The 144179-nt window shown below is 41.4% G+C and overlaps 3 protein-coding genes across 6 annotated transcripts in view; 2 read left to right on the forward strand and 1 right to left on the reverse strand.

The window, feature by feature from the left end:
• The first annotated feature begins 21301 nt into the window (after positions 1–21301).
• On the forward strand, positions 21302–76569 carry LOC118309059 (transcription factor SOX-13-like). Of its 3 annotated transcripts, none has more exons than XM_035630661.2 (14): positions 21302–21724; positions 51265–51481; positions 51646–51748; positions 60707–60793; positions 61043–61215; positions 62762–62830; positions 63014–63128; positions 65537–65613; positions 66228–66393; positions 67896–68026; positions 69800–69905; positions 70442–70612; positions 71840–72056; positions 73151–76569. In XM_035630661.2, exons 2-14 carry the CDS (start codon positions 51266–51268, stop codon positions 73434–73436), a joined length of 1917 nt encoding a protein of 638 aa, XP_035486554.1. In that variant the 5' UTR covers positions 21302–21724; position 51265; the 3' UTR covers positions 73437–76569. The 3 variants fall into 3 exon arrangements, with proteins under 3 accessions (XP_035486554.1, XP_035486556.1, XP_035486555.1); XM_035630663.2 differs by having other exon boundaries at positions 63017–63128; XM_035630662.2 differs by lacking the exon at positions 21302–21724 and adding an exon at positions 25951–26074.
• Positions 76570–78650: 2081 nt separating this feature from the next.
• Positions 78651–104191, reverse strand: etnk2 (ethanolamine kinase 2). Its single transcript, XM_035630664.2, has 9 exons — positions 103657–104191; positions 94963–95100; positions 94741–94862; positions 93335–93475; positions 88273–88415; positions 87527–87610; positions 87281–87441; positions 87112–87185; positions 78651–83648 (listed from the first exon to the last, which is right to left on the reverse strand). The coding sequence occupies exons 1-9, from the start codon at positions 103801–103803 to the stop codon at positions 83576–83578; spliced, it is 1083 nt and encodes a 360-aa protein (XP_035486557.1). The 5' UTR covers positions 103804–104191; the 3' UTR covers positions 78651–83575.
• A 38727-nt stretch (positions 104192–142918) lies between these two features.
• The window catches only part of si:ch211-112f3.4 (EF-hand and coiled-coil domain-containing protein 1), a 15071-nt gene continuing 13810 nt past the window's right edge, over positions 142919–144179 (forward strand). The window contains exon 1 of one of the 2 annotated variants that reach the window (XM_035630807.2): positions 142919–143744. In XM_035630807.2, the coding sequence (XP_035486700.2) occupies positions 143156–143744 (589 nt within the window). In that variant the 5' untranslated portion in view covers positions 142919–143155. The remainder of the gene's footprint in view (positions 143745–144179) is intronic. The other variant, XM_035630809.2, reaches the window with a different exon arrangement.

The following is a 144179-nucleotide window of genomic DNA, read 5'->3' on the forward strand; positions in this document are numbered from 1 at the left end:
TTCTTGATGTGAAATGAAAGATATAACCTCTTACTTGTTCACACCTGTTGTTCAGTGTAGCTTTGGAAATGCTACGCACTGGGAAGCCTGCACAAAGGTGCATCCATGTCTCACATGGTGGAGTTATCCCACCTATTCTTTTTTTTAAAGGGGTGTTGTAGTTTCAACGTGCCTGTATATGTTTGACCTCTGACCTTTGTTGCTTGAATAGGTAGGATCAAAATCAGTAGACAATCAATAAATTACATATGTGGGGGGATTACCCGATTGGTCACGTTTGCCTTGCCAGACCTCAGTACAGCAGAAAGAAGGGGGAAAAAAAACTGTTTCCAACATATTCACACTTTCTCTATTAAACAATTCATCCAATAGCCACTGCCTCCGACTTGCTCGTGTGGACCTTATCTTGTTTTAACAGCACAGTCGAAATGCACAATACATTTATTTTCCCTCCAATTAACACAGTGAATAATACGCAGGTCCGATAAGGGCTTTTTGTTTTAAACAGTGTTTGTGAAACCGAGGAAATGTGGAGGCATTTTTCATTGTGAGCTTGTTTGGCTCTAACACAGGGGATCTGATCAACATGTCGGCCAGAGCTGCTCCAAAAGTGGCAGGGGTCAGTGCACAGAGGCACCGAGGGGGGAGTGTGGGAGGAGAAAAGCTTCAGCAATAGCTCAGACACTGGCCTATTCACCCCTCTCAGATATGAATCAACTATTATTCCAAACCACAATTTTAACACTCTTTTGTTTGTTTACCTGCTGTCCAGTGCAAAAAAAGCAAGATACTTGTAGCCACACTTTGTTCTTTTTACAATCTGGGAAGAAACACAGGCCCCAAAGGACAACCTCAGTTTAACAAACTTGAGCACACCTGTATTCATTGCAACATAAGGCAGATTACTGTGATCACTACAACAAAAGTGATTACATTTGTGATTTCCAGTTAAGGCAACGTCCACAAACAAGGTAATACAACAATATGTTAACACCACAGCCGCCACGGTTTTGGCCTGGTTTGTGTCAAATGCAACATGGCTCCACATGGTGAGGAACTGTCTGAACAATTTAGAAACCAGATTGTGAGACTTCATAAGGACGAATCTGGGACAGGGGCATCAGTAGGCTGGACAAACACAGCTTGAGCAGTGGTTAAGACATACAGGAAGAGACATGCTATCAGTAACAGTGGCTGTCCTACAAAAATGATGTCACCAACAATTTTACTATTATGCAACCTTATGCTAAATTTTTCTTAATTAGCATTTGGATTATCTATGGAAATTAGTGATTCATTAACTGCTCAGACAGTGAGAAGAAGTCAACCTCTATGGACGGCGTCCAAGTAGAAAATCACTCCTCACAAAATGACAAAAAGTACTTCCACTTTGCCAAAGAACACGAAAAGCAGCCTGGTCAATGTTGCATCATATGCTTTGTTCTGATCAGATGGGGTTTGTGTTGGATTCATCAATGAATAACAAAATAACATTATTTTTTGAAAACTTCTCCAATTTTGGATACCCTGTTGAATATGGAAAGAATGATTGAGTCAGGATACATCCCTCAGAAATTCATCAGAAAATCAGAAAATTAAAGATGACTGCTTTATTGTAATATTTATGTTTAGATACAGTACTGGACTATTAGCTTAGAAATATAGTATACTGTACATATTGTTTTCCTTGTAGCCTTGACTTGAATTGCCCTTGTATAATTTATTTGTATTTTTGTATCCTTGTTCAATGGAGGCTTAACTCATCTGAACTCATTAAAGAAATGTCCTTTCAATATATAGTAGATTTCTATTGGCTGTATTCCTCCATGTTCATACTTTTGATTGTCATTGAAACTGTAAAAAGAAAAAAAATATATAAGTATAAATTTAAGGAAATAAAAATATGGTATAATATAAACTGGTTGTGTGTCTTGGTCAAACAAAATAGTATCCAGCCACCCTGCTGAAAACCTATTTACCTGGTTCATATATTTTATTTTAGTTATATTCACATTACATATACATATTTTATATTTACTAGCATTTGATGACTACCGAATTTCTTTTAAATAATGAGGCAAATTCTGTGCAGACACACATTGCATGTTCAGCCTCTGAATAAAATCAAGCAAGTGCATCTCCAAAAATAGAAAGCAAAAAAAATTATTAACCATCATGTTTAATTGCTAAAGATATTTTTTTGTCTGGAATGATTATTTAGTCAGTATTGGCTGTAGCTTTGACAACATTTTTACCAAAGGGTCAGCCTTCACTTTACACATTTTTTCTTCTTTCCATTCATGCATAGGATAAAATAAACAAAGAGACAAAAACTAAAACATGGGTACATTTGTATGTGTTGATCTATAATTGTGTAAATGTAATTGTATAATTGTGAATATAATGGTCAGATCCACAGGGACAGAACAGAGTAAATGGATGGTAAATGGACTGTATTTATATAGCACTTTTCTAGTCATATAGACCACTCAAAGCTCTTTACAAGAACGTCACATTCACCCATTCAGATACATTATACAGTGCTGCTATTTACCGCACATTTTTCTGTCACATTCATATACTGTCGGAAGAGCAGTCAGAGGCATGTTAGGGATAAGTGTCTTGCCCAAGGACACAATGGCATGTGGACTGGCGGAAGCTGGGATCGAACCACCAACCTTTTAGTAACTGACATTGGAGCGATAGTTAGTTAGTCTGGGATTCAGACTAAGAACCTGTGCAGTCAGGGAACAGTGCTAAACACTGCTCCACTCTGCTGCACAGTAACTTACTTAGCTATCACAATACAGTGTCTTCACCAGAGGTAATGCTTAAGATTTCCTGTGACTTACAGGCTAAACATTATATATATTTGGTACCAACAAAATACGTAGTAGAAGTGAATAAGTGCATGAAACAAGGATGTAATAAAAAAGTCTTCAGGGAGAACATTGAACTTAATGACACGTAGCATGTGACATGTAAGTGTAATAACCCAGTGCATTTGGATTAACGCAAGGGACATATATCAGGTTCCATCAGGCATCAGCCTACAGTATATGTCCTTTCGCAACACCTATAACATGAAAAGGAGCTAAGCTACATGTGACGCTGTAATACTCTCTAGCCGCACTATAATTAAAGTGAAAGGGAGGCAAACAATAAAAGAGTTTAATTTACTGTCCAGTGTTGACAACATCAAAAATACATTAACTCATCCTTCAAAACTATTAAGATTTTTAAAGTTACAGCCACAGAGGTACACTTCCACTCAGACTGAGCCTAAACTAAACCCTTCATAAAATCGAATTCATTACATGTGTATTTTATTTCAATACACTCACAGTTTCCCTGTTTTCCCAACTTGTTATTCAGTAATAACTGAGTAATAACTACTGATAAAACTACAGTACCTCGTTATTATTAAATGAAGTCTCATTCAAATTATAACCTAATCTTTACTCTTCTTTCATCATTGTTCCTCACCCATCCTTAAATCACTGCACTGGCTTCCCATGTGTTAAAGGATACATTTTACAACCCTATTACTTGTCTATAAGGCACTAAATGGTCACGTGCCTCAATACATTTTTTGGGGATCAGCTTATGTTTCCAGAATAAAAACCAAGAAAAACGAAGGAGCTTCCATTTACGACCTACCAGGGGAACGAGTTTCCCTGACTACCTGAGGCCTGCTGTCTTAAATCAAAGCACAATTGTTTGCTGCTTACTGCTTTGCAATATATCAAATGTGAAACCCTTTTTACGATTTTCTTTGTTGTTGTTTTAAAAAAAAAAGAAAATCTCTTCTTTGTGTTTTATTGAAATTACTTTTAATTATTCTATGACTTGACAGAGCACTTTGAAATGTATTATTTATAATCGTCTTTTAAATTTAATGTTTATGTCTTACTAATGTCTCATTTTTAAATATTTTCATGCCTTTGTAAATCAGTTTAAATCGCCTTCTGTCTGAATGGTGCAATATAAATAAACTTGCATTGCCTAATATATAGGTTCTCAATACGTATTATATTTTTATCCTGTATACACTACATAATTACACAGTAATGGAGGGTTGTAATTAGTTATAGTTAAGTGTGTAAATCAACATACAACAATTCAGTTTCAACAAATATTTTACTATAAAAAAATGGCTGGACATACTCGCTACACATTTATTACTTCAAAATATTGCAGTATCTAATTGCCTGATGTAACTCATGTTTAAGACTGTGCCTTTGAACTGATGATTGATTTGCTGACAGTGAAAAGTTACGCAGAGGGGATTATTATCATTGTCATGAGCAATTATTTCAATCAAAGTGACATTTGTGGTCTGACCTGTTAGTGCACAACACTGGGTTAAATAAATTGCCGAGCTTACAATCTTCCTCCAAGAGAGGCAAGGAACAATGCTTTGTCTGTAGGCAGACAAAGCTGCTGCCTGTTAACCTCAGAAGTGGACAAATTTCTGCAGGAAATGTATGTGCTTCCAAACATGTTGGCAATACCTTTATATTGGAGATGGGTCTATTCATTCAACCTAAATCAAGAAAGGTTGCTCAGATTGCAACACTTTGACTGTACAACTGAGATTTGTTCCTCAGAAATATTGACTTTATTACTGTCTTCTATGTTATAACTCATAAGTACATCTTAGAAAGTTGAAGTCTACAGCCATGCTAGTGTGACAGTAGCAGGAGGGGAAAATGTGTTGTAGACAACAAGAAATAGGACCACATTATAAATGTGAAAGAAATTTACAAAAAAACGGTTAGTATGTAGAAAAGATTTAACAAAAAAATAACATTAAATAAAAAATTTAAAAATTAAACCCAAAAAACAAAGGTATATATATACTGCATACAGACCAGTAGCAATAGTTCCACATGGAATATTCGAAAATATAAATACAAATATTGCACAGTTAGTTATTGCACTTTAAGTGTATCAGTGAATTATTCTAGAGTGGGTGAGTCCTGTGTGTGTTTGTGTGTGTTCCATTTAGGAAGGACCTGCTCCTTCACACACTTAGGGTGAAGGAGCCGGTCGCTGAAGGATTGTTGTCACTGATAATAGCTTTGCTACCATCCTCCTCTCTCCCAGCACCTGCACTGTGTCCAGGGGGCATCCTAGGACAGAGCTCGCCTTCCTGATCAGTCTGTCTAGTCTCCTCCTGTCAGCTGTTGACATGCTGCTGCTCCAGCAGACCACTCCATAGAATATGTCTGATTTCAACACAGTGTCAAAGAAATGGTTAACATCACAACCTGAAAAGAACATACTGAGCACTGGTGGATCATTGGTCCCATTGTCCATGTGAATGTTGACTAGATGTGGAATAGGCATTTCAACACAAGGCCAGCTGACTGGAACTATGTGGATCTGTTGAAGATAGGGAGGCGACTGATGGTGGTAATCTCCACTGTGCTAAAGGAATCCCCCAGGGGGGAACAATAAGGGGCCCTTTGGAAGCAGAGGACGTCAGTCCAGCTGTGGAAGCTGGTTGAGGGGTATCTGGAACCAATAGCCATAGGTCGCCATGACTGGAAGAACCACTCCACCACCAAAACCCCTGGGGATGGAGGTTAAGGAGGGTGAGGGGATTCAGGCCTGACTTGGGCCTTGAACATGTCACAGTGCACATTTCGCACCATGTGACAATCATCCACAGGGGCAATGGTATCCCATGACCATTGGATGTCATGGGATAGTATGAGACTATGCTACCTCATACAAGAAACAGAGCTGGTGGATTGAGTAGCTCTCAAAGTTCCTGCATTTGTCAAAGTGAATGTAGTTTGTCCAAATTTGAAAATCATTCCCTCAAAAGAACCTGGGCCACAGTAGAAGCCCACTGATCACAGGTAGGGACAGCCACAGTGTATTTGCTTAAAACATCTGTCATCATATGGACATTTTCCATCCAATTGTGAGAGGGCTCCAACATTGTTTAATCTATAGCCAATATCGCATTTGACCTAGATGCAAACTAGAGATCCATACAGCTACGAGAGACCAGACTAGAATCTTTGGCAACTTCACAGTCATGGACCTACTGCTTAATGTCTCAAAACATTCCTGCCCAGTAGCAATGCTGTTGTATTTGTTCAGTGGTCTGCTGAACGCCTTGATGACCATGCTCTTGGTGCAGTTGTTTCAATGTCTCATGTACAAGGACAGTATGCAAGATGAGCTGGTGATTCTCCTCTCTTCCACCTGAACGAAAGACCTGACTTTGCATACATCTCATCAAATCATTTCATGTTGAACTTGAAACTAGTTACATAATACGAAACAGCCACTTAATGTAGCAGATGTTTCCTTCTCGTACAGTCATGTACATTTTCTTGTGTTAGACCTAAGCTTAGCTCCTGAAGAAAATGAAAAATGAGGGCAATGTGCACTGCTCTCATCATTTTACAGGCTAGAGAGTTAATTATTCAGCAGTTTGCCCAACTTAAGAGCTAAACTACTAAAGTAAAAACTGGTCTGTTAGGTATGGTCGAAATAAATATGAGCTAAAAAATAATATCCATAAATAATGCCAAAGTTTATAGTTATAAATTGTTTTCTGTAAACCTGATGAATAAATCTGCATGAGAAGTTTGTACATGTATAGAAAATATCTAACAGGCCTTTCTCACAGCGGACATTTTGACTTGTCACAGGCCAGGTGAGCTATGGACAAAAACACTATGAAAAAATAATTTTTAAACATCTGTGTAGAGATACAAAAGAGAACATTTGTACAAAATCAGGCCCTGGAGTTTCCTTCCTGGTAAGTCACAAATTCATTTTTGACCTTGTCTTTCACTTAAATCTGATTGGACAATGACAATCCTGCAATTAGTCCAATCAGAGGTTACCGTTTCCCAGAGCCGTTGAGAGAGAGAGAGAGTAGCTAGAATGGAAGATGTAGACTTCAGATAGTTCCCGGAAGTTCTTGGCGCGCAATTACAATCCGTTATTCAGAGCTACAGAACTGTGATTTTTGGTAATTAGTAGTCAATAAATGTATCGATTTAAAATATAGCAGACTGACATGCCTATGTAGTTACTCTATGTAGTTAGTCAAAAAAAATTTTTGGAACAATTTTCTTTTTACAATTTATTTGGATATAATCCAGCAACATGCTCTAATCCGCATGTTAATTTGATTGAGATGTGCTAATAATATACAATCTGATTATTTAAACGTATTACCCTTCATAAGTGCAACACAGATAGTCCATTGACTCCATTCTGCTGCTACTCTTATGCGCTGCTGCTCTCTTCAGGGAACTATTGAGAGGCTCCATGATCCGCCATTGCTGGGAAAAAAAATGGTCCATTGGAGTGAACGGAGTTGTCGCTACTCTCTCTCTCAACAGATCGGCCATTACCTATTACCTATTATTACATCTTTACATAGATGTTCACAAAAGCATTTTTTTCTCATGCATATTGTACAGATTTACAAACGTCGATTTCCATCAACAAACATTAGGATTATTATCACTTTTAATGCTAAGGTCCATGTAATTCAGTAATTCTTGAAAAGGTTGTTAAGGTAACTTCTTTGCTGCCCTGCCAGTTTTAGTTTTGGGACACGTTTCTCACAAACTACAGAGATAACGTTGTGTGGTTTGTGTAAACACCACTGCTGATTAATTTAATATTTGAGCAATTAGTATAAAAGATTTTGCCAGTTATCAAACTGTACCCCTCCCAGCTAAACATCCTAGCTTACGGTCAAGTGCCTAAAAGCGCATTTCACTGGATAATCTAAAAATATATTCACATTTTATAGGGGGGAAAAGACAGGTTTCATAATAAAGATACTTAAAAAATAATTAGGGTTAATACAACCTTTTGTACATCTTTGCAGTTATTTGGAATACATAAATAGAAAAAACATCAACAGTTGAAAGGAACATAAATATGTTGTTGCCGTTATATCTAACAGGTATCTGTGTCATTAGGTAATAAGTTGTCCACAGCAGGCAGCTACAATGTCAACAAAAAGCAAACTCAAATTCATTCAGGACAATGCCTGCTTTCCTCATAACTGCTTGTTTCAGAGTACAGTGGAACACAAGAGCCATGTTTCATATTACCATAATCAAGAGCTGCACATGGATAAAACCAATCCCCCCTCTGTGATGCCTGCAAGGGCTTCATTTCATCTCAGACAACTATTTTTTCTTGCTTCCTGTTTTTATGTCCTCTTGAAACTGACACCTTCTCACACACACACACACACACACACACACACACAGATGCACGCACACATTGGCAGCAGATCCCAATGAAGTGACTAAATATGGTGATCAAAAGGTCTGCAGGGGAGTGAAAGGAGAAGCAGAACAAAAAACAAATAAGTAATGAAATTATAACAATACAGAGAGAGGGGGAGATAGAGACAGAGAGAGAGTAGGGTTGCCACAATGGTGAGGAACAATCGCGCCGCGTCAATGGAAAAAGAAGGTGGGGGGAGAGGGCTATCTGGACAATAGTGCCGGTGACAGGAGTACAATGGCTGCAGTGTTTTCAATTAGACATTATCTCATAGATAGAGTGGCAGGTCTCATTGTGCAAGGGGGCTATTTCAGGGATGCCTTTGTGTGGGGCAGTGCCATACTCCCCCACAACCCTCTTCGATCCTCAACCCCCCCAACACACACACACACACACACAAACACACACACACACACACACACACACACACAAACACACACACACACACACACACACACACACACACACACACACACACACTCAAAGGCCCTGTTATCTTGTGCATGGCTGTGTGTGTTTGTGCATGTATGAGTGTCCATGGACGCTGAACAGGCCTTTTATGTGGCTTCTTATTTGCTTTCCATCAGCGACGGGCAAAGTGGAGCCAGCTTCATGGGCCGGAGCTACAGAGGGATGGAGGGATAGGGGGGAAAGCGGAAGATGGGAAGGTGACGTAGTGTGCAGTTTGGTGGGAGAACCTAACCTCGTCTGGCTGACCTGTGATGTTCTGGCTCATCGTAAAGTCATGTCCGTTGACGCTGAACCGAGCATCCTCTTTCTGTAGTATATCGCGTGCATCGCTATCGGCTCAATCAGGCCGTTGTGGTCTTCATATCTCTGTTTGGTAATGTTTGTGAAAAGCAGCTCTCGCCTTCTGCAGCGATGTTTTGCTGCATTCATCGGTAAGGGGATGGGAAAGAGGGAGATTCTTAGTGCTTGCTTCTCAGAAATACTGTGAACTTTGCTTATCGTGGGGGGGGGGGGTATCTGTAACAAATGTGACTTGTTTCAACAAGTCCCATTCGGCCACCGCTCTGCGGTTTGCTATGTTGGTTGGTTCAGTGTTACTTGTCACTTTGACTTTTTGCATGTTGGCAAGACACCTTGTTTGGTCTAAATGCACACATAAGCAGATTTGTGCTATCGCTGTGACCTTGTGACAGCAAGGCAGAATAATCTCATAAGGTTTTTCCACTGTTTGGCATTTATCTCAGTGTTGTCTTCCTCCCTCCCTCTAGTGTGCATGGTACATTCCATATTTAAGGTGGATGTCATGGGTCACTATGCAAAAAACTGTAAAGCTTGAGGGCAAAGGGTTTCAATCTCATTATCAGAAGCAAGGTGTTTACATATTTACACATTGCATGGCTCATGCACTAATGGAATGATTTCTTGAATAATTCAAATGCAATTTAACATCATGACGAAGTTTGCCCTAAAACAATAATCCAGCCTTCTTAGACATTTTCATATTCTGATAAGAACACATAAAACAAAACAAAAACACAGTTTCCAGTATTCAGCGCATAAATGAACAAAGTCAGATTTTACAAACACATACCAGTGCATAGCAGCCATCATGAACAACATACAGTATATTGATGTTCAGCTGGAAACGGTGACCAAGAACCTGTCAGGCAGTGACTGCAGGCCTACTTTGTTCTTTGTATCACTTCTGTGACACGACAAACTCCGGTGTTACTCCTTAGGATCATTTTGGGGGGTTGACAATTCTCTCTCTTAGTGGTTTCTCATCATCACAGCCCATGAAGAGTGTTCAGGGTTTTTTTTTTACTTCAAAATGGTGCAACAGCAGCTTAGTGATTATATCCTGTAGTTTGGTTTAATCACTGTTAATCGCTGAGCAACTGAGCTGATGCAGTGTAACACAACTCACTGCATTAATTTGAGAGAGACCTGCAAGCAGGATGTTGCAAAGTTCTTCATGAATTCAATCAACAAGGAAGTTTTTATTTCAATAATATGATATTGATAGCCTATTTGAATAATTTGATCCATGATTTCATGGAGTCATACAAAACTTAATTAAATTTTTAGATAATTTAGTTGTATTTTGGTTCACTTCAAATTTTTCATTGTTGGTGCAGTGCATCTCAGCATCTATTTAAATTTAATGTGTATATAATTGCTGGGTATCCTCACGGGTGTGTTTGTGTGTGTGTGTGTGTGTGTGTGTGTGTGTGTGTGTGTGTTTGCGTGTGTGTGTTTTGTGTGTGTGTGTGTGTGTGTGTGCAGCAGGTGGGCTGTGCAGTCAGCAGCCCTCAGACAGAGCAGATATCTATGTAATGGTAGGGTGGAGATATGGCAGCCCAGTGACCTGATTCTAATCTCTACCATTAGGGTCTGGCAACCCCAGAAAAGAGGGGCAAACTGGCACACAGGAAGACAGTGTGGGCAATTGACTTCAGTTGAGGTTGGGGTTGTTATGACATGTTGCGTGTGTATTACATTGGGCTGCTCATACACAGCCCCGCAAGCCTCCAGCAACTGCCACTGTGGTGTGCATATAAACACATATTTGCTCTGATAAGATAATTTCTGTTACCTGTTGTACACCACAGCAATATTTCTGATGAATTGTCACAATTTTTACAACAAGTGATGATAAAATGTCCTGCACAATAAAAAAAAAATCAAGAATGATTTTTGTTTGATGCTTTTAATGCATTTATGATGCCTTCCACCGTAATGTTAATTGAGCTCCATTTTATTAAAAACTACAGTACGTATACATTCATCCATTATCTACATTTCTCACATTTCTATTGATTAAAATATCCACTCAAATGTCCACATGTGCTGAGACGACGATGATGGACACATTTCAGACTCACTGCTCACAGATTTCCCCTCGGGGGAGATGAGCGGCACCCTTTCAAAAGATTTTCCCTTTTTGATGATTTGATGTTGGGGGTGGACAGCGCTGTTTAACACATCAGTCCAAAATCTTGGATAGGAGTTCAACAGGGTTGAGAGTGTGAAGGACATAGTAAATGAGTCACATCATCTTCATACTCACTAGATCAATGAGCCCTTGTGCCTGAAAAGTCCCATTTTCACATTGATGGAAAAATAAATCCCTAGCTAGGTCCATCACACACCACACTCAATATGAAGGGTATAATATTGTACCTTGTTGTTCTTTGCGAATAAAACTTTAAGCAGGGTAAAAAGAAACAACAGTGGTAAAGAAAGGGGGAAAAATATGTTCAAATAGATTATATCTGGAAATCAGTTTTTTGAACAACGTAACCTGTAACGTTACTGCTTGTGATACCAAATCAATGAGCTAAAAGACCATTCATAGGCTCAGGGTCATCTTTACATTACACAGTCTTTGACTCATTGTTGACTGACTGTACTTTTGTAAATATGGTTATCGAGTAATAGTGCATCCAAATCATTAGTTGCCTAAAGACAAATTATACTTTCTACACTATGAGAAGTCTCAGTAACTCCAATGTTAATGTACACTTCATTCATAGATTTCTCCTGAACCTGGTCACCACAAGCTGCTCTGTACAGTTCCCCTATTTACTCCATTGCTGATTCTCTTGTCTCTGCTGTGTCCTCTTATATGTTTGTTCAACGTCTCAATATCCTCATGGGAATCATTAAAGTTTCATGCTCTAAACAACCTGGCACGCTACTGTGGAAACTCTGGCGCTCCAAGAGTACAAACAGAGGTTGAGGCTGTATATGGCAAGTGGTAATGCAAGAATACAACTAGAAACTGTGGTAAACAGTGGCTGAAGGTGCCGCTGCATGGTCCAGCTCCTCAGAACAAACAGAGAAGGCTGACAGATCACCGTGCCTTGGCCCAGCTTCATCAGCATAGACAAAGGTGCACGACCTGAAAGGTAGGAGGGAGGATAAAGCTACGAGATTGTTTAGACTGGCAACAGTCTTCTCAGTGAGACAAAAAAAAACGGTGTGGTTTGTGTTGAGAAATGACTCTTCTGTGGGTGATATACAAACAACATTGTCTTAAGATTAAACAAGTGGAGTTTAGTGCCTCTCAGGCAGAAATGATTATCACTGATGGTGAAAGTTACTGTGGTGCTACCAGCAGCTGCTATGAATATGATGAGGAAAGATTGGACAGATTGTTAAAGTACTAGCCCTAATGAAACCTTCTCAAAATTAGTCTGTATACAGGCTATAGTGGCTCGAATTTACATCATCAGCTTCTAGCATAACACACCCAAATCGCTAACCAAACTTGTAGCGATTGAGCTGCATTGTGGGTAATGCATGCACTTAGTTTTTGCCAAGGAAGAAATAAGGTATGAAATAAAAAAGATGATATGTCAGCTTCTGCTGCATTGATCTTTATCGTTCTTTTATTCTTTTTTATTTTGTATAAATCTTGTGCCTGAAAATGTTACAGGAGTGTAATGTTTAGTCGATGGAGTACTTGGAAGGCCAATGGACAGTGGAGTTTACCGGCTGTGTCTTTTGTTGCTGTCACAAATCACACACTTCTATAGTTTCAACTCCCTGTCTCCCAGTGGTGACATCACACCTCATTGTTGCCTTTAATCAGAGAGAAAAAAGGAGACGCTCAATGGATTTATTTAAAAAAAATGAATGACATTGGAAAGTGACCACATACACTACTGTATTTTCCTTTGAAATTCATCAATTTTATTTTGAAGGTTGACAGTTATGAATCTTTGTAAATTTGACCACAGGGGCACATGGCAAATGTGCTATGGAGCTAACAATGAGGAAGAATTCATTGTCTGTGCACCAGCATGTGCCAAAACCCAAGTGCCCACACATTCTATGGTACAAAACTGACATTTATATGTTGGATTGTAATCTTTCACACTACAATCATGTGTAGTTCAAATCAAAAACATGTTCCTTTTATGTTGCTTGAGAGATTTGGATCAGCAGCCCGACTTAAATACTAAAAATATTAAGCTTTTGAATAGTAACTACTCATTCACATGCAACAGCAAAGCCACAAAAAAACCTGACGTGTGTTTGCGTCCAGTGCTCTGTCCTATCGTGTGAAAACATCCTGGTAATAACTGACAAGAAAACTTTGTTACTGCAACTTCTCATCAGCCCCCACACTGGAACTGTTCACTTCACTGTCTGTCAATGAAACACCAAACACATGCAAGTGAATAATAAAAATATAGATTTGTTTTTGTATAATGTCATTTGAGATCATTTCTAAAATCTTTGACAACAGGCCACATTCTGATTATTACAAACACAGATGAAGATTATTTCCGATGCTGCTGTCATATCTACCAGCCTGTGCGATCTAGTGTGGTGGCCACAATTTAATGAATAATGATTGTTTTGCAAATATGAACATACTATTGTGAGGAGTGTACAACTTTATTATTGCCTTTGTTTTTTCTTGTTTTCTCAAGGTCCTTTCTAATAAAAGCCCGCTGCACTACTTCAAACATTTTTTTATATTAAAAAACATTACAACATTATTATTATTATGACCACACATCAACAGCATGTGCATTGCTCCCCCATCCACAGACACAGAACTTTGTCAATAGTACATTTTTTCATCTCCCTTATGGTTCATGGTGCAAGTTTGTGCCATTTGTGGAAATGATATATTCATTAAGTTTTCAGTTTTAGCTATAATTCAATAATTGCAATGTACTAAAGGGCTAAGAGTTCATTGTATTGCATGAAGATTATTAGAATAATTTTGATACTTCTCCCCCCCTAACTAACTGCCAAAGTGAAACACAACATGTCTTTCCTTAAGTCTGTCTCTCCCTAATGTTTATATTCATGATGCCTAAATCACAAAAGTACTTTGGGCATCCTAGTCTATTATTGGCTGAATAGCCAGTTTACACCCGGGTGTATATAGCATTTCATACAAATGCACAGGTGTCTGTAGTCAACAAGGCTATTTGCACCCAGGCTGGATAATGTGACTGTTTACACCAGGCTCTCCTGGTGCACTGCAATGAGTCACATGGTGGAGTTCTGGCAGTAAGGTTCTCTTACACATGGTTCACGTTGTGAAAGGGTCTTTCTTTTTTAAGATAAACCATGATCTTTTCCCAAACCTAACCAGCTAGTTCTGTTGCCGAAACCTAACTAAGAAGTTGTGTTGCCTCAGCCAAACCAAACTAAGTCACAATACTGCATAAATAAAGAAAACCTCAAGATAATAAAATTATCAATTGTCACTATCAAATAGTTTTTTCCACATAGAAATCCAGCCCCTGTCTCCTATAGGTGAAAGTCCTGGACTTACCCCATTCATCCAGTGCACCCTCTTCCCTATGTGGACTTTGTCAACTTTTGTACGACCTCACCTGACCTCCTAAATCCCTTCTGCTAGAAAGCAGCATTTGGCCTTATTAAACAACAGCATTTTGCACCAACCAGTACACTGTCTTTTAATGGCATAAAATGGTACAGTGAAAACCGCTGAGCATTCCATACGGGTGTGAATAGTTGATTGGCTGCAGTGTGACTATTTTCACTCAGGTGGGATTAGACACACTGAATCGACACACTATAACTAAATGGTGTGGTGTGTCAGTAGGTGAGTAAGCAGTCATATTAGTAACCAGTAAAGTGTATGAATGAGTAACAGTATAATGCGAGGTGTGTTGGATGGTGCAACAAGCCAAACAAGGGAAGAAGGTTGAGGAGGGAGCAGCAGGCCAGAGAGAGAGAGAGAGAGAGAGAGAGAGAGAAGGGTAGTCCGTCATGGACAGTTTGAGCATATTCAGTATGCACATACAGAAATATTATGGGGGGCGGGGGCACTAAGTGGGCTTGACTTTGGGTGGAAGGGCAGTTTAAAGATGACTAGTGCTCCATATCTTCATCATCATCATCCCGTGGTTGATGACATGACAGTTTTGTGTCCACAATGGTGCCCTGATTTTTTTTTTTGCCCTGATTTCATTTGGTCTTTTCTTCAAGGGCCTCCTCCAGTGCAACCTTGTCTGTCACAGCTGCACGTCACACTGCTCTTTCCAGTTTCTGACATACCACAGATCGTCTGCATTGTTCACACGCATTGTTGGAGACAAAAGGCTCCGTTTAGAAGGGCGGTGATGGAGACAAGACAATTGAAAAACTCCTTTCACAATCATTCAGAACTGTCGATGACTTTATAATCCTTTAGGCAGTCTTTGTTACTCCTAGTACTCATGTCAAAGTGAGCTTTCCAACCTTGACACGACTGCAGTAATGTTAAGTTCATAGAGGTTCATGTTACGATAAAAGAAAAAGTGGAAGTCAAAAGCATCACATTTATTTGATAACAAACAAACTTAAGAAACATTTTTCCTCGATAGATTTGGACATCTTTCTTTCACATCTCTACTTTTGCACATCTCACTGCTCCACTTTCTCTTTGCTTCCAGTTCATGATAAATGCCATCAGGTGAAATCTGGCAAATTATGTTTTCTAAGGCCCCATTTACACTTTTCATTTCAATTGTCTAATTTCCAAAAATCCAAAAGATATTTAAAACACTTGAACTTCCACTTAGCCATGGATAGTATATAATATGAACCTCTGCTGGCCACGTCACAAATCCAGTGCTGTCCAAAAATTAGCAGCTGAATACTGGTGTTTTTGGAGTTTGATACAAATCAAGTTTACAGTGGTACTAAAACAGAGTTGGGACAATTGGATGTTAAGTGTTGTTTACATCCCCAAGAGAAGCCCTTCGCTGTTAAAGGGATAATTCAGTGAATTTTAAGTGGGTTTGTATGAGGTACTTAGGCATGTTTATATGTAACCTTATCGAGATGGTGATCAGTGCTGTCATTTTACAAAGTTTGAAGGAGAAGTGGATGTAGCGAAAGTCGGAGTCTTACTGTTGCAGAGGGGACCACCAAAAAATTTATTTTTCTCTTTTTTTTTTCTGTCTCTGCACCAGCGCAAGAAAAAAAAACCTGTTCAATGTACGCTAATTAATGGTTTTTTTTCACTGCTTTAGTTTGCCGCCAGACAGCCGTTTATTTTTGCACTTTTTTTCAAGCGTACTTCGGCCATGTGATACTACACCAAGTTGCGCCGGTGCAGAGATTCAGCGTAACACTCCGCAAATCAGCTGTTATTCAAGAGACACAAGAAAACAAAAATGAGTGATTATGAAAGCGACGAATACATGACATTCACTGTGGACGTAAGAGTCGAACAGCTGATACGCTTGAAAAAAAGTGCAAAAATATACGGCTGTCTGGTGACAAACTAAAAGCAGTGAAAAATACATAATTTAGCATACAATTGAACAGGTTTTTTTTTAGGTAAGCATTTAAAAACTTGGCGAAAAATAAATTTTTTGGTGGTCCCCTCTGCAACAGTAGGACTCTCTCTCTTTCACTACATCCACTTCTCATCCAAACTCCGTAAAATGACAGCGCTGATCACATCTCCATAAGTTGCATATGTGCCTCATACAACCCTACTTTAAAATCATTGTACTATCCCTTTAACTCTGAGAAAAACAACATACATTGGAGATTTGATTATTTCTTCATGATTAAAAATTAGATTTAAAAGGTGACAAAATGTGAAATATTTCCCATAACTATGGCAAAACAAGGACTAGTTATAATGTACTACAATTTGAAGAGGGAACAAGGGGACAATGTGTGGGGGTTAAATAAAGATAAGTGTTTCAAAGAGAAAATAAATAGCATGATGTCTTCTTTTTAAATAAATGATAACAGAGAAGTGATGTATACAAAATTATGGGGGAGGATGCAAAAGCAATAATATGAGGAGGAATAACAACTTATTCATCTTGGGAAAAGAGACAAAGAGAAAGACTAACACAGCAGTGGAAAACAAAATAAAGAAATTATGAGAAGAGCATGAGCATTATGACCAAAAAATATGTAGACTCAATTGCATGCAACCAAAAAAATATTGGGTCCTTTGTGGTCAAACTTATCATGGTAATAATCCAAAAGCATTGAAAACATTAGCATTTACATTAGAGAAACAAAGAGGAGAATCTGCAGTGGCCACCATCATGGACAAAACCCCCACATATCAAAAGGGGAAGTTAAACATGTTTTAGGGATTACCATAAACATCTCTATGCACCTATAGACCAGAAGTACAAGATTTAGACACTTTGACAAAATTACCTAGAATTCACCTGGAATGATTAAGCTCTCCGTTAGTAACCAATATACAAAATGATGATTGAATCCACTGTTATTACTGTTGTACCCAAAGACAATAAAGACATGGAAAAAAATCAATCTTAATGAATATTAATCCACCGTTTTGCATTGCACAGCTGTAACATTTTCATACTCAGGAAAAGACTATCAAAATCAAAGAACTACATTACCCATAATGCAGCTCGAATGCCAACAGTCCTTTCAGAGATTCCAGTGTCATGCCTAGCAACTGTCACTGCAGCCATTAAAAAGGCTTTATAAAAATTTTTAAAGCATATGCAGTAGCATTTGCAGTGGACTGCTATGTAGCTAACACGTTCAAAAGTGTAGGGAGGTGTTCCACCCTCAACAAGACGTCTAAATATTTATAGGCAGCAAAAAAGCAAAAATACTAGCAGCAGCACTTCAGCGGCTCAGCAGAACAGACTTTAGTCCATATGCTGATATTTTGGCAGTGGTTTCTTCACTGAAGAAGACACCGCCTCTTTGTATGTGCTTTCTTCCTAGAACCTGCACTGAAATATTCAAGTAAAAAGGTGGAGTAGTACTTTAAGACTGTTTTTCTCGCAATGACTGTGATCCTTATGAGATGACCCCAATGAAGGCCACAATCTGAAATGTGTCTTACTATAAAGTGATACCAGAGTTTTCACCTCTTTATCCATTGAGAGCAGTACAGGTTTATTTACTGAACACTCAGTGATCAGCAAAAACTCAGGATAATTTGATTTGGAGACACTAGGGGTTCACCACATGACAGGATAAGCCTGGAAAACATCCAACAGTCTTGATGAACCTTTCTCAGTGGGTAACCTCTCATAACCTCTCACAGGTGTTTTCAAAATGTAGCTCAAAGGTAAATGTTGTAGTTAAACATGGCAAGTACAATTACAGCTGCTTCGTTCTCCAAAGAGAACTGGACACAACATCACGGACTAGGGCTGTCTGAACACATTTAGCCAGAGCTCATACAGAGGGGTCCATTTGTCTAATTTGAGGATGTAGAGATCTTCATTTAGAGCTTGAAGTTTCAATTTGCCTGTCATCCTGACCAACCCAAGAAGAACATCACAACACTGCTTCACAGAAAGCCCAAGTCCCTATATGTAAGGTAGAACCTACAGTATGAGTCTGTCCACTGTGAGACAGAGGGACTGACAAGATGACCTGAAGAGGAAAAAAAAGGAACCTTAGTTTGAAAGCAGAAGAACATACAAAAGAGGAAAAAGAGTGAAAGGGTAAAAGAGAAAAGGGTAGATAGAGAGAGAGAAAAAGGACAAGTGTAGAAAAGGGTTTTGTAATCTCGGAATAGTGGTGTTGTGCCGTCTCCATGGTGACAGGCACAAAGGCCCGTGGTTGGCCATTGATGGCTAATTGTATTCTTCACAGCTCTTTTGTTAATTGTTGTCTGCCCAGCTCCCACTTCCTGCTGGGCCACGGCACAAAGCCACGAGCAGGAGGGATTAGAAATGGTACATCAGCTCCCCCAATTCATAGCCAAGCTCGCTCTACCTCTCTCTCTCCCTCTCTTTAATTCTCTCTCCTCCTGCCTTTTCTTTCTCTATCACTCCCTGTCCCCATAGAACCGCACCTCCTTTTATCTTCTCACCGTCTGCACCATGACCTCATCAATTCTTTCTTTTTTTCTTTCTTTCTTTCTTTCTTGATATGGGGTCTTCACTTCTTCAGTCACGTGTTTGTCACGTTCTGCCAGCCTCTTCTTCTTCTTCTGAAAGCGTTATCCACACAAATAGAGATAAGACAATACTACACAATCCAAAACAATTTTTGTCCAATGTTGTGACACTGACCTTTTTGTAAATGCTGATTGACAACTTTTGACAGATTTGGAGAAGCTACAGTACTTTCACTTTGCCACAATGTTAAGAAACTGTTTAAAAACAAGGTGTTGTCATTGGCGTACTGTATCTTTGTGTTTCTGTTATCAGAGCAACAGTGGATCAAATCACAAATCTCTACAGGATGCCCATGCATCTGATTAGGAAGCCTCCAGGCTGGAGGCTTGGAGGTTCTCTGGGCATGTCCAACTGGGAAGAGACCCTGGGGTAGACCCAGAACTCACTGTAAGGGATTATATAGCCCATCTGGCCTGGGAACAAGTCGGGATCCCCCAGGAGGAGCTGGAAAGCATTGCTGTGGAAAGAGACGTCTGGAATACACTGCTTTGCCGGCTGCCACCTGACCAAGGATAAGTGGAGGAAAATAAATGAATTGATGGATGGATAGATGGGCAATTCTCAAAGCACAAACAGAAGAGAAACAAATTCCCTGCTTCCCGACTATGGTCTGGACCACGGGCAGGAAAAAGACCAACAACAAATGTCTGTTGAGTTTGTGAAATGCTTCAGCACAAAGAAAAAAATAATAATAATTATTATTATTATTATTTTATCTCTGTACTATTGGGATGGTGGTAGCTATTTTGGTGTGAATATCTCCAAACTTGAACAACAGAAAACCAAAAAATTGCATACAACTTGTTTTATTAACCCTTTGACAGGTTAACTCGTGACTAAAGATGAAATTATTAATTGATTAACAGAAAACTAATGGCTGCCATGCATTTTTTAAGTACAATTCTGTGAAATCACCTCCAGTTATCTCAGGTTTGCTGCTGTTCTCTTGTTATGTAATTGGTTACTGAAATGAAATGAAAAATGACTGGCGTGGTGAGGGTGGCTGAACTTCTGAAATCAAAAAAGGCCTTTCCCAACTTTAATTGTTTACTTAAACTTCAACTTGCATTTAAAGATTGCAGTCACATTACGTGTGCGAGTTTAAATCACTCATGGACTGAAAACATTTTGTGCAAAACAGTTCCGGAAAGTAAAGTAAAAGGCTGGAATAAGGGGCATTGTTTTTCCTCCTTCATGTCACCAGATGAGGTACAGTCACAGAGGGAGAGCCCGCATGGTGAGACAGACGCTGCAGCACATCTCTGATTGCCAGCATGCTAACTACAATCACACACTAGGGGGCGGTAATATGCCCAGCCTTGTTTGGGTCAGTGTAAACAAGCAAAGTCAGCATAATGAGGAGGCTTTTTAAAGGCAACATGAAAGCTATTACGTTTCATCTCATTAAATTATAGTTGGCAGAACCACTTGCAGCTTGCATAATACTAAACCTGCAGTATATACAGTTCACTTTAGTTTATAGGCTGCAACTCTGCTTTCTTTAATGATGCAGTACAAAGATGTGAGTAGGAGTATGGGATAATAAATAAAAAAGTAAATAAAAATCCTACCTTGCTAGAGACTGCCTTGTGTTTTGAGAACACAGATGTGGTCCTTTTATTTTATCATTCTGGGGGTTTTAAAAAGAAAAGCCATGGCACAAATACAAGACTGTTGTCTGAATATGGCCCACCTCTTATGACACACATGAAAACCATCTATGTAACTATGTTGATCTCTTTCTTTTTTCTTTTTTACAAATCAAAAAGACTTAACTATAAATGTGGAGAAAAGAAAAAAAAATACAAAAACCTCCCCTCTCTAACAGTTTCTGCACATTCCCCATGCACCATTACATTTGAACAGTTCCCCTTGGGAACTTGTGACAGCAGCATTTCTGCGTATTGATGTCATGGAAGACTAGAGTCCGTTGGCGGGAAGTACCACATTAATACTCACCAATAGGATGATCAATTTGTGAGCAAATTTGACGAGGGCGCAAGTAATTAAGATTATCGACCCAGTCTCCCCTCTGGCCCCGCCCCCGCCTCTCTCTGGCCCCGCCCCCGCCCCTCTCCGGCCCCGCCCCCGCCTCTCTCCGGCCCCGCCGCCGCTACCTGGAAATCAGTCCCTCTCCCTTTAAGTGGGAGGTGAGCGGCAGGGCGCTGTGCCGACTGTGACTGTGGGAAACCAAACCGCACCAGCAGACAGAAAGTCCCCGAGAGTGCGGAGGTGAGAGTGGAGTTCTGCTTCTCCAAAACCTTTACGCACCGCAGCAGCATTCCGCCTCCTTCTCTCTCTCTCTCTCTGCCTTTCGTTCTCTCTGTATCCCACCAAAGAAGAAGAAGAAGAAGAAGAAGAAGAAGAAGAAGAAGAGAAGAAACCGACAACTACCACCCGGCCCTCTCCTGTCTGAAGCAGCGGGATCAGAGAAGTCGGCAGGCGCACCGGGCAGCCTGTCTCCCCAAGCCCAAGCCCAACCCGGGCAATCAAATTGGAAGAGGGGGAGGACGCCAGCTTTGGTTTTGGTTTACCCGCGGAGAGCACAGGGCGCACGAGGACTGGTGAGTGGAGGCTTGGTTACATCTTAGTGTCGTCACTCTCAGAAATGCGCTTCATGCGTAAACTGCTATTGACAAAATCGCGGAGGGTGTCGAGAGCCTCCGCACGAAAGTAGAGGCTCTTTGCGTTGTGCAACATTTGCTTTGGAAACTTCCAAAACTCTTCTTAAAAACGTCCGGCGTTGACCTGTGATTCTACTGAATGGGATCGAGCTGTCAGCTTCAAGGGGAAAATCTACAACTTCCATGAATTTCACACTTCCAAAACCTTCCCTTTTTCTGATCAGAACACCTCATCCACTTTCCTCTAACTTGACTCAAATTCTTTCCTCCTCCTCCTCCTCTTCATCTAGCAGCTCCATCGCATCACTCCGTCCTGGGACGTCTCTATATTTATTTCTGCTGCCGTACTGCTCAGAGTGGAAGGCAGCTTGCACAGATTTTTCATTGGGGGGAGGACGGTGATGACGGTGAGGACGATGGTGGTGGTGGTGATGATAATGATGACAGTTCTGTCGGCAGGTGCAAATGAGCGGATATCAGCAGGTTCACCCAGAATAGGTACAGGCATCAACAGTTTCAACATGCTGTGGAGTTGTGCTAGTGGTACATCAAGGAAGTTCTGAAATACAAACTTTGCCATGTGATGTTTATCGAGAAATGCAGTTTATACACAATTGGGAGTGACACTTGTGCGGAAGTTTAAGAATTGACCACATGTAGCACATGGAAGAGGGCAGTATTGTAGCTCTGCAGGGAGAGAGCCTACATGGGTCCCCAGCCTGTCCGTCTGCTTCATGTGGATCTACAGTGAGGATCTGCTGTCTCAGTGTGAAACGCCTGAGGACAACCTCAGTATGAACTCCGCTGCAGGACGGACATCCAGCAGGTCTGGGACCAGATCAGAGTGCAGAGTGCAAAGTGTGTGAAAGCTTGTGGGCATTCATCCACAGCGGGGGTCCCACTGAACAGGGAAGTTGTAGAGTGTGTGTGTGTGTGTGTGTGCGCGCGTGCGTGTTTGTGTGCTTGTCTTTACAGTGGCCGGCTGAATACAAAGCTGTCCGTCAGTGGGGAGTCCCTGACCTTTCTCTCTGTCAGTCTCCTTTCTTTCCACGTTCACTCTTTGCTCCCATCTTCACACCACCTACTGCTACCACCACTCCTTTTCCTTCTTTCTTTCTTTCATTTGGCCTTCCGTGAGAAGGAGTGTCAAGTTGACTCTCTACATCCAGCAACAACTCTCCACAGTGGTGAACAGGATGGAGCAGTGCACATACTGAGTCTGTCTGTGTCACACACACACACACACACACACACACACACACACACACACACACAATTTCAAGGAGTGGTTTGGCATTTCAACTTTCACCTATGCCCCTCCTCCTCCTCTTCCCTCTTGTGTCAGCTTTGTCTATCCAGGTGAATGGGTTCATGGAGGAAAGGGGACCTGGGTGCTCGTTCCTCTCTCTCTCTCTCTCTCTCTCTTTTTTTCGGTCAGGTCGAGTGCTAACCGGTCTTACATCATTTGCTGTAGGAGATACTTGTTTTAAGTGTCAGTTAAAACTGTACATCTGCCCACCTCAAACTACAGTAGTTTACAGTTTACGCACTAGTTTAAATCATACTGTAGTTGTATTAAATGTTCTAACTATTTTCTGTATTGGGAACACCGGGGCATGCTTTTATAAATTACAACACAGCTACGTATAAGGGAAAGAGGCGAAAGGCAAAAAAAAAAAGCTCAGCAAAGAATTGTCATCCATATCTGAACTCGTACTGTGGTTAGTTTACAACCGCCCTTAAGTTGTGCCCTGCTGTATCACCATTACAATCATGTTACAGAGTTAAGCAAACGATTTAACTTAAAATAAATACCTGGCAATATTTGAAAAACATTTACACTCCAGCCTCCTCAGCATCCGCTACATAATTAAAAAAAGAATTTCCAACCATTACCTAAGTTGCGTATGTATGCGTATGTTTGCAAAATGTTTTTTTCAACCTGGTTTTGACTTTGGAGAAGCGAGTGTTGTTCGGGACCTGGGTTTTTCAAAGATTGGCAGGTATTTATTTTTTGAGAAAATTGGGTGCTTGGCTTTGTGACTGGTATGTAATGGTGACACATGGGTAGCACAAACTGGGAACATGGCAAAGCAAAGCAAACGCGTTTACAGAAAAATATACTTTCGGAAGTGGATGACAAGCCTCCTTCCTTTTCCCTTTTCTCCTCTAATTTAAAGAAGATAATGGACTTTTCATTTGCGCATTAGTGTTTTCACACTGTTGTGTTGCATTGTTTTGTGTGTTTCTGTGTGAAAGTGAGAATGTGTGTGTGTGTGTGCTTATGTGTTTGTTGCACTGTTTCCCACACATCCGGCGGCTCCATAAGGGCAGCAGAGCAGACAAAGGTTTTCCCATCTCTCCTCCTGACCTCCTATATCCTACTGACATTGTTCTCTGAGTCCTATTGAACCAGGAGTCCACAGAGAATCACTACAATGGAGAATAATGGTGTGTCTGTATGCACATGTATGTGCGAGTGTGTGTGTGTGTGTGTGAGTGTGTGTGTATGCGCGCGCGCTCCTCAGCTGCTCCATCAGCCGCAGTGTGAGGCCAAGCCAATCACACAGAACAATGTTTGGTGCGTAGAAGCCTTGTGATCTCTTTAAGTAAAACCCTCTGGCTGCAGTGTGTCGTTTGGAAGAAAGCATCTGAGCTGTGAACGTGAAAACACTCCGCTGGTTGACTGACTGATAAACACACCGACAGTCGACAGTTCCATCCACACGTTGTGTCTCTGACTCCAGCTTCACACTTGTCAGACTCCGCATCAGCTGTTTTCCTCACTGAGTGTCGGGCAATAATTCAGAACCATTGTTCATGGTCTGCATCGAATTGTGATAACCCCTTGGTGGTGTTGACTGATTTGCTGACTCTAAGCAGTACTTTCCAATTTGACTAAATTAGTTATTAAAGTTTTTGTTTATATGAAGAGTTTGATCTCTGCTTTTAACAGAGCTGAGCTCTTATTAACTATTAGCCAGTTCTGATAATCTTCTCCAATGTGTGGATTAGTTTTTACTCTGTTCTGACATTTTTAAGTAAGGATAATTCAAGTGAATAATAATGAAAAAAACTCAGTCTGCACATTGTTCTAAGATTTCTGTAGAATGCAGGCATGTAAATTATGACCAGGAGTTTGGAGTCAACTACTATATATAACTCAAAACTGTGCTCAATTGATTTTCATGTGTCTTACGGTCATGCAACATGTTTCATTTCTATTTGTTAAACTTCAATTTTATATTGTTGTTTTTTGCTGCTAAATAAATTAATCGTGATTAATCGATCAGCAGAAAACTGCAAGCCATTTTTTCTGTCAATTATCTGTCATAATTTTCAACCAAAGATGTCAAAACTTTTCTAGCTCTAGCTTTGCAAATGCATTCTCTGAGTTTCTTTGTCAAGCACGCTAGTAAACTCAATATCTTTGCACTCTCGGTTGGTCAGGAAAAAACTGAATTTGGTGGGCTCTGGGATATTTACAGACAAAACTGTGACGATATCAATAAGGTACTTGTTCGTTGCAGCTGTGAGTTGTTATGAGTTAATTCTATATAAATACATGTTTCTGTTCAGACTTCATATGTGGTTAAGGTGTTGGATAAAGTTATATTCAGTTTAATACTTCACTACTTCCCTGATGAGTGCTGCCACAGCAACTTTCTATGCCCCACACTGCCCTCTTCAGCAATATGTAACAACCCGTTGTCCTCGTGTTGAGCTGCTATGAACCCTGAGCATGTCGTCGTCGGTCGCAAATACAAAATCCAGTAGTGTTAAACTGCTGAGAAAGTGGGGGTTTTAATTTCTAAACAGTGGTTGAGGTGAGATGATCTTCTTGGTCATCCTTTAAGTGTCGAGACACATCTCCTCTTCAGTTGTTTTTGTTTTCCCTGTATCGTTGAGGGAGAGAAAGAGCTGTGATTATAAGCAGAGATTTTACACGAGTGAGGAGAAGCTGTTTGAGTTCATCTCTTTGAGAAGGAAACACAAAGGTGGAGCGAATCTTTGATATTCTGTTGCTTCATCTGAATGTCTCTCGTCATTCTTCACAGGTCTCTTTTAAAAGACACTTTCCACTTGTTGCATTGCATTGCGGAGTTTATAGGAAACACACACACACACACACACACACAAGAACACACAGAGGCTCACACTGGGCGGGTGATAAAAGTGCAAGTCTTGCAGTGATAATGAGCCACTTTCAGAGACAACAGCAGCAGCACCCACACACACAGATACACATGCACACAACCCTGTAACCCTGCCTCGACACACGCACACAAGGTAAGATGCCTGCTTTACACGCTTCTTTTACAAACCTTTAAATAAGATGAGTGAGTCTGTGTGCTCACAGGCTCAAGTCTCTCCTTGGCTTCTCATGTGTTTGTGTGTGGGGCAGAAGCAGCATCAAAGTCTCCGATATGTTGTGCCTGAAAGCAGCAATGATGCGGATTAGGTTTCTGTTCCTATTCAGGATTTTTTTCACCAAGTAGCTTTATAGATCTCCTGATGAATGTACACTCTGCCAGCTGTGCTTTGAATGCGTGACCTCGCCGGTGAAGCTGTCATAAGCTCATAATAACATGTTAATAATGCAGAATTGACGCCTGCGCTTCCAGCGGTGGCAGGCTGTTTATCAACCGCTGTAAATCAGTTTTAGCAAAGAAAGAAGCATCCTTTAGCATTGCCTTGCATCTCCCATGCCACTTTTGAACACTGTTTAATAGCTGAAGACCCCCCCCCCCCTCCCCACACACACACACACACAAAGCACTTGAATTTTCTGAACTTTACCTACGCGTGTGAACGCCTGTGTCAAACGTGTGCACGTGTGTTCATTCAGCAAGCAAACGTCAGAATGCAAGCTCCTACAGGACCAAGGTGTGTTACATTAAATACAGAGACTAGAGGGAAGCTTTTGTTGGGAAGTATGTGGTGTGTTTCAGGTTGTGACTTTTGTGAAAGGGCCATGACTACAGGTTTCTTTTGTCTCACTGTTCCCGTAATGCTGGAGACATAACAGCCCTGTATTGTTTGGCGCACAGGGCAGGAATAAGCAAGTTTACGTGCTTTATGTGCAGCAATAAAGGTCTGTGAAGTCCGCCTCTTCATTGAGAGACCGAAAAGAGATGGAAAAGAACAACAACGTCAGATGATAGAAAAATTATATTGAGAATTTGGTGTTGGTATATATTCACGATAAATGAAAGTAAGTTATTGTGTTAGACACAATTAAGAGTTGATTGTGACAGAAATAAGTAGGATTAATACAGAGGTTTGACATTGAACCCTTCCACAAAAACTTTTCATACGTTTTATTCTCCTTTAACGATACTTTTTCAGCAATCAACAGCAGATTTGTGTGCTGTTTTCCCCCCTTTTTTTTCGCCAAGGTATATAATCAGCTTGTTTCCATCCACTGTCAAACTCATTTGTTTATTTCTGCGCCGATTGTGAGAATTCACAAACACCCTATTGATGCATGAGCTGCGCAAAAACAAATAAAGACGCCAGTTTCCTGGTTCATTTACATGACTTTCCCTTGGACTCAACAGTGCTGCTTTGTTGTCATATGTAACCTTAAGGTGTTTCATTTATTTATTTTTAAAACCTACACCTGTTTGTTGTGTGTGTTGTAATTTGCGAACACAGACAGTTTGTTTGGAGCACAGCAGTCCAGTGGCATGATTAGCATTTTCAAAATCTGTGGAATCTAAAGTAACAGTCAGCCATTATGTGTCCACTTTGTATACGCTGGTTTCTTGTTTGAATATAACATTTGAGGGTGAGCTTAGAACGTGAGTGGAGCGAGGCTGCAATCTGAGAGTTGCTCTGCTAACGGTCGCTAAGAGAGCCGCATGCCGCCAGAGAAAAATATAATTTTATCTTAACACTAAATATTTTCGTCTCGTAAATGAAAACAAATAATACATTTCGTCATAATATTTATCATCGAAGATCTATTTTTAACTTGTCAACGTCTCGTCTTAGTAATGAAAAAAAGGTTGTTGACGACCATTCTTCGTCATAGTTTTTCGTTCTGAGTAAAACGAATGAACAGGCGTCTCACTGCACCTTCTCCTGTGACGTCTCCTCAAGCTCGGCATGTGATCCTTTCAGTTGAGTTAAAAGTATTTCTGCAGCAGCAGGTTTTTTTCAGAATTGCATCCTCATCTGAAGTCCATAACATCGTGAAAATCGCCTGCTTGCTCTCACATCCTGAACCGTGAGATAGGTTATCTCTGTCTCTGTTACGTTTCCCCTGCCGATCTCAACGCTTAGGTGTAAAAGATATGTGATGTTTGAAATTAACAGAAAAAGCATCATGTATGGTATGAATTCAAAAAAAAAAGGGCTGCACGAGCACAATGTCGGTTACAAACTCTAAACTTTTGTAGTCATGCTTCCTCTACTATGCTGTTCCTCTGCCGCTCACTGTTCCTCCGCAGGCAGATGAGGACTTCTTTCCATGTTTGATTTCTTGTGTCTTGGATTTCATCGTTAGCTGAAGTGTAACACAATTGAAGGAGAAACCACCCTGAAAAATTTCAGCATCTGGCATTTAACCACGTTACTAGCCTGTCACCTCCGAAGACAAAGACCCCTGCAGACTGTATAGAAGTCGGTATACAGAGGGAGCTGCTCACTGTAGCTTCTCTAACTTTTAACAAACACTGTTGAAAAAGGGGAAATAGCTATATAAATCAATAAATGACTTCAGCATTGGGTTGTACTTGCTTCGTTGCTGTACAGCAGCAGGACGTTGTTTACTGAGTCAAAGTAGGCTACACTGTGTGTTCGTGTGTTCATGGTGACAAAGGACTGTGTTGCACACTGATGTAGTTTTTGGTGAAACAGTCAGACTCTGTGGCACAGAGGAGGACGATACAGTATGTCACACTGTACTCGTTAGCCGGATCAGTCCATTGTTGGTTTTGGTCTTTTCATGGAATTTGTTCACGAGAAAGCAAATAAAAGAAAACTCTCCAGCTGTTGTGGGCTGCCTTTTGACAGTTTGCTGGTCCTCACACAATCCTGTATTTTATCAGCCAGGTTCTTCACCAGTGCTTTAACCTGAAGACACAGTTACGCCGTTTCCTAATAGGGCCTTTGGCATCGAGGAAAGCGCTCCAGCACAGGGTTCTTAACTATTGATCTGGCTATCTGTCTCCAAGCAGACAGCATCAGTTATTTCAGGAAGTGAAACAACATACAAACAACAAAACCATCAAGCAGCAGTATGACGGGAGCAAAGAAACAGGTGACGTAGTTATAGGGCAATAAAGCCCATGGCGAGAGGGTGTTGAGATCAACAAGCATTTGACTTTTAACTTGGAAATCCAATGTTTGCTTCCTGTTTCCTACCAATTGTCAACATTGGTTTGTGTTTAAAGCTCGACCATGATGCTGTAAGCGTTGTTTCGACAGCAGCTGCCAAAAAAATGAGGGGCACAACACCAGGTTAGATGACACATTATGTCATTCAAGATGAGGTAAAAGCAAATAGCTGAGAGAGGGAGCAGTGTAATGAGCCATTTATTAGATCCAGCCCATACAACAACCCCAGTAAGATTGCATTTCCAACACACACCACAGACACACGCACATATTTCAAGTATTTCTTTAAACTCGAACCGTTGATCAGGTTGTCTTTGTGGCTAAACCTAAGCTAATCTAACACAAAGTCCATTTAAACATTTTCTTTTCCCAACAATAATTTGTTTCAGAAAGTGCAGTAAAACACTGTTGTTCTGTATGTTCATCAGCTAGTCTATGCAGAGGGTGGATACCCAACCCCAAATCGACAAGCCAAATCGACAAAAATAGGTTTTGGTTCAGGTAAGATATTTGACTACTGCATGGTGTATGTGTGCGTTTGTGTGTATGTTAAGACAAGCTACCTGTAGCCTATTTGATACAATGCCATTTAACAGTCTTTTGCAAGGTGCACACACATGGCCACACAAGCTGTGACCATGGTGACAACACGTGCATGACATGGTTACACAAACTCAGTACTGAACTGGTTCAGGGCGGGATCAGTTACTACTCTCTCGAACACGGGTTTGGCCATAAACCTGCCGCCCTGGCTTCAATCTGGTCTGGTTTGGTACTGAGAATGCCTTGCACTGTGGGTTATTAAAGATTTTGCTGAGAACAGCAGCCTGCTGTGGCTGGAAACACGACTCTATGGGCAGTGTGAGGAAACCAAAGCATGAAAGTTGTGGGCTGGACAGCTAAACAAGCCGAAAACCACTGCAACGCTCTGTGAAGCCGCGGGGAGCCCCAGATTCAGGTGCTTTTTCTTTGTGGGTTTATCACTTTGAGTGACCCCTTTACACTGATATAGCCACTGGTTATAACCACAGTGTACTGTAAAATAACTGCAGGTGGCTTCTAAAGTTTCTTCGTCTTTGTCCATGGCCCTGCTTTCATCTGCCTTGTCTTTTGAACAGGACTTGCTTTTCGAATTGATTTCTCTTAGTCCAAACATAAGGGTTAATTGAGCACATCTGTGTGTAAATGTTTTGCCCCCCCCCTTCAGTGTTCGCCTTGTTTTTTCCTATTTTCAGACACTCTGCTGATCCCTGATGAGCTGTGTAGTCAGGTCTTTGGCCGGGGCCTGTGCTCAGTGCCAGGCAGTTTGTCATTACAGCGGCCAGTCAGCAACTTCAAACATGATCTTCAGCTCATTGGAGCTGGTTAAGACCTATGGTACCAAGTTGTTTGTAGCATAAGCAGCTATACTTGTGACACACACACGCACGCATGCACACGCAGCAAAAGACATCCTGCAGTTTCTCAATGCAGAGACGAACAGGCTCTCAGCAGAATCACCTGTTGTGTTTCTTACTGCCCAAAGGCGTTTCCATAGTAACACCTCAGAGCCATGGCCCTTTGGTCTATAAGACCCTCAGCAAACATAGACCCCCACCATCACCACCATTACTAACTCCATAAACACACACACACACACACACACGCGCGCTCACACAAACACACATACACATACACACATGCACAAACACACAGAGACATTGTGCACACGTGGGTGCTCTCAAGAAGCAGCAGTGAATGGAGTGAGGATATAAAGTGTGCCGGGCTAAAGGAGAGAGCACATTGTGAGAGTCGGGCCTCCTTTGTCTGAGCTAGCCTGAAGGAGCAGGGGGTGGAAAGGGTTGTGGGGAGGCGCTTTGTGAAGGAAGGAGGAAAAAAAGTGGCCTTCATACACATCCTTTCTTCCCTTTCTCTTGTTCTATCGCTTTATTGGGAGTGTTTTTTGTCTTCTTCCCCATCCTCCTCCTCCTCTCTGATAAATGCCACAGTAGCCTTTCGCTAGCCGCCACAATAGACGACCTGTTTCAGAGAACGCGAGAGGGGGAGAGAGCGAAAGAGAGATGAGAGGGAAGAGAGGGAGGCATGAAAAGAAAAAAGGCTGCTTTTTAACCTGCGTGTCTGAAAAGAAGTCTTGTTCTCCTCTCTTTTCTCTCTCGTCAGTGTCTTTGTGAAGGGCACGGTTGTTTCATCGGCCTATTTATACATCTTATTTCTGTGTGCGTGCGTGAGAGGGAGAGATGCTTCTGATGGAAACACAGCAGACATGATATATTTGTTTAACATTAAGTTTTGATCATTGTTAACACTCACAAGATGCAAAGTCTATTCAAGTGAGCAGAGCTCTGCTTGGAAAGGACATCTGGCTGTAATAAATTGAATGTAAAATTATCAATTGTCGGTGACTTATTGTGCTTTATCTCATTTATCTTTTTTTGTTAATTGTTGGACATTGTCCAGCAATAGCAATAGCAGATGGTGTATTCAGATGCAATGTATTCAGATCTTTGACGTCAGTAAATGTACCAATAGCAAACTATAGAATAATCTATCACAAGTAAAAGTCTTATATTCAAAATTTGAAAGTATCAAAAGTAAAATGCAGAATTGTACCTTTGAAAAATGTTATGTTTCGCTTTTTCATTATAATTAATAATAATTTCAAGTCAATGTGGAGCCTATTTAATTTTACAAATGAATACTCGTTAGTAGTTTCATCCATGGCAACAAATTTGAATTTACAACATGATTGTATATTTTTGATGAAAATCTTGATTTACAAGTAACCAGTCACTGTGGTTGTAATAATAATAAGCAATGATAATTTAATCAAGCAATAGCTCACGACAGGCCAAGGTATATGCTCATTTTACCACAGTTAAGGGCCGTTGTTTGCAGAGGGCTGGCGACCCCCTTAACTGTGGTATAATGAGCATATACCACGGTCTGAAGTGAGCTATTGCTCTTAAAAAATGGTTACAAGTATGGCGAAATTAAAGTAATAGACACACTACAATAAGATTTTTCGTCAAAAAAGCATTTTTTTAATGAATACAAAAAAGGAGTCCCTCCTGGCTGCCTGCACAGTGCATGGCGGTTGCTATGCAACACACTGTAGCACTCCTCAGAAAGAAGGCTACGAGACGGTAGCTGGGTTCGCCGGCAAATCTGTCGCAACTCACGTCTACTTACGTCTACTTACGTCGTGACTTCCAATGTCGTGGAGTGATACAGACCTGTGCAAACTGATTCGACATCAGAGCCGTGGTATATGCTCAATATACTACTGTTCCAATCAGATCGCTTGATTTGAGCTACCAGTTTTATAATATAGTATACGCAGCTCAAATTTGACCAGGATTTTTGATCCCAAATACTATAGAGCAGTAAATACCAGTGGGTTCCCATTTGATTTGTTCTGTTTCAAGATCACTGACTGATCATACAGGTATTTGGTGAGATTCTAATTGTTCCTCCATAAAACACCTTAAAATACACAAAAAAAAGGAAAAGTAGAGCTAGAATGAAATTCTTGTAGATAATGTCACAATATTGTTGAAGTAATTTATTCTTAGGTCTCTGAGAATCATTCACCACTAAGACTTAAACTTACTTACTTTCGAACAGGCTACAATGGAAACGTGGCTCATTCACTTTGAATGGGTTAATAACATGTGTTGCTGAACTGCATTGTGGTTCCGCTTCGCTTGCGTTGTGTGGTGGAAGTTGAGAACGTCTGAACAAGCGGCAGCGTAGCCAATCAAATTACGTTTATTCAAATACAGATCCAGTCTGACATCAAAATGTGCCTGGAGCATGAGGAGGCAGAGGCAGATGGGGAACCCTTTAGAATTGCACGGACAGCTTGCATGGCACGTTAGCATGGAAGATTGCCATGTAAACGTTAGCTATGACTGTCTTAAAAGCATTTCTTTTATATAAGATACACGTAGAAAAATGATCACAACGCGACCCCAACCAACTCCACCATGTAGTGCCTGTCATATTGTTTCTGGTTTTGTTGATGCTGACACTAATTCTACTGAAAACCACAGTCTGAGCTTGAAAGTGCAGCATTAAAGCAGCACTGCACTTACCTTGATTCACATACTATTGACTGGGAAGATTACTCAAAGCAAGGTCCTCAGAATCTATTAGACACCACTTTAAAGATTCTTAGTTTTTTCTCTGCGTTTATATTTCTGTGCTTGTAAAACACTCACAAATACATGTGTGGTTCTTAAAACAGTATTTTTTTTCTTTCAAATGTGTCCATCCTTCTGCTGCGCACATGCTGTTCAGTCTGGAAGAGCTGCTCTCCAAATCATCTTCCAAATGATGAGCAGATAAAACCATTTTGTATGTTTGGTTGACCAAAATAATTGCACGTCACTGTATTTTTATAAAATAATCAGCTCATGGGCAGTGGATACATAGTTTAAACTGTGTGTTGTGAGTGTACCCAGTTAGAAACGTTAAGAGAGAAACCAAAGCTGACACTACAAATTCTGCCGTTTTTCAGTTGTGTGGAAATTCAATCAGACCTCACACAGAGACGAATGAAACAGAACCATAACCCTCAACCTGACTTTGTCAGTGACACAAACTGTCCAATCAGAGGCCATATGGTTTTGTTGCCTGAAAGGAATAGAAGATTTTCAAGATGGATGATGAAGCGATTGTTGAAACTTCAGTGTCACAAATTGTGTTGGAACTGAGAGTTTTCTGCTTTGTAACTTTTACTCAGATGCTCACAAAAGCATTTCTTAATTCACAGTGTCTTTGTGAACGTCACAACCGATATTATTCGTTCACTGAGTTCATTCAGTCATACAAATTTCCTCAACACCTGTACAATCTTGAAATGTACATGCATATTGATTTTACAGATTTACAAAGGTTGAATTACAACTACAAATTTGCAAACTCAGAATCTTATTCACCCTGATTTGAGCCCACGTTTTTCCAACACAACTTATCTTTTCATCAGCAAGAGAAACTTGGTCTCTATACTCTGAAATCCATACGAATTAATTTTCCACTCATTGATGATGAAAGTGTGTGAATTAATCAGCTTCACATTAAATGTTGTTGTGTTTTCCTTGTTGGGTCTCATACTGTAACTTCTCTCTCTCTGTGTGTGTGTGTGTGTGTGTGTGTGTGTGTGTGTGTGTGTGTGTGTGTGTGTGTGTGTGTGTGTGTGTGTGTGTGTGTGTGTGTGTGTGTGTGTGTGTGTGTGTGTGTGTGTGTGTGTGTGTGTGTGTGTGTGTGTGTGTGTGTGTGTGTGTGTGTGTGTGTGTGTGTGTGTGTGTGTGTGTGTGTGCAGGCCACTATGGGGGCACTCCAAAACTCCAAGAGCAAAAATGGAGTAAAATGTAACCATTGTGATGTCTCTATCACTTTATCGCAGCACAGGAGTTCCCAACACTGCAAGGCCAAACAAAAAGGAAAAAAATCGGAAACTCAGTGTGTATTTATGATGAGCTCATTCTTTGGACTGTGCACTATGGTTCAGTACCCTTGACATCAAAAGACCAAGAGACCAGAGGAAGAAAGGGGAAGGAAAGGAGAAGAGAGCGGGGCCTTAGTGTATACTGTCCTGAGAGCTGATTCTCTAATGAGGCCCAGTCAGCAACGCAAAGAATCTTTGTTCAAGAAGAGTGTGTGTGTGTGTGTGTGTGTGTGTGTGTGTGTGTGTATGTGTGTGCATGCGCGCATGTGCGTGTATACCTCATTAGTCTGAGTGTTTAGTGTAAAGCTGTTTTTTAAAGAGAAAAAAAACATGGTAAACTGTTGTAAAAGCTAGTATCAAATGAAAAGGCATGTGAAGTAAGTAAAAATCTGTTTCTGCAGGAGTTGGAAGTGTGAAGGTTTTATTGTTGTTGAACGTCACTTGTAAGCGGTGCCTCTGTCAGCTGTTGTGAGATCTTCTGCCAGATGTTCCCCTGGAATTGCTTACATTTGCACTTACACTTACTGATTGAGTGCTTCTGATCACATTGGATCAATAATACACAAAGCTGAGCTCATTACACCTCCTAGTTCTCTGACTCATGGTGTTAACTGCACACAGCTCTATAGCGGAGTTGATGCCAACTAAAGGACCATTATAGACAAACACAGATAGTGGATGCTCATGCAGATCTATTAATACTACACTGTATGTCTGCACAAGTGGATGTGTTCACACACACATACACACACACATGGTTCTTGTGTACAATCCAAAGAAAGGGGGGTCTATGCAGACCAGTAGCGAACTGTCGGGTCTCGCACTGGGCCCTCAACGTCGCAAAGTCTTTGGGTATTTTTTTAAGATGTGAACAGCTCTGACACACTGCACAACAAGCTCCGACACAGAGCTCCAATACACACACACACACACACACACAAACACACACACTTAGCCCTCATGCTATGTGCTCACTGACCCATCTAGATGTCAGTGGCCTTCTGGAAGGCGTAGGGCGATGTTTTTTTGTCCCTCCCACTACGATAGCGAAATATGATTAGTTTAATTACCCGTCACTTACTAAATGAACACACAAGCCCCTGACTCCTGTCCCGATCATGAAGTCTTAACCAATGAGTGAGCGAGCTGTAACGTCTTTTCTGCCTGGAGACAACAACAATAACTAAATCTGATTGGATAACTCTATTTTCAAGGTTTTAGGTCAGTTACACTGTCATTTCTGAAGCAAACTTGATTTTAAATCAGCCAAAAATTAGACGCTTAGACTCCATGGGGAGATATAGTAGCAGAGGGCATTGTTCCTTAGCAGCAATGGAATAGATCACCAAAAATGAAGGGGTGCAAGCCCCCTTTTTAAGCACAGGTTAATATCTCCCCCAAAAGAAAAAGATTACTTACCAAGGATGCCTTGCTAGGATGCTAGCAAGGCAAAACAACAGCAATCTCACACAAAACAAATGATCAAGGACTTCGCAAAATAAAAAAATGAAATACCAAAGGAAAAAAGTAAGGATTGGCCAAAAACCCTTTCTTAAATAACCTAGGTTGCTAGGATGAGAGAGAGCTGTATCTGGTTATGGTTAGAGGGCCAATGCCTTGCTTGAAAAATGAGCTGAAATTACTAATGGTTGAAGGGCCAACACCTTACTTGGATGAAATGAGCTGTAGTTGGTAATGGTTTAAGGGCCACCGCCTTGCTTGGATGAGAGAGCTGTATCTGGTTATGGTGAAAGGGCCAACGCCTTGCTTGTATGAAAGAGCTGTAGCTGTCTCAACCTCAAACAGCATGTCGACGTCCCCACACACAACAGAGGGCACACGCTCGACCTGGTCATTACTGACACTGCCCCCATCAAAATCTACTGGTGTACGATCTGGGAGTGTCGGATCACTAAGCCATTTCATTGGAGTTGAAATTATCTCACCACACCAAGCCGAAACGCCAAATTAATTTCAGAAACCTGAAAAACATCAACATTGACAACATGACTTTGGACCTCCAGCAAATACCCTCTGTAAAATTCACATCAGCAAAGGAATCAGTGGATTTATAAAAAAACATCCTGAGCAGTATCCTGGATCTCCACGCCCCTGTGAAAACAGTCACCTTCTCACACTCAACCCCCTGGATCACTTCAGATCTACAGAACAAGAAAGCAGCTGGACGTGTACTCGAGCGGCGTGTTGCACAAACTGGACTCACTGTACACAGATTGGCCTATCAAGAACACCAAAAGGCCTACTCAAAGTCACTTAGAAAAGCACGGTCAAAGTTCTACTCCAACATCATCAAGTCCTGGAAACTCCAAGCAGCTTTTCTCTTCCATAAATCATCTCCTCAAGCATCAAACTCTCTCACACACCATACCACAGAAGAGTGTGCAATAACTTCATCATCTTCTTCAGGAAAAAAGTTGACACCATCCGCTCTCTTCTTTCCAGCTCCCCTGCTCTGTCTGTCCCTACTAACGACCCACTTCCTAAGATTTTCCAGCCTCTCTGGTGGTTCCACCAGAGATCTCTCAGCGAAAGGTTGAGTACATCATCCGCACGATGAAACCCTCCACCTGTACCCTGGACCCTTTTCCTACAGCCCCATTAAAATCCAACATCTTCACTGTAAGTCCCCAATCACCCAAGTCATCAACCACTCACTCCAGGCTGGATATGTTCCATCTGCTGTCAAAACTGTTGTCATCAGACCCCTCCTCAAAAACAAACACCTTAGACCCAGAAATCCTCACAAACTACAGGCCCATTTCCAACCTCCCATTTCTGTCCAAAGTTCTTGAAAAAGTAGTCGCCCCACATCTTCAGGACCACCTAAATTCTCACTCCCTATTTCAGAAGTTCCAGTCCGGTTTCCGTTCCGCCCACAGCACCGACCAACAGCCCTGGTCAGGGTCCCAAACGACCTGCTGATGGCGGCTGACACTGGATCACCATTGCTCCTCATCCTTCTGGATCTGTCTGCAGCTTTCGACACAGTTGACCATAACATCCTCCCTTCAGCGCCTCCACCACACCATCAGACTCTCTGACTCCGCCCTGAGCTGGTTCCAGTCCAACCTGTCTGGAAGAACAGAATACGTCTCCTTGGGAAGACTAAAATTGCAAACACTCACTGTCAATTATTGAGTCCCGCAAGGGTCATTTCTTGGCCCAACTCTGTTCACCCTCTACACTCTTCCCCTTGGCCTCATCATCAGCCAGCATGGAATATCATTCCATTGCTACACTGATGACTGCACGGTGGTTGCCTCAAGAAGGGTCTGGGTTCGAATCCCGGTTCAAACTAACCAGGGCCTTTCTGTGTGGAGTTTGCATGTTCTTCCCGGGTTTGCGTGGGTTCTCTCCGGGTTCTCCGGCTTAATCCCACAGTCCAAAGACATACAGAATGGGGTTAGGTTAATTGGAGACTCTAAATTGACCGTAGGTGTGAATGTGAGAGTGAATGGTTGTCCGTCTCTGTATGTGGCCCTGCGATAGGCTGGCGACCTGTCCAGGGTGTACCCCGCCTCTCGCCCAGTGTTAGCTGGGATTGGCTCCAGCCCCCCCGTGACCCTTAAATGGATAAAGCGGTAGACGATGGATGGATGCTACACTGATGACACACAGCTATACATAAAAAATGTAGCTGGTAATGGCTAAAGGGCCAAAGCCTTGATTGTTTGAATGAGCTGTAGCTGGTAATGGTTAAATGGCCAACGCCTTGCTTGATTGAATGAGCTGTAGCTGGTAATGGTTAACGGGCCAATGCCTTGCTTGGATGAATGAGCTGTAGCTGGTAAAGGTGAAAAGGCCAACACCTTGCTTGGATGAATGAGCTGTAGCTGGTAATGGTGAAAGGGCCTACACCTTGCTTGAATGAATGAGCTGTAGCTGGTAATAGTTAAAGGGCCAAAACTTTGCTGAATGAATGAGCTGGAGCTGGTAATGGTTAAAGGGCCAACGCCTTGCTTAGATGAATGAGCTGTAGCTGGTAATAGTAAAAGGGCCAACATCTGCTTGATTGAATGAGCTGTAGCTGGTAATGGTTAAAGGGCCAACACCTTGCTTGGATAAATGAGTTGTAGCTGGTCATAGTGAAAGGGCCAACGCCTTGCTTGAATGAATGGGCTGTAGATGGTAATGATAAAAGGACCAACGTTTTGCTTGGATGAATGAGCTGTAGCTGGTAATAGTTAAAGGGCCCACTCTTTGCTGAATGAATGAGCTGTAGCCATTAATGGTCAAAGGGCCAACACCTTGCTTGAATGAATTAGCTGTAGCCAGCATTGGCTAAGGGCTGGCGCACTGCTTGTAATGAATTAGCTGTAGCCAGCCATGGCTAAGGACTGGTTCTCTACTTGCGATGTATTAGCTGTAGCCAGCAATTGCTAAGGCCCAGTACTCAGTTTGAAATGCATTAGCTGTAGCGGTAATGGCTAAAGGACCGACGTTGTGTGCCTGATGGATTAGCAGTAGCGGTAAAGGCTAAGGGGCAGATGCCCTCTGCGATCGAATAGCAGTAGCAGTAATGGGTAAGGGCCCGGTGCCCTATTTGTGATGAAGTGCTCGAAAAGATGAAACGAACACCACCATTATTTTTATTTGCAAATAGGCAGCTAGTAAGGTGGTCCTGAAGTGCAAACCACAACAGCAAATCACCACAACACAACAGCAAATCACACAACAGCAATTCACTACAACACAACAGCAAATCACACAACAGCAATTCACTACAACACAGCAGCAAATCACACAACACAACAGCAAAGGCTAAGTAGGGACTGTTTAAGCGACTCCCCACAGCTGAGCCATTCAGCCACCTGAGACTGCGCCCTCTGAGCACCGCCTCTCTCTCCTATGCCGAGAAACAGACCCAAGCTCACCTCCATAAACATGAATTGCCTTATTTTTGATTAACAAAATGATCATATTTAAATCAGGAAGCTGGCGATGTGTGGGATGTATTGGAAAAAATCGTAGAGGCGTCTTGCAGTTGCTGCCGATGTGAAGAGAGAAAAAATTGGGGTAAGAGTAAAACTTTTATTAGAGTTGTTCAGAAGGGCTGAATGATTTGGAGTGTGTGGACCTCCCACTAATGTGAGGAGCAGTTTTTTTGTGACCGAACAATCCGTTTGCCTGGGTTATTAATGAGAGATGCAGCCTTGTGGCTGGCCCGGCGTGAGGGCCGACCTGATTGTTGCAGATGTAAAAGAAAAAAGAAAAACTTTACACGGGTTAGCACGTATTGCCGGTTTAATGAGGAGAGGGAGGGAGTGAGTGCGGTAGTGGTCAAGAGACCTATAGAATGAATGGAGAGAGCGGGCGCCGGTAGTAAGCGGTGAATCAGAAACACAAATTAAATTTGCTGATTGCTTTGCAGCGGTTATGGACTGAAGCACGAAAGTGACCTGCTCTAAGGTTTGTGTGAATGCAGCCGTACACTGACCCATGTATTGCTTTGCTGCCGTGGTCTGATTTAGACTAAGTTACGCTGTGAGTGACAGGCGTGCTGCAAAGTGTGACGGACCGCTGCTGGTCAAACAATCATTTCATCCAGGCAAGGCAGAACGAGACTGATGAGATTAATGGCTCACCTTTGCAAAACTGGGGAAATGTTTGCGTGAAATGTGTGGCCTACCAGCGTGGGAGCGGCAGAGATGCTCTGCATGACAGAGATACTTGCTGCTGAGGTGCTTGAGATGCCGATGTGAGGCTGGAGCCGGTTGCCGAGGAAGATGATGAGATCTTGGTGTTCTGCTGAGCCTGAGACGATCTTCGGTTATGGTTTGCTTCAGGAAATGAATGATAATTTTACGAGCAGGAACTGTAGTAGACCATTGGTTCACAGGATAGCAGCATGAGAGGACTAAGGAAGGGAGATAAATCATATTTAAACAGACAGCGAGATGATAGGCTAACGAGGCAGGTGTGTTGCAGTGCTATTGGATAGATGAGATCGGCTGATCGCTGAAATGACATCAAGAAACTGAGGTGCGCATGCGTGAGTGGATGAAAAGCAGGATGAATGATCCCTCCCCCTGAAGCCTACCTGACTGAATTTGGGATAGATCTACATTTTACTTTGTAGAATTTAACCTTTACATGCCTTTTGAACCAAATTGGCCTGCATGTATCAGTGTTTCTTAAGTATCATATTATAAACTTTATTTATGGTTCTGATGATGTCCCTTGTAATTTACAACTCCGCCTCTTCCACTTCAACGCTCTCATAACTGGACAGGAAAATCCAGGGTTGACTGAGACAGTTGATATTCAGCTTCGTAGTACAGGTTATCCAGGTTGGTCAATGTTTGGTTAAGTCAAACCAGATAACGAAAACATATCCTGGGTACGTTGAACTCGCTTCGTAGTACAGGCCCCCTGGTTTCCTGTTATCTTGGATATTGTCATGATTTTAATTTTAATTTTACCCAAATACTTGTTTGATCGTAAAGTAGAGTTGTGTAAGCATACCATGACATTTGTACTGTCATAACTTCTATAAAAAAACGTTGGTGTGTCTAAATGTATCCATCCAAGTTTAGAAAATATATTTCTTATGGTAAGAGTTCATTTTTACATGTGCAAACAGCACATAAACAATAGAACATGGGGATTGACATCATCACACACCTGCAGCTGCTTTGAACTGTCATTATCTAGATTGTGGAAACCGACATTTGTCTCGCCACAGTTTTCATTTTCATCCAATTTTTTTTTTACACGTTTTAACGAAAAAGATCTCAAATTTAGATTAATTGAAGAGCTGTGTGCAGAGCTCTTTGCCCCGCTGTCTATCTTTGTCTTGCTCTTATACAGTCACATTGACTCATCTGTCATACTCAGATTGGCCATCAGCAGAACAAGGATCTGTCCCGCTGTGTCTGTGGCCCGATGGACCATTCGTCAGCTGTCAAATGCATAACCATCCTCGGCAGGCAGGCAGACCTTGGCGTAACACCTGCTCTCTCTTGTCATGCTGGTACACATGAGTGTTCAGTGGGCAATCACAATAATAACAGGCCCGGTCTATCTCAGTCCTTGGCTGGTTATTATAGTAATACAGAAAACTGTAACCACTGCACAAAAATAATGCCAATAGATGAGATTGTTACAAGAGATAGACATAATTTTCTGCAGCTTGACATAATATGATATTGTAGCATTGCTTCTATGCACTCAGTCGCCACCATATTGCCAAAGAAGCAGAGAGTGCAACTGTGTCTAACTCTGATAAAAACAAAGGGTAAAGAGACGATATTCAACATGTCTGTTGCAACAATGACAGTATGTATATTCTCCTGTATGCCATCTAAAAGTGATTACAACACTTTATGACTGCGATTTCTTCAGCTACTGACAGTTTTTGCTTTTTTTGACACAATAATTTACCAAAATCAGGCTTTGACAATATTAAGAAGAAGAAAAAATGCGTTGTGTGCAAAGGCAACTGGAATTGCTTGAGGTTCCTAAACAAGTTTCATCTCTCATCTGAAAGGCGAGTCTGACTCTCCAGTACTCAGTTGGAGAGTCAGTGTTATTTCAAAGTACAGCATCTCTAACACCCTAACATGTCTAACTAGCTCTTCTTTACCGTATCCCCCACACTTTGTCTTATTGTATTGATTTAACACTAGGGCCTAACGGCTCCACTGATGTGTCCCCAAAAAAACCAGGTGCAGCGAGAATGGAGGCCGACACTTGAGCTATAGTTGAGGCCATATTGTGGGTTCACAACAAGATAAGAGATCGCAGCGTGATTGGTTGTACACTCTTCTTTGTCGTTTTTAATGGCGGTTGGCAACCAGCCTAATAGGTGCATTATCGGCACCTTCTGCTCCGGAGTTTTCCCTTTCCTCTGACAGTGGCAGATATTAAAATGTGGAGGAAAAGCAAAAGAAGACCGGTAGATGAAGTGATTATTTGTTTTTATAGCCAATATATTTTTCGTTTTGAGTTCAAAAAAAGTTGCTGTAGGATGTTAACTTTAGCAATGACAATGAACCCTTATCGTGACCCAAACCCAAACCCAATGGAAGTCAAACACAGCATTTAAATGCATTTTAAGGGTAAAATCAGAGAAAATACATGAAATCGTTGCCTGCCATCTTTGGAATTCCAGGAGACGTGATAACACACATGCACAAGCAGTGAACCGATTACGGAGCTCCTTCTTATCGTTTTCTTGGTACCCTGTTGTCGGCCTTGAACATGCGTCCGACACTTCCTAAAGGCACCGAAAGCCATTGACCAATTGCAACAGAGTGGGCCAGATGGACAATCAGAGCAGACTGCACTTTATCAGGAGGGAGGGGCCTTAAAGAGACAGGAGCTAAAACCAAGTGTTTCAGACAGGCTGGAAAGAGGAGCTGCACGAATGGACAGTCTGAGGAAACTGATATGAAAATTAACATTAGAGCATGTAAACCTTTTCAAGCAATAACCCAAATTTAAATTATGAATCTTAATAAGTCTCCTTAGGTAAAGCGGTGTCCCTGACTTATTACCAATCAGAGGTTTAGGTTGAGGGAAACCAGCTGATTCACAATCAGATTTATTATTTTTAATCAAACATGGTGATGGCAGATGTGATTTGGTCTCTTTCAGCGATTTTTCGGTTTACTGGAAGCTCTCTCTAGTAACGACCCGGGCCAGGCCCTGATGGCACTCAGGTACCAGCTGGCACAGAACGCTGGGTTGTTTTACGAACCCTTAGCAAAAACTGCTAACTGTGAAACATTTCCCCAAACATTTGCTTACATCGCTTCGCACTTGTCTCAACACGACTGCACAGCAGGTCGCTAACTTACTGTAAGGGCTTGAGTCACAATTGTCAACAATTGAACATTTTGTGAGAATATGTATATCTAAATGTTTCTGTGTGAAGGAACCGGCTTTGGAATTATGCAAAGATGCAGGTGAGAGATATTTTACATTCTTTTCTTTGGTATGTTTTTGATAGATTGTTGTGCTTGAGCCAGCTGACATTTTGTGGGGGGGTTCTTCGTTGATGTGTTCCTACAGGAAGTAGGAAGTCTTTATTTCCTTATCACCAAGTAAACCTCTTTAAATATCTAACACTTAATCCTGCCGCTCTCAACTGCTGCAATGGGCTCCTGGCTCTCGCTTGTCTCTGTCTATTGTGCTCTCTGCTATTCTGCCTCAGGCACGTGTTGGAAAGTGACAAGGACGATATAAACCCAACAAGCTGCTCCCGTCGGTAGGTGGAAGAATAAAAAACACTGGGAGAAAGAATAAGGAAACAAAGGGAGAGAAAAATAAACAGAAGGGGGGAACAACAGAAAGGATTTGCATTGCCAATCCCCTGGGGGGGAAATGTTAGGAATTACGTGTTACAACTTGTTGGGTAACTGAAGGTTTTATGTGAAGTGATTCTTGTGTCGTGGGAAGTGTTCGGTTTCAGTGTTGTAAGCGCTCAAAGGAGCTGATTTTCATCTGAAGGAAGAGGCATGTTCCCTCCGTCCACTGTCATCCTCCATCGCCTCCACTGCTGCCCCAGGAGCATTCAGTTCACAGTGGGGGACAGGACAAGTGTAGTTCTTAAACAGCACAACCATTACTGTGGTCAGACTTACAGCTTCGTTTTAAAATACAATTGTTCTTACTTTTTATTGATACGTTCCCACGATTTTTATTAATCGGTCCCACAATTGTATTAATACATTCCCATCTTTTTAATGAATGTTTGTGCACAAGATGTGTTAGTGTAAATATGAAGTGTAAGTAGTGTAAATATGCAACCGGCCAGCACAGCAGACCAGATTTTCCTAGAGAAAGCTGATGTGGAGGGTTAGTGACTATAGTGTCATTTTCACCTTCCACGAACAAGTGCTTCACAATCTTAGAGAGTCTTATAGAAAAGAATGGGGGAAAAAAACACACCTCAATCCAATATTTCACACCAGGACATAAGTTAGCGCGTGTAACTAATTGCAGTTATCAAAATGTACAAATACATGAAAATGTAGTACACACTTTTAAAATATTAAAAACTTAAGTGCAACATATAGCCCTACAGTGAATCTGTGGTGCAATGATTAAGGCGATGTATGCATCCTCCAGCTTCTATATCACATCCTCAAAATATCAATTCAATATTATTCCAAAAGAAGTCTTTCCTGTTCCAAATTTACAAGTTGTCAATGAAATGATGAAGTTCATGTTCAGATACATATCAGACTTTTCCTACATGTTTCAGACATTTTTATTTGCGACGGCACCAAAAGTAATTAATCCATACATTTGGCCACTTGAGGGCAGTGGAACATGCATACAACACTATTATCAACTTGTACTATTGTGGACATAAACACAGATTTTTTTGGGAGCTGTGTAAAACTAGTGTTTCCTTTCCTTTAGCTTTTTTAGTCCACACCAACCGAAGTATGTAAAGATGAGAGGATAATGTTCAAGGTTCTCCATAAGCTAGTCGCTAACTTGATGTAGCCATTGAACAGTAGGTTTTTGCAGCTTTTTACCTGAAAAGTGCTTAAATTATGCTCTTATTGACCTCATTCTACAACAGCGAGCAGTTTCACTTATTTCTTTTTTTTTTTCTTTGGAATTTCCTAGAAGCAGGTGAGTCTAAAAATGGCTGACCGATGGAGACCACACCACCTTTTTAAAACAATCAAGGCTCAGTATGTCAAACAATAGATTTGTCTTGACGTAAAACACTATACCGTATCTACTACAGTCAGAAGTTTGTTCAGTTATATGAGATTTAGATTATGAGAATGTTTGCAAAAGTTTCTAATATCAGTGTTTGGTCACTTGGTTCTACTTTGTTTTGCTCTGCAGCTGACTTGACATCAGTTTCATTCAGATTTCTTAGCAGCATGTGTTGAGCGCCTATAAATGCTGAATAACACTGTAGGTGGTTGGAAAACAGGTCTCAATCAGATAACCTCATAAGAATGCCATGCTTTTCAAGTCACACAAACACACACACACACACACACACACACACACACACACACACACACACACATTATGCAGTAATGACCCATACACAGTATGGTCAAGTTCCACATGGGTGCAGACAGCTGCAGATAGGCTAAGTGTGTATTTAAGTGGATGAGAGTGATGTGGAGGGAAGGGATAACCTTGATTGGTTTGCATTGTTCTGGCTAAGACACTAAAGAAATTGTTAAAAACATATTTAAAAATTGCCTATAAAACACACCTTGACACATTCCTCGCTGTCAACAGCTCTGTGAGTCGCTAAGATTCTGTACAAACCTCTGCATTGTGTGACACACACACACACACACACACTCAGTCTGTGTGGAGGCGTGTGAAAGCCACCTGTGGCAGCTCTACGTTCCAGCCTCTGTGGAACAAGACCCAGGAATAACTTTCAGCGTGGGACAAAAATCAGCATGCTGCCGCTGTGCGCCCAACCCCCCACCATCACACAATCAACCCCTCACCGATACCGACGGCGATTGCTGCCATGTTGGCTAAACAGTTTGGCGCCTCTCCCTCTCCACCCCTCCATTCTCATTCCTTTCTAATACTCAGCAAAACCACACAACAAAACTTAAAATAGCAATCAGACAAAATTAGGCTGATATAGATTCTTAAGCAGCCGATAGCTGATATTTTATTCCAGTGTTTACCACAGATGCCACAAGTACAGTATCAGTGTGTTGGAAACAGCATTATGATGTTTGGAAACTAAAACTGAACATCAAACTTGTGAAGTTCAAACCAAAAACAGACATTTTATTATAGGAAATTTACATTTTTAGAATTTTAAAACAGACGCACACGTGCACGCACATACACACACACAAACGGTGTGATATCACATTCAAAGTAAACAGTAGTCAAGCAGGTGGCATCAAATGAGTTTGAGTGCTGTTCCCGCAATTGCAGCTGTTTGAAATGTGCTACAGGGCAGCTGTGCAAAATTGATTTTATATGATTCACAGTGTGAATATACACACACACACACACACACACACCCTCACACACACACACACAAATTGCCTTGGTTTAGAGTGGCTTTGTGTTAAAATTCAGTAACGACACTATTACTTACTTTTTCTCATGTTGCCTGGTTATGGCAGAGAACCATGTCAGCCTCCATGAAGCTGCTGTTTTAATGTGGCTCTCCTCATTGGTAAAAGCAAACACCTGGTGTAACACAACTTGTCAACCTGCAATACTGTAAGATACAGTAGATGGACAAGTCTCAAGCAAGGCTGCGCATTGTGCAGCTCATGTGACAAATAACAGGAAGTAAGATGGTTAGTCCCCCTTCGAAATGTCACAATTTGAGCAGCAGAAGCAGTGGTTGAGGGAGTTAAGTTAGGGGGAAACTTCTCAGTAGAATGTAAAGGTGGCCAGTGGAGTCTTTCACCACTAGAGGTGCTGTGGACCTAGGTCACTGTTTAGTGTGTATGTTTTGCGTTATCAGCAGGTACGTACCCACATGAGTATGAGGGTGATGTAATACACATTCCTGCTGACGGTGTCACACTGTTTAATTGACTGACAGTTGGTTGTGGCAGTTTGCCAAAGAAGCGTCACATTGCGCCAGCTAAAGCTTAAAGCAAGATGAAGAGTGCTAGCGGGCGCATGTTTACAACAATGTGAACAGTCAGCTTTGCATTAAAGCTGTTATGGCGGGTTCACACCAGGCGTGGCGCAAATAATTAATGCAACAGTTCATTACGTGAGTGTGTGTGTTGTTCAGAGGAGGTTTATCGATGAAAAAGTGGAAGGAAGCACAGGCAAATATTCGCCTTATTCCCCTTAAATAACATGAATAAGCACAAATTTTCCAGCGACCAAACTCAGATACTCATGCAAACAAAGCGACCGCTTCTGGTGTGAACGCACCATAAGTCAGGCCTTGATCGTCCACACAGTGAGAAACACAGAATGTTAACATAACTGTCAACTCACGAGAAACCACCTTTAATCCTAAGGAGATTTTCAATGCAGAAGAACAACACAATGACTGTGTTAAGCCGTCACACAAAACTACAGTCCGTGATCGACTCGCGACTTGCTCTCCGGCAGAGCTCTGTCACTGTTGTTTTGAACACATTTTTGCGTTGCATCACCTTAGTTTGAATTTCATCACTTCCGCTGTGGAGCAGATCTCCAGCAGGTGATCTCCAAGAGGTCGAATTCATTGCATCTCAATTTGTAGGAAATAGCATGGCCTTTACTGTCTTCCCTTTGAAGTCATAGCTGTATTTAAATGCGCAGCTGAGAACACATACACATGCATGTACACATGCACATGTGCAGGAATGGGCTTTGGAGCCTTAGACCCTCGCAGACAGGTGGCTTTGTTCGGGAACACAGTATGCAGGCTGGGGGAGCTGGGTGAGGTGGATGGGGTGCTCTAATCATTATTATGCTTTCCGCAGAATGGTAACGTGCCGCATTTTTTTTTCTCGCCATGTTCCCGAGTTGGTCGGCACATTCCGCTGGCATTGTTATCCGGCCTGTTTCCTGCGGCCGGCGGCTTTTGTCAGCCTCTCCCCCATTGTCCCGGCTTCCTTTGTTCCCCCGCTCTAACAATGGCTTTTTTCAGCCTCTTTATATATATGTGCACTTTTTGCCCTTGTGTGTTCTGTTTGTTTTGTTCTGCTGTCTGCTGTGTTTTTCTTTCCTCCTGCTGCACACACACACACGCAACCCTGAGTTGATTTGTTCAAGTTCACTGTGGTTCAAAATTCTCTCCCTCAACCTGTCCTCTCCTCCATTCTCTCTCTTTCTCCCTCACTGAGGCTTTGTCTCTCTCCCTCCTCTGTAACTTCCTATTATTTACTGACACACACACACACACACACACACTCACACTCACACATACACACAGTCAGACAATTAGCGTCTGTGACTTAAGTTGGTGATAACACAACCAGCACCTAACTCTTGACCAGTGACCTTTAACAGTGGGTCCTCATCAGAAAGATATGCTTCAGAAAAATAGAATTTCTCTCAGCACCCCCAACTCTGACTTCCAGAGTTGGGGGTGCTGAGAGAAATTCTATTTTTCTTTTAAATGCAAAAAGTGATTAAATCCAAAAAATAAAAAATACGGTCGTAAATCTGCAAGAAAAAAAGTCTGAAAATTGTGGGGGGGGTTTTCCAAGGAACCACATCGGTTCAGGATCTCCACAGACACTGCTGCATGTACTTTGTCTGCAGTGGATGACCTAATCAAATTATACTTTGTAAAAAAGCGATATTTCAATCTTCTCTGTCTACATGCAGTCTCTCATTCATCTCCGCTGTCATACACAAACACAGTGTGCTACTCTGCAGATAGCGAATTGTTACAAACAAGTTCAAACGAAAGCTGTCTGTATGTAGTCTGACTGTTTTTCTTATTTTGCCACATCTTGGAATTTGGCCAAGTCTTGTAAATGTAGCTGCTGGCGGAAACAAACCAGCCCCTCTCTCTACCAAAGGTAAATCCACATTGCTAATTATTATGCAATGACGTCATCGGACCTTGTATGCGTTCTTCATTTTTCTAAACTTCACTTTAATTTTATTGACAGTAGCTCAGAGAAATGTCCAGCCCTGTGTCCCCCTTAACAATATATAGCCCTGCTGTTAGCCTTGTGCAGTCCCAATTACCTGCGGGCTAAGCTGTGAACAGTCTGTGAAAAGAGCCATTACCCCTCCCACCACCCACTCTTGGTCACAAAACAATAGGACGTACATTTTATAGTTTGCAGATTAGTTGTATAAAACAATGAAGCTGATCAAAGTGTTTGTGCTTGATACACGGCATGCAGCAGTGTCTGTGGAGATCCTGTGATGTAGTTCCTTAAAAAACAAAACCTTTTTGTTCCGACTTTTTTTCTCGTAGATTTGCCAGTAGTTCTCTCGTAGATTTGTGAGTTTTTTCTCGTAAATTTATACCACTCTAATCTCAGGGAATATCCGAGTCGTAAATAAAAATTTTAAAAATTTTAAATATTTTTTTTTTGTAATTTTCTTGCAGTTACAGCCCATTATCAGAAGGGGGTACTGCCGCCTCTTCAGCACCCAAACCTGTGTGCTTAGTTAAAGAGCAACTCTGTGTGTAGTTGTGGGTATGATGTGGCTCCTCTGTTGTACCTTTATGAAGTTAGCAATGGTAATCAGGGAAAATGTGCTTCTAAAATTTCCTTTTCTTTATTTTTGACGTTTGGCCTTTTGGTCGACTGAAGCTAGTGTTTTATTTATTGCACCCGCGAGTACTCGATGGTTGACTACTGTTTGTGCGACAAAATTTTGTCATGAAAGGCTGTATTACAGTTGATGCTCTGTGAGGACGTCCAATTTATTGTATCCGCACTACAACTACGCTAGATGGCCACCAAGTTGACTAGAAATAAAGTGAAATAAGACTAACGACAAGTCTGTGGTGTCTGCAGCTGTCCATGTGTCTGTGCACAAGGGAGTGTAATTGAGACCTAAGATGAAGAAAGCCTTGAATACTCCATAGGGTGTTACTCCTTTACACTGCTACCTTTGGTTTAACCTATTAACTCACACTTTTTATGCCTCTGGACCTGAGACACATAGTTGAAGACACACTGAGATGACTTGTTTGTTTGTACAGATAATGTAAGAAGTATAAAGTCGTGCATGCAGGGAACGATGCATGCATGAGTTGATGCTGCTCGCCTCACAGCATCAACAATGTTTGGAGCAACCTTTTGCGCAACTTTTATTCTTGTACTTCAAAATGAATTTTAAATCCTGAAGAAGGATATTTTTTAGTTTTAGTTTCCCAGACAAAATTTACATTATGCTAAAAGTTATCATGTGCTGTACACACACACACACACACACACACACACACACACACATACACTGAAAGAGAGCAAGATGTTTTGAAAGAGATGTTGGTGGGCAGATACGCAGTCGCCCTGGGCAACTTCTGATTGGTGAGAATGACTAGTATGTACGCAGCACGGCATTTCTGAATGGATGGCATGACTGTCAGACTGACAGTGTGACAGCAAAGTATAACCCTGGGTCAGATGCTCGGCAAAAATCGCGATTTCGATTTGAAAAATGATCAATCTTTCAGCCCTAGATTCCTGTGACTTTCACTGTAGTACCACCAGCAGACTGCATCACTCATGAATATATCTACAACTTCCAGAAATTGAATTCTGTACAGATATCCTAATAGGATGTGCTGTATACGGTTCATTTCAGTGATCCCCAGACTTTTTGACTTGCTTCACCATTTTTGGTTTGGACTGAAATGCCTCAGAAACTATGCACTGGTTTATGACCAAACAAGCAACATCCTGGAGACCTCGGTAAATATTATAAAGTACTACCATTTAACTTGACAATTAGCTCAAAGCACCGCTGTGCCAGATGACAGGCTCACAGAGCTGTACACTCTTTGTCTTGTCTGGGGGTAGTAGCGCTGCTACTACCCCCAGCTGTTTTCCAGAAGCTGTTTTAGCTTGTTCATCCTGCAGAGTCATTTCATTAAAGAAGGTAGAGGTGATACAGGCAGATATGATAATTTTGTCAGTGGGATTAATCATTATACAAATGCTGCTTCCTTGCATAATATTTTTGTGTTGACTCTATTTTTCTGGTTTTATCTTTGATCTCTTTGTGCTACTTCCCCAACCTCTCCTCAACCAAATTACCAAATATCTTTCAACAGAATGGTTGATCCCAGCCCTCCAGTGCTGCACCTCTTCTGTGGTGGTAATGTCAGCATGGCAGGTGTTGGTGTCAAAGTAGAACAGGAGGATTCCAGGGAAGGAGGCAGAGTCTTCAACAATGCTGACCCTCTGAAGACATCTCCCACACACGACTGGTCAGGATGTCAGCCACTGGAGGCCCGCCAGCTTACCCCGCCACTGTCCCGCTCCCCTTCGGTAAGGACATCACGTGGCAAGAGCAAGAGAGGTTATTGACAGGCCTTTAAGAAATGTGGGGCACGTCACTGATTATTATATATCAAAGTAGAAAGTGTGCTTTTCCTTATCCTGGTTTTATGCTTTGTCAGTTGATGTACTCCTTTCTTTCTGTGTGCTTACAGGAGGGCTCTCCAGGTAAGGAGCTGACTCACAGGCAAAGCCCCATGGGACTGAAGGAGGTCAGGACACATGATCGACCAGAAGGGCAATCCAGCTTCAAGGAAGGTCTGTCTGAAGTCAGAACATGGTCTGTTCTTCTGTTTTTGCTCTGTGGCTTCAGGAGTAGTGTTGACAGAGCTGTCAAGAAATCAGACTCAGAATTGCTAAGGATGCATTCAGTCGCACTGAAACAGGAAAAATATCTTGTGTGTGTAGCTGGTACAGTATTTAGTATTGCAGTGACACGGCCCTGTCAACCACACCAAGTCTGAGACTGTGGGCCTCCCCTCAACCCACCTTAGTTTACTTACTTAGTAAAGACACACAACAATTGAGCAAACATTGACCTAATATTACTGTTTATCAAAAACTTCAGATGGCACCAGATACATTACAGTCTGTATTAAAGGGGCAGAAAGCAATTCTAAAGCAATGCACATTTTGTAAAAATCAGTGAATGTTTCCTCACGGTCTGTTCTGTGTGCTCGCCGGAAAAAATCTGGGCTCTCGGCTCAGCCCTGCCTCCTTAAATCGTGTAAATTGTGCTAGTTTGTGCCTGCAACTCTGGGGTTTTGGTCTAGCGGTTAGCGCGCCAGTCTCCCATACCCGAGGTCGCAGCCCAGCCAGAGCAGTAAAATCACGACAAAGAGAGAAACAAAGGCCCCTTTAAGGCATTTATTAGTTTCCTTTATTATTATTGTTCTTTTATTAGTTATTGTATGTGTACTCACAAGACAGCCGCACCACAAACATATGAGTTAGAGTCGTCGTCCTCTAACCCTAAAGTTGGATGGTTGGGTTCGATCCCAGCTTCCTGCATGCCAATGTGTCCTTGGGCAAGACACTTAACTCTGAATTGCTTGTGACGGCTCTTCCGACAGAGTTTGAATGTGTATGAATGTGACAGAAAAAGTGTGGTAAATAGCAGCGCTGTATGAATGGGTGTGAATGGGTGAATATGACTTTGAGTGGTCAATAACACTAGAAAAATGCTATATAAATATGTTTGATTAGTATATTTAGTCCATGATCTCATATAATATGATGCAGTTCAGTAGATTAAATTACCCACCAGTATAAAGTAGTTAAAATTAGCCGAATCCTAAGAACCAGCACCAGTAAAATGCAGCATACGCATTAATTCAGCAATAATTTCAAACCACAAGCATCATATATTTCATTTACATTAACTCGTTTGGCAGATGCTTTTATCCAAAGTGACTAACTGTACAGCTGAGAGAAAAGTAGTGAAGTGAGAGAGAGGAGATAAGCAGAGTGTAAGGTGGCGTGCCCGGTCTAGGGTGACATCCACCCCCGCCTGTCTAGGCTTACTCTGGCTCCATGATCACTACTCTGAGAGGAGTAGTGAGAGGGAGAGAAGGTGAGAGATGGAGAAGTGAGGATCTTCCGATGGTCGACACTGCTCTAACTATAAGATTTAAATGTGGTGATGGGGTTGTCTGCCTCCCTGACACAAACTGGGTGCTGGTTCCAGAAGAAAGGAGCCTGGAGGCTGAAGGCTCTGTCTCCCATTCTACTTTTACAGACTCTGGGAACCACAAGTAGTCCTGCGTTTACAGAGCGAAGTGATCTATTGGGATAATCTGGAACTATGAGCTCTGTAAAATATGATGGATTTTAATAATTTTTTTCTCTGATGGTCATAATTTTATTAGTAAAGAAGATCATGAAATCATTGCTAATAAGAGTTGGAGGAATAGACTGTTCAGTAGAGCTTTTACTCTCTGTCAGCCTGGCCACAGTGCTGAAGAGGAACCTAGGGTTGTTTTTATTTCCCTTTATTAGTGAAGAATAATATGTGGTTCTGGCTTTTCTGAGGGCTTTCTTATATATAATTAAACTATTTTTCCAGTCTAGGTGAGAATCATCTTGATTATTGGATTGCCACTTCCTTTCTAAACTATGTGACGTTTGTTTTAAAGCACATGTCTTTGCATTAAGTGAGTGTGATACTCAATGAGGCTGCTCTACTATCAACAAGATAGTCAATTTGTGTGGGAGTAAAGTTTTGGAAACTCTCATGCATTGTACTGGCACATGACAGTAGAGTAAATAACGATTGAATATTTTCCTTGAATTTACTTACAGAGTTTTCTGATAGACACCTACTGTAATAGAACTTTTCTCCAAATTCAGTAAAGTTAATAATCAAGAATTCAAATGTAACTAAGTAGTGATCGGACAGAGGGTTTCAAGGAAATATTATTCGATTTTCAATTTCTATAATGTGTCAAAATGAGGTCAAGGGTGTGATTAAAACAGTGAGTGGGTTTATTTACATGTTGAATGAAACCAATTGTGTCTATTAGTGAAATAAAAGCTGAACTAAGACTGTCATTTGCAACATCCACATGAATGTTGAAATCACCCACTATAATGACTTTATCTGTGCTATAAGTAGTAACTCAGATAAAAAGTTGGAAAATTCTGATAAAAATTCATATCAAGGGCCTGGTGGTCGATATGGACAATATTTGATAATCCACATTTAAAAGTTCTTCCCTACTTTTGTGACCTCCGATTGGTGTAGTCAGGTGTCATTACTGCCGACGTGAATAATAATTTTACCATATCTGCGGTAATCCATGGCCAGCAGTTTTAAAGGGCCCATATTATGCCCCCTTTTACACAAGTTACATTGGTTTTCAGGTGTGTGCACTACATGTCTTTGCCATTCCATGTCAAAACACCTCAAGGATCAAGCCACACAGCACCCTCCTCTTTCTGTATAAACAGCCCTGTGAGACTATGGTCGATTCCAGCGCTTTCCTGCTCACTCCTCGCCCCCCTCCCTTCGTGTTCCGCAAAGCTCCACCTCACTCCTCCCCGGGTTTGCTGCGCAACTACGGCGTTTGCGCTGCCATGACAACAGTCGCACGTGACAAGGCACAAACACAACGTAGAGACCCGGGAGGCACAGCGAACACGTTCTCCATAATTACACACAGAGCACAAGGGGCTGGGCAATAGAACGTTAACGATATCCCGGCCGGCCTGCGTAGCTCGCGGCCGGCCGGTAGCCGCGAGTCTAGCTATGCCATGCCCGCAGTCGTCGTTCACTTGCGGGAGAAAATGATGCCATAGACGCGATCTGTTTTTCCGCACTTCAAGGGGGGAGGTGCTGCTCAGGTTGGGGGCGTGGTCGCCCCAGTAGCAGGAGTCAACTTACGTCACTTGACACCCGGGCTGTGAATGGCTCGTTTACAGACCGTCTGCACGATCAACCCAAACCACGAATTATCGACTCATTGTTTTCTTTTCCTTCTCCGTGGGCTGGCAGACACCCCAGATAACAAAATATACGTGGAGGCAGGCTGAAAAGGTGCCTGGAGCATAATATGGGCCCTTTAAATAGGATTCAACATCCCCTGCTGTGGCCCCAGGGATACATTTGACTGTGGTGGCTGGTTTTCCTAACCTTACGTTCCTGGGAGCTGGTTTCACCAACCTTACATTCTTCAGAATAGAGTCGCCAATGACCAGAGTTTTTTCCTCAGCGGGAGTTTCGTTGATGCAGGGAAAATTTAATAGAAACGTGAAGTGATTTGTGATTAATCGTGGGCTTCAGTTTAGGACTTTGCTTCTCATTGCGGATAGTCACCCAGCCGCCTTGTCCTTCTGGCTGATTGGGAGCTGCTAAGGGAGCAAAAGAAGCCACACTTTAGATATTTTTCAGGAGCTCTGCAAAGGAAAAAGGCGATTTTGGTCTGCCTAATTAATATTCATGAGTCTCTCTTCTGATTGGCCGACTGTTTTCTTAGTGACGCACGGCTAGGCCAACCACAGGTAACATGTTGTTGACAAAAGGAGACAACCAACCACCTCACTTGTTGCATTAGTGGCATAACTCCTGTCGGGAATGGGGCAGTGAATGGAGTCTGTGCGTAGTGGTGTTTGTCAGTGTAATACGAAAGAGAAGAGAGAGATGAGCTGTGCGCAGCAGTAACGCTATTCAATACGGTCTGTAAACTAACCCAATGCAAAATTCATCGGTAACCGGTTTCACAGAGCGAACTGCTGCCAAAAAAACAAAGCTGCCGGCAGAAGCTATTGCCCCGCCGCTTCTGGCGGTGACTGTGTAGCGGTGACATCACATTTCCTCACAAGTCCTCACGCCTCGTAAAAAAAAGCAGCCGTTGAATGCAGGCTGTGTGTATTTGTCTGTTTATTGCCACTTTTTTGACACTTTTACGGTAGTTACAGAGCTCCTAGACCTTATATATTATGAAAAAGACAGGAAATCTCAATTTTGACAATATGGGCCCTTTAATTTGGCAATGATTCCTAAGATGTCATTATCAAACCCTTATGAGAAAGAATGTAATTAAGGCTTGATATTTTAGAGTTTAACCATAAACCTATTATAGATAACTATAAGTAAAAAGACAACACAAATAGCACCAAATATTTAGTGCAAATATATTAACTTAATTTAGGTAAGTAACTTCATTTTTTAAATGAAATGTCAACATAAATTGTTTACATTGTTTCTGCATCATAAACATCTTGTTAAAGATTCGATCTATCATTGTAAACATCAAAAAAGTGAATGACAATGACAAATGGGTTTGCTATGTAGAAACTAAATAATGACAGCCGAAGAATTTTTCTGCAATGTTTTTTTCCTGTGAAATAAAAACTTTCATATCGGAGCATACCTAAACGCAGATATTGTATCTCGTATTGGCTTATTTTTATCGTCCAACCCATAAGTCAACCGGGTTCTAAACAGTAAAATTATTGTATAGTATAAGATAGATATAATATATTAATACAACTTGAGTAGGGAGCATGTTGTTGCATGATATGCTGATAAAACTTTTAAAAGTTTTAAATTAAGAACTTATTTGTATTATTTGTATTTTCACAGTTTGGTATTTGGACTTTTTTACTTTTGTAAAGGATGTGAACTCTCCTTCCACCATTGTCAGTCAGAACTCAGGAGTAAAAATTTATTTCCTTTGACCTCATCATTTATGATTAATTGTCTAACTGTCGTGATTGATTTTTTAAATTTGTATTTATTTATTTAATATGAAAGGATCAGTCTGGTTTATTACACCGGAACATCCTAGGACAGGTGGGGATACTTGTGCTTCACTCAGAAGTGAATATCTGGTCGACATATAGATGATCGAGATGCTACAGCAGTTAAATTTGTGGGGATAATGGCACACATTTTCAGGTCGCCTCGCCTAAATGCATTTATGTTGTTGCACACTATCTATTCAACCCTCCAAAAAGCACTTCTGATGGAGTATACTGACATATAAATCCCAGTGTTTTCCCTACCATTGAATTGGGAGGGCGCCCCCCCCCCATGTCAAATTCATTGTAGTCATTCATTGTTTTTTTGTATTTTACATATAATGTCAAGCAGAAGTAATTTCAGGTCACTAGCGTTATACACCTTATTCCTCATTCCTGTATGAAAGATTATGGAGGAAACAATGTGATTTGTGAACCCCAACACTAACCAAGCTCGTCCAGGACATAGGAACAACTGAACTGTACCAAACCACCTTACAGATCAGGTTTAAAGCCCTGCAAGAAGAGGACAAAACACCAATTGAGGAGCGTTGGAACTGCCGGAAAAATATTTGGAAGGAGACCTGTTCAGAAGTGTTAGGGAGGAAGAAAACCAACCACAAGCCATGGTTGTCAACAGAAACACTGAAAAGAATAGAAGAGAGGAGGGTAAAAAAAACAAAAAACAACAACTGCAAAACACGAGCACAAACGGTGGCAGCCCATAGAGATTATGAAGCTGCAAACAAGGAGGTGAAAAAAAGTGCTAAACGGGACAAAAGAAATTACATCGAAGACTTGGCACAGCAAGCGGAGGTCGCAGCCTCCAAGAACATCCTAAAGGACCTCTACATGACCACAAAGAAACTAGCAGGCAAGTTTAGGCGGACAAACACACAGATCCGCAACAAGCAGGGGCAACTCTTAACCACCAAAGAAGAACCGCAGAAAAGATGGACGGAGCACTTCATGGAACTGCTCAACAGACAGCTCCCTGACCAGACGGTAGAGATCCTAACAGCTGCCGACATGCTGAAGGTAAGCTGCGAACCACCAACATGGACTGAAGTAAAGAAGGCAATAAAGGGATTGTGCCATGGCAAGGCAGAAGGGCCAGACGAGATCCCTGCAGAGGCCTTACAAGCTGCTCTTGAAACTTCAACTACCTTGCTACACCAGCTGATCAAACAGATATGGGAGGAAGAGATCATACCATCGGACTGGAAGGACGGTCTCATTGCAATAGTACCCAAGAAAGGAGACCTCAGGGAATGTAACAACTACAGAGGGATCATGCTGCTCTCAACACCTGGCAAAGTGTTCAATCGCATTATTTTGGAGAGGCTGCGGAAGGGGGCTGATGAAAGACTGAGAGAAAACCAGGCTGGTTTCCGGAACGGAAGATCATGCAGTGACCAAATTGTCACCCTCAGGACCATCGTCGAGTAGTCCATAGAATGGAACACCCCTGTCTTTGTCAATTTCATTGACTTTGAAAAGGCATTTGACAGCATAGACCACGTGTTGCTGTGGATGCTCATGGCTCACTATGGTATCCCTCCGAAATATATAAACCTCATGAAGAACACATACCAGGGTATGCAATGCTATGGGCTCCACCAGGGATCTGCATATGAAAAGATCGAAGTGCTCACTGGTGTGCGACAGGGCTGCCTTCTCTCTCTGTTCCTCGGAGATCGACTGGATCATGAAACAAATAATCAGCAATAAAAAGAATGGCATCCAGCGGAGTCTGACAGAACACCTAGACGATCTTGACTTTGCAGATGATATCGCACTGCTCTCACATACACACCAACAGATGCAGGACAAGACAACACGGCTGAAAACAACTGCAGGTTGGACTCAAAGTAAATGGGCCAAAAACCAAAACCATGCAGATTAACAACAAAAGCATGAATTCAACAACACTCAAGGGCCACGCTCTCAAAGAGGTCAACAAATTGACCTACCTGGGAAGTGTAATAGCTGTGAACGGAGGGTCAGAGGAGGACGTAAGGCAAGAATTGGTAAAGCTAGAGCAGCATTCAACATCCTAACCAAGATCAGGAGAACAAAAAACATCTCTCTCAAGACCAAGCTCAAAATCTACAACTCCAACGTCAAATACGTACTCCTGTACAGATCCGAAACATGGAAGAACACCACTACCATCATGAGCAAACTTCAGACATTCATGAACCACTGCCTAAGACGCATCCTGGGGATCTTCTGGCCAAACACAACCAACAACATCACACTGTGGGAACGCACCAACCAGGACCAATAGAAATACAGATTAAAAGGAGAAAGTGGATCTGGATAGGTCACACACTGAGAAGAAACAACAGCAATAACCAAACAGGCACTGACATGGAACCCACAGGGCAAACGGGGGAGAGGTTGTCCCAAGAACAACTGGAGAAGAAGCAGCAAGAGTTCAAGAAGGAAGGGCTGACGTGGCAACAGCTTCTCTGAAGTCTGGTGTTCATATTTGTGTCCGAATCCTTCTCAGTCTTGACAGAGCTTATTGTCCCAGGTACAAATTATATATGGCTGTTGAACTGTTATGATAAACTGAATCATTTTGGCATTGAAGTAAACAGGGACTGAGAAACAGGTTTAATGCAGACACTGATGAGCGGATAAGAAACAGGTGCACTGCAAGTCAGCAACCGATAGATCGTCACGCCCACTGCCGCACATCCAGGCGTGAGAGCTTCTCTGAAGACTGGTGCCTCTCCGTTGTAATGACGTGGATTTATATGGATATTATGTTGAATGGAAAGACACAATGCAATGTTTGCCTTGATTAAATACACTCTGATGCGTTTATCAATGCTTACTGTACTTCTGACATTTTCAGCTACTGCTGTCAAGATACCATATATGCTGGCAAGGCTGTTCTCCGATAGGCTAAATATTATGAATTATAAGAGGAAACAACCTTTTGTTTTCTCGACATGAGTTAATATCTCGATATAGCAAGTTATTATCTCATTATCACAAGAAAACAAGTTATTCGTTATCTCGAGATAACGGCATCAAAAAAAGCTAACCCTGCAAGCACGGCCGTTCTTGGCTTCCTTAGATTTTAACCTTTGGATTGCATAGATTTTAGTTTGAGACTAACACAGCCCTTCTTTTCAGTGTCATTTACGAGAGGATATTTCCACTAATAGTGGACACCAAAGTTGGGCATGTTCCCTATCTCCAAATCGTGTCTCCCTATATCTGATGATTTTTGTTAATAAATGTAAGATTTTATCAAATCAATTAAAACTAAAGTTAATGCAGTTGTTCATTTTTAGACCAGAACTTTTGTATCAATGCGGCCCCACAGTCTGTCTCCTTTCTGCTCCTCTCACCTCACTTTCTTTCTCCCGCTCACATACTGCAGGTACAGGTCCATGCACATTTCTCACCGGCCAGGCTTTGACGACTCCACATCTGATGTGTTTAAGTGCACTACATTCTGCTGCCATTCAGCATTAAACAATTCAGTCTGCAGGAAATCGATGCTAAGAGGTGGCGATTTTCTAGCAAAGCAAGGATCTTGTCTAGTTCCTGAATGGGATTCAGTCTATTGGGGCACTTTTTCTTTTAGATAAAAATGTTTTTGTCTGATTTTGTTCAGTTCTTCACATGTGAAGTAGGAGGCTGCTCTTCGAGCCACTCCTGGTGCTCTCCCTGCCCTTGAGTCTCTCACCAGCCCGCACTCCTTGTCTTAAATTATTCTCAAATTCTCCCTACTCGCTGACCTTGGATTGTTCCTCTGTCCAAATATTGATCCACTCAAACACTCAAAACTTCTCCTGGACAAGCAAACAACCTCCGCCCTTTGGCACCTCAAATACCTTCTTCAATCAATGCCATTAGGGAGGCAGAGAAAGAATTCTGGTGTCAAATGGATTTTATTGACAGAATATGTTTTTTCTTGCCATATAATGCAGCCTTGTTGTGTCCCGTTAACAGTAATGCCAACCATTGAGAAGCTGCTGAATGCTGACTGGAAGGAGAAGCTTCTGGATAAGAGCACAGTGGGGGCAGGGCAGCAAAAAGGTCAGCTTTCAGAAACCACCAACACTTGATACAATTTTAATACGGTAGCTTTATTTCTTTCTTTTCATATCTGCCATAGAATCATTTGCTTTATTTTAAAAGTGATACCTGGCTCTGTGCAGTATTATGCTACACTGGTGGTTGGATTGAAAATTGTTGGTTTCAGATTATGATCGTTATGAAGTCAGGAAACGTTTGAACAAAAAAGATAACATCACATGACAAAGACGTCCGTCTGACCCCCTCCAGGCACCCCCGACTCTCTGGCAGAGAAGGAGCTCCAGTTGTTGATGATGATCAACCAGCTGAGCGGTCTCAGGGAGCAGCTGCTGGGGGCCCACTCAGAGCAGAGGAACATGGCAGCCCTGCTGCTGGAGAAACAGCAGCAGCAGATGGAGCTGGCTCGGCAGCAGCAGGAACAGGTACCACTCACAATCCAGGCATCTGCCTTCAAGTCATGCAAACATGATGCCACTGCGAAACAAATTTCTGTGTCCACACTGGCTCTTATCTTGATCACGAGCGTGATTGGCCTTTCTGAGCAAACAGAACCAGAAACAGAGGGCGGAAGAGGAGTGGGACCAGGGACTTTCCCTGGTTCTCTGTTTTGACTGAATATGAAGAAGCCTAAAGTTTAGGCAAATTAGACGGGTGAAGTTCAAAAGCAATCTTTGTTCGAGATGTCAAATTTGCACATGAGGAGACAACAGCACAGAGGCATCAAGTTTTTCTGTGTAATTGGAGACCGTTGTGTTTGAAATTCATTCAAAGTTAGAAAGGAGAATTGTAGTGGTAGAAAATAAAAATAGAAAAAAGGCGAAAAAACAGTCGTCGAATTAGAAATGGGGAGTGAATATATATCCTCACACATAGGCCTTTCATGATAACTTCTTTTTGTTGCACGATATATTGTCCCAGAAATTATTGCGATAAACAATATTATCGTCATTTTAAGATTTTTGATAATGAATCATGTGATCTTTCAGTTTAGGAATATTGGTCGTTGTGCGTGCAAGTCCTACATGATTTTTGTCCCTGCTGAGAGGAACGTTATCAAAATTTTTAGACTTGTGTTCAGGCCTCAGACACAACAAGCAATTTGAAAACAAAATGCCTTTAGAAAAATACTAACAAATCCTTATTTTCTGTCATTTAATAGATAAACCAGAAATTTATTACGACGAGAACAGATGTTATATCAACAAACATGTATGTGGACACAATGACTATTATTTACAGTTTATTAGACTTTGCACAGCTCTCCCTGGAGCCAGAAAAACTCCTATTCACTTATTCAATAAAATTCCCCAAGACCTGTAAAAAGATTTAGATATATGAAATCAGCGGCATTCCCTTTCATCCAAAGACTTCCATAGCAAAAAAACTCACCGCCATAAAAACCACAGCCAGGGTCAAATACCCCAAACTTAAAGTAGGGTCTAAAATGTTTGCTGGAAAAGTCCCAGTGGTTGAAAAGCTCAAAACTGGGAACAGTTAGAATGATCAGCCAGTCACTGCTCGACAGTTTTCTTCAACCTTAGAAAATGTCATTATTGATATATCAAATTCTTGTCTCAAAAGGTTGAACAATGCTGTATATAAAATATAATGCTATACATATAATATGTACCTTTACTCCACTCCAGGCTAATTAAAAAAAACTGTGTTGTTCTCTCTTTAACTATGGAGGGTTATTCTACATTCATTTTTTTTATACATGTGGTAATGTTACAGAAAATCCTCAGTATGTTTAATATTTTTTTTTTCTGTATGACTAAACCTGTGTATTAATAAGTAGAACGTTTTGTATAATAATGCAATTTCAACACAGGATAAGAAACGGCACACGCCACAGTGAATTGAATTTGGTAATTGTTCCAAGCTGAGTTGCTGAATGCAGCTTGGATCATGGTCACCCACACTGCGGGTACATACTTGTGTAGAAAGTGAACTTGTCTTGCGTCTCAGATCGCCAAACAGCAGCAGCAGCTGATCCAGCAGCAGCACAAGATCAACCTGCTCCAGCAGCAGATCCAGGTCAGCCTCCTCTCAAGACCTCCACAGATCTCCGCACATCACATCATATCACAGCCAGCAGCAGCAGCAGCACTGGCAGGGGATGATACATCTAACTGAGCAGTTCAGAAACCTGAGCTTAACGTTTATGAAATATATAAATATAACGTTTATGTAAGGTGTATTTGTCATGCCTTGTCCCAGCAGGTGAACATGCCCTACGTGATGATCCCGGCTTTCCACCCCAGCACCCAGCCCCTCACAGTCACCTCTGACCCCCAGATGAGCCTGCCACTGCAACCAATCCCCTGCAAGCCAGGTCAGTCATCAAGCTAGCACAGATGTTTTCATGATCACCAGTCAAGGTTTACAATCCAAATATTGCACAACTGAATATAAGTGGAATATTCCCTGAAATCAGTAAAGAAATTTGAAAAGAGTCCCCATTTAATCTCAAATGAACAAAAACACTGTGGACAACGTGATGGAAATATGACATTTTTGTCACATATATTAACCTGAGGTAGATTACAGTCTCACGCTAAAATGTAGCTTGAGAAGTTTTCACTGTAGTTTTGTCAAAAAAAACTGTGTGGGCGGGGGCTGTAGCCAATCCCAGCTGACATTGGCGCGAGAGGCAGGGTACACCCTGGACAGGTTGCCAATGTATAGCAATGCAAAATACTTAACATTCGTTTAGAATTGCTAACTCATACTGTAGGTGCGGCCAAAACTCTTATCCCTTTGTAAAGATTGACTACAAGATAACCGTAGTGTGTACTCAGAGTTTTGCCCTTTTTGATATAATAATAAAAACCCAGTAGAGTGAACACTTCGCAAGGCATAACAATCTTCAATCAAGCTGCACCAAGTTGCACACTTTTCTTTTATTTTAAATTCCTGGATCTGCCCCTTTGTCCGGATCCACGCCAAACAAACAAACAAACAATAAAACAACAATCAAACAAACAAACAAACAAATAAACAAACAGACAGACAGACAGGGGTGAAAACATAACCTATAATAAATTCAAATGTGAGATTCAATTCAATTCTACTGAGATTCTTCTTCTACAATGATTCTGGAGGGCCTGTTTGAGTAACACATCTGTGACTTTTTTTAATGGTTTATGCAGAACAAAACACTACACAGAGGTTGATAATTATATCAGACAAGATTTTACAACTCTGGAAATTAATTTTATTCTGACTACGTCCAAGGTATCCCTCCACTGTGAACATTGTACAGTAGTTTATAAGTTCTTCCATAGTCTATTCTTACCTGGCCTGTTGTGAGGGAAGAATGAAACCTCTGCTTACCTGACAATGATTGTTTATTTTAAAGGGCAAGAAAGTTAGTGCAGAAAAGTTGTCACCATCGCTACAGCTCCACGAGTTCTGCCCCTGCTGGTTCATCCTCAGACTCGAGTGCTTTTGAAGAGAAACTTCAGCATATTCGTACACTTCAGCTCAAGGCCCGTTTTATAGAAAATATGAAAAGGCATCAGCGAGATACAAATGTCGACTCTAGTTGAACAGTATGGTAGATACCACCTTTCACACACTCATGCTTGTACAGTTAGCAGGCTATAGAGGGCACCGCTTAGAAAACGGCAGCTTTGTGCTTTCACGGGTCTTAAAAGCTGTGCTCGTGGTCGACCTTGTCTTCTCAATCCTTTCAAACCCACCTGATACTAAGTCATTAAAACATTGTAAGTGGGATTTACAGATAGCCATTCATTTGCTTTCTGCATTTGAAGAAACATGTGCATCTGTGTGCGAGTGCCTCAGAATGTTTTGACAGATAAGTGCTGGAGGACTTTTTGGTTGTAATGAAGAAGCCGGCTGGAGCAAGAGGTTTAATGTCATATTTTCTTTGCCACACTGTTTAATGTCATGTCAATAATGTCTTCTATTTGTTTGCTCATTTGCAAAATAAATTCACTATCAATTGGACATTGCACTTTGCAGAGTTTCTCTGGAAGTTCAAACAAATGCGTCTCATTTTAAGCCATGCTGAGAATTATGACGCAAACATAAAACATTCTCCCATTCAGAAATAATTATATACATATAAACATGTAATTTGTTCAGATTTATCTGAACATAACCCATGCAGCCTAATCCCGAACTCTTTATAGAATTTGATGTTTCATTCAACTGCAGTGCGCCCTAGCTGAGTGACAAGCCAACCATGTGACCTCCTTTGTTGTTGTGTTAAATGTGACTGTAAGGAGCCAAATCGCCTCACCTTCATCCATTATCTGTGGGTTATCAAATCTAAAAATGCATCCACAAATTCATGTCTGAGCTCTACATGTTCAGCATGACTCATTAATTCCCTCCCTGTTTGTGGTTGTGTAGAGAACAACAGCTTAATTTTACTTGATTTTACCGAACAGGCGAGTCAAGCCCTGTTGGGTTTCGGTTAGGCAATATGACAATATACCACGAGGCGATGGAAATATGTCTACCATAAGAGAAAGTGCCATACTGTCAATGTTTCATGGTGGCTATCCATTTAATAATCTAGGTAGAATTAGTTCACCATGGTTTTTTTCAAAGTTAAAAACTGTGTTTAAATGACTAAATAAATATTATTAAGGAATTCCATTATTTTATAATTTATTACACATTCATTCAGTCACTTTTTAATCTGTGTTTGCAAGTGGGAGCTGCAACCAGTGACAGTGTTTTTCATACAGAAAAATCTCCCATCTTCCACAGCCGTGGAATATCCTATGCAGCTGCTACCGAGCCATCATCCAGCCCCTGTGAAGAGGAGCAGTGGTTCCTTCCGACAGGTACAATATCACTACCCTAGAACTGTTTGAATTTTATGTCAGCCGTGTACAAATGTATCAAACTCAATTCACAAGTTCTTGAAACGCAAACATAACATTTATAATGCATACGCCAAATGTTGAGTAGGGAGAGTGGATTACTGTATGTATTTGCGAACAGTTCAGTGTGTGTGTGTGTGTGTGTGTGTGTGTGTGTGTTATGTGTGTGGTTGGTCCCGTTAAAGACAAGCTCTCCAGATTAAACAGATAATGTACTGTCTTGGCTTTTGGAGACTGAAAAGCCTTTAGAAAACGCCACACCCTCTCTCAAAAGTGTGAGTGTGTGTGTGTGTGTGTGTGTGTGTGTGCGCGCGCGCGCAGCATGAACTGCATTTGCATGACTTGTTCTCAAGTAGAAATAAACCCACACACCTTAAATAAACAAAAGGGGAGAGAGGATGAGGTGAACATGAAGACAAAAGAGCAAAACACTACAAAGGTGTGACAGATGTGCTCCAACATGCCAAATCTGCTGTGCATAACTGGAATATATGCAGGCCCTCGCCCTTTGCAGTTACACCTAAATGTGTGTACACAGCCCCACCCCTGCTCATCTGGTCCCACTGTGTGTTTAGGAAACGAGTCAGCCATTGAACCTGACCTCCAAGCCGAAGGGGCTGGAGATGGGCAAGACACCCAGTCAACAGAGCATGGATCTGGGATCGCTGGCACTGCAGGGGACCTACAGGCCCAGGGATCTCCAGAGAAAAGTGTCCCACAGTCCACCACGATCTTCTCTCAGTGAGTTCCAGTAAAGTGGGAATTCAAAGGAGAAAAAAACGAAACTGTTGCGTCCTCACAGCCTCTCTGAGGATGTTTGAATCGCAGCTGTGGTAACAGAGTTTAATTCCCTTCTTTTCGGCCATGAGAGGACTCATTCATGCTTAGACAACATTTTCTTAAAGATACCCTGTGGAGTTGTGACCACTAGTAGCGATATGCAGCAATGCTTTTAAGGCTGGGCCCCCGTTTTCTATCCGGCTGATTTTTTTTTCCCCAGCAAACAAGGATTAAATGAGTATAAGCAATTTCTAATTCTTACAAATATTGGCTTTTGAAACGTTTTGTGATTAAGTAAATGTATTCAGCATGTAGATGAGGCCTCAAGGACATTTTGATGAGAAACACTGAATGGTAACATAACATAAAACATGTAGGAAATCTTCAAAGTCAGTATGTTGTGTATGTGTTTCCAATTATTCCAAATCTTTCATTATGGTGATAGCATATTGTATCTATTTGAAGAACTCAAAAGACAAGTCACGTCTCAGACAAGCCTTCTAAAATTCTACACATTGCAGCTTTTAATTGAAATGATCCATCTTTGATTCAACCCAAAGCTTTTATACATGCGGGTCTCTCCTAACTCTTTTTTAAAAAACTGTCATACAGGGCAACAAGGCATTACAGTGTTTGATTGACAGACACCACAGTTATGATCGCTTGGCAACAAACACGTGGTTGACTTCAAAGCAGGAACTGTCGGTTATCACACTAAAAAATGAGGCCTTTAGATATGAAAAACTGAGTGTGAACAAAATGTTATTTCATAGGACATTGAACAAGTTTTTTGCCATGTATCTTTAAATATTTTTCATTACAAGTGAATGTTCCGTGACAATAGGAAAAAAGAAAAGGGAGGAAATACATTGTAATTAAATTAAAGGGGACTTAGTTCGATTTTCCTTCTTTTACTTAACTATTTTCTGCCTTAAATACAATGTTATAATGCTTAAACACCCTTGTTTAATGCATACAAGGATTAAAATAATGAGGTAAACATGTAAAAAGCTGAGTTGTCAGTCGGATCTAAATGCTAGGTTCTTTTCTACTTTCTCGACTAGCTGACGTCACCTCGTCAGAGATTTCATTGTGTGGTCATCTGCTCCAATTACAGCTCGTTCTCCCAGAAGTCTCATCCAGCAGATAAATAACTGACGGCGCAGGTTTACTATGCAGTTGTTTTGCAGCAGCAGAATAACAACTTACTAGCGACGTTAGCTTTTGGATTGCCTGAGCAGATGTTATTCACGGCAGTCGGCATTTCTTTGAGGTTACTTTGAGTCTGCAAAACAGGCGGTTTCAGATAAATAAGAACACTTTCTTAAAAAATCTTTTTTTCACTGCCATTGTTTCATCATAGTTGTCTCTTCCTTTTTGTGTGCCTAATACCATTTTTCTAAAACATGCTCCTTATTTTTGTTATTTTCCTCCTTGTCTTCCTGTATTTTTTTTGTCTGCAGGTTTCCTTGGAGACGGCGATGTGGTCACCCAGGCCATCCATGATGCCCAGCAGCTCCTTAAGAGCCACAGCAGCGGAGGGCGAGAGAGGGAGCGAGACAGGGACAGAGAGAGGGACGGTGGGGGAAAGATGGTGAGCGTACACACGCGTGCACACAGGCGTGCACACACGCGTGCACACACGCGTGCACACACGCGTGCACACACGAACACACTAGGTCAATGCCTAGAGCCGCTTTCACACATGCCATGTATTTGTTGGCTACTTGTCTAGCTGCTTTCAGACATGCACTGAAGTTCGGACATGTTCCTGAACTTTTGAGGAGGGGCTTGTACGTGACAATGTAAATATTGCTCCAGAAAGTTTCGGAAGCAAGATTCAAATTTCAGGAAAATGTTTGTGTGAGCCCATATGACGGTGCAGCAGGAAAATCTCCTGAAATTCACAGCGAGCGAGTGGACGCTAAACCCAGTAACTCCCCTAATTTTAAGAAGTCGGGACCTTGACTTTGACTTGAGCATTAACTGTATTCCGACTCCGAAGTTGGTGATGGGGACTCTTTAATGTTCCATCATTTAGCATAAGATATAGAGAGTTATATCAACACTGTAACAATATTCTATTTCATGCAAGCGCAGGCTTGACCAGCCTACACGTGGATTCATGTGTCCGTCAGTAACACTAAGTGCTGAGATGTCTGTGCACTTTGCTTTCATGGACTTCACATTGAATGTGATTGAATTCAGACCTATCGACACATCTACAGAGCACCACAGCAACAGTAGAGTTGTCCTGATGAATGCAAGTCCAGTATTCAGTCTTTTTTACTCCTGAGGAAGATATCTGGCTCTTTAGCTGCCACTGTGTTCATACTTGAAACTTACAGCCTGAATATGAACAAACAGTCTCAGTCTGTCTCTTGCTTACATTTAGGGCTTTAATCAAGGGTCAGAGTCAGGTTTAGGGTTACAGGGAGTCGTGCCTCTCCTGAGGATTTAACTGACAGAAGAATAGCCCGGCTGTAGTATAACCACCCAAGAGAGTATTGTTAGAGCACAGCACTAGTTTTAAGTGACATGTTAACACTGTATAACAGACAAAGAAGTTATATCTCTGTCGTTTCCCTTAATAATATGAGAAGAGTACAAAATGGTTTAATGTTTTTGAGTTTAGTGGCATCATGTGAAGCAAAATTTAAAATGTTGGTCTCACAACTCTTTGTTTTTTCATTTCTACCTATTAAAACCTCTTGAAATGACATAATTCATCAAGCTCAAGCTTTGGTCAGTGCCTCATCCTGGAGCAACAGCTGTTGCAGCCTCACAATACCACAAAGGCCTCAGTGTGGCATTGACTGAGCCACCTGCCCTCCTCTCTTTGTCCCGCACAAAACAGTACTCCATGGCTCTCCTCCACCACGCTATTATCCTGCACCATCGAGCCTGTGCTGCTGCTTTAACACCAGCACTGTTGACTGACCTAGTTTGGTATTCCACTCCTGCGCATGGAGGATAGATCGTGTTTTACAGCACGAGAATGATGATAGATAATACAGCCACGGTGTGATAGCTTTGCAAATTCAGAATTTGTTACATTCCCATCTCTGCCTTTCACATTTCCTCCCTCAAACAATAAACATCATTCTTCCTCCACCATAGTGTTCAAATGTCCTTTCTTTGCATTTACAGCTCTTTATTTAAACAGCAGCTGATATGGCCAGCGTGCCATTACTTTACCTTAAATAGCTCCCAGTGTAACATGTGCCGTGAGCACACCCCTTGGACATTGGGTCATCTCTTTACTGCCGTCGACATTCAAATTGCCCCTTTGTGCTCGAGTGTGAATATTTGTGTGCCTTTGCTACATGTCTGTCTTCACCTGTCTTTGTCTTTTCCGTGTCCACAGGAGTATAAAGAATCTCCCCACAGAGAGAGAATTTCTCACTCCGAGCGGGGTGAAGACAGACATGGCTTGCCGTCCACCGAGGACCACCTCAGCAGTGACTCTGAGGGTAGGTCGAGCCTGGGGGAGCCTGTCTAATACACTGCATTGTTGAGAGTAAAACATTAATGTTAATAATAAGTAAATTAAGTAAGTAGTATAACTCATGGTGGTATTTTAAAGGTGGTACACTTCATTGGTTATCCTTAGATAACCAATGAATGAATAAAACACAGCAGCATTACCGTTGTTGAAATTATCCAAAATGGACAGAGAATCCAAATAATTTTACCATAAACAACACTCTGTAATCTTTGGACTTAATTATTATTGCCTACTCAGAATATCACACTGACATTTGAGGTGTCAAAAAATGACTTCCACCAACTTCAACATACACCATCTTGAAATTTTGAACCTTTAATGAGAAACTGCTTACGCAGGTACGCTTAAAAATATTCAGGGCAATTTGAGGGCTATAACAGAAAAGGTTAATCCCAAGTAGTGTACCACTCCTTGGGACAGGGATATATTTAAGGAGGAATGAGTAATAAATTGCAGCATTGGTGTGGTTGTCTAACTGTAGCCCTCTTTCCTGTCCCGTAGGTGCCCTGCCCGTTTCTGTCCCAGGCAGCTACGCCGAGGCTCGGCCCCCTCCCTCCTCAGGCCACATCAAGAGACCCATGAATGCCTTCATGGTGTGGGCCAAGGATGAGCGCAGGAGGATCCTGCAGGCCTTCCCTGATATGCACAACTCCTCCATCAGCAAGATCCTGGGTGAGCCCAGCACTTGGGTTGGGGTGGGTTTCACTCTGTCTCTATTCTGAGACACTGCCTGGTACATGTGTTGGCACCTATTTGAAAGGCTGATTTGTGTAACTTCAGGAAAACTATACAATCTTCCTCAAGATGTTTGTAAGAGAAAATTGAAGCTGAAATCAGAATGAAACAGGCTCTTCATAATAAGCACTTGGTCTGGTATGATGGTATGACTCGGTGTGTGTGTGTGTGTGTGTGTGTGCGTGTGTGTGTGTGTGGTCCTACTGTACTGTAGCAAGAATTACCACTGAGTAGGTCTTGACTATTTTGGCAGGTGTTTATATGTCTGTCTGTCTGTCTGCCTGTCTGCCTGTCTGTCTGTCTGTCTGTCTGTCTGTCTGTCTGTCTGCCTGCCTGCCTGCCTGCCGGTCTTTCTCCATCTGTCTGTGGACATATTTGGTCACTGTGGTAATGTACAAACTATAGTAACAAAATGTTTGTGTAGTTGACATCAAAATAAAGGCTGAGTCCAAACCTAGTTGTTGTTGACTACTGTCTACTCATGTAATAATATATACCAAGCAAGTACTATTGTAGTAGTCAGTGTGCGATTTGCTGGGGGGATGCGTGGGATTTCCCCCGTTCCGGTTTACATATCCCCACCCCTGCTGAATTATTTTATCTCCAGGAGGGACAAAAATGATCTCCCCGCTCAAAGTGATCAATGCTACTTTACCAATAGATCATACAAAAGACCTTAAATATTTTTTAAAAGTTAACTAAGTAAAGCGTAAAGTGCAACCCGAAATGGACCATCCACTGTCAGCGCTCACATTCGTGAGACTATAGATGATCCTGGTTCTTTTCGGAATGTAACCAAGCATGAACATTTGGAAGGGGGATTTAATTCTTGCATGTTTTGTTTTGTTGTTTTGTTTATTGTGATAAATGAATTAGCTTGTAGAAAGTGTAGTCATTGACTTATTTTTTTCAGCTGTGAGAAACCAAGATTACTATATCTGTCTGAACGATGGCTTTAAAGGTTTCCCCTAAATTTGATGGAAATTTTTACGGAATTTTAACTCAAAAAAGGCTTGACAAAGAACAAATAGTTTTAAAGGGTATCCATTTCACATTTATTGAACAAAGACAGTAAACAACGTAAGAAAAGGAGTCTGAACATAATACTAATGTCACCAACTGGACTCAAAATCAATCTTTGTGCCAATGTCTCTTTGCCTTTAGGCTCCAGGTGGAAGGGCATGTCCAACCAAGAGAAGCAGCCTTACTATGAAGAGCAGGCGAGGCTGAGCCGGCAGCACCTGGAGCGCTACCCCGACTACAAGTACAAACCCCGGCCCAAACGGACCTGCATTGTCGAGGGGCGGAGGCTGAGGGTGGGCGAGTACAAGGCCATGATGAAGAGCCGCCGGCAGGAACAGAGAGTGACCTACACACACAGGTAGAAACCAGTACACGCACGTAAAGGCCAGCCTGCTTTGAGTGTGCAAACAACTTTGGGATGATGTGCTAAAAATGTGTCCCTGGCGGAGAACCCTGAAAATTCACTCTTCACAGAGTTTGCTGTACACCTCCCAAAGCTTTTCTTTCTTTTTACTTTCAAAAGACACAAAAAGGAGTATTGATATTGCAGCTTGGCTGTTTTAAGGCTGTTCTCTGCGATGAATAGCATCCCCCGGTATTGTTCCCCCTAACTCCTGCAACTACTACGTGTAGTTAAGCTGGAGGTTGAGACCGTGAACAGCGGTTAGTTCTGAATGGTTTTCTGTGTCAATGTTGTCCTTTGCCTCACAGATGCATTCACCACATCTTTTTTCTCTTTTCGATTCTTTGAGAGATAAAATGTTAAAATCAGTCATGACGAGCAGTTTCTAACCACGAAGCCACTAGAACTGAAACTGTAAAGATGCATTAGCTTGGAGGTCGCAGTCAGTGGTGCAAATTCACAACACTGAATTTCAACAGCATTACCGTTGTTGAAATTATCCAAAATGGACAGAGAATCCAAATAATTTTACCATAAACAACACTCTGTAATCTTTGGAGTCCCCCCTCCAGCACATGGAGCAGCATTTCAAACTCTGTGAGTGGACATTGTTTGCCACAATGCATCTTTTAATTGCAGTTAAACTGTCCCCTTATGTTTTTATGTTCACGTTTGAACCTTTGGCTTTTTAATAAATAACTTGATATTTTGTTTATTCTTTACACTGATGATTCAACCAGCATACATTTATGTCCCCCCCACCACTCAATTACTGCCAAGGAAAACATCCAGCCAGAATCCCAGACACATTGTGTCCAAAAGAAATGTACTGCTCTTTAAGAAAATGAAAAGGGTATGTTACTGTATCATTATGGTGTACATTTCCTTGAAAAATGAGAATTACATATTCAGTTCAACTTTTGAATATTTGTAACAATTGTATTAACAGAATTACCCAAACCCCACCACCTCCACAGATAAATATCTGTGACCACCAGCAAACTGAAGCGGACTCTTGTTGGTCTCTCTCTCTCTTTGTGTCTTTTCAGTCAAACAGAGCCTCAGCAGATCCACTACTCCCACAGCGATGGCCAGTACCCTGGCGCTGCTGGCTCGGTCTCCGTGGCAACCATGCCCTTTCACCCCGCGTTACTGGAGCATTACCTGCCACAGGTCCCACCTGCCCCGCGCCGAATGGAGGGCCATGCCACGCCCACTTCCCTGCCAAGAGAGAGAGAGAGGGAACGAGAGAGGGAGCGGCCGCTGTGCAGCGAAGGAGATGAAAGTGATGGGGGAGAAAGGAGTGAGGGGGAACTGGTTCTCCTGACAGACTGAAGAAAAAATTATTAAAATGGAGGGGCAGCGAGGGTAGTTGTGGAGGAAGGGGTGCTTAGTCAAATGAGTCAGAGAGTATGACCCAAGGAAAACAGGGAAAGATTTAGTTGCCACTGAATTAAAAAAATGCTCCTCTGTAAGGAAATGTCACACTGTACTCCCATATGACTTAGCAGTCTCGAATGAAGGTCTGCTCCTCTCACACACACACACACACACACACACACAAACACAAAGGAAAACTATTATTTTACTCATTTCCTTTTCATAGGTATCATGTCACCAGCTGCTTTGTTTTAAAAACATAAATTGAAGTTTTATTGTCTTTAATTTCATATAATGTTTATCATGTAATCCCCTATGCTGCTTATTTCCATCCCCATGTTGAATTTTTCGAAAACAAATGGCCCACACGAATTAGATTCAGCAGAGGAGAGTGTAAAAGGAACCACAAAACAGAATCCCCATGCTCCCCTGTTAGACAGCTGAAGGACCTTCAAGCAGCTGAGTAACTTCTCTCTGGTTGGGCCCGTGATGAAGCTGTATGTTATCAGTGTGTCAGTCCTGCCCTCTACTGGTAATGGCTGGTTATTGCTAAATGAAGACATGGTCTGTTACAGTTTTTCTCAATCGATTTGGCACATTTACTGAAACAAACTTACTATTGTCAAAACTTAAAGTACAATCCTCACACCACGTGGTACATTCAGCACACAAGTGACCTGCAAAAGGTGATTACTCAATCAATAGGATTCACTAATTTTTCTAATGTAAATAAATCCATCAATGAATAAATCTTTATCATCAAAACAAAAGGTTCCTATATGATTGCTTAGACCAAGACAGTGAAAATGCAAAGACATCTTGTCAAATGACAGTGTGCTCTGAAAGTGTGATAGTTACCCACTGTACTATTGTCCAATTGCTAACATTGTATATCTAGGCAGCTGAATAGTATTGATATCAGCCATGGCACACACTAATTTGAGCGTTGAGTGTTAAAGTTTCATAAAGGTGGGGGACAGATTTAAAATAAACAAAAGGTCAAATGCAAAAAGGCAGAGGTGTGTGTATATACTCATATATATATAAGTCCTTAGAACGGCAAACACACTGGATCCTACACTTCCCACAATGCAACTCAACACCGTTTTTCATGAGACACACATTGCCTGGCAAATGGAAACAAGCTTCACACCCGCAGTTTGTAACTCGGGCTGCTGTAAATTTGTAGTCCTACAATGAGACAGCCCCTGGTGCCATCAAAGATCGGACTTGATTAACACTCCTTTTGACAAAAACAACAGAGAAACAATGGACCTAAAGTGTAAAATAGGAGGAGCCACTGCTGTGTCTTTCAATCAGTCTCATTGGAAATAATATTCAAGTGAAGGGCTCTCTCAGTTCTCCTGAAAGTTTTCCATCTAATATCATTGAAATTATTTTTAGGAATACCCCCGTTCTGACCCGGTCCTCTTCCTCGCCCTCCTGACATCACACTGTACAGTTGAGCTGTGCTGTGTTATGCTGTATTTGTGTGTATCAGTTTGCTCCTCATAGCATGGTGGGTTGAACTCAGCCCTACCTATTTGTTTTATACATCCATGTTTGCTTCTATGAGTGTTTATTGATTGTCGTGTTGAGCACCTAGCTGTGTATTCAAAATTCGTATGTTTTTTTTCTCTTTCTTTTGAAATGCAGCCTCCCACACTGCTGCAGAAAATATCCAAATGAAAATGAAAGACCTGTTGTTTTTGTCTTGACAATTTTTTACATGATTTTTCAGGAATTGTCATTTTCTTGGTAACAGTCCATCAATCCTTGCATCAGCAAATTGGCATTCTGTCATTTTCTCAAATTTTCTGAAGCTGCACTGGAATTTGACTGAAAGTGACACTAAATGCCTTTTTTTTTTTTGGTGGCAGATCGGTCAGTAGGCTTAACAGTTGTCTTCTCATTTCATCTTTCACTCTCCTGTTCCACGAGCATATTAGCAGATCATCCCCAAATCCACGTTCCACATTTGAGAAGGGGCAGCTGACGTAACCCCGCTCTCTTGTGGTGGCCAAATGATAGTTAATGTGACAACACTGGCCAAAGTGAAAGGGACACGCCTAGTCTTTGACGACACCGAAAATATCCGCAAGCCCTCAGGATGTTGGCTGCCGTGCTGCATGTTAACGAGTTTTGAGTTATCCATGTCAATGCTTACCTTGTTCTTTGGTGCATTCATTGATGGATTAGAGTAGACTGGTTGATAGAGAAACTGATTCTGAAAACCACAACTGCAACAGTTTTAAAGCTGTAGAAACGTTTAAAAAACTGTTATTTTTGTGTTTTGTGTATGGTGAGCTGTGTGGTTAGACATGTTGATTTGTCTCATGCTGTCCTGAGGTTTCTTTCAAGTATGAACACCACCTCAAGTGATATTTCCTTTTATTCTTCTTCAAAGGAAATGGTAAATCCTTTGTTCTAATACTAAAAGGAGATGCACTAAAAGCTACGGAGGCTAACAGTTTAGCATATGTTGTGCTAAGTGGTTGTTCCAAAGTCGATCAGATAAGTTAAGACAAGCGGTGACTTATGTTGGCAGTTTCACGTTCAACTGGTCCGGTGCAATCAACGTGGAAGACCAAAACGTGTTGAGAACTACGAAACCTCCTTTCAGGCTAATTGCAGAAGCTAATTGCAGGTTTTGGCCAACTGTGTGCATTACATATTCTGCAGTAGGCCTAATCTGTTGCTAACACTTCTGGGCACATGGGTCATGTCAGTGTCTTTGTTCTCACCACTCACTGAGCATGTTGAAATACAACAGGACTATATAACGCAAAGTTGACTTAAGGTTGACAAATCAAAATGGCAGGAAAAAACGGATTCCAGGCGTTGGGTTGTAGGTGCTGTGCAGAGTAAACTTGCTGGTGTTTGTGTACATAGATGGATATCAGAGGAAAATGTTTATCTTGTTTTGGTGGAGACAGAGAGGTCTCCTGTCGTTACCCCTGCTGATGTACATATAGAAAGAGACTATTTTGTTTATAAGAGCTTGTGTAATTTAAAGGTGTACATTTCTCTATGTTTTCAGAGTTGTGCGTGTGTTTTTTCTTGAAAGAAAATAAATTGTTGGTGTTAATTGTGTTTGGTATGATTATTATTCTATTTAATTATTTAATTATTTTTAAATAAGCATACGTGTCAGGGTTGTGTGAATATCTCCCTTCAGGCCCTGGTTGGTTCAGTAATAACTTTGCTCCATAATTCAGGTCTCCTAGAGTCGACATTACCAGGGCAACACACCTCAGCTCTTTTCAGCTCACGCCAACATTTACACGTGAGCATGACAGCATGTTCTTCCATATTTTTTTTTACCACATGTACGCTGATGAGAAATTTAACTGGGAACCTAATGAAGTGGATATTTTGACTCAAACCCTGCTCGAACTATTGACACATATTGGTATTGGTATTGTAGGAGTTGTCTCATCAGAACTGACACACCTACATAGAACACAGTTGTGGTGATATACCTTATAACTGATCTTCTCCTGAGACAAGTTTGATTTTATCTGCCATGAAAAAGAGGAATACATGTATTTATTATTTATTCAGGCTGCGTAATGCTTGAGTTGAAAAAGTGTGAAAACATTATTCAGGGACATGGGCTTTTTAGTAATTCCAGAATTGGGTAGCAATGAGAAATGTTTTATTCAAATCAGAGTAAAGAAATTGATCCAGGTTGATCTTAACAAATACCAAGCATCACGTCACAGCTTATAAAATAACCTCAGAGATCATTCAAGACTTCTCTGATTGTTTCTTAAACCGAGAAGCCCCAAAGAGCTTGGATTAGTTGCAGGGCAGTTGTAATGGATGCACCAAATAGCACAAGCACTCATTATGATATCACCTTATGATAATGCACCACATGTAAATGTTGTATATGCTGTGAATGATTAGTGGATTTACTAATCGGCTGTGGCTCAGGAGGTAGCGTCAACCTTCGATCCCAGCTTTCGCCAGTCCACATTCCGATGTGTCCTTGGGCAGCAAGACACAACCCTAAAATGCCTCTTCCGGAGGTGTATGAATGTGGTAGAAAAAAAAGTGAGGTGAATAGCAGCGCTCTATGAATGTGACTTTACTGTAGTGTTTTGAGTGGTCTATATGACTAGAAAAGCGCTATATATAAATGCAGTCCATTTACTTATGGTTAATAAATCTAATAATTTACTAATGCTTTATTAAAAGTACATCTTTTACTTTTGCATTATAATACAACTATTGACAATATTGTCGATCCCCCACAAATCCCAGGTATACACAAATTAATTGTATAAAATACAATGAAAACATAATTTATCAAGATATGAGTGAACTTATAATTTCTATAGTTTTTGTGAGAAACAAAATTTTGAAATGGCCAGTGAGCACCTATAAGGTAGAGCAAAAACAAGACATTCTGAATTAGTATTCTATAGCAGCTTCTATACAAAATACAGTACATTAACACTGGCACTTCCTTTTTAACCAATTTAGCTTAACAAGAATGTACATGCTACAAGCTTAGCATAATTGGATAACTGACTCAACTTCATTATGACTGAGGGTAAATGTCTGTTCAGATTTGAATTGACATTAACCAGACAACGCAAGAACCAACTGTCAAATACTGTGAGGACCCTGATTGGTGCACAGAAATGTGTGACATCACTATTATCTCTCAAGTGTAGTAACAAATACGGTGAAGTTTGGCAGAGAATCGCATGATCCAAGTGTTCATTGTAAAAAATCTGATTGATCTGATCCATTTTATGAGTAATTTGTTTAAAATGTTGAAAAATTCTCAAGTTGGGTGAGAGCCCTGAACTTGTCACTGTTAAACCATTGTGATCATTTTCTTCGTTCACATCAATCTCGTGAGTGATGCCGATTTTGATAGGTACAAGTGTCACTCTCAGAAGGTCATCTGCATTGGTGGTTTGATTGTTGAAGGGAACCCAGTTCAGATTGGAGCCTATTAAATACAACAGGGCAGGGATGTGGATGTAGGTAGAAAGGGCAAATATATTTTGTGTCTAGCATGAAGTCATTACCATAGTGTGTTTTTGGCAGAATGTCCTCCAACACACGTATTTGCCTTCCTTTCTCCTGCCAGGGCCAAGGCACAGGTTCAGCTGGCAGACATACACAAACACAGGAGGAAGCTCAAGAAAATAAAGTCAGATATTTGTAGTTTTATGAATTCCCAACACCTTTGAGACCAGAGAAATCAGAAGTATACTTTTTTTTTTAAACCATTTTTATGGAAATTTACTGACAACTGTTAAATAATTATTCTTGCCACTCCTACAGAGATGTGAAGGATCACTGTAGTGTACAGTAAGCGTTTCACAGTATTTCTTACAGTATTTACATCCTCCATCTCCACACACATTGACGCAGTGGATGAGTACATTACAGAGTCACATCTACAAGCCAAACACTGGCTCCCTTTACACAGCGCTCTACATTTCAAGTGAAAGCATTTACAAAAAGTAAATTTCAGTTTAACACGGACAAAATAATCAGTTATCTGTACAGTGTGCACAAAAATATTTAATCTCAAATGAACTGCAATGCAAACTCTCTGAAGCTCACCATTTTGGTATGATTAGAGAATCAACAAAATAAAGTGTGTGAAATACAATGTTAGATTCACTCAATAAATAAACCTTTTTTAAAAACTGCTCTCAAACACATCGCGAGGCTAAACATACAGAGGGAAATCTTTGACGGTCAGCGTGGAAATTCAGACAGCCAATCTGGGATCAGAGTGGTCGCCAAAGAAACAGATAAAATGTATCATGAACTTCATGAAATATTCACAATAACTTTGGCTTATTGTCACCTTACCCAGTGTGTAGTGACAAAGTCAATGTTGTTTCTATTAATGTTGATCCGAAACATGAATTATTCAGAGAATGTACATGACACTCACGTGAATTTAAACCTCACATTTCCGTTCTGTGGCCTGAAAAAGAAGGTCAAATGTCATTGTCAGTGCAAAACCTTCAGCTAGCCTCTGCTAACTTATTGGTAAACAAAATAAGTTGATATAAGACAACAAGTCTCGGGGTTTATCTTCTCACTTCAGATCATTTGTCTATGGATGTTCAAAGGCCCAATCATTAACTTTATCACCATGAAAATAATTTGTAAGCACTTTACATCCAACACTCGATAACATTTCTTATGTAAAACCCCAAAATTTGGTATCAATACATTATTTTTTCCTTGTACAATGTAGTTTGACAGCAACGCTTACTCAGATTCATCACAATGTAAACTATGTCGACTAACCATGATCCTATGTAGTCATGCAGCTGAAAGCTCCTAAAAAAGCTAGTAAGTGGACCTTGACTTGAAATTATAAAGTACAAATGGTAATTTAAATCTAGTGGTTGTGACGTGTGTCAGTGTTTCCCTTAGAGAAGTCTAGAAGGGGGACATGACGGTTTTGGGAACATGATGTGAGAAACATATAGTAGTCTTTAGAAAACACAGGGTTGAAAATGTTCAGTTTTGGTGACCAACATTTCAGTTTCAAACAACACAGTGGGTAAGGTGACTCCTGTGTGGAATGTGTTTTCAGTTCAACCCTACATTTACAGAAGCCTTTAGCCTTTCACATCAGTGTCTAGACCCAATGGCCAGTGTTAGATGCCATTTTAGAAGAAATAAAATGAACCAGACCAAATAAAAATCCAAAAATGTGTCAACAGACGAAGTCCTCTCGGGGTCAGTTTCCTTCGTTCAGTGCTCATGGAGTGCAAATGCCCTTTTTATCTAGGCTACATTCCTACCAGGGTATTAGGATTGTGCATTCAAGCAGCAAGCTCTCTAATTTGGCCTTTGTCTGCAAGTCTACTAAGTAGATTACTCCACTCTTAGTTCCCTAAATAAAGGGCCTCTCAATTATTCGCAAACTAAAAATTCATTGCGGTTGATTGCAGATTAGAAAAAAAAGAAAAAAGGTTTTGCTCCCAATAAGTGCCATCATGGGTACATCTTTCTCTAAATTCACCTTTACCCCATTTTGCCCAACAAAGCCCTAAACTGAGTTATAATTCATATACACACAGCTCTGATCAGCACTTCTAAGAACCATGGACACATTTCAGACATAAATATGATCCCTCTAAATGTCTAAAAACACTCAGCAAACATCCTGACTGGAAACCATTATCATCAGTTAGTCTCTATATGCTCTGCTGTTCAGGAAGGCTGCTGCTCACCTTGGAAATTATTAAACCCGTCAGTTGTGGGGGACAAATGAGTTTCCCCCCGTTGGGTCAATTTGTGTGGGTGAGGGTAGGCACTCCTCTTTTCTGGAGCCCAGCATGAATGGACAGCTTCAGTCAGATCAGTGATTGTGTCGATGATGGGGAGGAGTGGTGACTCCTGTCCTGAAGTTCATAAAAAGTTTGTTTTAAATAATATTCAAAATTTTACTTTGGGGCAATTGAATGAAAGAAGGAAATATCTTATTGAAATTTAAGTTGCTGTTCTTAAACTATCAAGGGCAGGAATGACAAAAAAAGAAAAAAAGAAATTAACCAGTAAGGGCGATGAAGGCCAACTGTGCTTATTTAAGGGGCACAATAACTGTTAAATCATGGTTTCTACTACCCAGCCTGTGAAAACAGTGGTATCATGTCTTCTGTGTCGATTGGAACAAGAATAATCACAAACTATTCCGATAACTGCTTAGTTGTAGCTTCATTTCTCAAGCTAAAATGGTGAAAATAAATACCAGTCAGTGGTTGCAGTTTTACCAAGTTGCAGATATGTTGCTCTTATTTGTCATTTGTCAAGACCCTTTAGGACAGACAAGATCAGACAGCTACATCTGAAGTGTATCAACCAAAGAGTTCACAGACTAATGAGAATCCCTGGAGGAATCCAACTGTAGCCTCAAGCTGAAATGAGGAGTTGGTTACTAGGTCTGTCACTTTCACAGAGTGAATATTTATGAGGGGAATTCAAATTAATCTAAACGTGCACAATATTCAGTTCAATTGACTTTAAATGCATTCACATTACATAACGTACATATAATCCATACCCCGGGTGCTCATGTTAGTTAGCATCAGTCCTCAGGTTTGTTGTCTTTGTAGAATAAAGCAGCTGCTTTCAATTAAGTCGCCAAACAGACTCCATTTTGGTTTATTTACTATGGTGAAAATAAACCAGCCCTTTGCTGGACCACAAGCAGAATATTATTTTATTTCCTCATGTAAAAACAATACGGTACTAGGGGCTACAGAGATCTGTAAGCTCACATCTTTTAAACTTCATACGTCTTGTTTTTTTCTTTTGCCATTTTCAAATTTGTACCCCACACCGATGCAGACTCAAGTCACATCACTTGAGTCAATTTATAAGATTTTAAGTTGCTCACTGGAGCAATATACGGTTTTATTAACTCTATATTCATATTTGGAATAGTACTACCCGATACCTGTAAACAGATTTTGATGGGTAAATGCGGTCCCCCTTTAATGATTATAAAGTTTTAAGGATATACGCATTTTGTGTCAAACAAGGATTCATTCCCTTCTATAAAATACGTTTTAGAATGTGAAGAGACAGATGTCGTCTTTTTCCATCCACAAGATGTGATCTCATGATGAACACGAAGCCCTAGAAAACCGATTGCAGCCTCTCTTTTTTTTAAAGCTAGACTTGATTTGACTCTCAGCACAATTTACGCAATGTCCGATTACGTAAGAAAAATCTGTCTGTGATTCTGCGAGTTGAATGGATTACAGAGCTGGACTGAGATGTTAAGGTGGCCAGTGGAACAGGCCTTACTGTATAAATATTCACAGGAACAGTGCAGGGAGGGAGCAGACACAGTAAAGCATTAGAGGAGGGGGAGGAGAGGAAGGATTTTCCAAGAGGTCTGGAAAGTTTAACAGAGTGGGACGCTCGGACCATAAAAGTCAAGGAGGTGGAAAAATGGTTTGAGGACAGAAATGGACAGAGATTAAAGTGACATCAACACAGGTCTCCTTCTTCTTATCTACTGTGGCCCCCCTCCTCTGACTAAACTTAACCCAAACTGAGGAGTCGTTGACCTGCAATATTAAATAATCCACAATGTCCTCACATAAATAAATGCAAAATTAGTTTCTCTATCACTGACTGCTACAACACAATAGTGATTCAACCTACAGCCAGTCCACAAAAAGCTTTTCCATTTGCCTGTCCACATGTCAGGTCCTCCCAGGGGGAAAGTCCACGTTCACACCGAAAATAATGTTTCATATTTCAGCAGCAGCGACAGCAGTATGTTTGGAATATTCAGACGAGGAAGTGGGAGAAGCTCAAACTGCATCAGTTCAAGGAAAGAAGACAACACGGTGCTGCCCACAGCAATAGATGCACAGGTGATCTCTGGGAAGTACAGTACAGAAATACCGCATCTATGAGCATTTAGCACCAACAATGGAGAATAAGAGGAAGGATCAGGTAGATTAGAATTCAAACCGTTAAATATCTTCAGACAGAAGGAGGAATGTCTCACCGCACACCGAATGTGAGGAATCCAGGATAAAATGTCTGTAGCCAGTATAACAATAATGAAGTCGTGGCATTGAGCTATAAATACATTGCACAGAGAACTGGACTAACTAACTCTCCTGACTCTCATTCCTCTTCTGACCTTCATTACCAGTGTTGTGGAACATTTTGGCGCCAGTGTGACTGGCAATGAAGCAGGTTTTAATAAGAGATCTCTACCCCAAACTTGGACTGCGTGCTCACAATGGCTGGTTCAGATGCAGAGGGAAAGCGAGGCCTCAGGTTTATCGAGATAAATTAAGAACACACACAAGCATACACTCACATACACACAGAGAACCCATGGAAGTTGTATCATTCTTGAGCTAGAGTTGTGACAGATGTGGAGCTAAGTCTGGAGGAATAAAAGGGCAACTGTGCTTGTTGCAGAAAAGGATGCCAGGTAAACCAGGGAGTGATTCAACAATAGCTGGCTCACGGAGAATAGTTCCCACCCTACAGGAGGTCCCAGCATTAAACCTGGTACACCCTCCCGCCTGTCTTCATCTCCTTATCCTTTCCTCGTTGGTCTGCTTTCATTCTGGGATCTGCATGGCCATCACTGCAGGTTTGGTCTTGAAGTATTGGTTGAAACGAAGCACAGCGTACCTGCAAAAATAGAATGAAGGATGTGTTCAGCAGTAAATTCAAACTGTGCCCCAGCAACAGCTCCATGTCATGTAAGCTTTGTCCAGCTTCCAGTCCCTTAGCAGATTGCTCTGGCGTCTTGCGCCTCGCGGGCCCGGTTACCGATGAACTTTGCGTACTCAGCGAGGAGGGAGATAGTTTCTCCAGGGCAGAAGTTGCCTTGCTCCGGGACAGTTACAGACTACCATTGTTAATTCCAGAATGATAATTGTGATTGAAATTCCTTTTGGTTATGAACAATTGGAGATGTCTTTGTCCCTTCATCACAAAATTGACCTCATGAAAAAAGAGTTATAAAACCATATTGAGATGTTTTTTGGTACTAAAAAAAACTGATATATCTTCTTATGGATATCAAAACTTCAAATAAAACACCAGAAAGGTGTACAATATGGGCCCTTTAACATATGCGTAAAAAGTTACAGACTACCATTGTTAATTCCAGAAATAATTGAGATTGAAATTCCTTTTGGTTATGAACAATTGGAGATGTCTTTGTCCCTTCATGACAAACAACACTTGGAAGTAAAGACTTAATGTTAAGAGAGAGAGAGGGGGTTTCTACTAATTAATATTAGTAGAAACGGTTTAGCCGAGCATGCTAGTTTCCACTTTTCTGAGTGGAATACAAATATTGAAAAATTATGATGTTAGCTTAGCTTGCTAACGCCAACACTGATTCGTGTAATTTCGACTTCTGCTGAGTAATTTGCAGTTCTAACATTCATTATTACATCCACCAAGTAGGTTATGTTTTCTTTGCCGTTATTTCCATCTGTCAGCTGAATTACTCAAAAAGTATTGAACAGATTTCCATGAAATTTTGTGGAGGGGGAAGGGTTGACCTAAAGAAGAACCCATTACATTTTCATTTTTGAGCAGATCTGGATAAACAGGCAAACCAGGATTTATTTTGAACTATCTTTAACACGGTGACATAGCACACAGCTGTGTTTTTCCTACATTATAAAGATATATTGCTTTAGCAGTCTTTCCTTCATGGGTCCAGCTGAGGTGATTGCAAATAACCAGAATGTAAAAACTCTTTTACTTTTGATGTATTTTGTATACGATAGTTTGATCATTAACTTGAAAAGGGGAAATATTTACTTCACATTTTAATGCAAACAACTAAAGACTCAGCTAAAGTTAGCAAAGCGAAGTACCAAACTCCAGCACTAACGAATGAGACCAGCAAACCAACACAAACAAAAAATAACTATATATAATAATAATCATAATCATAATCATTTCAAAGATCTGTGTCTATGCATTGCAATGAACGTCTAAGTTTTTTTCCAGAGTCTGAGATTGTAACCTAATTGTGAAACTAATAATTAGAATCACACTGAATTGTAGGTTTTGATTTTGAAGTGAAGTACTGGCAAAAGCGCTAAGTAGGATTGGCGCTCACATGTGCGACCGAAAATCGTTGAAGTGCGACAAAAATGTTACCTTGGTCCCACCGGTGGTCTGTTTGTGTGTAGCATTATGTTTTTTTCTCCACCAGCATGCAGCGAAGAAAAATTAAGAAAAAAAAACACGGTGACGGTCTAAACCAATCAGAGGCAGAGTAGGGACAGGCCTTACAGGTCTATATTTGGCTCTGACCCTGGTATTCTTCCTCGCTGGATGTTGATGGAAAACAGACGTGGACAAAATTGTTGGTAAGAAAGAAAAACCCACAATGGTCACTGAAATAACTTGAAACTGATAAAAGTAATAATAAATAAAATTGTACTGAAAATTAACTAATGAAAATCTGACATTGCTTTTGAATTGTGGTTCAACAGAACCATTTTAAAGAACAAACTAATGAAACTGGCATGGACAAAGGTGACGGTACCCCTAGAAAGGATTGAAAATAATTTGACCATAGTGACATGTTAAACTAAGGTGTGTCCTGTAATAAGCATCACAGGTGTCTTCAAACTTGTAATCAGTCAGTCTGTCTATTTAAAGGGTGACAAGTAGTCACTGTGCTGTTTGGTATCATGGTGTGTACCACACTGAACATGGACCACAGAAAGCTAAGGAGAGAGTGGTCTCAGGACGTTAGAAAGAAAATTATAGACAAGCACGTTAAAGGTAAAGGCTATAGACCATCTCCAAGCAGCTTGATGTTCCTGTGAATACACTTGCACATATTATTCAGAAGTTTAAGGTCCACAGGACTGCAGCCAACCTCCCTGGACGAGGCTGCAAGAGGAAAATTGATGACAAATTGAAGAGACGGATGATACGAATGGTAACCAAAGAGCCCAGAACAACTTCCAAAGAGATTAGAGGTGAACTCCAAGGTCAAGGTACATCAGTGTCAGATCGCACCATCCGTCGCTGTTTGAGTCAAAGTGGACTTAATGGAAGACGACCGAGGAAGACTGGAGAGACTGGAATTTGCCAAAATGCATATTGACAAGCCACAAAGCTTCTGGGAGAATGTCCTTTGGACAGATGAGACAAAACTGGAGCTTTTTGGCAAGTCACATCAGCTCTATGTTCACAGACGCAAAAATGAAGCATACAAAGAAAAGAACACTGTATCTACTGTGAAACATGGAGGAGGCTCAGTTATGTTCTGGGGCTGCTTTGCTGCATCTGACACAGGTTGTCTTGAATCTGGGCAGGGTATAATGAAATCTCAAGACTATCAAGGCATTCTGGAGTGAAATGTGCTGCCCAGTGTCAGAAAGCTTGGTCTGAGTCGCAGGTCATTGGTCCTCCAACAGGATAATGACCCAAAACACCAAAGAATGGCTAAGAACAAAACATTGGACTATTCTGAAGTGGCCTACTATGAGCCCTGATTTAAGTCCTATTGAACATCTGTAGAAGGAGCTGAAACATGCAGTCTGGAGAAGGCAACCTTCAAACCTGAGACAGCTGGAGCAGTTTGCTGACGAGGAGTGGGCCAAAATACCTGTCGACAGGTGCAGAAGTCTCATTGTTGAACCACAATTCAAAAGCAATGTCTGATTTTCATTAGTTAATTTTCAGTAAATTTTTATTTATTATTACTTTTGTCAGTTTCAAGTTATTTCAGTGACCATTGTGGGTTTTTCTTTCTTTAACGGAAGGGTATCAACAATTTTGTCCACGTCTGTATATACTACATGTGAAACTGCGTTAAAAAGCACAATGTCTCTAAGAAACACAACCTGTCCCGTGACAGGTGCTTGGTCGGCAGAGCAGCCGCCCTCCCAGCGGGATTTCAGCACCAGTCAGTGGCCAACTGAAGCAGCAAGGAGTCAGAAATGATAAAAAAACAATGTAACCACCATTCTACCATTTACAAAATTTAGGTCCCAATTATCCTCATGAAAAAAACACCTTCATTCCTTTTCCTTTATACCTATTAATTTACATAATGTATTAAGAAATAACCAATGTATTTGGGCACGCACGCACAAACACACACACTTACCCGAGGAAGTCAAAATCGATGGAGGAGTATTTTGCCTGGATGAGTGCCCAGAAGCCCCAAAAGAAGTGAGATGCCTTGAGAGACAAATCAAATGTATCAGATGAGGTGAAGTCATGTGTGTCACAGTGTGAGTGTGTGAGTGTGTGTTTGCCAACTTATTCTTCCTCACCAGAGCAAACTTGTTGACCTGTACATAGAGTGTCTCCAGCTCACGTGGGCTGACCTCCTCCGTCTTCTTGGTGAATAGTTTGTATGCCTGCAGGTACACCTGGAGCCAGTCCATTTGCATCTCCCGGCTGGGGTACAGTCCATAGTCCAGCTCAGCCATACCTGATCAAACACAGGTGTATAAGAAGCCATACTACATGGATTTTAGATTACCCTCACATACAAAACCCATTGTGGTTCAACAAACCTGCAAATTCATTGAAGTGGTTGCCGATGTCGAAGGCCTGGTAGTTGTAGCTGGAGTATTCGTAGTCTATAAACCGAACATGACCTGAAAACACATGACATAAACAGTGTATAAAAAGTTTGGCTGCACTCCCAAAAAGACACTTAAACGAGTTTGTTCGCAAGCAAACGTTTGTGCTTATTTGTGTCATTTGCTCAAAAGGTTTGCCCGCTCTTCCTTCCACTTTCTCCATCTGAACATAGACACACAGACAAAGACACACACACGCAGTTAAACATGAGAGGTTGAAGAAAAAGAAAGCAGACCAGAGTGAATGGGAAAGCCACATGCGCACACACACGTAACCATGAACTTTTGAAGGAAAAATAGGCAGATGGAAGTGCCGCTGGGGAAGCTACACAAAGTGGTTGTGATAACTGGGGCTAAAGCTAGTGTCCAACTCCCTCGTTCACTTTCTGCCGAACCCTCTCCTTCTTCACTCAGTCACGATTCAAAGGATGACTTTTTCCAGCTTCATAATACAAATATTCACTGGTAGTTCAGTCTTTTTTTGTAGTAAAGTCAATAGTCCAGGGTTTTGGACTGCTCTGAAACTTTATAGACGGAATGATATATCGAGATCCACATTACCTACATACATGTATCTGTAGAACATTTATTGCTGCAGTGAGGAGAAATCATTCTGGTCGAGCAAGAGAATGACAAACACATGGGTGATTCTGGGTTTAAGGAGAGGGAGAGCCTACTCTCTTTGCTGTTGTGGATGATGTTCTTGCAGAGCAGGTCGTTGTGGCAGAGCACCACAGGGGAACCCAGTGTGGAGAGATGTTCCTTCATCCACACCATCTCCTGCTCGAGCACCACCTTGCTGGGAACCTCCTGCTGGATCCTGGCCAGAGAGACGAGCCAAGAGAGAAGAAAAGGTCAGATTTATAAAGACACACTTCAGGTTCTGCAAGAACAACACCCGGGAGTGTCTGCAAACACAACACTGGCCCCCATTGGCATGGAAAGGTAAAGTGACAGGTTTCACTGGAAGTTATGAACCTAATATACTAAATAAACCACCTTTCATTGTTTTGGTATCAATGCTGAGTAGGAACAAAGTGTATGTGATATGAAATCAGCTGAGACAACATGCACAGACAACACAGGCTCAGTGGGGCACTGCCCATGCCGTTCTCCTGGGATACTCATGGTGCTGCAGAGGGCTCCTGAGTCACTATGGATACACTTCTACAATTCTTTTTGAAATTAATTTTCAAACCTGAGTAGAAATGTTTGATTTGTGATTTAATCTGTCACTGTACATGCAAATGATGCTTGAAATTGCATTCATGCATCACCCGTAGTAGCAATTATTAAAATATCTCAACCTTTTCCAGCTTTGTGCATATGACACAGGCCATCTGAACGTTCACACATCCAACCAGTGTTCAACACAGGTCGGGCGACTCGCACTGACATATTTAAATCAACAGCAGGTGCAGCTTCAACCTGTGTCTGTCTGAAAGTGGTGTTATTGGCTGATGGAGAGAGGGTTGGGTCACAGAGTCACTGTCTCAGCCAACCAGACTGGTGTGCCGAGCAGAGACCCCTGTGCTAACTGTAATGGGCTCATGAGATTTAATCCACAATCACAGTCAGCTTGATAGCAGGATATAAGAGACGACAGAGAGGGATGCTGGGTAAACACACACATGGATGCACGTACACAGTCTTGGCCAGATGATTTCAGAGGACATTACATTCGCTTGCATTAGTTTCCTGGACACCTACTTGAACCATAACTAATAATTGCCTCACCATAACCCTTACTTTACCCTTAAAACGTACATTCACCTAACAGTTTAACGATTGATGTAATAAGGATTTGCCTTTTGTCCTCATAATGAAGTCAGGTCCTCACAAGACGCACACATACCCACCCCCTCTCCTTGGAGATTGGACCTGGCTGCCTCTCCTTCACATGCTGCCTCTCCCAGGGTCATACCTATTCACTGCCTTGCACAGACATAACACTGTAGATCTGTGGGATGTAGTCTAGTGTTTTTTGTCTTCGCTACTGACAGAACTTGTTACACATAAATATCAGTCAGCACACAGATTTCCACCAGAAAATGTCCATTAAAATGAGGCCTTTTTCACAGTCTACTCTAGACGACAGTCTAACGAGTGTCTGCAGTCCAGGACCAGGGCACTCGAGCTGTCCGTGTTACCAAGGAAGTGAGGAAAGTGACCCGGTACACAGAGCGGAGCAAACATCTGCTGGCACACGCCATGCCTCAGACTACATAATCCAGTCGGCTATTGTTGTTTGTTGTTACAGTTATATAAACCACATGCTGGACATAATCTAAAAGGCATCAGAATAAAAGATATCAACTGTGGCTGGGTAGGTTATGAAACAGTCTACCTTTGTCCACAGGTCCAGTGTCAAGAAGACGCAAAGTTTCAGCATGAACTCATCTGAACTCTGGTTTGACTGTGTCTTTGATCACAAACTCATCTGATTATCACATCAGAAGATAATCTATAGCTTTGACTGCTGATGTCCCCTTCCTTCATACTGAACAATACTATATCCACAGGCTTTAGTTTTCTCTAAGGCTGCACTAACAATTTTTTTTTTGATTATTGATTAATCCTTTGCTTAACTTACCAATAAATTATATATATATATATATATATATAAAATTTATTGGTAAGTTAAGAAAATATTCTCTATGTTATAATGCAGATGAAGCAAAGAATCTTCCATACAATCCATAGCTCAACATCTGAACATGATCTCTGCCAAATGTCATGCTGATAAAGTGAAGCAGAGCAAAGTTACAGGCTTTTTATGGACATGGTCAGATGATCCATGTGAGGCTTCTCACTGTAAAAATCATTAATGAGAGAATTTATGGATCAAAACACAAATAATCATGACAAAATATCTAAAATAAAACGTAGTTTATGTTTGTTGCTGTTTGACGCAAATTTCCGCGTCGCTTAACTCGCATGAGTATCTTGAGTTTGCAGCCTTTTCCTCCAGGGGAGATCTGCTTTCACTTTCTCCAGACCGAAGTGTTGCCTAGCTCCGACCGGGACTCACCCTTTTTACCTCCTCAACAGCAGTAAATAACACAGAGAAACTTCTCATTTGTCCCTAGACGTTTATCAACAGTCAGACTGAAACTTGCGCCACACATTCACTGCTGCAACGAACACCGTTTCACCGGACCTCGCCTTGCTCACAGTCACTCACCCCCGAGGATCTCTCTATCTCTCTCCCGTTCTGCCAGAAACACACTGCACATATGCAACTCATATAACACAAGCTTTTTCGGTTTATTTCTCATTTTCTGCATACCCCAGAACGGGAGCTGTCATCACTGGGGATGAACATAAAACATTGCGACACGTCAACGCATTCTGCGCAAATTGATGAATTTACGTAATTGATGTAATCAATTACGTTGATGCATCGTTGCAGCCCTAGTTTGTTCGCTTGCAAAAGAGTTGTTGTTGTATATTTCATTTTTGGGCTCAACTTCATAACAGTATAGAACAAATTGTATCACGTTATTAGGATCTAGTCCTTATAACATCTCTGAACACCATTATGGGCTATATGTCTGATTTTGCTATTCCTACGTAGCCAACATTAGCATTGATAGCCATTTACTTTAGTGGCTTAATTTTGCCCAGATCCGTGCTTGGCCGGACTTCTCTACCAACACCAACATTCAACTGGTCAAATGTCAGTTGCCTTTTTTTTGAAGGAACGTAGCGCGTTACAGCCCTGCGGCGTCATTCACGGTCAGTGTGTAATGTCACCGGTGCTGCTAAGGTATTAAAAAAATGTATTCATTTGTCTATGATGAATTTTCGCTATTCCCAATCCTGTGTCTCTGTGTGACTGTCGGGCCTGCGCTGTGCAGGGGGCGTGGCCACTGCGCAACACAGAGACACTCGACAACGCTCGTAGCAACAAGTGAAACAAATGTTTGCAAGTAAAGTCGGTAACATGAGCGAGCTGTTAAATATTAAGTGAAAGTAAACTCTACTTCTGCTGGTCCCAGTCAGAGACAACAGCTGCAGCTAGTGGGAGGATGACTGAGGAGGAGTCCAAGGGCTTTAGGTAACAGTCTGTACACACACATATATATACATGTATATATTAGGGATGGGCGTGTGTGATCGATTCCGCGAGTAGTCCTCATTTCAAATGAACTTGATTGATGAACAACGGCACTGATGTTTGTTTTTTTTGGGGGGGGGGGGGGGTGTTGTTGTTTTTTCACCTGTTACATTTTAAAAAGTTTTACAAATATTAATACAAATTTGTTTTATACATGTTGTTTTATAAGTTGGTTCAATAAAAGAAGGAATCGGAATCGGCTAAAATCGGTATTGGCAGGTTAGACTCTCAAATCGGCAATCGGGATTGGCCAAGAAAATTGCAGGCTTTTTTCATACTAAATAAGTTCTAGGGGCTCTGTAAGTACTGTTAAAGTGTCAAAACGGTCAATAAACAGACAAATACACACAGCCTGCATTCAGCAGCTGCTTTTATTTACGATGCCCCAGGACATCCGTTTAATTGTGATGTCATAGCGACGCAGTCACTGCCTTCAGCCCTGCACCCAGCGCTCACCCGTCATTCCGTTGTTGAGCGATCAACAACACCAGAAAAATCCGGAAGCTACATCATTGCACAGGATTCTTAAGGATATTAATACAAGAGACTAAAACTAACTCATTGGTAACCGGTGTCGGCCGCTACCCCGCGATGTGTAGCTGCTGCTGGGGCAGAGACGCCGTCTGTTCTGGACGGTGAATGAGCGAGGAGATTGGCGTCAACTTCACGTGAAGTCAGCTTTGTCCAGCTTCCAGTCCCTCAGCAGATCGCTCTGGCGTCTTCAGCCTCGCGGGCCGCCGCATACACCGTTTACCAAGGAATTTTGCATAGTCGGGAAGCAGGGTGATAGTTTATCCAGGGCAGAAGCTCCCTCACTCCGGGACCGCATGGTCAGACTAGGCTCTGAGCACAGTGAACAGACACACGGTAAACAGAGAAGGTGGTTGGCCTGGCCATGCGTCACTCAGAAAACAGTCGGTAAAGCAGAAGAGAGGCTCATAACATATTAGGTACACGGGCCCAAATGGACCTGTTTCTTTGCAGAGCTATAAAACCATATTGAAATGTTTTTTGATACTAAAAATATCTGATTTAACTTCATAAGGATAGCAAAACTTCAAATAAAACACCAGAAAGGTGACAATACGGTCAATACCTTTAACAATAATGCCTCTGGTCTTTGTGAGTACAAGTATAACTATTGCTCCAACAGTGTTGTATGAGTAGTCTTAATGTTACTAATTGGGTTGGGTTCAGGTGGTGGATAAAGAGGTTTTTGAGGGCTGGGTGGTGCAGAAGGTTTGGTGGGGCGTGGGTACAATAAAACTTTGACTCGCATAGGTGCACTTCTTTGCACCATAACATGCCAAACCAATGATGAATGTGCAGGCAGGGAAAGAGGGGCTAAGCTAGTAAAGGAGACAATGTTTTACTTTGAACCACAGTGTACACAATACTCATGCTGGAGGGGCACCAAAGCAACCTAATGATCATGATGCACACATGAAAGAAATTTAAAGTCGCATGTTCTCCAAAAAAAGGAATCATATACGACCATTATGGTTGCAGTGTAGCTATGATGGTGTTTTGCTGTGTTTCATGAGCCGTTTGCACCATTACATTATGTACAGAGCCACAACTACAAACTACTGAGAAGCAAGTGAGACTCCAGATCTGACCTGATGTTGGAGGCTTGCTCGGTGAACTCCGTGGCCACGAGGGAGAAGTATTTTCTCATCTTTATCCAGAGGTTAGGTTTTGGGATGCAGCCGTTGTGTGCATGGATAGCATGGATACGAGCCATCTCCCTGGCTATCAGTCTGAGAGGAGACACACAAACATAAGAGTAATATGGTTATCGTCATCATGACTTGATTTTCAACATGAAATTATTACATAATCCTCAATACAATTATGAAGGAATCCAAGGATTCAGTGACACAGCCAGGGTTACGATACTGCTATCTAAAAGTGAGATTTTCATGAGTAAGTCTAATGGAAACAACTGAACATGTAACACACACAGAGCTGACATAAACGATGGGGGTCTTTAGCAAAAAAAAACCAAGGGCACTGAGCATTACCAGATTAAGTATTAATATGGACTGCATGGGAACTCTTTTGCACCACATCCAGGGCAAAAACTCCAGATCATCCAGCAGCACAGACAGCAACCACTCTACGTTGGCTTCTCCGCGACCGTGTTTGTCTCCCGTCACTATTGCGCAACACTGGGAGGACGGTTTGAAATCATGTTTCATTTTACAACTTTAAAGATGTATCATATTTGCTTATTTAGGCTATTTAAATGTAATTTTGTTCGACAGAGTTTTAATTTATAATTTAAATGTAGCTTACCACATAGTTGGATAAGGTTGGCCATAAAAAGTGAAATGCCTAAACGAAAAACTTCATTAATTTAGCAGACGCTTTTGTCCAAAGGGACTTACAATAAGTGCATTCAAACATGAAGTTATTACCCAAAAGTGCAAGAATCAAGAGACATAAACATTTGTCAAATAGGTAAAAATGGACACATACTGTGCAAAGAATACATTGTGCACACTATGGGGTGCAGGGCAAAAAACAGGGGCAGACAGAGGGGTAAGAAAAAGGTAGGGGAGACCTTAGACATTGTTCTTATCCAATATATTTTGACTCCTGAAAATTTAATTTAGCTCCTAAATATTTTGGTTTTAGGGAGCCAATGGCTCCTAGATATTTTTTTTGTCTGAAGTCCTGATGTTTTTGGAATCAGGCTTTTATTTGTTTCATTTGTTTTCTCTGTATACTTTGCATGTTTGCTTCACTTCTCTTTCCTGCACAGTGTTGAGGTATCTCTGCAAAGTAGTTTGTGTCTAAGCTTCTAGAGATGCTGTACCATCTCTCTGATGAAGGGGTTTTTTGCTCATTGTGTGATTGGGTTTTCCCTGTAATATTGTAATATTGACCTCACTATGTAAAGTGCCTTGAGACAATGTATGTTGTGATATGGCGCTATACAAATAAAATTGAATTGAATTGAATTGAGCCACTTCAGTAAATCTCTTAAAATCAGTTTAATGACTCTACTCTATGTCCACACCTGAGCAGGAAAGGATCCCTGACATCCTGCGTCCCAAGAGCGTCCCCCTGCATGAACTCATAGCAGATGCCGTTCTGGAAGGTGCAGTAGAGGCGGGGAGCACAGCCATTAGCATGTAACACCTAAATGTGAGAAACACATGGAAAAAAAAAACTGCACATGAAACAAATGTGTGGCAGTTTAAAAGACAGCGCACACCCATCACTCCCTTTCTTACACTACCTGAAAGCTTTTGAGCTCATTGTCTCTGTCCACAAACAGCTCTGTCTTGTTTCCGTACACTCGAACCAGCACTACATCATCTGGACTGTCCTCCACATAGCAGCCCACCAGCTTGTTGGTGGTGCCGTCGGTGAAGAGCTGAGAGAAGAGAAAAAGCAGTCACATGATACAGAGAAACAGCCCGCAGTGTACAGCACCATAGTGGTTCCCAAACAAAATCTTGAATTTGACTGTTCTCTTCACAGGGCTATCAGTGTTCCTTGCTCTAGGTTCAACAATGTAGACACCATGTAGCTCTGACCTACATGAGATAAATATATAATAGAGCAACATTCTCAACTGAATCAGTATCACGTGTGCCTTCAGCCAACAGATAGTTGCATCAGTGCCATGGGTTATTCAGGACTTGAGGATGAGTTGAAAAAAAGAATGGTTCTTGGTTTCAAGGTTTTTAGTATAATTCAAAAGGTAAAAAAATATGTGAAACATTTCATCATAAAACTCATACTATATATTAAGTATGAATTACATATTGATGTCCTTTCAATGCAGTTGTTTTACAATGTAGTTGTGTCAGATATATTTCTCAAAACAAAGTTATGTGAAGAGCCCCACTGGAACATTGGTTGGCCGATAATATCAGCTGATATCTTTTCAGATATATCTGTATCAGCGTTTATGCTAGCTGATGTGCACCGATAACAACACTTTTATTTTACAGAATAAACAAAAACAGAAAAGATGTGCATTTATATTTACAGTTAAGGTTGAAAAAATGTCAAGTTCAATATATTTGGTTGTATTTGTGTTTTATTTTTATTTATTATTATTTATAATAAAATCTTTGGTTAAACTGACCCCCCCAAAATAGTCTGCACTTCAAAAAGTAATATGATAAATTTTCGTAATTCAAGTTCAATATATCATATCAAGCCTGAATAACATTTCTTTGTCATGGATTTGATAACATTATCATTGATCGATGCATCAGGGCCATCAAAAAGTCAGCCAAAATATATGATAAAAGCAGCAAACAATTGAAAGAGGCGACTGAGCAGGTCAAATTCTATCTAGTTGAGGACGTGGTACCGTTGAAAGCTGTGGAAAATGTGGAATAGAAGTTGGTCTGGGCGATATCAAAAAATCTTATCTCGATAATTATTTTCATATTGTGTTTACCCTCGGTAAAGGGGGCGCGGCAAGAACAACATCCGGGCATGTGGACCGTTCTTGGCTCGATGCGTTCTTTGTATTGGAACAGTACTTTGGCCGAGACTGATGACGTTTCACGAGAACACGAGAACGCAAGTACAGAGAAGAACTCGCATTGAGAAGCGGCCTAGATTTACGAGCCTGCGTGGTTCATAAAAATGAATGAAGAGAGCGAAATCAGTGAAACAGGCGCAAGAAAACGTCAGAAAGTGTCCAAAGTCTAGGATCATTTTAAGCTGATAAAAAACGAAAGCTCCGTCGTTGCCCTGGGAGCAGGCCGGCGGGAGGTGTGACGCTTTGAGTGGTGGTGACTATTGCTCCTGAGTGGCGTAACTCGTGTTGTGAATGGGCTAGTGCGCAGAATATATGCGTACTGCGTACTGTATGTGTGTGTGTGTGTGTGTGTGTACGTGCGTGCAGCGAGAGAGCAACATGAGTGAGAGAAAAGGAGCGGAGGAGCTAGAAGTCCGGTGTGCATGCTAGCAGCAGATATGCTGTAAATTTTACATCTGATGTCCAGAAATAAATGCAGCAACGCCTCAGTTCCACACAGAAGTGTGTCTGTTCACAGCACTGTTGGAGGGAAAATAAGTGGTTGGTCACGGCGCAGAGAAACTATCTCCGTGCTCCCCGACTACGGTCCAGGCGACGGGCAGGATAAAAGATCAACACTCCTCTCAATTAAGCAAAAGTATTTCTTATCCGATAACTCGAGTAATCGATAGAATAATCGGTAGAATACTCGATTACTAAAATAATCTATAGCTGCAGCAGTAATATTGATCGATATCGATATATATCACGATATAGGACAAATCACTATTTCTGTCAAGCTTAAAGGTTGGGAGATGTAAAGATATAATATTTAAACCAAAGGGTTAGGGTTATTTTCAGTGAGAAGTTGAACATGACAAATGTGCTTATACAACTGCTGCTGTATTATGCAGTTGTATAAATACAACTGCTGCTGCTGCTACAAATGCTTTCGACACAGTTTGCAGCGCCAGTTCTACTCTGCTTCTGGTCGGACTTAAAATATTCCTCGGACGCTTTTTTTAAACGATGTCCTCGTCTTTTGGGCCTCGTGTCAGTCGGGACGTCTTCTTCGGTAATGATGCCGCTCGAGTTAACATTTCCTGTCGTCTTTTTCTCTTTTATCTCGCTCTCACTCCTGACGGATTGATGAGCACACTGCAGAAGCCCAAACATGAACAGAGCTGCTGGCGGCTGCGTCTGCGTCTGCTACACTCTGTGCTGTGTGCTTCAACTTAAATTGACGTGGCTGTAACTCTATTCCAGCAACATGATTAGTTCAGCACGGCACTATTCTCATTATCACTGACCCCAGAGCTGCAGGATCCAAACTCGTCATTATTATTATTATTACTACTACTATTATTATTATTATTAATAACATCATTGTATTTATAAGTGTCAGTTTTCCCTAATTATAAGTATCAGTCTGGTAGAAATTAAAGCAACTGTTATACAACCCCTCTATCCCCCGATATGTTTACAGTACATGTCACTAACCCTGTTTGTGTTTTCTATCTCTCCTAGTGTATCTCTGACCCCAGAGCTGCAGGACCCAAACTCGTCATTATTATTGTTGTTATTATTATTATTATTGATAATAATAATATTAATATCATCACTAATAATAACAACCACATAATTGTATTTTTTAATTATAAGTATCAGTCTGGTAGAGATTAAAGCGGCGGTTGTACAATTGTCCTCTCTCTCTCTCTCTTCTCCCCTACTGTCTCTCCTCCCATCCTCTTTCTGCCCACTTCTCCTCTCTTCCCCATTTCTCTCCTCACCCCAACCGGTCGAGACAGATGACCGCCCACAACTGAGTCCGGTTCTGTCAGAGATTTCTTCCTGTTAAAAGGGAGTTTTTTCTCTCCTCTATCGAGGAAAAGTTATTTTGCAATAATTATCGTTATCGTTTTATCGCCCAGCCCTAGATTGAAGTCACTGATACATACTTTAGATACACAGGATGAGATCTGCCAGTGACTTTAATACACTATTGTGTTTTAAATGTTGCAGATACATAGGTAAAAGGCTGGTCAGCATATTCTCAAGAGTACATTTCAAAATTGAGAAGAAAGAGCACAATATAGATTGTGGGTTGTGATTGTTTGTAAAAAAGATTGGGATGTGTCTTTTTGGGAATACCGCTCACTACTACCATCAACACTACACTCAAAAATGAAGCAACTACAGAATGGATTTTAGGTACTTCATTTCACATGTCCACAGTACAAGTATTATATAGTTCATATTTTTCTGTGAGTTTTGTTCCACCTGTTCTGTTCCATCTGCAAGCAAGTTTTATTGAAAAACAAGAACTTCACACCACAGAACTTCAAGTCCTACAACCCGGAATCCTCAGACAAAAACTGAATGCAAATTTGATTTCACCATCTATGATGAATGATCTGAAACAGCTAGAACATATGAATATTAAATTTTTCCACAAGAGGAAGTGTTTGATACAGTTGCTTTGTCATTATATTGGCAAAAACAAAGCTCATTCAAATTTCAAGAGTATGCACAGTCTCCTGTGAGTCTGAAGCAGGGCCTTACATACGTGGATGGCAGCATCTCTCCAGGGGAAGCCCGTGGGCCAGTCCATCCCACTGCAGCAAACACAATAACAACATACACATCTGCCCTGACCCAGACGCTCACTCACACATATCTGGCATTCCACACGTGGCTGACCACAAAGATGGGCGCACAGGCATCCCTATTATGATCGTACATACACAAGCACACACGCCCTTGCTACCACATGACTGATCCCTTCTACCCGCTACACAATACGCCGCTAAAACCTGTGATCAATACGTCAACAGACAGCGATAAGCTTGGACCCAGACAGAGGTAATCATTAATCCATATACTGCCTGACGTTTGATTTTTCCCCCCCCCCCATCAGTGAGTCTACATTCGATGGGCTGACTGCACGGCCTGACACTGGCTTCCTTTGCCAGAGATGACTCACTCTGTCTTCAGCATGAGAAAGTTGTAAGAGGAGACTGATGCACTGTTGCTATTGGCACAATCCATTTGTTTTCAGGAACTCACTGTGTGAGAGATGTTTGGAAATGGACGGTGTGTATTTACAGTAAAAGTCTTCCTGTCCAGGTGGTGGGACTAAGCAGTTGTTTCTGTCATCAGTGCTGCCCCGCTGCCTCTCACCACATTTAATGCTTCCAACTCTCATCAAAACAATGGTCCCGCTGCTGGAACATCCTTCGCCAGTCAACCAAAATAACCAACACTTTATTATTTTTAAATTAATGTAACATTATCCTCACTCCATTATCTGCAATGACTTAGTTCATGAATACAGTGCCAGAAATGCAGCTATACCATTCCACAAAAAAAGCATTTATTACAACAAAGCCAGTTTCAATGAGGGTCATTGAGAACAGCACTGTGAGACACCTTCAGCGGGCGAGGTAACCAGTCACATTCTGCGCTGCAAGTGTGTGATCAGATCCACAGAGATTAGCCAGCGGCATGTAAACATGCGGTTGCCGTAGCAGACTTCAAACCATGGCACCACGAGAGTAACATCGGTTAATGAAGTCACTCCATGGTGTTTGACCTTGCAGTGACACGTCAGTCACTTGATCCTTTTACGAGGAATCAATTATGCATTTTCCTTTCCCTGACAGGCTGGTTCTCTAAAATGAATTGTCCTACTTTTGTAAATTCAACAAATCCAACAGTCTGTTCAGGAGTTTGGAACTTCCACAATAAACTGATAATATATTTAAAATGATAATTGACTTAATTGCCACCACCTTCAGCATTTGGATCATGTTGCTCCTGAAAAATAGGGTGTACTTAGCTTTGAGGGTATTTATCTGCTGTTGAATATGTTAGTCAACACTGCATATGTTCTGACATTAGAAGATCAGACTCTGAGGTAGATAACTACTATTCAATCTTTTTTTGATCAGGGCCCCAAAAAAGATTTATCAAGACATCCCTACAATATAGTAAATGTATGCAAGTCTACATATAAAACACATGATACTTTTAAACTTGTCTTCTCCCTGAATTTTTTTTTTCCAATTGTTCACACAATATCTTTAATTTTTCTAGTTCTGTCTCCATCTTGATTAAGATTTGTGGAGTATGAAAACTCCAAGACCATAGCAGAGATAGGTTAATTTCTATTCCTGACAAACTTATATTATTTTTTACATACCGGAATGTCATCAATAATCCAAGTTGCATCAAAAACTTAAATTAACTATATTCTACTACTAAACATTACAGTTTAAAAACTGTACATATTTGCAAAAGAAAAACATAAGTCAGTCTGTTGAGTTTTATTTAGAATTTTGTCAAATGTTAATGCTATCTTGAAAAGAATAAGCTTTTCAGAAAGTGATGTTGACCAGTGTACGGGAGATGTAACTACTGTACAATCCTTTTATTTGCTGTCTTAATATTCCTTTTTTGCTTAATTTTGAATAATTTTACATTTTAAACCATTAGTTATGGTTTCACATTGCAATTTAATGAGTGCACTACAGCACATTTGCTAAAACATGTAAGTTCTATCATCATCACCTACGTGGGCTGTTTCTACCCATACTTGTCATTCATTGGTTTATAAAATAGTGTGCATCTGAGATAGGCGTCTTGTCAATTTGGCGGGTCTTTACGTTTGAATGGAGAAAATTAATGAACCGGCTAATTCTGTTGCCATTGTAACATTAGGCTATTACTACCTTTATCACCGACTTCAGGCGCAGTTCTCAACACTAAATGTAATGGGTCAAATGAACGTCCACATCTCTCAAACATTACATATTTACATTACATTTCAAACAACGCTGGGAAAATACAACAACTCTTCTTTTTCTCCTTTTTTTTCTATTGTTTAATTCTTTCTCAACTTCCTGCAATTGGTTCGAAAGTCCAAACTATCCCAAAAAGGGTTTTCACACTGCAAACGTTTTCACATTGCTGGTCAGTTTGACCTGGACTAAGACTATCTCCTTAGGTTAGAGAAAATATTGGTCGGCTGGTCAGAGCCGTGGCCGGTTCACACTTGTTATTTTGGTTTAGACTAAGCTGAAAAGACCAAAGGTCCGGATCAAACAAGGTAGCCCCCTTTAAAGTTTTTATAATTACTTATTCCCCACAATATTTCTAACTGTGCAGTGTTTCCCCTACATTAATTCAGTAGTGGCAGGGCTAAATTATGAAAGAACCGTAGTATCAATAAGCTGTGATGTTATCGTGCTGCTAACGGTAATGAGGAAATTAATTTATTCGTCTATGATGACTCTTCACTATTCCCAATCCCGAGTCTCTGTATTGGAGCCTTCGCTGTGTAGGGGTCGTGGCCAGCTCTCACCTCACGACACATGCAGATACTCACGTGCTTCGTGTCACAATGGCAGAGACAAAATGACACTCGTTGCCACCGAAGTGCAGTGCAAGTTTTGCAAATGAAAAGTCAAATGGAGTTTGCAATTTCATTTTCAAATGGTTAGAAATGCACTTTCATTTTAATTGTGACCTACATGTTGCTTGCTTACATGGAAAAAGAAAATCCAATGTGAATATTGCCCACTGATATGCAGGTTAAGGTGTTGAAAATGAAAAGTCAAAAGGAGTTTTCATTTAAATTTTCATATTGTTATCAAATTCCATTATCATTTTAATAGTCACAGAATTCCCATACAAGGATGTGAAAAGGGAAATAAATATTGGATTATAGCATTTTCATTTACATTTTTACTCAAAAGACATACATTTGTGGAAAATTATAATGCTATTGTGGAATTACATTTTCATTTTCACATTTACACTTTCATTTCAATTAAAGTCCCCTATAGGCTTCCATAAAAACGACTGAATGATATTTGAAAATGATCAATAGTTTCAGGTCTGCCCTTATGAAATAATTTGAGCTGCATATATTTAATTAGAAGGATCCACAAAATTACGTTTATCAAAGTGAATCAATATTCTTATCAACAGCAGCAGTTAAACTTTCTATGTCAATTACACCCAAACAAACGAGATTTGATTAGACTAAATTAGACTAGACAAACTCAATCTGACACAATTTCAAAACATCAGGGCTGTAACTGTACACTGTTGCAGCATGTGAGAGACAAGTCTGTCAGTGATCTCTCCTTAAGACAAAGGTCCACCCCACAGATGGAGCTTTCACTGAAAACATGGAGTGAATATATGGCTCACTTTGCCTACAGCACTGCTTTTAGTGTCTCTTTTATCCGCAAGCGACCGAATATTGAGTTCCTCAAATGAGCTTTGGAGGCAATTTGCTGTGACAAGCACAGAATCTACAGGAGCAACAGTTTCTGTCATTCTTCTCTTAACCCTGCTCTGCTCCTGTCACTGTCAATTCATGATCATCTCTTACGCAATTCAGAGTTTGAAGTTAACATCCTCACCTTCATTTTTGACAACTACAGCAGGTAGAGATTTCTGTATTTGTCCAGATCTGTACGTTTGCTGATTGTGATCTTCCTTTTGCTCTTCATCGTAATGACGACATTCTCATGAAGACAAGGAGAATCTGATATTAAACAGGGCCCTTTCTTCATTTTAGAATGAGTAAACAGACGTGTTTTGTTTTGTTTTTTATAAATTTGTGTTACAAATACTGGGCATGCAAGCCCCATATATTACCAAGCCGTTAAACACCCAAGAGAGGTGTTAGCCGAGAGCTTCAGCATGTCGCACTTGGCAGACCAAAATCAAAACTGCTAGACTTAATACAGTCTAGACCTTGTACAGTCCAGCAGATTTGTCTTGGGCTTTTGTCAGTATGCAGTGGCCAGACACCTCCACAGCAGCTCATGGTTCTATCACCATTGTCATTCAGTCACACTGGATTAAGAACATCTGACAAGAGAAGACACAGCCTCCATTAGGTGGGTCTACTCCCCTTGGCAATTAACAATCGTCATGTTTCCCCAACCAAACTCACCACAATGTCACCACCAGCTGGCCACTGATAACAGCATGACCTGGCGTTCAAGACTTATTCGAGGCATCATGTTGTGTCCTGTGGACACATACAGCTACCCGATAAGGGGAAGACGCCGGCTCAATAGATATCATATCTTCCCAGACTTCGTGGTCATTTATTAACCGACACTAGCTTGCTAGCTTAAGTTAACGGTTTCTTACTGAGCGGGTCTTGCTAGCTCAGCTAACGTTGCCCATAGCATTTCACCGTCAACACCGACCAATTCCAAACCACGACGGCTCCCCGTGTGTGAATTAGAAAGAGGCCGTGGCCGTGTGCCGTGTCGCCTGTCAACAAACTGCCACGGTGGATGATTGTGTCCAGGGCCCTCCTCCACGGCTGCCTGACACTGACCCGCCGACGCCACAGGCAGAGCTCGTCGGTCTTAGCCTAGCCTAGCCACCGCTCCGCACAGCTAGCACAGCGGCTAGCGTTACCTTGGTCTTGACGTGGCTGCTGTCCCACGCCGGTCTCAGCTCTTTGATGAGCTTCATCGCCCCCTCGGCTACGCTGTGCTCGTCCACGAAAATGGCAATCTTCCTAATGACCGGCGACCCGACGGGCACGTGTATCTGGGTCTCCATCCTGCAGCCGCTTGTCTTGAGCGTTAATCTCCGAGCCCTCCGCAGACACTTCTAGAGGCCGCAGCATACAAAGTTGTTGCTTGGTTCGTAAGTTGCTTCTGCGTGTTTGTTGTTTTGTGAGTGACTGCAGTTTTGGCCCGTGAGGGTTTCTCTTGCTCAATGGCTGCTGCAGTAATGATGAGGAAGAAGCGGCGGAGGATGTACAGTGGCACTGCCAGGTAGTAATGTGGCGCTCGCCGCCGGTTTTCTTGGGGGCTGTCAGCCAACCAAGTACCATTTCCTACTACTTGGCTCCGCCCACCCGGGATCATCCGATTGTACAGAGGGCTGAGACGCACCACGCTCGAGGACGCCCATTTTTTTCCCCCCACGAGTTTGGCCGAGTAGAGCCCGGAGTCAGACGAATGACAATAGATGCCTCTTTTATGAGAGTTATTAATTGAATTTGACAAAAAGAAGTAGCCATTTATATCGGAAATGTACCATTAAATATAATTGTTAAATATAATTTAAATAAATAAAACATTTAATTACTATAATTCTGTTTGTTTCAGTGCGTGCATATTTGAGAGCTTATGTTGGTAGTGGGGTGCAGTGGGGACAACAGTGAAGATGTGTGAGAACCAAGGCCTCAATGATATGCCAACAAGACTGGTTTGGTTACAAGCAGTAAAGACCACCAGTCAGTTTATTTTCTTCTTTTCTCACTTTTGCATTCCTCTTTTCTGTTTTATATAACTGCAAACTGAACATCCTTGAGTTTTGACTGTTGGTTGGACCATAAACCATATGAAGGCGTCAGCTTGGAATCCGGGAACTTGTGATTGACATTTGTCACGGTTCTCTGTCTTATTTTAAACAACATCCACAAATGCTAAAGATATGCAATTTAAAATCCCAGAAGACACATTCTCAAGAGAGAGCCAGGGGAATTGAGGTATGTTGTTTTTTAATCAGCTGGACTGATCATTTACATAGCTTCCATTTAATGTTCCGTGCATGGACTCATCAATAAACTGAGTAATCATTGCAGCTGACCAAACCTGGGGTTCAGTCAACAAAACAAAGACCTGTACGAAGCAGGATATGCGGTTATCAAGGTAACTTCAGGTTTAACTCTGGGTTTTTCCGTCCTACAAAGCTGGTTCTCTTCCAACCAGCGTAAATCACCACGGTAACTTATTCTGAATGGCTAGCCTGAGATCCAAGAGATCAAAGCTAGTTACCAGTCCAAATACTCACCAATCAGATCACTGGAAAACAAGAGTCATTACTCTGCAGGATCCTGACTGGAACAAAAGAGTTTAGAGTAACATGACAAAAAGTAAAATGCAGTAGATATTGAGCTCAACAGTGACTACCCACTTTTAGAATGGCTCCAGTTCCAGAAGTGAATTTCTGATTCATTCACTCCATTGACGTTTTATTGATCTTTAGAGTCTGAATCTGTGATTATCTTTCCAAATTCACGCCCCATGCACTTTATTCAAATTCTGCTTAGTGTACGTTTATCACAATATCATCCACCGTATCCAATAACAGCAGAATTCCACCATGCCTTAACCCAAGCATGAAGTAGAACTTTTATCAAATTGTTTAAATGAGCCATATCCTAAATTTAGGACTATCTGTTCTCCGTCCGCATTCAGTTTCAAACATGGTTTCAGGTTATAACACAAAATTTTTCACAAAATAATGTGAAAGTTGCTGGTTATTTAATGATAACGTTCACATTATAACATGATTCATGATGCCATACAAAGGTACATGACTGTACATAATTATTTTAAGAGTGAAGGAACTACTCATCCCATAAACCATTGTGAATGCCTTTCCAAAGACTTCCAACCAACCACAAACGTTGATGTTCACTAGGATTTTGGGTAGCGTAGTACTTGATATGATATGAATGATATCGCAAATAAAACATTTTATTCTTAAAACAATGTTGATAAATACGGACTTGTGGCTTCTACAGATGCATTTACCATCGTTTCACAACCTCATTGCTCGAGGTGGTAAATCTACCTTGGAGGGTTATGACATTATGGCTAATAATCAAAATGTTGATTCAGAAAATGAATGGGATTTTCACTTCCATGGGCAGTTGAGCTCTTGCTGTTCCAGCCTTTAACATGTTCACTCTGGTTTTAAAACAGTTTCTAATAAACGGGGGAGAGTTTATCAAACAAAATAAATACATACACTCATTAATATTAGAGCTCCGTATTTTTCTATCACTGCAGCCCCAAACAACACAAGGAGTCTGTGACCATAAATGGTAACGAAAACTAAATACTATCTCTTTGATTATAACAAAGATCCACCCAATGATCAATATTTTATTTATCATCATGAAAGAACAGTTCAGTGTGATTGTCCTCATCACACATTTACTTATTCTGACAAAAGGGCAAAAAGATTCACTCAATAGTAACATTGATGAATTCCTTCGATTATTTATATTATATTTTAAGGCTGACTTTAAATGTTGAAAAATATTTTGAGTGGTTCTTTTCTGTTTTGGTTGTTTGATCATATTATTTTCATCTCACTTTGTAGAATGTCACTTTCACATGTCACTTAAACCAAATTGACCTGCACGTATCAGTGTTTCTGTTCTTATACTATTAAAAACTTTATTCATGGTTCTGACGATGTTGCTTGTAATCAACAACTTCGCCTCTTCCACATGAACATGCTTGTAACTAGACAGGACAACCCAGGTGTAACTGGGACATTTGATATCCAGCTTCGTAGTATGCGGGAGTATACCTGTGTGGATCATTGTTCTAATAAAAGAGATAGAATTTAGTTCATGTTACTAATTATCGCCACAGTCTCCTTGTGTTTTTCTGAGCTGCAGTGATAGAAAAAGAAACCAAAATGAATGTGTCGGGAATCTTCTTTATTGAATCCAAATTAAGCTCTAACATTAATGTGTCTCTATTTTTATTTAGTGTGATAAACTTTCCCTCTGTTTATTAGAGTGGACACATGAAAAGTCCAGAGAATGAGCAAGACATTGAGCCTTTCAACCACCACGACGACAACCATGTAGGATGCAGTGATGTGCCAGCGCCTCCCAGTGTTTGGTTTGATACCATCACATGCTGTAAAGTTAAAAAACAACTGACAAATGCATTGGAGTAAAAAAGAATTTCACTTGGCATGGTGGTCTGTTCAGGTCTACAGAAAAAAATAGTTTAGGTTAGCAGTGATGGTTTTACTCTATAATAGTCACAAAGTTGAATGAACTTACAAGTATCACAACATTTAAATTTGAATTCAACCTCCTTTTTAATTGGGTGTTTGCTTTGTTGTCACAACTCACTCAACATTCATTTTTTTTCACATAATAATTTGTCAATTTGTTTGTGTTAGGATTCTGCCCCCACAAACTATTGAACTTTAAAATATTTTGGTTGCGAACTTTTTTGTTGCTTTTTGCTTGCTTTTGTGATTGTGTTCTGTAGTTGTTCTTGTGTCTAGGTTTAAGTTAAGTTACCTTGTTATCCCTGTTTGTTTATCTGGAGTTTGTTATTTCCAGTTTTATTTTTGAAGTCATGTTCCTTGTGTCTCTGCACTTCCTGTTCCCCTGTGTGTTTGGTGTCTTTACTTTGCCTGTGTCTCCTGTCCCTGTGATTGTCTGAAACCTGCTCCTAATGTGTCTGACCTGTGTTCAATTTCCCCTGCCCTGCTTGCCTCCAGCCGGCCTCCACATGGCTAGCATCAGGCCTGCTAGCTCTCAATCATGCCAACCCATGATCACAACAATGGATGGGTTTTCTGACTCTGACCTGGGGCCTGTACTACGAAGCGAGTTGAACATATCCAGGATATGTTGTGGTTGTCTGGATGGACTTAATCTAACACTGACCATCCTGGATCACCTCTACCACCAAGCTAGATATCAACTGTCTTAGTCAACCTTAGTCAAAACTTACTGTTTTTCCGTCTAGTCACGAGCACATTCATGTGAAAGAGGCGGTGTCGTTAATTACAAACAACATCATCAGAACCATTAATAAAGTTTTTAATATGATAGGAAAAAGAAACACTGAAACATGCAGGTTGGTTTAAGCGACGTGTTAAAGTGACATTCCACAAAGTGAAATGAAAATATAACATAATCAAACAACTAAAATAAAAAATACCTGTAAAAAAAATTATTAGATAGATCGATTATTGATCGCTGCTTTATCACATTAAGTGACGTTAAGCCATTTCCCAGAGAAGATAATATGTGATGATATAAATCAGACTGAACTGTATATTCATGATCATGAGGAATATTGATCAGTGTGTGGATCATTGTTCTAATAAAAGAGATAGAATTTATTTTTGTTTCTATTTATCGCCACAGTCTCCTCTTGTTTTTCTGAGCTGCAGTGATAGAAAAATAAAATAAAATTAATCTTTTGGGAATCATCTTTATTGAATTCAAATTAAGCATCATAATGTGTGTATGTATTTATTTAGTGTGATAATCTCTTCCTCTGTTTATTAGAAGTTCAGAGTGGACATGAAAAGTCTCGAAAAGCAACATTCATAAATATCTGCTGCGCTTTATTATTTGTCACGTTACTCTAAACTCTGTTGTCCCTGACGGGATTCTGTTGAATGATGACACTGGTTTCCAGTGATCTGATTGGTCAGTACTGGGGCTGTTGACAGGTTTTGATCTTGTATCCTGAACATTACCTGCTCCGGAGCAGGTCAGCCGTTCAGCATAAGTAACCATGGTGATTTAAGCTAGCTTCATAGGACGGAAATCCCAGAGTTTAAGCCTAAGCGATCTCGATAATCGCAAATCCTGCTTTGTAGTACAGGCCCCTGGACGATCCCAATGTACTTTTCTGTGGAGATCCCCAGGCAATGTTCTCTGAAGTTAATGGACGCCGCAGGAGGAGACAGAGACATCTGGCTGACCTCTGCTCCTCGTCACCAGTCAGCGGCCGAACGACACATCCCTCGTCGGTGGTCTGGCCGACCTCTGCTCCTCGTCACCAGTTGGCGGCCTGAACGACACATCCTCTATTGGTGGTCTAGCCAACCCCAACTCCTCGTCTCCCACCTCTGATTCTCCGTTGGCAGACAAGATAAAATAAGATATACCTTTATTCGTCCCACAATGGGGAAATTTAGTCGTTACAGCAGCACAGTAGACAGAATAAAGCAGAAATAGAATATAGAAAGAAATTTAAAGAAATTCTAAAAAGCATTATGTATTTACAAAAGATAACAAAATATAAATACTATATACAGAGCAGTAGCAATAGTTGCACATGGAGAATAAATAGAAATATTGCATAGTTGTTTATTGAACTTTTGTACCAGTGAATTATTCTTTACAGTGGTTGAGTCCTGTGTGTGTGTGTGTGTGTGTGTTCTATTGAGAGCAGTGCTGGTTGTACAGTCTCACAGCAACAGGAAGGAAGGACCTTCAAAAACGCTCCTTCACACACTTTGGGTGAAGGAGCTGGTTGCTGAAGGAGCTGTTCAGTGCAGAGACAGTGTCCTGCATGAGGTGAGAGTCGTTCTCCATCACTGATGATAGCTTTGCTACCATCCTCCTCTCTCCCACCAACTGCACTGTGTCCAAGGGGCATCCCAGGACAGAGCTGTTCTTCCTTATCAGTCTCTCGAGTCTCTTTCTGTCAGCTGTTGAGATGCTGCTGTTCCAGTAGACCACTCCATAGAAAATGGCTGACGCCACCACAGTGTCAAAGAAGGTCCTCAGTAGCGCCCCCTGAACTCCAAAGGACCTAAGTTTCCTGAGCAGGTACAGTCTGACCACCAAAGCCCTTACCCAGCTCTCCAGTGACTTTTTTTTATTTTGTTTGCTCCTTGATCCTTCCTCCGGACCCCCTCCACCCAAGAACCACGAACTATTGAACTTTCAAATATTTTGGCTGTGAACTATTTTGTTGCTTTATGCTTGTTTTGCCTGTGTCTCCTGCCCCTGTGAATGTCTGGACTTGTTACCAATGTGTCTCACCTGTGTTCAATTTGCACTGCCCACCTTGTGTCTATTTAGGCCCTGTCTACACGAATGCGAATTTGTTGTAAATATGCGAAAGTCTTTCATGTATGCGCCTCCCGTCCATGCGCACCCGGAGTTTTCGCTGCCTGAAAACGCACTCTTTTGAATCCAGGTCCCAGGGTGGAGAAGATAAATCTCCCCCCTGCGTTTGTGTATTTGAGTTCGTGTGAACGCCAGATATGCATACGATGATGTCATCGCCCCAACCCACCCCTCGCCCGCGGCATCTCCACAACAATGGCGGACTACAGGCTTGTGACGGTGCTGCATCAGATGCTGACTCTTCGTCGCTAGGGCAATATATACTATTGCTCGGTCACTCCATAGGGCCGGGGAGAGGGGAGAAACCAAACAGTGGTCACGCGGCACCTGCTCAGAGTGAGGGCTCCTCACTGAGACCACAGAGCAAGAAGAACCGGCAAAGTGCGAGCTCCGGCCACCGCTGCACGCCACACACCCACAGCCGTTGAGCACAGAACACGCCACTCAGCGAGGCGACCATAGGTCGCAATAGCAGTTCGCACTCAGAATTGGACCAGACAAAGGAGTCTACCTTTCCCTTCTCACTCAACATCTTCGTACTGTTGTTGTTGTTGTTGTTGTTGTTGTTGTTGTTAGGCTTCTTCTTCTACGAGTATTTGTATGCTCCGCCTCTTCTTCTTCTTTTTTGGTGGAGTTCTGTAGGAGAAAACAGCGCCACTAATAGGACGAGAATAGGTACTACAGTGTTTCTACAACTAGATGCGTCTTTCCAATGAATTCATCATTACAGAGAACTATCGGGCCCCCGTGCTGAGGAAAATGGGGGGGGGGGGGGGGGGTTGTTTTCAAAATATCTTGTGGTGTGGACGGGGCCTTAGTCTCTGTGCTTCCATTTGTCTTTGTCAGTTAGTCTGTTGACCCCCAATCCTGTGTTTATGACTCCTGTTTGTTTGCAACCTGTTCTATTCAGTTTTGCCTGAGAGTATCTGTTTCCGTTTCTACACCGCGGACACCTTTAGCATTATATTGTTTTTGTTTTATTTGGACTCAGTAAGTCTGTTTTTGTTTTCTTTAATTAAAAAAAAAGTCTTTTCAACTGCACCTCTGTATTTGGGTCCAGTTCCTGCACTACCGTAACAGAATGTCTGGGAAGATTGTAGGTCATCTAATTGCTATACGAAGGCAAGTGGACTTCATGAGTGGAAACACAACACACTGTCGGCTCACACAGCAACACAAAACTGCATGCAACCACAGGCTGACGCACAAACACAATTAAAAAAAACCATATACACACAGATCCACATTGATAGGACCAGGCCCTGCAATGCAAACCCCCACCTCTACTGAATGCTGGAAATCCTTGGATGAATTAATTATTTGATTTTGTTCTCTGGTCATGTGACAATAACTTTAAACAAACTCAAGGAAAGAACAAAAGTTAGTGTCGAGATGTGAAGATTTTTGTGAGAAAAAAATAAACAAACTATAGAACTTACAAATCTTTTAACTGACAGTTTGAGTCACACACAGCATCTCAAACAAATTGAGCAAAGACTCTTATCCTCTGACTAAGGACTGTGTTGTCTGTCGCACTCTCACTCATGTTTATTTTGGCAACGGGCTTTGGTCTCTGCTCCATCCTGAACAGCATGAAGGTGTTGGGCAGCTTTTGATGTTTGACCGCTCTTCCTCCTGATGGCTCTCAAGGTTTCTCCTCCAATGGGAAAACAGAACAACAGAACAAGAGCATGCAGTGTTTTAGAAAAAAACAATAAAGTCAGCTGGTATCTGTAGACAAATAACACCAGGTTTAAAAACAACAGCTGATTTGATCATGACTATGCAAAAGCTTTTACTTTTTATCCTGGTCTGCTGTACTACTTCACACAGCTTCCTGTTACAAATTATAATATACCAATAGGAATTCTGCTTTTTTGAGGGAGCATGAGCAGTGGACGGATCGTATGGCTAACAGGACTTCAGGCGCATTCTGCCTTGGTTTAGGGGGCTCACTAAACCCCCTAGTGGCCATAGCCAGAAATGCATGTCGGGATATTATCTAGTTTCTATGGTAATTCTAGCAATTTTCCATCACTCGTTGGGAATGTTAGTAAGGATATAAAAATTCACCTGTTGTTATCCTGATTATCAACTTTCTAATAAAAGTAGCCTCTGTTTTACACATGAACCCCCAAATTTAGATCGATAGATGTACTTAATTTATTCTGTCTATCTTTCTATCTATCTGTCTGTCTGTCTGTTTATGCATTTCAAACTGTGCCTATGGTCGTCCTGCTACATTGAAAATACAGTATGCAAACACCAAGTAGTGTTGATAACATGTTATCACCCAATTTTGACCAACCAAACCTTGTAAATGCTTACAAATGAATAATAACTACTTTTGCAGGAGAGAGTGGGATGTGTTGGTGTGTACAGTCACACCCAGACACTGTGAATGTTTTTTTTAGCTCAGAGCTGCACCTCTACCTGTAGGTACATGCCTTTCCCTAAACTTCATCCAGGCTCTTCACAGGCTCTCAGGAATGCAAATCAAATGTGTGTGTGTGTATGTTTGTGTGTGTATGTGTGTGTGTGTGTGTGTGTGTGTGAGAGGGTGGGTATGTGTGGATGTGTGAATGTATAGATGATTGAATGTGTTCGTGTATCTGCCACGACTTTGTTCACAGGTGGGACAGCTCAAAGGTATAGTGTTCCTTCACTATCTCAGGAATGAGGAAATGTTTACATTGTCACACACTAGAGTGCTGTTTACAATTTGACACACGCACACACACACGCACACACACACACACACACACACACACACACACACACACACCATTCTGAATCACATCTCCATTGAAAGAGTGAACTCCGGGCCTGCCTCTCGTCTGACCTAATTGCTCATGTCAATGTTCATGTTGACACACTCCTCATTTATCACAGACTGCATGATTAGAATGAATCGGGGTGTTTGGTAAGAGGGACCATCCATCACATCATCTACGTGGGAAGTATTTACTTTCACACACAACATTTATTCACACACAGAAAGGACGTGGATTGGTTTCAAAGTTGACAGATGTTCTTTAAGTGACTGCACAATGACCATCTGGACAGTTTAGAGCTCAGGATAGATAGACTTCATTGTTTGGTGGCTGCAACATCCTTATTGGTTTCTTATTTGCATCTTTACATCACTATCCAGTGAGACAAATCAAGGCTACACATGATACCGTCTGAATCCATCTTGTTGAACAACAAGTAAATAAGCATGAACAACTGATTTTCGGATTATTCAAAATATTGAGGAAATGTGACATTGCAAACTGCAAAAAGTTTGAGAAATATTTTATTCATACCTTCCTGGCAAATTTATGTTATTTTATCCGTTATTTATCATCTCTTGCGAGCTAGCTGGCAAACACACACAATTTGATAATACTTAGTAAGTGTTAGCAAACTTGTTAACAAACAGTTTACTCATTCGGCTTACACATTATTATCCCATGGGAATTACTGTATGTTTTCAGACACAGGATACATTTAAATAGGCATTAAGTTTCATCTGTAATTGTGTCATACTTTGTCAAACAAACTTAGTCTTTTAGCTGTTTCGTGCCCTAGCATCTGGGTTTTTTACCTAAGAACAGGTTTTGCTGCTGCTGCTGGTGGTTACAGTGTTTATACGAGCAGTAAGACTGAATCATACAGCACATACATGTATGCCATTGAATTAACAAGCAGTATAGGTACCTAAATGAGGCTAAAAAGCTCTGGAGTAGTGGGTCTGTAATTGTGAGTGACCCCTTTTCACATTGTGCCAGGTCATTCAACTCACTAGAAAATATAGCAAATATTGACTCATACCTTTAACTCATATTTTATTATTATTATTATTTGTATCTTTGCCAAGTATTTCACTGAAGCAGATTGCAGTCCTGTTTGGTTGTTTCTAACTTTACTGTAAGTCAGAAAACCAACACGCCTATATACGCCTATAACTTATAAAATGAAAGTAGTTTCTTTCTAACTTAGCGCTCTACTTTGTGCATAGGTTTTTTTGCCAGTATTTCTTTAGTCATTGCAGTCTTCCCTTTCCCTTATCACACATTTTTCTTTTCACTCTACACTGTAAAAAAAAAGATTAGTTGACTCAACTTAACTAAGTCAAGTCATCTTGTTGCTTTGACTGAGATAATTTGAGTCAACTTATAGTGTCAAGTTTATTACACTTCAAACCATGAGTTGATGCAACATGCAGTCTGTTGACTCAACTTCCTGTATCAAGTAATGTGGACTGGAAAACATTACTTAAGAGAACTGAAAAAGATGTTGGTTGAACTTATTTAATCAAGTTAGCACAACATTTTATTTTTTTTCTCAACCTCTATTGCCAAGTTACTTGTGTTCTATTTACGAAGAATCTACATGAGAATTAGCCAGTCAAACTTATTCAAAATAAGTGTCAATGGATGTCAAGACGTCAAAAAAGAACTTCCTTGGGACTTTACACCCTCTTACACACTTTTGCTTTCACAAACTGAAATTACACTGTCCCACACATAAATAATAATATAATACATAAAAAGAAGAGCACCCTTCCTTTGGGGAAAAACAATAAATCTCTGAGTTAAACAGAGTCCATTCTGAGTGAATGTTTAGAGTTGCTGCAGTAAATTGCATAAAGAGATTCATAAAAACAAACAAAAAAAATGTATATCTGAGAAACTTGCTCAAAATGTTGGATATGAAAACATTCAAACATTACTGAAATGTCCACTCTTTTGACAATTTCTCTGTAACATCACATGAATCAGTGTTCCTCCAAACAGAGCAATAGAAATAAGTCAGAACATGAAAACAAGGTGGTGTGACCCACAGAAGGGCAATACATTTCTTCTCCTCTTACTAAATAGTGTAAAAAATTTGAATTCTTCATCTGGGACATGCAGACAAAAAAACTTTCACCCCCTCTTAAACATCAGTGCTCTTTCAGCTCTTTCAGGGCTGGTCAAAAACAGAAATTACAGTGTGTCACGCTTGTAAAAATAAATAAATAAAGAGCATCCTTCCTTTGAGGGGAAAAAAATAACTCTCTAGGTGACTAGATCAACTGAGTCCATTCTAAGTGTGCGTTCAGAATTGTTGCAGTAAAATGCAGCAAGATATACACAGAAAATTGTATCTCTCTGAGAAACTTGCTCAAAAGTCAGCCAGAAAATGAACACGTTCAAACATTACTGAAATCTCCACTCTGTTCATGTTTGCTCTACAACATAAAATACAAATTAGTGTCTGCAAGAGACATTTCCTCCACAGAGAGCAATAGAGATCTGTTAGAAAATGAAAACATAAAAAATATTGTTGTGACCCATAGAAGGGCTTTACATTTCTATTCCTCTTACTACATAGTGCAATGGACAAATGGCAAAAAAAATTGAATACTTCCTGAGGGCCAAATGCAGAAACATCCTCCTGAGCCATCCCTCTAACTGAGCAGTTTATTCTTTAGAGAGTGGACCCTGGGAGTGCACATCTCGGACCCGATTCCCATGAACAGGCGCTGATCATCTCAAAAGTATATTTCAAGTCTTTCGGATAGTCAAGGTTCAGCATGTACAGCAGGCCCATCAGGTTCACAAAAGCGTTGGGTACATCACCCAGATGACGCACGACAATCTTTTCCTCAATGACGATGGCAACATCGCTGTAGGAAAGGGGCTCCTTCACATCTTCAGAGACCAAAAGGATTCCAATCACCATTCCCTTGATGACGTCCTCCTCAGGATCTGTTGGCTTCATGCAAAAACAAACAAAAACAAAAAGGTGCCTGTGCTTTAGATGCATTTTGCCATATAGTGTATACACACAGAGGATGCCTGAAATGACATGTGTAACACTGCACATTGTGAAATAGTTTCTGTATCATTGAACAACATTTTGCTGCTTACCTCACACCATTAATTAGAGGAGGTTTGCTGTCTGTCATAATCTAAATCCTGGTTCCTCTCCTCAGTGGGATTGCACAAATAATGTGGACCACAACTACATCAAATATGCACTTACATCCTTGTCGAGGCTCTCCATTAAGGATGTCATTTCTTGTACTTCCTCGAAGCGCTTCAACCGGAATAACTGAAGAAGTTTATGCAGATGGCTGTCCAGACCCTCATAGAACTTATTGATGTCCATCGACATGAGCCTGGTGAATTCCTTGATGATCTATGAGGAGAAGTAACATTACAGTTTTAGTTCAAGTTAAAAGTCACCTAAATTTTCAAATTTCAGTTGTGGTCAGACATGTCACGTACAGGAGAGACCTGTTACAGTCTCAAGGTGCATATTTCATTAATATTAACTTCAACCTCAACGATCTGTGTCCTCAGACTGTCCTGACCTGTCCCTGGCCATCACAAAGGGAGAACATGGAGTTGGCTTGTGTGACAGGTTATTGAGTTTTATTAATGTTTACATCAGACTGATATGTCAGTGCTTTGTTATGTTGTCATGATAATTCATACATGCTAAGTAACAAGGCTGTAAGTTTAACAAATCAGTATAAACTACTATGATATAAGTAGTTAAATAAAAATATGTAATTCATATCAGTTCAAGCTTTATTTAATATCATAATATATAGGAGTGGCCTACAGGAAAGATCAATTTATGTTTAATGTCCCTAATATTGTGTTAGTCATAATATAGAACAAGTTATTGCTTGCGTCTGTGGATTAAAAAAGATTAAATATTTCCATGTTTGTATTTTCTGGGTCATATCAGAAGTCATCAAATTTCAGGTATAAGGTGAATAAAATTTGAATTGTTGAGGATGTTTTTACTGTTCTCAAATGTAAAAATGGATCACGTTTGACCCTCAACATTATTTAAGGGTTAACTAATGAATGTGTTACTTAAACAATTTCACTTTAGGAGCACATGTGCTCCTTGTGAGGAATGTTAGCATAGAGCCCTGCAATATACACAATACAACAATACTACTTTGCTATGACTAAGAAAAAATGTACACATTCTACCTATCTTTCAGTAAAAAGGGCAGGCCATCTGACTCTCATTTCGGCCACAGGTGGCTCCTCTTCAACGATCTCCTGTCTTCTCAGTGCGCATGTGGCGTTCATTGAATCATCTATGTAGGCCAGGTTTGGGGTTGTTTTTCTCATCTCCTGGACCATCTTTTCTCTATCTTCTTCAAGACTTCTGCTGTCTCTTCCCTGGGGGAGATCTGGAAGAAAATTTGTTTCAGACCATCTAGGTTTCTTTACTTTGTTTCTCTTCCCTCGCGTGTCCCCAGCACCGCTTTTCTCAGAATTGACCTCCAGTTCTCGACAGCCCACACCTTTCAATTTATGTCTGTAATTGCCCATCTTGAACTTTATACTGTGTTTCCATCCATACCATCCAGATGTGGAGCCAGGTTGTGTAAGGCAAGGGTTTTTTTCAACAAGTGCCTTGGGTACACATCCAAAATGTTCAAGAGTTGGGTAGGTCATGAATGAATATATTGTTTCAGCAAGTTTGAGCAGAATCTCAGACTTCATGTCCCTTGAAATGGATAGAAGTGCTCCACTTTCTCTAAAAGCGCCATTGCCCTGCCTGAGCCTCAGCTCAACATCATATGAGAAGGCGGGCATGGGAAAAGTAGCTGGCCATTGCTGTGAACGCCGACCTGCAAAGCACCCTGTTTGGCTGCTCAATAAAGAGGATGTCGGAGATGATGAATAAGCTGAAGAGGATGCTGCCGGAGATGATGGTAAAGCAGAGCTAAAAGTGTCCAAACTTGAGTCTGAAGAGACAGGGCAGAAAATGACTTGCAATGTCACTTTCTCCTTTGGTAGATCGTCAACACGTGAGGTTACAGAAGTTTTTGAAATCCTCATCTTCATATTGAAGGTCAAATGGAGAGCGTAACTGCAGTTTGTTTTTTAACAACAGTTTCAGGCCATCAACCGAATCTGGAACAGAGTCCAAGCAGAGCTTTCTAATGTCCTGTGCTGAAATTATCACACACAACAGCATCTTCTTGTGACTGAGAAACTCTCAGGACTTCTATGTAGATGGAGAAAAAAAGAATGTAAGAAAAGACAAAATGAACAATAAAGAAATATTATAAACATGAACATTCATACACATGTTATTTTGTTTAAAACCTGTTTTTACGTTTATGGACATACTGCATATGTTTTTCAGAGGAAGGAGAGGAACACACCATTCTAAGTAAAATAACAGCTCAACTATACCTTAATGAAGCAAGAAAACTTTTGGTGTCACCATCAGTTTGCCTGCTTTTGTGTATGGATACCGGGGTTGATATCTATCATTTCGTGTAATTCCACAATCACCAGTTCAGAAGACTGTTTTTTCATCAACTCATAACTCCGCAGGTGCTCCATGTACCATGCATGATATGGTTCTATGATGAAAGACACTTTGCTGGACACAACTACAATTTTAACCAGGTTCCCAAAGTCAGGAAGGCCACTGGTGTGCCCCATGGACAGAAACAGGCATGGGTTGCAAGAGACACAAGACTTATGTTTCCATATTTCAGCTCTACAGCCCGCCTCATGGAGTGCTCGAGTGCATCAGGTGAAACAGTAAGTAAGCTGGTGTTTTGTTGATATAGTGAGCAAGAGGTTTCTGAAACTGTGAGAATCATGCACCACCCTTTTAAAGAAGCTGTGCTTAGCTTAAAATCTAATGGTCCAGAAGTCAATCAGGGGACCAAATCTCCGGGATAATGTTCCAAGAAGTGGTGCTTGGGCAGGAGGTGGAAATCAGGAAACACCTCTTTTGAAATGCACCTGTGATCGGAGATTTTACACTCCAAGTATGCCAATGTCTCTTCTGAAAAATGTCCACTAGCCAGAAGCTCTACTATTTCTTTCAAATGTAATTGAAGTTTTGTCATCTTCTGGTATAATGTGACCGATCATCAACGGCAGAAGTATCAACAGTGTCCAGTTTTCGTGGCAATTCCCACCAATAGAATTTTTCGATGCAAAAAACTTTGAAATTGGATGAGGTCTGTTGGTTTTATCTGTAAACTTGAAAAGGAAGGATTCAATGATGGAATTCAGCTCATCTATTGTAAAGTACTGTTTGGATATCAGAGACTTTATGCATAGACTTAATACCCGTGGCACTATTCCTTCAAAAAGGTTGTGCATAAAATCTGGGGGGAATCCCTGGATTGTATGGAAATGAGACAGTCTATCGAGAACAAAGTCACTCTTTACTCCATTCACAGAAACTAACTGATGTCTGTTTAATTCCAGAAGGTCCTGTTTGTCAGCCTCAACTGTCCGGAGTGGAAATACTCCCTCCTTTACCTCGTGAGTGTCAATATCTTTCCGACTAGCTAAACAAAACCGGCAAAATTTGTCGACATTAAAACTCTTATGAAACCCAGCAAGTGAGTGGGCCCCCAAACAACTGGGTGTCACCTATATCTAGAAGATAATTTCATTGGTTGCTATTTATTTTCAAGTACATTTTCCTGAACTATCACTCCTACTTTGAACATCTGATTCCATACAGATCATCATATTCAATTCAATTCAATTTTATTTGTATAGCGCCAAATCACAACCTACTCATGTCTCAAGGCACTTTACATAGTAAGGTCAATATTACAATATTACAAATCCCACAATGAGCAAGCACTCGGCGACTGTGGATGAGAAAAGACTCCCTTTTAACAGGAAGAAATCTCTTGCAGAACCGGACTCAGTTGTGGGCGACCGACCGGTTGGGGTGAGGAGAAAAATGGGGGAGAGAGGAGAGGTGGTCAGAAAGATTGGGAGATTAGAGACAGGAGGAGAGAAGAGAGAGAGAAAGAACAGTTTTACAACCGCCGTTTTTAATCTCTAATAGACTGAAACTTATAATTACGGAAATAATACTGACACTTATAAATGCAATAATGTTATTTGTAATAATAATAGTAATAATAATAATAACAAGCGCATGTCATCCCCTGCAGTTTTTCAAACAGACATGACATTTCAGACATAACATAACATCATAACAAGTGTTTTAGCTTATCTGAGCAATTTTGAGTTGGCTCTGGTCAACCTGCAAGGCAGATGACCTAAAAGGAAAATACTTGTCACTTCCTGTTGCCAGCAGGTGGCGCTATGGCATTCGGTCGATATTGACATGTAGATGTGTTGAGGGTGGGACTGTTATATTGCCTGAGAAGTTCTGGTCAGATTGGACCATGTACCTCGTTTACGAGCAACTTCCTCTTTCATGGTGAATGATTGAAATTCACCACACTGTCAATGACTTTTCATGTCATAGGTTTTTAGATGACACAAACCAAATTTGAAGTTGTTCATGTGAAATCTCTAGGAGGAGTTTGTTAAAGTATGAAACGTGTGAAATGGCAAAATGTGACTTTGAAACAAAATGGACCTCCTGTTGGTCGAAGGTCATTGTGGACTGAGGCTTTTTTGAAGGTCTTAACATGATACATCTGTCACTCAAATTCTGAACATGTGGAATAAATGCAATGTAGGGGCTTCACTTTAGGGGGCGCATTATGCCACGCCCATGTGAGTCTTCAAATTTGAGTTTTCATGCATGGCAGTCAAAAATGAGAAAATCGCAGAGAATAAGAAGAAGAAACAGAGCAAATACAAGAGGGCCTTCTCCGGCCTCCTGCTGGTCGGCGCTCGGGGCCTAATTATGATGGGTTTGGATCCTGCAGCTCCGGAGTCAGGGATACACTAGGAGAGATGACATGTTGGTGACATGTAATGTAAAAACATGGGGGCAGAGAGAGAAAGGGAGAGGGAGAGGAAAGAGATGCTCATGATAAAAGTTTCCCCAGCAGTCTAAACATATAGCAGCATAGGAAGGTTTTAAGTTTAACTTTAAATGTAGAGAGGGTGTCTGCCTCCCTGACACAAACTGGGAGCTGGTTACAGAGGAGAGGAGCCTGTGGCTGAAGGCTCTGCCTTCCGTTCTACTCCTACAGACTCTGCGAACCACAAGTTTACAGAGCGAAATGATCTATTGGGATAATATGGAACAATGAGCTCTCTGGAGCTTGATTATTAAGGGCAGAACTCGTGCTGCAGCATTTTGGATTAACTGGAGGCTTTTCACAGACTTATTGGGGCATCCAAACAGTAATGAATTACAGTAGTTGAGTCTAGAAGTGACAAATGCATAAACTAGTTTTTCAGCATCCTTTTGAGATAGGATGTTTCTAATGTTCTTGATATTGCGTAGGTGAAAGAAGGCTGTCCTATAGACCTGTTTCCAGTCAAAGGACATGTCCTGGTCAAAGATAACTTCAAGGTTCCCCACAGTAGAGCTGGAGGCCAAGGTTATACCATCCAAGGTAACTATATGATCAGATAATGTTTCTCTGAGGTGTTTAGGGCCGAGTACAATGACCTCAATTTTGTCTGAATTTAGAAGTCAAAAATTATGTCATCCAAGCCTTCATGTTGTTAAAGCTGCAGTCGGTAGGATTTGCAAAAATAACTTTTTTTTCATATTTGCTGAAACTGTCGCTATATCCTGGTAGTAATATGTGAGACAGCCCCCCCTACTGCCTTTAATGCCATTTGCAAGAATCCAACGTGCCCGGAGAAAAATCTCCAATCACAGCCAGGGGGGTGTTTCTACGCTCTATCAATCATCCGGGTATGAGCTGCGCAGTGTGTTCAGTCCCTGGGAAGACGCTCGCTCGCTCGCTCGGCCAAGACCAAGCTCACGTCTTGCTCAAATTTTGGAGCAAGCAGCAGAAGAGGAGTTAGTTTGAAAACACCATGGCAGAGAAACGCCAAACATCGAAAAAAAGTTAGCATCACTATTTATCACCAAACGTAGCACCCCGTTCTATGCTAAATGCTAAGAATGTGTCTATATTCCCAGCTGTGGCTACAGTCACATTTACTTACTTAATTTGCAAATGCACTAAAGATATTTACGTATTTATTTATCACTGTAGAGCAGACTGTCAAATTATTTATTTTGATATGTGTAATCTCCTGTGTGTCTGTCAATAAGGCAGAAGCATTTCAGGACAAGGTAAAGTTCCCGTGTGTGTTTTCCCAAAGCAAGACTCCACTTTGGCCATGGGGAAAAATGCACATTGCCCCTGCGTTGAAACCAAGCAGTAAAAGGTGAACAGCATGTTATTACACATTTTGTTCGACACTGATAATCTTGACTATAGATTATGTACTCAAATGATTTATTCCCCTTATAGTATTTCGACTTGTGATGAATTTGAAAGGAGGCATGTTCAACACACCTACTGTATTTTATTCATGTGCAAAATAAAGCTTGACAATATTACATCATTGTCTACTTTGATGAATTTGTTATGCTTTTCTTTGAGTTATTGCATCGGTAGTAGTGAACCAGTTAATCTGATTACCCCAAATTAATATATTTGTAATGCCTTGAATGGATCAAAAAGTATATTGATAAACAAAATGAAGTAATCTTCACATTGTTGTATATTTATGCAATGGGAAACCAATCACTTTAAAAAAAAATACTGAGGTTGTGATAAATATAAAAATTGGAACTTTGAAATGAACACATAAAATGGAAAAAATGTATTGCACAGCACACAGGTACCAACTGGTTCATCACATGAAGATCAGCTTCAAGTCTTCGCCTCCCAGGTCCACGGGCCAACACGCCGACCTCTGCCAGGTCTCCCTCGGCCGCTCCCCGGTGCACCTTGTAGGTTGCTCTTTTCTGGTAAATCCTGACTGAAAATCTTCAAGCAAACTATTCCTGTGTAAATAGTCACATAACTGGTTAGGTTTATGAAGGGAGGTTTGATATGGTTCTATAATTAGCTAAGATATCTGGGCCTAGAGTCGTTTTTTGAGCAGAGGTTTAACTACTGCCACCTTAAAGGCCTTTGGTACATAGCCTGTTAATAGAGATACATTTATATGATCTAATATGGAACTATCGATTAAAGGTCATAGATCCTTAAATAGCCTTGATGGAATAGGATTTAAAAGACAGGTTTATGGCTTGGATGAAGTGACCAGTGAAGTCAGCTCAGCCAGATCTATAGGGGAGAAGCAATCTAAATATAAATTAGGCGATACTGTTGGTGCTGAGGCTACTGTACTGGACAGTGTGTCTGTGCTATTAGTGGGAAGCTGATTAATTTAATTAATTAATTAATATAACCTAAGGCACATGGAGTACCCTTTCTTTTTAGTTTTGTTTAGGGCTGAATACTAAAAGTTAAAAAAGGAAAGAATCTGAGCTAGACTTTGAAAGAAGTGAGCTTACCAGACCTCTGTGGACTGCTCTTGATCTCTGTTTAAAGCTAGTAGCTTGAAGTGTATCGAATAAGCGTAGTATAACACACCACTGTTTTTAAGTTGCACTGTGTGGGCACCAGGTTTAAAGGAAGAATGCATGGAGTAAATCAAGTCTCTCTGGTTCTTTTTTTTTTTTAAACTGTCCATCATGAGTCCGATGTAGAGACACCCCCCTAGGACTGCAATGGTATATCAATGGAGTACATTATATTATACACAGTAGAATATAAATATAATATGGGCACTAATACATTTTTCTAATGGCCATAGATACCTGTTTAATTTTCATTTTCTTCTTTCATTTATCTTTCCCTTTTATCATGTCCATTAATCTGAAAGTAGGAACGTTTTTTAACCAACAGCATAAAATCGTCTTTACAATGACTATTTACTCATCTTACTGTTTTGTAGTCATATGGAGAGACAACTTAAATGCTAGAGTTGTCTTAAGTGAAAAGTGTGTGTACTTAGAGTACATGCAGAATTTGACTGCTTTTGGGGGGTTTTCAGAAAGAAAATAGAAGAAGGGAACTCAGCCTCAATATGGTATGACAGCAGAACACACAGTACAATGATTCATGGGAAATGGATACTTGTATATAGGAGCATCTGTCCCTGTACTGTATATTTGTGTCTTGTGTCTTGTCTAAAGCCAAACATGGCAATGCACAAACTATGGAGATGTGTCTTAGACATGTGGCTCAGTCCGGAAACATGATGATCCGTCAGGAAATAGTGACGGATCAATAAAAAAGTGAGTGCACAACCAAAAAGCTGGCAAATTGGATAACATGACATTTAGCGACATCAGGGTTAAAACAGGACAAGCCCTCAGTCAACTGGACAGCAACACATATGGCATATGGTGGCCAACACAAAACCATAACCCAACTCCTATCAATACTGATACTCCCTCACTCCTCCTCTCAAAGGTGAACAACAGGACACACACACACACACACACAGGGCTGCAGACCCTCACTCCGCTTCATTTACAGCCACTTCTTCTTGCTTCCCATCCTTTCATTTTCAGATCAGGTCTTTTCACCCAGAGCAGGCAGCAGCTGGAGGGGCTGACTCACAAGCCCCTTTCACACTGGCCAAAAACCCTGTTTAAACCCGCTAACACCCAGCGTGTGAAAACATTTAATTGGCATTCAGCCCCTGGTCAAATGACTCTGCAATAGACCCGGGTAATAATCGGCTTCACCTCCGATCGGCATTGATGTAAACGTCACACCCGGGTGAACCCACTAATTTGCACGATGACGGAGGCAACGAAGGCTCGACTCCTCCGTCCTTAACTGCTGTTACCTCACCAGCTGTAGTAAAGAGACCTCTCATGTAGCTAGCTCACTTAGCCTAGCTTTGGCTCATTGGTGGTAGCTAGGGATCGACCGATACAGATTTTTTAGGGCCGATGCCGATACAGATTTTTTTTTCATCAGCCTTAGGCGATGACCGATACGGACTGCCGATTTTCTTGAGCCGATATTTGGAGCCGATACTACTTTTGCACCCTCAATTTAATAGTTAAATAGAATTAAAAATAATTTAATAAGTTAAATAGTATTAGTCAAAGTGGGGTTATGGCCAAGGCCGTGGCTCACCTCCCTGGGTAGACTGGATCCCCTGACAGCGCCGCAGGATTTGCGCAGGGGATGCCGTTCGCGGGCGGACGAGTCCCGGTGTATCGGCCGGCCGATAAATCGGTCGAACACTAGTCGTAACAACTTACACAATCCAGATCATCGATGAGGTTCAAAATGGGGCACTTTATTTCAACCCTTCGGCTGACATACACGGCCTCATCAGGTGGTCTCATTACACAGTGGCCATAAACTGTCGGTAACATGGATGATGTGCGGAGCCCATTCTCCTTGTGGCTGCAGCTACGTACACAACAACAGCGTGCAGAGCCAACCTTCTTCTTCACAATGAAAACCCTCTGAACCACCCCCCCACCCCCCCTCCCCTTTTGCTGTCATTTGAGTGACTGTCTAACAGCTATCATAGGGGCATTTACTCAAACCTTGCAGAGGGTAACTACTTCCACTGTAAGTACTTTGACTCAAGTACTGTACTTGAGTGCAAAAGTGAACTATTTGTACTGTACAGTTTGACAGTTTGTGAGTCTCTGTGGCTGTAGTGCATACCTTGACCTCGACTGTCTTATCTCAGATTCTACCCCAGAGGCTTTAAAAAGGAAAAACAGTTTCCAACACACAGCGAGAGGAGCCGAACAGATCACCGCAACTAAGCTCTGCCTGCCTCCACATGTTTGTGAAACAGGCCACAGGTGATTAATGTCATGTTGTATCTTCAGGACAATTTCCATGCCTTTGAGAGATTACACTTGTTTGTCTTGGGTATATACATGTACAGCCTAAACTAGCACAGACTGCCATGGTGCACACCTTTCCAAAAGTAAACTCCCCAGATGAGTCACTGCAAGTTCTGCTGTTCAACCATATTAGTCCTAGGAACCAAAACAAAGACCAAATAATATCTGAGGTTTTCCTCTGTGTACGGATGACTCACCTACAAGACAGTCCATTAGTGTTATGCAAAGGTGAAATAATTTGTTCTTTACCTTGAGACATTTTCAGTGGATGTGGTTATTCAGTTTGAATAATTGATATAATAATAATAATATCAATATTTTAATGAGAATCAGTCCTAGAACAGGTAACGTCGGAATTGGAAGTATCAATATTTTAATATCGATCTGCTCTTCTATCAACTTTCTGGAGAAACCGTGAATTTCTTTGTATGAAGTGCAACATTATAGCATACACAGTCAGAATGTAATATGTTAACAGTTGGATTTTTTAATTATTTGTTTACAAAATAATATTAACATATAGTAATATGATATAAAATAACTTTACTTCATTTACTTAAACATCTAGCTATTTTTACTCGGGTGTCAAATATGGTCTGAAAAAATCTACCGAGAAGAATGAAATTTGAGTCTGGAAAAAGTATGGAATTTCGAAATGGAAAAATGTTTAGGAACCCTGTGTTAAGACAGGCGAGTTGAGTTCTTTGCTGGTCTGCACAAAACACATTTCTGTTCATAGACATCACAAAGCATGTGTGTCTCTATTTGAATTGTTGGTTAGATTCCTGAGTCCTAATTCCCTAACTCTGTAAGACATCTTTTACCCAACAAAGGTTTGTAGAATTTTAACATCTTTTTCAAATGACGTACATTTACTTAAAGGAAAAGTTTGATGTTTTTTAAAAATATTCATATTCTCTTGTCTTGCCGGGAGTTAGGAGGATTGATAAAATCTGATGTCTCAACAGTGAATTCGCTACTTGAAGAGAGTTGACAGTATGTTTCACTGAATGTGCTCTCGTGTGGCTGTGTTTAGTGAGTGAGAACAGCAGAAACCATTTATTAGCCAGATAGAAATATGTCTCTTTCGCTTATTCAACTGTAAGTACCCAAAACTTTGAGTCCGACAATTTTTTTCAAGGTACTAAAAGTTTGTTCAGACCATTGGTTACCTGCATTTCCACCTTTGAAGTTTTGGTAGATTAGCCTGTTAGCATATGGAAAAACAATGGTCACAAAATGTTCCACTGCAGTCCAGCAGGTAGTGGTAGTGCAGAAGACCATACAACAATGATAACACCATTTCCAATTCCATCTGTTGTATGCTATCTTCTCTAACTGTGTTGATTTAATGAACGGAACATAATCTCTTTATGCAGCAAATGATAAAAAAAAAACGCTGGAATACTTGACCAATTACAAATTTTGGAAACCCCTCCTCTTCCGAGCATGGATTTTCAGCGGAGCTTGAGAAGTCATTAAGCAATTCTAAAGCAATACACGTTTTATGAAAATCAGCAGGATTTCCTCACTGTCCGTTACCTTTGTGTGTACGCCTGCCAAAAAAAAAAAAATCTGTATTTACAGGCCAGGCTCTGTAAATCAAAAACAAAAAAAGGTGCGGACTGCACACATCAATGTGAGTACGTCAGACACCCATATCAGAGGTCACGGGTTTGTGGCCCGACCAGAGCAGTAAAATCAAAACAACAAAGAGAGAAACAAGCTCTCCAAAATAGCTTGCGGACCCTTTAATTTAGACCCTCACATCTGCTGTGGATGTGTCAGGGCTGAGCAGGAAGCAGGACCTAAATGCAGATGTAGGGGAAAAAATATATACAATAATAAAACGAAAACAGAATCAAACCAAGGGTGTCCACGAGATGTAGCAAAAACAGGTAATCCAAATACTGTAGCCGGGGGGAAAAATGCATTAACAGACCGGGGGAAATAGCAGGAACAGACCAGACAAAACAGCAGAAACAGACGTCACCGGACAGACTGGGGAAACACAACTGACGACCCAACACAGACAAAGGGAAGCACAGAGACTAAATACACACGAGGAGGGCAGGGCTAATAGAACAGGTGAGACACATTAGGAACAGGTGCAGACAATCACAGGGGCAGGAGACACTGGCAAAATAAAGAAAACAGACAAAAGACAGGGAAACAGGACGTGCAGAAACACAAGGAACTACTTCAAAATAAAACAGGAAATGAAAACACAAGATCATGACAGGATGTCCTCCAAAGTTAGCAATTGATGACCAATCATTGATTACGAGTGTTTGTCTGAGAAATTCAATCACTTTTGTATTTGCTAATAAAAGGTTTAAGTTGACTTGACTAATATCAGTTCCATTCCACAATCTGTAAGAAAAAAATGATGATGTTATAAGAACAGGGTTCTTTTCACTGGACAAGACTCCAAGTCTTCAAGCCTGGCAGCTCTGCAAGGTGAATTTGTTTTAGCGGTTGTCAATGGAAGTATTTCCAAAAGGGGCAAACAATTCCTGAGTGTTAAATTATTCTAATTCCTAGACTGGAAAAATTGTTTAATGACATATAAGAAAGCCCTTCGAAATGCCAGAACCACATATTATTCTTCACAAATAGAAGAAAATAAAAACAACCCCAGGTACCTCTAAAGCACTGTGGCCAGTCAATTTCTCCAACTGTTAGAAGCAATGATTTCATGAGCTTCTATACTAATAAGATTAAAACCATCAGAGAAAAAAATTATCAGCGTATTCTCACTAATAGATCAGACACACTGTCCAGTACAGTAGCACAGAACCAACAGTATCGCCTAATTAGGGCCCGAGCACGAGGTGCGCGGACCTGGGGCATTGCATGCACCAGGGCCGCATGCACCGAGGTGCAAGGCCCTATTGTTTCCGTAAGGATTATTATTAGGGCCCGAGCACGAGGTGCGCGGACCTGGGGCATTGCATGCACCAGGGCCGCATGCACCGAGGTGCAAGGCCCTATTGTTTCCGTAAGGATTATTAGGGCCCGAGCACGAGGTGCGCGGACCTGGGGCATTGCATGCACCAGGGCCGCATGCACCGAGGTGCAAGGCCCTATTGTTTCCGTAAGGATTATTAGGGCCCGAGCACGAGGTGCGCGGACCTGGGGCATTGCATGCACCAGGGCCGCATGCACCGAGGTGCAAGGCCCTATTGTTTCCGTAAGGATTATTATTATTATTATTATTCTTATTTTTCAGCATCGTTCGCTCAGTTTTCAGACTGTTCCCATACACGAAAACGAAGGAAAATTGGCACACACGTCAGAAATTCTTCCCGCTACTCAGACCCAGAGGCCTGGCACTGGGTGTGGCCATGGGGCTCCATAGCGCCCCCTTATGTAAGGGAGTCTTTTCGGGGGCATATAGTGACAGCTCTGAATCGAAGGTGCTTGGTCTGATCTGAACGAAACTTTTTAGGTATGATAAGACGACCGCCCTTAACACATCTCCATCTGAATATTGGCCATAAGTCATAGCGCCACCTACTGGCAATTTCACGTGACAAATCCTACTTTTATTTCCCCTGCCTCGCAGATTCGCCCGATCAACCTCAAACTTGCTCAGTACACTTGTACATATTGGACAATGTCATATAAAAAAATCGGTGACGTTTCGTCGGAAGCCGTCCGCGCGGCTATTGAAAAACTACGAGCTAACGGCTAACAAAATTGGAATCATCATAACTCAACCATATTTGGACAAATCTTTACCAGATTCCTCATGAATGATAACTGTCGCACCCTGAACAGATTCCCATGTCAATATTGGACTTAAGTCATAGCGCCACCTACTGGTAACATGAAGTATGAAATTCTTCTTTTACATCCTGTGCCTTTCAGGATCATTGGATCCACTTCATATTTGGTCAGCTTAGTTGTGACACATGGCTGATGTTATACTGTGAAAATTTTTGAAACGACTCAAACGCTGTTGCCATGGTGACGCGTTGTTCGCCATAAAATCCGTTACATATTTGAGGCACTTATGATGCTTTGTTTGTCACGAAACTTGGCAGACATGTTCAGAGTGGCAAGGCGATATGTCCGATATGTGTCTTTTGTCCAATTGTGTCAAAATGGCTCCATAGCGCCCCCTAGAACACTTAAAAGTCAATTTTAACACCTTTAAATTTGACGTAGAAGAACCAAATTCGGTCGGCTCATGTACCTTCCGACGACCTACCAAAAAGCCTCTTGGAGCAATTAGCTCCGCCCAACCGGAAGTCAGCCATTTTGGATTTTACCTTGGCGTAGGTGGCGAACGGAAGGCGACGTACTTTGACGAACTCCTCCTAGGCGGTTATTCGGATCCGCCTCAAACTTTAGCAACGCGTAGAGGAGGCCTTCCGGATCAAACGATATCAAAAGATTTACTCCACATCGAAAGGCGTGGCCGCGGTGAAGCGTGATTCGCCATGAACAGGAAGTTGCTCCCAATCAAAGGTACATGGTCTAATCTGATCCAAACTTCTCAGGCATGAAAATAGTCCCGCCCTAAACACATCTAAATGTCAATATTGGACATAAGTCATAGCGCCACCTAATGGTAACAGGAAGTGTGAAATTCTTCTTTTACGTCCTCTGCCTCGCAGGTTCACTGGAGCAACCTCAAATTTGGTCAGCTTAGTTGTGAGACGTGGCTGATATTGTACTGTGAATTTTTTGACCATGTGTCAAACGCTGTTGCCATGGTGACGCCCTGTTCGCCATCAAATACGAATACATGTTTGAGGCACTTGGGATGATTTGTGTCTCACGAAACTTGGCAGACATGTTCAGAGTGGCAAGTCAATATGTCCAATATGTGTCTTTTGTCCAATTGTGTCAAAATGGCTCCATAGCGCCCCCTACAACACTTAAAAGTCAATTATCCCACCTTTAAATTTGACGTAGAAGAACCAAATTCGGTGGGCTCATGTACCTCCCGACGAACTACCAAAAAGCCTCTTGGAGCAATTAGCTCCGCCCAACCGGAAGTCAGCCATTTTGATTTTAATAGGCAAACGATGGAAAAGGATGGAAAATAAAGGGGGTCTTATTTTACCACAGGCTCCTCCTTGGCCGTTAATCGAATCCACCTCAAACTTGGGCGACGCGTAGATGAGAACTTCCCGATCAAACGACCTATAGGGTTTTATAGTCTACGACGAAAGATGCGGGCGCAGCGGAGCGCGATTCGCCACGAAACGTGAGGTGTTTTTTCACTGTGTTGGGGATGCTTCTACCGGCACGAAACACAGCACACGCATTACAAACAGGGACAGGTTCGATCGGATACGAGTTTTGAGTTCGGCCGTTGCAAAGCAGCTCCATAGCGCCCCCTACAATACAAAAAACCAAGCCACCCGCGCGTACGAAATATCACCAGCGAACGTATCTACAGGCCGAAGTCTGTCGGTGCCACGAACTGAACCTGCCGGGAAGACGGCATTTTCAAAGTGAGGACACGGGGAAGAGAAATCCGCGCGTGCCGACCGGCCGTCGCGAGACTCGGCGGACGCGTCGAGAGCGGCTGCCGGCGCGTCCCCGACGGCGAGAGTGCGAGGGCCCGATCATCGCTGCTTGCAGCTTTAATTATTATTATTATTATTATTATTCTTGTTCAGACGCGGTCGCTCATTTTGCACCCTGTTCCCATATGCGAAAACGGACGAAAATTGGCACACACGTTAAGAACTGCTCCCGCTACTCAGGCCCAGAGGCCCGGCACTGGGTGTGGCCCAGGGGCTCCACAGCGCCCCCTGGAAAAATCATCAGGTATAGGGAAAAAAATTTCGGTGTATCCTACATAAATGAAATTTGGGAGGCAGATACATCTTGTCGGGACTGACAAAAAACCTCTTGGCAAAATTTCCGATGACCAACAGGAAGTCGGCCATTTTGTGTCAAAATCCATATTTCACGTGCCATATTTTAATGAACTACTCCTACAAATTTCACATGAGCAACTTCAAATTTGTCGTGTGTCATCTAAAGACCCATGGGATGAAACGATATCAAAAGTTTGAGTGTACGTCAGAGCCCCCCGCTGTGACGGCGTGGCGAAAATGTGGCGAATTTCGATCCCTCGCCATGAAAACGGAAGTCGCTCGTAATAGAAGGAACATGCTCCGAACGGACCCAAACTTCTCAGGCATGATAACAATCTTGCCCTGAACAGATTGCCATGTCAATATTGGACATAGGTCATAGCGCCACCTACTGGCAACAGGAAGTAACATGTGTGTACACTTTTACGCCCTCTGTCTTATAGGTTGACCACATCATCATCAAATTTGGTCAGCTAAGTTGTAAGAAGTTGCTAACGTGGTACTATGAAATTGGTGACCACATGTCAAACGCTGTCGCCATGGTGACGCCTTGTTCGCCATAAAATACGAATACAAATTTGAGGCACTTATGATACTTTGTGTCTCACGAAACTTGGCAGACATGTTCAGAGTGGTAAGTGGATATGTCCGATATGTGTCTTTTGTCCAATTGTGTCAAAATGGCTCCATAGCGCCCCCTACAACACTTAAAAGTCAATTATCCCACCTTTAAATTTGACGTAGAAGAACCAAATTCGGTGGGCTCATGTACCTCCCGACGAACTACCAAAAAGCCTCTTGGAGCAATTAGCTCCGCCCAACCGGAAGTCAGCCATTTTGATTTTACCTTGGCGTAAGGGGCGAACGGAAGGCGTCGTACTTTCGCGAACTCCTCCTAGGCGATTCATCATATCCGTCTCAAACTTGGGTGACGCGTAGAGGAGGCCTTCCGGATCAAACGATATCAAAAGATTTAGTCCACATCGAAAGGCGTGGCCGCGGTGAAGTGTGATTCGCCATGAACAGGAAGTTGCTCCAAATCAAAGGTACATGGTCTAATCTGATCCAAACTTCTCAGGCATGATAACAGTCCCGCCCTGAACACATCTTCATGTCAATATTGGACATAAGTCATAGCGCCACCTAATGGTGATAGGAAGTTTGAAATTCTTCTTTTACGTCCTCTGCCTCGCAGGTTCACTGGAGCAACCTCAAATTTGGTCAGCTTAGTTGCGAGACGTGGTTGATATTGTACTGTGAAATTTTTGACCATGTGTCAAATGCTGTTGCCATGGTGACGCCCTGTTCGCCATCAAATACGGATACATGTTTGAGGCACTTGAGTTGATTTGTGTCTCACGAAACTTGGCAGGCATGTTCAGAGTGGCAAGTCAATATGTCCAATATGTGTCTTTTGTCCAATTGTGTAAAAATGGCTCCATAGCGCCCCCTACAACATTTCAAAGTCACGGCCCCCGCCTTTAAATTTGACGTAGATGAACGAAACTCGGTCGGCTAGTGTATCATCCACCGACCTACAAAAAAGCCTCTTGGAGCCATTAGCTCCGCCCAACCGGAAGTCAGCCATTTTGGATTTTATATGTCTAAACATGGAAAATCAAAGGTGTCGTACTTTTACCACTTCCTCCTTGGCCGTTAATCGAAACCACCTCAAACTTGGGCGACGCGTAGATGAGATCTTCCCGATCAAACGGCATATAGGGTTTTATAGTCTACGACGAAAGGTGCGGGCGCAGCGGAGCGCGACTCGCCACGAAACGTGAGGTGTTTTTTCACTGTGTCGGGGATGCTTCTACAGGCACGAAACACAGCACACATATTACAAACGAGGACAGGTTCGATCGGACATGAGTTTTGAGTTCGGCCGTTGCAAAGCAGCTCCTTAGCGCTACTTACAATACAAAAAAACCAAGCCACCCGAGCGTATGAAATGTCACCAGCGAACGTATCTACAGGCCGAAGTCTGTCGGTGCCACGAACTGAACCCACCAGGAAGACAGCATTTTCAAAGTGAGGACACGGGGAAGAGAAATCGGCGCGTCCCGACCGGCCGTCGCGAGACTCGGCGGACGCGTCGAGAGCGGCGACCCGCTCGTCCCCGACGGCGAGAGTGCGAGGGCCCGATCATCGCTGCTCGCAGCTTTAATTATTATTATTCTTATTATTCTTATTATTCTTATTCAGCATCGTTCACTCACTTTTCAGGCCTTTCCCATATACGAAAACGACTGAAACTTGGCACACACGTTAAGAAGTGCTCCCGCTACTCAGGCCCAGAGGCCCGGCACTGGGTGTGGCCCAGGGGCTCCACAGCGCCCCCTGGAAAAATCAGCAGGTATAGGAAAAAAAAAATTGGCATATCCTACATAATTGAAATTTGGGAGGCAGATACATCTTGTCGGACCTGACAAAAAACCTCTTGGCAAAATTTCCTATGACCAACAGGAAGTCGGCCATTTTGTTTCAAAATCCATATTTCGCATGCCATATTTTAATGAACTACTCCTACAAATTTCACATGAGCAACTTCAAATTTGTTGTGTGTCATCTAAAGACCCATGGGATGAAACGATATCAAAAGCTTGAGTGTACGTCAGAGGCCCATGCTGTGACGGCTTGGCGAAAATTTGGCGAATTTCGATCCCTCGCCATGAAAACGGAAGTCGCTCGTAATCGAAGGTACATGCTCCGAACGAACCCAAACTTCTCAAGCATGATAACAATCTCGCCCTGAACAGATTGCCATGTCAATATTGGACATAGGTCATAGCGCCACCTACTGGCAACAGGAAGTAACATGTGTGTACACTTTTACGCCCTCTGTCTTATAGGTTGACCACATCATCATCAAATTTGGTCAGCTAAGTTGTAAGAAGTTGCTGACGTGGTACTATGAAATTTGTGACCATGTGTCAAACGCTGTCGCCATGGTGACGCCTTGTTCGCCATAAAATACGAATACATATTTGAGGCACTTATGATGCTTTGTTTTTCACGAAACTTGGCAGACATGTTCAGAGTGGCAAGACAATATGTCCAATATGTGTCTTTTGTCCAGTTGTGTCAAAATGGCTCCATAGCGCCCCCTAGAACACTTAAAAGTCAATTTTAACACCTTTCAATTTGACGTAGAAGAACCAAATTCGGTCGGCTCATGTACCTTCCGACGACCTACCAAAAAGCCTCTTGGAGCAATTAGCTCCGCCCAACCGGAAGTCAGCCATTTTGGATTTTACCTTGGCGTAGGTGGCGAACGGAAGGCGACGTACTTTGACGAACTCCTCCTAGGCGGTTATTCGGATCCACCTCAAACTTTAGCAACGCGTAAAGGAGGCCCTCCGGATCAAACGATATCAAAAGATTTACTCCACATCGAAAGGCGTGGCCGCGGTGAAGCGTGATTCGCCATGAACAGGAAGTTGCTCCAAATCAAAGGTACATGGTCTAATCTGATCCAAACTTCTCAGGCATGATAACAGTCCCGCCCTAAACACATCTACATGTCAATATTGGACATAAGTCATAGCGCCACCTAATGGTAACAGGAAGTTTGAAATTGTACTTTTACGTCCTCTGCCTCGCAGGTTCACCGGAGCAACCTCAAATTTGGTCAGCTTAGTTGTGAGACATGGCTGATATTGTACTGTGAAAGTTTTGACCATGTGTCAAACGCTGTTGCCATGGTGACGCCCTGTTCGCCATCAAATACGAAAACATGTTTGAGGCACTTGGGATGATTTTTGTCTCACGAAACTTTGCAGGCATGTTCAGAGTGGCAAGACAATATGTCCAATATGTGTCTTTTGTCCAGTTGTGTCAAAATGGCTCCATAGCGCCCCCTACAACATTTAAAATTCAATTATCCCACCTTTAAATTTGACGTAGAAGAACCAAATTTGGTCGGCTCATGTACCTCCCGACGACCTACCAAAAAGCCTCTTGGAGCGATTAGCTCCGCCCAACCGGAAGTCAGCCATTTTGGATTTTACCTTACCCCTATTGGATTTTATTTTATCCCTAAGCAGTGAACGGAAGGCGACGCACTTTGACAAACTCCTCTTAGGCGTTTATTCGGATCTGTCTCAAACTTTAGCAACACGTAGAGGAGGCCTCCCTGATCAAACGATATCAAAATATTTAGTCTACATCGAAAGGCGTGGCCGTGGTGAAGCGCGATTCGCCATGAACAGGGAGTTGCTCCAAATCAAAGGTACATGGTCTTATCTGATCCAAACTTCTCAGGCATGATAACAGTCCCACCCTCAACACATCTACATGTCATAATTGAACACAAGTCATGGCGCCACCTAATGGTAGCAGGTCGTTAGAAATTTGACTTTTACTTCCTCTGCCTGGGATGTTCACTGGAGAAACCTCAAATTTGGTCGGCTTAGCTGTGAGACAAGGCTGATATTTTACTGTGAAAGTTTTGACCGTGTGTCAACCGTCAGTCGACCTTTTTAATGTTTCAACCTGTAGTCTGTCGGTACCACGAACTGAACCCGCCGGGAAGGCCGCATTTTCAAAATGAGGACGCGGGGAAGAGAAATCGGCGCGTCCCGACCGGCCGTCGCGAGACTCGGCGGACGCGTGGAGAGCGGCTGCCGGCGCGTCCCCGACGGCGAGAATGCGAGGGCCCGATCATCGCTGCTCGCAGCTTTAATTATTATTATTCTTGTTCAGCATCGTTCACTCATTTTACACCCTGTTCCCATATGCGAAAACGAACGAAAATTGGCACGAACGTCAGAAACTGCTCCCGCTACTCAGGCCCAGAGGCCCGGCACTGGGTGTGGCCCAGGGGCTCCACAGCGCCCCCTGGAAAAATCATCAGGTATAGGAAAAAAAATTTCGGCGTATCCTACATAAATGAAATTTGGGGGGCAGATACATCTTGTCGAGACTGACAAAAAACCTCTTGGCAAAATTTCCTCTGACCAACAGGAAGTAGGCCATTTTGTGTCAAAATCCATATTTCACGTGCCATATTTTAATGAACTACTCCTACAAATTTCACATGAGCAACTTCAAATTTGTCGTGTGTCATCTAAAGACCCATGGGATGAAACGATATCAAAAGTTTGAGTGTACGTCAGAGGCCCATGCTGTGACGGCGTGGCGAATATGTGGCGAATTTCGATCCCTCGCCATGAAAACGGAAGTCGCTCGTAATCGAAGGTACATGCTCCGAACGGACCCAAACTTCTCAGGCATGATAATAATCTTGCCCTGAACAAATTGCCATGTCAATATTGGACATAGGTCATAGCGCCACCTACTGGCAACAGGAAGTAACATGTGTGTACACTTTTACGCCCTCTGTCTTATAGGTTGACCACATCATCATCAAATTTGGTCAGCTAAGTTGTAAGAAGTTGCTAACGTGGTACTATGAAATTGGTGACCATATGTCAAACGCTGTCGCCATGGTGACGCCTTGTTCGCCATAAAATACGAATACATATTTGAGGCACTTATGATGCTTTGTTTTTCACTAAACTTGGCAGACATGTTCAGAGTGGCAAGACAATATGTCCGATATGTGTCTTTTGTCCAATAGTGTCAAAATGGCTCCATAGCGCCCCCTACAACACTTAAAAGTCAATTATCCCACCTTTAAATTTGACGTAGAAGAACCAAATTCGGTGGGCTCATGTACCTCTCGACGACCTACGAAAAAGCCTCTTGGAGCAATTAGCTCCGCCCAACCGGAAGTCCGCCATTTTGATTTTACCTTGGCGTAAGGGGCGAACGGAAGGCGTCGTACTTTCGCGAACTCCTCCTAGGCGGTTCATCGGATCCACCTCAAACTTGTGCAACGCGTAGAGGAGGCCTTCTGGATCAAACGATATCAAAAGATTTTATCTAAATCGAAAGGCGTGGCCGCGGTGAAGCGTGATTCGCCACGAACAGGAAGTTGCTCCAAATCAAAGGTACATGGTCTAATCTGATCCAAACTTCTCAGGCATGATAACAGTCCCGCCCTAAACACATCTACATGTCAATATTAGACATAAGTCATAGCGCCACCTAATGGTGATAGGAAGTTTGAAATTGTACTTTTACGTCCTCTGCCTCGCAGGTTCACTGGAGCAACCTCAAATTTGGTCAGCTTAGTTGTGAGACATGGCCGATATTGTACTGTGAAACTTTTGACCATGTGTCAAACGATGTTGCCATGGTGACGCCCTGTTCGCCATCAGATACGGACACATGTTTGAGGCACTTGGGATGATTTGTATGTCACCAAACTTGGCAGACATGTTCAGAGTGGCAAGTCGATATGTCCGATATGTGTCTTTTGTCCAATTGTGTCAAAATGGCTCCATAGCGCCCCCTACAACATTTCAAAGTCATGGCCCCCGCCTTTAAATTTAACGTAGATGAACGAAATTCGGTCGGCTAATGTATCTTCCTCCGACCTACAAAAAAGCCTCTTGGAGCCATTAGCTCCGCCCAACCGGAAGTCAGCCATTTTAGATTTTATATGACTTAACATGGAAAATCAAAGGTGTTGTACTTTTACCACCTCCTCCTTGGCCGTTAATCGAAACCACCTCAAACTTGGGCGAAGCGTAGATGAGATCTTCCCGATCAAACGACCTATAGGGTTTTATAGTCTACGACGAAAGGTGCGGGCGCAGCGGAGCGCGATTCGCCATGAAACGTGAGGTGTTTTTTCACTGTGTCGGGGATGCTTCTACAGGCACGAAACACAGCACACATATTACAAATGAGGGCAGGTTCGATCGGACATGAGTTTTGAGTTCGGCCGTTGCAAAGCAGCTCCTTAGCGCTCCTTACAACACAAAAAAACCAAGCCACCCGAGCGTATGAAATGTCACCAGCGAACGTATCTACAGGCCGAAGTCTGTCGGTGCCACGAACTGAACCCACCAGGAAGACAGCATTTTCAAAGTGAGGACACGGGGAAGAGAAATCCGCGCGTCCCGACCGGCCGTCGCGAGACTCGGCGGACGCGTCGAGAGCGGCGACCCGCTCGTCCCCGACGGCGAGAGTGCGAGGGCCCGATCATCGCTGCTTGCAGCTTTAATTTATATTCAGATTGCTTTTCTTTTTAGATCTGGCTGAGCTGACTTCACTGGTCTCTTCATCCAAGCCATCAACCTGTCTTTTAGATCCTATTCCATCAAGGCCATTTAAGGATGTATTACCTTACAACAGTTCCATATTAGATCAGATCAATTTATCTCCATTAACAGGCTACGTACCAAAGGCCTTTAAGGTGGCAGTAGTTAAACCTCTCCTCAAAAAGCCAACTCTAGAACCAGATATCTTAGCTAACTATAGACCCATATCTAATCTCCCCTTTATCTCTAAAATCCTTGAAAAATCGGTTGCTAACCAGTTATGTGACTACTTACACAGGAATAGTTTGCTTGAAGATTTTCAGTCAGGATTTAGAAAACATCATAGTACAGAAACAGCACTGCTGAAGGTTACCAATGACCTTGTCATGGCCTCAGACAGTGGACATATGTCTATTCTCGTTCTATTCGATCTTAGTGCTGCATTTGACATCATTGATCACAAAATACTATTACAGAGACTAAAACACATTATAGGGATTAAAGGAACAGCACAAGAATGGTTCAAGTCTTACTTATCTGATAGATTTCCGTTTGTTAACATTAACAACAAATCTTCGATTAATACAAAAGTTAGTCATGGAGTTCCACAAGGTTCTGTGCTGGGACTGATACTTTTCACTTTGTATATGCTTCCTTTAGGCTATATAATAAGAAAGCACCACATCAATTTCCATTGCTATGCAGATGATACGCTCTTTTTCTCTATAAAGCCAGATGAAACTGACCAGGTAGACAAACTTCAGGATTGTGTTAAAGACATAAAAGCCTGGAAGACTTATATTTGTTTACTTCTCATTTCAGACAAAACTGAGGTCATTGTACTCAGCCCTAAACACCCCAGAGAAATATTATCTGAGTATAAAGTTACCTTAGATGGCATAACCTTGGTTTCCAGCTCTGCTGTGAGGAATCTTGGAGTTATTTTGTCCTTTGACTCGTACATAAAACAAGTCTCTAGGACAGCCTTCTTTCACCTGTGCAATATCGAGAACAACATCCAAAAGGATGCTGAAAATCTAGTCCATGCATTTATCACTTTTTTAATGGACTACTGTTATTCATTTCTGTTTGGATGCCCCAATAAGTCTATTTAAAGCTCCAAAATCCAAAATGCTGCAGCACGACTGCTGACAGGAACTTTAGCATCTCTGCATTTGCTTCCTTTAAAATTCAGAATAGAATTAAAAATTCTGCTCATCACCAACAAAGCATATCTCTCTCTCTCTCTCTCTCTGCCCCCCATGTATTTACATTACATGTCACTAACTCTGTTTTACTCTCTCTCCTAGTGTATATCTGACTCCAGAGCTACAGGATCCAAACCCATCATTATTATTATTATTATTATTATTATTATTATTATTATTATTATGAATAATAATAATAATAATACCATCAATGCATTTATAAGTGTCTGTATTATTTCCGTAATTATAGGTATCAGTCTGGTAAAGATTAATACGGCTGTGGTACAACTGTTCTCTCTCTCTTCTCTCCTCCTGTCTCTCATCTCCCCCTCCTTCTGCCCACCTCTCCTCTCCCCCCCATTTTCTCCTCACCCCAACCTGTCGAGAAAGATGGCTGCCCACAACTGAGTCCGGTTCTTCCAGAGATTTCTTCCTGTTAATAGGGAGTTTTTTCTCCACCACAGTCGCCAAGTGCTCTTTGTGGGATTTGTTGGGTTTTCCCTGTAATATTGTTATATTGACCTCACTATTTAAAGTGCCTTGAGACAATGTATGTTATGATTTGGTGCTAAATAAAATTGTATTGAATTGAATTGAATATTCCCTTTATGTTGGTCTAAATACAATTTCAAAGATGTCTACTTAATGGCAAGAATATGATTCTAGCGGAAAATAATATACCCGCTACTTAATAAATAGTATCATATTTATATTAAATAAACTTGGGTGCAATATGTGTGTAGTTATAGAATGTATGTCAGTGTAATGTATAATGTTATTGTGTATGTGTAGGGATTAAAATTATTACTTTATAATCAACTAATCTCTCAGTAATGCAAAGGCAAAGAAAGTTTACAAACCCAAATCTATCACAATGCCCTTTTTAATTCTGCTTTCTTTCAGTTTGTCTACCACTTTATTTTATTTTTTCTACTCTTTCTTTTGTTCTTTTTTGATTCTTATTTATTTTTGTAATGGAGGATAACCAAAGTAAGAATTTCATTGTGCGGTGTAACATTTGTTTTTTAAAGTGCCTTGAGACAATCTATGTTGTGATTTGGTGCTAAATGAAATTGTATTGAATTGAATTGAATATTCCCTACATGTTGGTCCAAATACAATTTCAAAGATCTTTACATAACGGCAACAATATGATTATAGCGGAAAATAATATACCCCCTACTTATTAAATAGTATCATATGTATATTAAATAAACTTGGGTGCAATATTTGTGTAGTTGTAGAATTTATGTCAGTGTAATGTGTAATGTTATTGTGTATGTGTAGGGATTCAAATTATTAATTTATAATCAACTAATCTCTCAGTAATGCAAAGGTAAAGAGAGTTTACAAACCCAAATCTATCACAATTCCCTTTTAATTCTGCTTTCTTTCAGTTTGTCTACCACGCTATTTTATTTTTCATACTCTTTCTTTTGTTCTTTTTTTATTCTTATTTATTTTTGTAATGGAGGATAACCAAAGTAAGAATTTTATTGTGCGGTCTAACATTTGTTTTTACTGGTCTGTCCACATGACAATAAATGACTTGACGGGTGTAAACTATATGTTTCAATCGTACTTTTTTCATCTGACGTGGCCAGATTAACCAGCAGGGCAATAATCTGTTGTTGGACCCCATTGATCACAATTATACTACATGGCAGGTTCATTATTACATCTGGCACCCAGAAACCAACCAGTACTCCAGTGCTGACATGGCAACAGTTTTGGCGACCATCCTCCCAAAAGTAAGTATTGACAATAGTTTCACACTTTTCAATGATAATGAACCCACCACTTGGGGTTTTTGACTGCTGGGCAGACAATTAGAAGCTATTTGAATAATAGAAATTTAGTTTCAGGGAAAAATGATGGCATATGTTTTAGACATAGAGAAATAAATCGATCATTAAAGAAAATAACATGTCATGTCAGATGTTTTGGAAATGAAAATAATTTTCCTGTGGTTTAAACAAAGATTGACATTCTGATTTTGAGAGTCTCACTAGATGAAGGAACTGTTGATATTCTACTTTAAATCAAAAAGTACATTGTATTAGTTTCCTTTTAGGACTTGTTGGACCTGAGTCATGAACAAAATGCATCTGAAATATCTTTCTGTCATTGCTAATGGCATGTTTGAACATAAATTGTCATAAAATAATGAAAGATGTCCAAGTCAAGTATCCAGATATCTTCAGATTTTCTGTCTGATCAACAATCCCAAACACAAATATTATGAATTTATATAGTTAGCACATAAAAGCAGCAAGTGTTGTCAAGAACTTAACTTATTTACAACACTAGGTCTAGAACTCCAACGCGTCGAACCGCACAGTTTACTGTTGAAAGAACTCTTTTTGATATTCAAAAGTAAATCAAAACAAAAGCAAAATGACCAACTTGTGCCAACTCTCTCTTTAATCATGTCCTGTGTAACTCATCCTCTTTATTGGGTCAGTGTCCAGTCCTTTTTTCTTCCACTTGCTATGCAGGTTGCTATGTTAAATAGCAAAGGCCCATTTTTATCAGATTTACTACACGTCTCATCACATCTGAAAAAATGACAGTTGTGATGAGATGTGATGATTTACTGATTCATTTTCTGCCAAGTGGCTGATCGTTTTGGCACTAGTTCTTTGTGTAATGAGTTCACTGCAGCAGTGAGGAGTAATTCCCGTGTAGATGTGTGGTGTGGTCTTGTCATGCTGAGTGTATCAAGATGCTGCCCTTTCTTGTGGCTGTCAGGTGTGTGATAAGTGGTCAGGTCAAGGTTGAGAAAGGTATTTCCTCTGGGAGTTGCTCAGTTTCAGGAAACACATTCACATTTGACTTTTAAGTAGGTGTGTTTGCCTGATGATAGTTAAAGGTGAAAAGAGAGGGTGACAGAGTATCAGGAGTCTTTTCTTTTTTGCTTTGGTTTGTTTTGTTTTTGTTGTTGACACTCTTGCATTGACTCAGATCCACTTAATATTAATTCTGGTAAAGGTGAAAACAAAAACCCACCATGATGGACTGTTTTTTGTCACCGGATGACAGGTGCCACAAAATGCCCTAAATCTCTGCGAACCATAGCGTTTACCTCAGAAACTAACACATTAACCGTATGACTCAGTAGCCGTCACATTTTGATGTGCTCTCAATCTCACTAACTCACTGTAAGCGGTGAAGAACCCACCCCCCCCCCCCCCTCTCTCTCTCACACACACACACACACATACACACACGGTCAAAGGGTGCACACAAAAGGGTGGAGTCGGTACATTTGATTTCTTTTTCTTCTCGGTGGCATCAGATCTTGCCTTGATGCGCCGGGAAGGAAACCAAGGTGAGGTTTCCAGGGAATTACGCAGCGTCAAACCAAACGGGGGAACATTTTTTTTTTAGGTTTGAAATCGTCTCCGATGCTTATTCCCCTGATCTGATTTTTTTTCGTGACTTCAAGAGGAAACGTTGGCTACTTTATGTGAAGCCATGGAGCGCACCGCATCGCCCCTAACGCGTGTCGTGCCTTTGCCGCGAGCAGCGCGTAGAAGCGAGTGGCTGCGCAGCGCCCTGGCCCATCACCACTGCCCCGATCCCGGCGTGGAGAACGAAATCGTCGTCCTGGCCACTGGAATAGACCAATACCTGCAGGAGGTCTTCCACCACTTGGCCTACCCCAACCGGGACGATGCGGTGACGGCGGAGGATTTCACCGCGCTGTGTGCCGTTCTGGGTCTCACCGAACCGGGGAAGAGGACGAAGAAAGCACGGGACGGGGCTGGAGCTGGGGAGCAAGACGAGGAGGATGAAGAGTTTAGGGATGTGAGTTCTCGGCTGCCCGGCCAGTTGTCCTTTAAAGACTTCCACTCGCGGCTCTGTGGGTATTTCCGTGTTCGCAGTGCGCGTACAGGCACCGGGGATTGTGCGTGGCGCTTGCCCCTCACCGAGGACACTGAGCTGGTCGAGAGACAGATCCGACTCCGGTGGCCGCGTGCCAGGAGGAGGAAGCGTGTCAGTTTTGATCTGAAAAGGGACCAGAGTGGACCTGGACAGTTACCTACAGGAGACCACGAGACAGGTACCGTGCAGGATGACATGTTTACATGTTATGGTGTGTTTATATGCCTCCTGCCGAAAGTATTTAAAACCTTATTGCGCTATTCTTGCACTAACTTTTTCTTATTTCATTATTTAACGCTGTACAATAATTTACCATTACCTACTGCCTGGAGATACATTATTGTGGGAGAGGTTAGTAAAGGGGAGGAAGTACTACACGCTATACTAGTTACTTCAACTCGTTTCCCCTTGTCTTTTTTCTCCCCATTCGGCAACATGTATCACTCCCCTCTTTCCTTTGTTTCGTGCTGTCACTTCTGATTTATTTTCCACCTCTTTCATCTTCTGCAACATCTGTTCTGCCAAGTACTCAGATTATTTGCTTAAAATTTGGAAATATTTAATTAAAAGTCTAGGAGTCCTACTTGAGCAAAGGTACAGGGACATTATCAGC

The sequence above is a fragment of the Scophthalmus maximus genome, chromosome 6 (assembly GCF_022379125.1).
Source record: "Scophthalmus maximus strain ysfricsl-2021 chromosome 6, ASM2237912v1, whole genome shotgun sequence".
NCBI classification, from domain to species: Eukaryota; Metazoa; Chordata; class Actinopteri; order Pleuronectiformes; family Scophthalmidae; genus Scophthalmus; species Scophthalmus maximus.

Excerpts from the sequence above, each read along its gene's own strand:
- etnk2 (XM_035630664.2), bottom strand. The coding sequence starts at position 103,803 with ATGGAGACCCAGATACACGTGCCCGTCGGGTCGCCGGTCATTAGGAAG. Across the intron at positions 95,101-103,656 it reads GCAGCCACGTCAAGACCAAG|CTCTTCACCGACGGCACCAC; the intron begins GTAACGCTAGCC and ends CTCTTCTCTCAG. Across the intron at positions 93,476-94,740 it reads AGGGATCCTTTCCTGCTCAG|ACTGATAGCCAGGGAGATGG; the intron begins GTGTGGACATAG and ends GTCTCCTCTCAG.
- LOC118309059 (XM_035630661.2), top strand. The coding sequence starts at position 51,266 with ATGGTTGATCCCAGCCCTCCAGTGCTGCACCTCTTCTGTGGTGGTAAT. Across the intron at positions 51,749-60,706 it reads GCAATCCAGCTTCAAGGAAG|TAATGCCAACCATTGAGAAG; the intron begins GTCTGTCTGAAG and ends TCCCGTTAACAG. Across the intron at positions 65,614-66,227 it reads GCAGTGGTTCCTTCCGACAG|GAAACGAGTCAGCCATTGAA; the intron begins GTACAATATCAC and ends CTGTGTGTTTAG.